Genomic DNA, 126,442 nt, shown 5'->3' on the forward strand with positions numbered 1-126,442 from the left:
TGTATGGGAGGCCATGTCGTACACCATTATGCTGGACTCAAGTGGGGGAGAGGAGCATGTTTGGTGCTAGTTTTGTTCAGGAAACCTCAGAGAAGATTCGGGTTCTCAAGCTGAACATGAAAGAGACTCAGGATAGACAGAGGAGTTATGCTGATAGGAGGAGGAGAGATCTTGAGTTTCAGGTATGAGACAGAGTGTACCTCAAGATGGCCATGTTGCGGGGTCCGAACAGGTCATTGTCAGAGACTAAGTTGAGTCCGAGGTATATGGGTCCATTCAGAGTGATTGAGCGGGTTGGACTAGTGGCATATAGATTGGAGTTACCTGAGGTTATGCGCGCATTCCATAAGGTTTTCCATGTGTCTATGTTGCGGAAGTGTCTCCGTGAGGGTGAGCAGGTGTTGGCTAAGATTCCTGAGGATCTTCAGCCTAACATGACAGTGGAGGCGAGACCAGTGAGGGTTCTCGAGAGGAGGATCAAGGAACTTCGGAAGAAGAAGATTCCTTTGATGAGAGTCCTGTGGGACTGTGATGGTGTTGAGGAGCAGACTTGGGAGCCTGAGGCAAAGATGAAGGCAAGGTTCAAGAAGTGGTATGAGAAGCAAGCCGCGACTTGAGCTTGTTTAGCCTGGTCCCATCTGTAATCCATGGCTGGAGCGGGAATGGAGTATTCCAGCCCATCTCTCTTGTTACTCGGTCGCTTGAGGTGGTTGGTTGTGCGACTCAGTAACAAGATGAGGTGGTGTTTGGGGTACAAAGTTTCCGTGAGGCGGGGTTGTGAAGAGAAGTTTCCAAAAGTGGAAAGTTTCCAAAAATGGAGAGTGCTAAATATGGAAAGTTTTGTGGGAGTCAGAATTTGTCCATTTTAGCGGTGGGAAGCCTTGGAGGGGCTTTTGTGCCTTTGTGGCGGACTTTCGAGTCAGAGTGCATGTGTGTGGCGGTCTTGTTAGACATTGTGTGGCCTTTGTGGCGGGCTTTTAGCCAATTGTGTGGCCTTTGTGGCGGGCTGTTTAGCCAGAGTGTCTTTGTGACGGTCCTTCGGGACAGATGGCCTTTGTGGCGGGCTTTTTAGCCAGAGTGTCTTTGTGACGGTCCTTCGGGACAGATGGTCTTTGTGACGGTCCTTCGGGACAGATGGTCTTTGTGACGGTCCTTCGGGACAGATGGCCTTTGTGGCGGGCTGTATAGCCAGAGTGTCTTTGTGACGGTCCTCTTTAGGACATTTGTTTGGCCTTGGTGGCGGTCCTCTTTAGGACATTTGTTTGGCCTTGGTGGCGGTCCTCTTTAGGACATTTTGTTTGGCCTTTGTGGCGGCCCTTGTGGCAGAGTTATGATCCTTGTGTGGTCATGAGGTATTCCAGTGAGGGGAATATGTGGTTGGTAGGACATTGAGATGTTTTTACGCGAGCCACGGGAAGGAAACCTGGATAGGGATAGGACTCAGACGTGTTCAGAATCGTTTGCTCGCGACTCTTGGGGGACTTAGGTTCTCCTAGTACTGCCATATTCAGAGACTTTGTGGCTCAGGAGTATGGTTGGTATATCGACTTCGGATGACGATCCGGGGGAGCGCTATAGGGTGGCAACCCGAGAGACAAATTTGGACTTTTCCTTATATATTATGGCATGCGGGCTTCAGCCTGATGAGGAGCCAACATTTGGCATGCAGACTTAGGTCTGATGAGGAGCCAATAAAAACTCAAGGTTTAGGCCTACGAGTAAAGGAAAGTCCAAAAAGTCAAGAGCAAATGACGCCTGGAGCGTGAGTCTATCGCCTAGAGGTGACCTTCTGTAGATCAATCGGAGGAGTGCGGGCCGTGGAGACGGTTGCACGGGAGTCCTTGGCTGATGGTTGTTCGGGATTCGAGGACGAATCCAGTTTGGTGGGGGAGAATTGTAACATCCGTGAACCGGAATCCCGGTTTGGGAGTTGCATCAGTCGATGTAGATGGTGCATCGGTCGATGCATGTGCAATTCTGCGCGTTTTGACTTAAGTCAAACGCTGCATTTTGGGTGAAGGAAACCCTTAACTTGTGAGTTTTGTCTCATTCGCGTGGGGAGCCGCTTTTGAGAGAAACGAGAGAGTAAGAAAGTGTTCTTGGTGTTCTTGGAGATTTCTGGAGATTTGAGGCGTTTCTTGGTGAGATCTGTAGCTGGGATTGTTGTAGGAGCTTCCTAGAAGCGTGTTCTTGCTTGTTTTTTGTTCAGATTCGTCTTGGCACAGGTAAGTGCATGACCATGGCTTATCTAAGCTAGAAAAACCTTTAACTTGCTTGTTTTGTGTTGTTAGACTTGTTAGATTGTTGGTATGGGCGTTAGGAAGCTTTCTTGTGGCTTGGGAATGAGTTTTTGTGGTTGTAGGAACGAAATCCGGCGAGAAGCTTCGGGAAAATCATGGTGCTCGGCGTTGCGTCGATCGATGCATATCTTGCATCGGTCGATGCAAGTGCGAGGACGGCGCGTAAAACTCTAGGGGTTTTGTGTTACGTCGAGCATGCGTCGGTCGATGCAGACTGGGTATCGGTCGATGCAAGTTACACTTGCATCGGTCGATGCAGCTTCTGTGTCGACCTATGCTTCCCCATTTAGCATCGGTCGATGCATGTGTGGTGTCGGTCGATGCTAAGTCCTGGTTTGTTATGGTCGTTTGTTGATTGTTGTGTGTTGGTTATTGAGACTCTATTGCTTGTGTGTATAGCCCAGTAGATGGGAGGATTGCCTTACTAAGTGTTTATAAATAACTCATGCATTGCAATATGTGTTTGTGGTGCAGGTAAAGGCAAAGTGTGATCGTGGAATCCAGGCAATGAAGAGAAGGATGTTCTAGGGACTCGGTTGATTGTTTATCTGGCATTGTTAGGTTGCTAGAGTTGAGTCTTAGAGCATTGTTTAGGATTGCTGGTTATTTGGTTTATGTTGTTTGGGAACATTGGTTAGGATTGGAATTAATACTGGATATTGTTGATGTTATTGGTTATATTATTATTGGTTATTTATTGGTATTGTTTTTCCGTTGTTGATTGTGATTGTGGTTAGGTGGCTAGTGGGTATGGGACCACTTGTTGTAGTTTATATTATTATTAATATTTATTATTTATTAAAAAAAAAAAGGTCGGTCGCTTCAAGAATTATGTCCACCCCTAAATATTCGTATTTGTCTTAAACGGTTTTCATCGTCGTTAATTTGATAGTTCACAAATTTCATAGAATATAACCAATCATTTCTCTGATTTAGTTTGTTGTCAGTCCAACCATTATGTTGTTCCGAATTTTAAAATATCAGTGAAACCATTATTAATTCAAATTTTCAAACATTGATAAACTAAACCAAAAATTAAACTAAAATCTCAATTAGTATGAGTTTGATTATAAATACTAAAATAATTTGGTGTTGGTTTATAAACATAAACACGCACGTACGTGCGGGTCCGAACCTAGTTTTGTATTATGTAGAGTATGTCAACACTTAAACCTAAATGCTCTTCTTCTTCGTTGCTTTACCTTGCAGCGCTGCTGGTAAGAGAAGTTACAGTTTTTTTTTTCAGATTTAACCTCAAAACACATATATTTCCATTGATTATACACAGATCTAATCTTAGTTTAAAGTGATTCAACAAATTTTTTAACGATTCTAGTTCATCTGTTATTCGCTTCCTAACCCGAACCGTACGCTTCTCAAGCGCTGTAAAAACTCAGATCTCTTCCTCTTCGATTTAGCTCCGATCTCTTCCTCTTCCATGTAGTTCCGATCTCTTCCTCCTCGACTCGCCATGCGTCTCTCCAGCCGACAGGCTGACCACCATCACGCTTAACCCTCTGATTCTGATCTAAGACCATCTCCAATGGTTTTCCCTATTTTTACCTCTAAAATAGAGGAACTCTATCTATAATAGAGGTGACTTTGCTCCAATGGATACCTCTATTCTTTTTTATAAAAAAGAATATTCTGTAGAGATTCCTTTTTTATTTTATTATTAATACATTTTACTTATAAAAGTTGCAAACTAACTCATTTATTTTAGTATTTGTGAAAATTACATAAAATTATGATATTATTTAAATTTTTAACATTCATAAATATTATTTAAACGCTTATAGTTGTGAAACATAAGAGTAATGCTTCTGTACCAAACCAAATTTTGACTGTTATTTTTGTTTATCTGATATGAGAATTGAATCTTACACAAACTTTCAGTATTGTGTTGTTCAATACAAAACCTCCACTTCATTAAATTATTATTAAATTATTTAAATATATATTTTATTTATTTTGATCATAAATATAAAAGTGTTAAAAGTTCAAGGACCATTTTATAAATAAAAAAGTTTAATTCTATTATAGAGTTCCTCTATATATAAAGGAAAAAATAGAGATCTCTATTATAGAGGTAGAAATAGAGTTGGGTTGGAGTAGATTTTACTCTAAAATAGAGTTAAAAATAAATATAGAGGTGGGTTGGAGATTTGTCGAGTACTTGTTCCGTCTTTTCTCTTCTCTTTCTCGCGATTTGTCGAGTTCAGATTAAGATTTAGACTATCACATTCGTTCTTCATTTCCACTGCTTATCTCTTAGGTCATACAGATTGGAAGCGTTAAACTCAAACCACTCAACCGCTCTTCTTTCTCTGCCTCTGTTTTCTCTCCGTCTCTCCGATTCACAAGCTTTAGACAGCGAAAGATTCTCACTGCCGTTGTTTCGTCGTTGAAGAACATAAACAGATCCGACGCCACGAGACCACCGAGAAGCCTTGGAAGAAGAAGCATAGCAAGCAACGGGAATCGTCGACAAACGGCATTTGGTTGCGGCGGTTGAGGGCTCACTAGTAAGAGTGTCAAAATGGGTAGAAACTCATGGGTTTACCCTATTTGTCTATTATTTTAACGGGTATGGATTAAGTTTTTATACTCATATAAATAAATGGGTATTGATGGGTTCATCCAATGGGTTTGTGGGTTTAATGGGGTAAACCCATTAGGGTTATGGGTTACCCATGGGTTAATAAAAAAAAAACAAATTTAATATATATATATATATATATAATATAATATAATATAATATGTAAAATATCTTCTTTTTGCAACTAATATGTATATATTAATATGCAGAATCTGATTGGATCATCTAAAGAAGATTCAAATGTTTTTTTATTTTAAATTAATAATGGTTTTTATTTTAAATTAAGAATGATTTATTATTTTGATTTTATGGATTTTTGGCTTTAGGATTTTAGGATGTTTTTCTATTTTAATATCTAGATATTATTTTATTAAGCTTGAAAACTTTGGTTGGTTCTATAATTCTATTTTATATAATATGTTATGGATTTAATATTAATTATTTTATTTTATTTATATATGGTAACCCATATAACCCATTTAGCCATTAGGTTTTATATTATTGGGTTTGGGTATATAAATTCAACCCATTATAATAAATGGGTCGGGTTGAACCTGTCCACGAAAATCTCCAATCCATGTGGCTATGGATCGGGTCGGATCGGGTCGGATTATCTATTTTGACACCCCTACTCACTAGGGTGATTAAGGTTTTTTTTGGTTGATTTTAGCATCCGGTTTAAGTGTGATTTAGTGGCCGGTTCAATTCTCTAACAATTATTCAACTCTCGGTTTGGGTGGTTTGTTAATATTAATATATATTAATTTAAAGAAAAATTGTCACAAATAACTTAAATAAATATTTATATGAATTTTTTTTAAATTTTTTTTAATTAATTTTTTGTAATTTGTTGCAAAAATGTCCCAAATCTGTGAGATAATTGTGGTCACAATTTAGTCTCTAGTACACGACCATATTATATTGTCATAAAATGGTCGTAAATTTATAATTATTTTGAGACTTACTTATTTTGTGACCGTTTTTTAGCGACTATCACATAAGAGTAAGAAGAGCAATCGTATAGCTACTACGGAGTCACAATTTTCGTGACTAATTTTATAACAGCCACGAATTTAATCACAAATATTTTATGTGACAATTTTGTGACTAAATACAGTCACCAACCAAGTTTGACTAAATCGTGGCTATACCAAGTCACAAAGTCATCACGTGACTTAATCGTAGCTATATAAAGTCACAAAATTATCACATGACTTAATCATAGCTTTATTAGCTACGAAAAGTTACCAAGATTTAGTGATTATTTAATAAAAAATAATTTATTAGTATATCCAAATTTTAAACACAACTCTAAAATCCTAAATTTAAACAAAAATCTAGTTACCAAAGTATATCCTTAAACTAAAATTTTGAGTCACTATATTCACATAAATACTTTACATAGAATTATGTTTTAAAAGTTAGGTATTTAAAATCTTATCAATTTTTTAACCCCAAACCAAAAAATTTAATCATTATAATAAATTTAAATTATATAATAATTACATTTTTCATATTTAATCAATCATTTCCTAACTTATAACTGTAAACATAAATTATTAATAAATATATTGAACAAAGAAAAGTAAAATTAGATTATAAAAATATATAAATGTTGCAAAAAAGATACTAGCTTATCATTGGTTGTTCCATAAAAATGAGGATCACTACATAGTTGATCATCCACCATTAATAAACATTGAATCTAACGGACACAATACCTTTTTTTATTTTTGTTTCCTGAGTAAATGGAAGTTATTCTCTCTTCTTCTTTATTTTTCTATTACGCTGATTTCATTTTTTTTTTCTTCTTTTTTTTTTCTTTTTCTTTTTCTCTCTGTGTCTAATCCTTTCTTTGTTTCATTTTTTTCCCCAGATCTCGCTGTTCGAACCTCCACCACTGCTTTTTTGAGCCGCCGTTCACCACCACCACATAGTGAGACGTTCAGCGGTGTCGTGATGGAGTCCGATCCAAGTTCCGCTTGCTGCAATTTCTTTAACGACAATGGTGAAACCATCACCATCTAGCCACCACCATTTTAGAAGAATAACAAGAAAGTTTCAGATCCTATTTTTGTTTTCCAACGAAATCCTCACCCTCCAGCCACCGCCACCTTAGAAAAGAAGAACAAGAAAGCTTCACGTTCTAGATCCGTCGCACAACGAAACCCTCACCCTCCAGTCACTACCAGATCCGACGCCACAAAACCACCGGAGAGACTTGAGGAAAGAAGCGCTGCTGTTGAAACCTTTTTTATTTAATTATTTTTTAGTGAAAATCAATTTTGTAAATAAATTATTGTTTTTTATAAATAAATTATTTTCTAGATTTTAATAAATAATTATTGTTTTTTTGTCTTTTTTTATTAAAATAATAACAAAGTCACGAATATTTATGTGACAAAACCGTGGTAAATCAGCTACGAAATACGCGTAATAAAACTGTGATTACGTATCTACGAAAAAAGTCACGAAATAAATTAGCTACGACGCTATACCAACAAATTTTTTGGGTGACCAATCGTGACTATTTTATCATATAGCCACGAATGTTTTACCTCAGCCACTAAAATATTTGTGGCTATACATATTTATTTTATTAGTGGCATGATGGTCCTTGTCAAGACAAAGATATTTGGTGTGCGGTGATTGCTCTTGAAAGACGTGCTGGTAGTGATGAAGTTTGGGGAAACGTTGAATGGGCTAATATTGTGCTTACGGTTCCCAGCTCTTACGTTTTCGTCAATAGTCTACTAGTTGCACTTTAATCAAATATAATCATTTTTTTCGTTTTAACCATTGCCAATGACACTTTTTGTGTTTTACTCTTTAATATATTGTTGCTTTTATACTTCAATTAAATTATTGGCAATAGCAACAATGAATACATCCAATTTCAATAATTTTTAGACCGACATGTGGTAATATGCGGGTAGTACAAAGATTAGGGTGAATTTGTGTACTAGCCAAAATAGTAAAAGCAATAAAGAATATAGCCAACTAATCGGTGTCCGGTGAAATTAGGTGATTAGCCAAAGGTCATAATGAAATTACCATAATACACTTAAGTGTCATTCACGCGCTGGTGTAGTAGTGATGCGTGGGAAAAAAATAGCCCTTTTAATTTGTATTTTTATATTCAGAAATAAGGAAAAAAACATGGGACTGAGGAGAGAGACAATGATATAATTGTTTTATGAGTACATTTTTTTTTTCCTTACCCCCTCTTAATTTGTATTTTTATTTTATGTTTACAGTAATTAATTCAGATTTATAATTTTCTAAAAAAATATACCTCTTTTTTCTACATAGACCATAATTTGAATTTTGAAAAACTAAGATAAACTTATTAAAAATAAAAATTATGTCTACATAAAATATAAATAAAATAAAATAGTACGAAATGCACTATGATGATTGAAATTTGCGGTTAAAGTGATGGTATTGATGATGAGAAGTCGAGGATTGTTATGCTGAAGATGCTGGTTGTAGTAATAATTTGTAGTATATCTTAGGATATACTATATAGGAAATCTAAACACTAAAATTAAACACAAATAAAACAATTTTTTATATATAAGAATACAATACAAAAATCTAAACTATCGAATTTTTTAACAAAAAAAAAAAAAAAACTATCGAATTAAAAGTGTAAAACTGTCATAAATTATCGACGGAAGTAGTAGTGATGGTCGGTGACTGCCAAGTTAAAGACATGGAGAAAAAAATCTATACCCTAAAGGATACTTCATAGAGAACCCAAACTGTCAAGTTAAACGTGCACATGTAATATATAGAATATTATTTTTTACAATACTTAAAGAAATAGTATAGAACAAAACTAAATAGTATAGAATAAAATATTTTTCATAAAATAAATTGATGGTACTGGTAATGATGGTATGAAATGAAATGAAAACTTATGAAACAAACTGTTTCCTAAGAAATATACAACATATGAAACTTTAACATGCCGAGTTTAACAGTTTCCGAATAAATTACACTATACCCTAAGGGATACAACATAGAGAATCCAAACCATCAAATTAAGCGCATACTAAAATTAGATTACATAGAAATTAAATTAATAGAATATATCTTTTTTTAAGAAAATGTGATAGAATATTGTTGTATTTTTTATAGAATAATAGCATAAATAATTACATTATTTTAGTTACATATTGAGTTAAATTTGTTCGATTAAAAACAAAAAAAATAAAAACATAAAAGAAAATATTCAATTTTAAGTAAGATTTTGAAATCAAAATAATTTGTATAAATAAATTTATGAGAATTACCCTAGATTTTATTGTAAAGTAGAAATGAATAAATAAGAGATAAACAAGAAATTGATAAAATGAGAAATACAGAGTATAAAAAAGAGAAAAAAAAAGGGAGGATGAGGGAATGCACGTGGGAGAGTGTGTGTTAGCTGTTCATAATGTCACATGAGCAAAACTGTCATTATTATAGAAAATATAGAGAATATCATAGAGTGATGGTTAGAATGGTTAGTGAATTAATTAAAGTTTTTTTATTGGTTACTTTTGCCAATTTCCCCAAAGATTATAGGGGCATTTGTTTAGCAAGATGTGTACTTGTAAGACGGCCGTGTTCATGTTGTGTCGCAACAACAATAATTAGTGGCCACGATTCCGTTTTACGAACACACTATCACGCTTCCAATTCAGAATCCCACAACGTTTCCAACCGCCAAATCTAGGAATCGCGCTTCCTTTGGAACGTAGTTTACAAATTAAACTAAGCAACCAAATTAAACATACTTCCGGTCTAATAGGAATTTTTTTTTGTATGAATGTAAAATTATATTCAACAAAAAGACTGTGTTACAATAAATGCATCTTCAAGTTGAAATTTTAGAAAAGTGTTTCTAGAAATTCAAAAAAAACTAGTAACTGTGGTGTTGGAACCAAACCTGGAGGCCATCAGCATAAGCCGGAATACTTGTCATAGTATTCAGACGGTTCCGGACATGTTTATCTATCATAGCGGTGAGAGTACGGTGCGGTGTCGCAGGGACTCCATGGCACCGGCGATTCCGTTCTGGTCCAAAGACTGTGTATGGTGAGATGAAAAGTGTATCGCAACACAAAAACGTGGAGACGTGGAGCCGAAGTAACAAGTATGGTGAGAAGTGAGTCCTAGCTTACTGTGTATCAGCTTCCTAGAATCCTCTCTGTAAGAGCTGACCAAACCTGGGAGGAGTACCGGCAGGAGAAGAACAAGTGGTCTCGTGTTTCAGTAGTCACCGCACAAAACACACATTTTCCATTTGCAGAGCCATTCCATTTTAGCATTCTATCCCCTGTTGCTAAACGGTTACGTATTGCAAGCCAGGTGATGAAAGAGTATTTGGGGGTAGAGTGTTGGAACCAGACCGCTTTGTACCACGTACAGACCGGGAGTGACTGCCTGACCAAATGCCAAGTATCACGCGAAGAAAAGTGTGACTTAAACTCACCCGATTTTGTTTGCCAAAGGGAAATATCATTACCCGTAGTTAAACAAAGAGAGTCCATCATATCTTCTACCTGAAGGAGTGTACGAGTCCGATGTCGACGTCGACTATGGTTGGCAAGGGCTGTAGCGATAGTGCCATTCAGAGGTATCCCCAAACATCATACCAGAAAGAAGTATCCGTGCCTGATCGCACTTCCTTTTTGTGAAAAAACATGGCTTTATCTCTGTATTTCAGGAGTTTTCGCCATATCCATGAACCTGAGCAAGTCGTACCCTTAACTTACCACAAGGTTTTACCCCGAAGTAGAGTAATGCGAGACCAAGTAACCCATAGGGAGTCCTTTGTCGAAAGCAACCTCCAAATAAGTTTTAAAAGGCTAACAGTGTTTGATTAGAAGAGCAACCGAACCCCTAAACCTCCTTCTATTCGTGGCTTACAAACTTCAGACCAAGCTACCTTCGCCTTTCGAGGGTTAAGAGCTGGACCAGACCAAAGGAAAGCCGAGAAAAGACTTTCAATCTCAGTGATGCACTGTTTTGGTAACCGGAAAGCAAAGAGCCAGCGACTTGTGAGACTTGTAAGCACTGATTTGATAAGCTGGAGCCTTCCCGCAAAAGATAAGAACCTACTCGTCCAGGAGGAGATTCGAGAACGTATTCTCTCTATCAAATGGAGATAGTCGTTTCTTGACATACGCTTAGTGAGCAGAGGTAGACCAAGATATCTGACTAGGAGGTTACCTGGAGTAAAGGGGAACTGACTGAGAATTGCACTGCGGTTCTGCGGTTCTGCGGGGAGAATTGCACTGCGGTTCTGCGGTTCTGCGGTTCTGCGGTTCTGCGGTTCTACAAAGTTTGCTGGCTTATGAGATAAGAAATCGCTGAAAAATCTGACAGCTTGGGCTTTAATTTCCTCCTGAGTGGTGGCAGTAGAACCATCCTGACATTTGATCTCCCTCATAGCATTCACCGCAAGCCTAGCTTCAATGGAATGGTGAAAATATTTATTATTCTTATCACCGACTTGCAGCCAGTGAAGTTTGGATCTCTGCTTCAAGAGTCTCTCCTCAATATCAGAAACCTGGTTCCAACGCTCAAAAGCTGCTACTTCCTCTTCCATGGCTACACAGGATGGTGCAGTATGAGTGGCCAACTGCTTAGTGCATAAGTCTGTATAGGCTGCAGTAACTCGAGTGGAAAGATTGCTAAGTCTATTCCGACTCAAAGTAAAATGGGCTTCAACCCTTTTAACTTTTTTGCGAAACGAAATAGAGCTGAGGTTGAATGAAAGAGTAGACTCGTTTCATCCCAGTAGGTTTGGACTGTTGGCAAAAAATTCGGCATAGTAGCAACCACATTAGAAAACTTAAATGGTCCGCGTATGGAAGCTCCTAACTGAAAGCGGCACCGCAGATGGTCAGAGCACCCCCCAGATTCGAACACACTATAGGCTTCCGGGAACGTGCGAGTTCACACCTCATTCACTAAAATCCTATCCAGCTTCTTACAGATTGGATCCTCATCACGTCGATTACTCCAAGTGAACAAAGGTTCATGATAACTCATGTCAATCAAGGAACAATGAGCAACTGTATCTTGAAAGTCTCGCATCCCCACTAGACGGAGAGGTGAACTCTCAAAATTTGAGTGTTCCTCACCATCCAAAATTTCATTAAAATTTCCCATGATGAGCCAAGGCTTATTACGAAACAATGGCGAATCATGATGTGATTTTAAATCTTCCCATAACTCCTTCCTCTCCTCCTCTAAATTAGAGGCATAAACAAATCTCGTCATCGTGTTTTTGTTGTTAAGTGATCGAGAGATGGTTATTGCGGTGGCGGCTACGAGCTCCATTGTTTCCGTAAATGCCTCCAGTAGTTGCGGAAGAACCAACCTGACCGGATTTAGAATTTATTCGGCATTGAGTCGCCGACGATTCTCATCGATCGGAGCTGTGTCCCCAATTCGTGGGCATTTCTTCAGTCGCAGGTAAAGTCACGATTTTTCTGCTTTTATTAGAGTAAAAAAAAAAAACACCTCCTTTGAAATTTGTTTGTTTGTCGTCATTTTTGATTTGAAACTGGAATTGGCTGAAGCTCTGTCAACCGCTTGTGAAAATTCTAGCCTTTCCATCAAAACTTTCAACCAGGTGATTTTTACATTTCGATTTTGTAGTTTAAGTTTGTGCTTCTATCAAATGTTTCCGAGTCTTCTCAATTTAGGGTCTTGATAAATCCGACTAGTTATAGTATCTGTATCTGGTTTCTGAGTTAGATTGAAGTATTTGCTTCATGCTGACTAAATAAACCATGTTTGTTTGGTCCTGTCTGTGTGTTCTTCAAATTTCATTTGTATGGCTTGATGGGTATTACCGACTTGAGTATAAAGTTGTATTACTTAACAGGTTTAAAAGAAAACTGTCGTTTTATTGATTGAGCTTCCAACTGCTTTGAAGACAGATATTACTATGTTCTCACTATGTGTTTTCTCTGTTCTATGATTATATTTCTCAGCTGATTGAAACTTTGATTGATCGGGTGGATCTATCTGAATCTGAGGCTGAATCATCTCTTGATTTTTTGCTGAACGAGGCAGACGAGGTCCTGATTAGCGCCTTTCTAGTTCTACTGAGAGCTAAAGGAGAGACATACGAAGAAGTAAGTATATCATCACTCAAGTTAATCTAGGCATATAAATAATACATAATCCTATATTACAGCACTTCACTTAGTAAACGTGTTTGGTTGGTAGGTTGTGGGGTTGGCTAGGGCAATGATGAAACATGCTAGGAAAGTGGAAGGATTAGGTGATGTTGTGGACATAGTTGGAACAGGTGGTGATGGAGCAAACACAGTCAATATATCAACTGGAACTTGAACTTCAATACTTGCTGCAGCTTGTGGCGCAAAAGTAGCAAAGGTATAACGAGTGAGAAATTCCTTAACAGAAATCATCTCTTCTTTGGTCATGTAATTATTATGGGTATTTACTTTGCTAGCAAGGGAACCGTTCGAGTTCTTCTGCATGTGGAAGTGCTGATGTACTAGAGGCACTAGGGTAATGCTGGATTTGGGACCAGAGGGCATCAAAAGATGTGTTGAACAATCGGGGATTGGCTTTATGATGTCCCCTCTGTATCATCCAGCTATGAAGATTGTTGGTCCTGTCCGGAAAAGGCTTAAAATAAAAACCGCTTTTTAACATATTGGGACCTATGCTTAACCCTGCTAGAGTGTCTTATGCTGTCGTTGGTGTATACCACAAAAATCTGGTACATTTACTTCCTCCTGAAATTAGCTAGCGAGTTCGTCAAGAAAAAGAGACATTTAAAGGTACTGTTGCTTATGTGGTTTTTATAGGTTGTTAAGATGGCAAAGGCGCTGCAACGATTTGGAATGAAAAGAGCACTGGTGGTACACTCACAGTATGGTCTAGACGAAATGAGTCCATTAGGTACACGATTATCTCTTCCCAAAATTGATGACTATTATTATCATTATACGATTATTATTATTAACCAATCATGGCGTAACAAAAAGAAAACAGGAGGAGGGCTAGTTTATGATGTAACCCCGGAAAAAATCGAAGAATTCTCATTCGATCCATGTAAAGATTTCTCACTCAATTGTCTACCTTTTCTATTCCCTCTCTAAAATGAAGAGTGCAGAGGCAACTTGGTAAAAACGAGAGAGTTTTTGATATTAAAGCTTTATATCTTTTGACAGTGGACTTTGATATTCCTCGTTGTACACTTGAGGATTTGCGAGGTGGAGGTCCAGACTATAATGCGGGTGTGTTAAGACGTGTTCTTTCAGGGGAACGTGGAGCAATTGCCGATTCATTGGTATAATATTTGTTTTTTTGCAGATTCAACATTCTCTTTCTCTCTGAATACTTTCCTGCTTTTTCTTTCTTGAACTTCTGCATTTTCAAAATCTTGTTTCAGATCCTAAACGCAGCTGCAGCTCTCCTGGTTAGCAACCGAGTTCAAACACTAGCTGAAGGAGTAACCTTGGCACGGGAAGTACAATCGTCTGGGAAAGCTATCAAGACGCTTGATTCATGGATAAACATCTCCAACTTAGCTCAGAAATCTCAGTGACCAGAGAGGCCTCTGCATTGTTTTCAATATTGTATGCAACAGATCATCGTTGCAATTGTAGATGAAAATCAAGGCAATGTGCCAAAGGAAGACGCTGGAATAATTTGTAACTTCACTTTCCCATTGAGAGGTATTTACGTTATCAACTTATCATCATGTAAACATAACTAACAATAATTTTTAATAAAATGAATGAATCAACATTCTGATCAGTTCCACAGTCAAAGTTTCAACCTTTTCTACCACAGCCAAAGGTAAAGCTCCCAAAATTCAAAGTGTTTTATTTTTCTGCATTAACTTCAAAACTTACATATGGGTTAGTTGAAAAAGATTCCCATGTATCATTAAACTTTTGTTGTGGCAAATTGAAACAGGTGTAAGCTCATGACTTCCTAGACACGTACAAAGCAGAGCAAATTCCTTTTTTTAGTGACTGAATTCTGAATAAAAGACAGCGTCATATTTTCTTTTATTTTCTTTTTTTACTCTTTTTTTGGTCGTTGGTTAATGTTTTCTATAGAATAAAATAGAAACCGAAGTTGAAAGTTCTAAGGTAGATTTTTTTTTTTTGGTAGAACAATATTTGAAAACTTATAATCAAATGTCACTGCAGACTTCAACTAAATTTGACCCCATACTATGCGTAAGAAAGAGCCAGCCACTGAATGACTGAAACATTTGTGTAAGTTAAAAGTGGTCATATGTATACGTAATATTTGTCTCGATCTAGTTCAGAAGACTCCGGATATTTTATAAATGTACTTGGAGAGCAAATAAAATTCAACATTTGTTAGAAGTAGAGCAAATCATTAATACTAAAATTTTAAATTCTTTGAATACTCGCTGTTTGTATTAAGGTAAATAGATATATGTATACGATATCTAAATCTCTATAAATTTAAGAATTTGTAAAAGTATTAAATTGTGAAAATATTATTTCTATGGATAGAATAGGAGAAGAAAACCGAATCTGAGATTCTCGGTTAAGAGCAACCAGCAAAAGCCAAAAGGAAATTTGTAAACAGGCAGTAAAAGAAAAAAAACTTCCGGAAATATTAGTTCGGGGAGTTTGAACCCGACGTGAATCGAACACGCAACCTTCTGATCTGGAGTCAGACGCGCTACCATTGCGCCACGGATCCAGATGCTAATTACTCAACTTAGTTATATTTATTCATAATCGGCTCCAATTGGTTTGGTGTTTTGTCTTTCTTTTTCAATGATCGATCCAAAATGTGTTGACATGAATCATGTCTTTCGCATAAAAATTGGTATTCACTCTCTAAACTTTTAGAACAACTCTTTGAAGAGAAAGAGTAAAAATGCTTAGCTATTTACAATGAATAAGTTTATTTCTAAAGTAAGAAGAGCAAAAAATGTAGATCATCATCATTGGAGCCGAGAAGTCACATTGATGAAGGTATCTTCAGGACATGGAATCGTTAAGCCGCCCATCGGATGATCAAATCCAAACTCTTCCTTGGATTTACTAAGCAGAGCTTGAAACGAAGGCTGGTTTAAATATGAGACTGTGTTAAGAAGCAAACTCCGATACTTTTTATTGATAAGAAGAGAATTGTACAAGAGCGGACCACTAGCACATCACTAGCTCACGCTTAATCTCACGCAGGAGAACTCAAATACAATTTTCAATATGAAAAACTCTAAACAATGAGAACAGAGTATATATAATTTGAAATTCAAATCTAGATATTTTTAGAGACTAAAAATATCTTTAACGGCAAAGAAGTCAAACTTCGGTCAAACCACCTCACGTGCTTCCTCACGAGCCTTCAAACGCCTCACGTATACACGTCGTAGCTTATCAATACCCCCTCCAATGAGACGCAGCTTGTCCTCAAGTGCAAAAGACGGAAACTGCTCTTCCAACACACGAACGTCCTCCCAAGATGACTCATGGTCTGGTAGTCCTGTCCATTTGACCAATACTTCCAACACACCAGAATCAGAGTATCGAGAATCCAACAAAGTCGCAGGTTCAATCACAACCTCATCAGTTTCAGAAAAAGATTGAGGAAGAGGTAAAACCTGATGATGGACCCCCAAAACTTGTTTCCATTGAGACACATGAAACACGGGATGTATTTTAGACGAATCCGGCAGCTGTAAACGATAAGCAGCTTTGCCAATCCTCTCTAACACCTGATATGGCCCATAGAACTTAGCAGCTAGCTTCTGACACAAACGCTTAGCCACCGATGTCTAACGATACGGACGCTTTAAATCGAACCAGAGCTGGAGGATCCCTGCCATACACCACACGGAAGGGAGTTGACTTTAACGCAGTGTGAAACGAAGAATTATACCACAACTCAGCCCAAGAAAGATACGACGCCCAAGTCCGCGGGTGAGTAGAGGCAAAGCATCGCAAAAAAGTCTCCAAACATCGATTTAACACTTCTGTTTGCCCATCAGTCTGAGGATGGAAAGCAGTGCTGTACTTGAGCTTAGTACCAGCAAGCTTAAAGCAGTCCTTCCAGAAAGCACTCAGAAAAATGCGATCACGATCAGACACGATGGAAACTGGATACCCATGAAGACGAACTACCTCTTGAATAAACTTCTTAGCCACATCAGCCGCCGTGAATGGGTGCTTCAGCCCAATAAAATGGCCATATTTACTCAACCTATCCACCACTACTAAGATAGCATTAACACCATGAGAATTAGGCAAGCCCTCAATAAAATCCATATTCACATCTTCCCACACTTGATTAGGCAAAGGTAGAGGTTGTAGTAAGCCTGCGGGAGACAGAGTTGAGTATTTATGAGTCTGACATATCCCACATTCTGACACAAACCTCTGCACGTCCTTCAGCATGCCTTGCCAGTAAAAAGACTGTTGTAATCGCTTGAGAGTTTTTAACACCCCCGAGTGTCCTCCCATAAGACTGCAATGATACTCTTCCAACAGTAAATACACGCTACAACCCCCAGAAGGAATCACCAAGCGATTCTTATACCACAATCGACCATCAACCTCTTTATAAGGAGCATATTGAGCAGGATCCTTACGCACCGCCTGCAACAAGTTTTGAATACCCTCATTCTCTTCAATCTCTTTGTACATGTCTTGAACCTGCAGAACCGAGGGAACTGTCAGCCCGAAAAACAGTGACAAACAAGAAGAAGACTCCGAGTGATGAATCCGCGATAAGCCATCAGCAGCTTTATTGTCAACACCCTGTTTGTACACTATCTCAAAGTCGTAGGGCAACAGCTTGATCAACCACTTTTGATACTCCATTGTCACCTCCCGCTGTTCTAACAGAAACTTCAAACTCTTCTGGTCCGTATGCATCGTGAACCTATGACCAAGCAAATAATGTTTCCATTTTTGAATCGATAACACTATAGCCATTAGTTCACGCTCATACACTGATTTGGCCTGCTCGCGAGTTGTTAGACCATGGCTAAAGAAAGCTATTGGTCTATGGTCTTGCATCAATACTGCCCCCAGACCAAAGCCAGATGCATCAGCCTCCACCACAAACGCCTTATCAAAATCAGGCAGAGCCAACACCGGAGCAGATGCCATTGCTCCTTTCAACTTCTCAAACGCCTCTTGCGACTCAACACTCCAAGCGAACTGATCCTTCTTCAAAAGTTCAGTGAGAGGACGAGCCAGAGAGCCATACCCCTTCACAAAGCGACGATAGTACCCTGTAAGTCCAAGAAACCCGCGCAACTCCTTGACAGTTCTCGGAGTAGGCCAGTCAGACATCGCCTTGGTCTTAGCAGGATCCGTAGATACGCCCTCTGCATTGATAATGTGGCCCAGGTAATCAATCTGACGTTGAGCAAATAGGCATTTCTTCTTATTAGCAAATAAGCGATGCTCTGCAAACAGTTTCATCACAACCATCAGATGCTCCAAATGATCTTCAAGGTTAGCACTATAAATCAAAATATCATCGAAAAAGACCAAGATGAACTTCCTGAGGTAAGGACGAAAGATAGAATTCATCAAGGCTTGGAACGTAGCAGGAGCATTGGTGAGACCAAAGGGCATCACCAAAAACTCGTAATGGCCATCATGAGTCCGGAAGGCTGTCTTTTCCACATCTTCTTGCTTCATCCGGATCTGATGATATCCTGCTCTCAAATCTAATTTCGAAAATACCTGAGCGCCATTCAACTCATCCAACAGCTGATCAATAACTGGAATAGGGAATTTATCGATCACAGTAGCCCTGTTCAAGGCACGATAGTCAACACAGAAGCGCCAAGAGAGGTCTTTCTTCTTGACCAACAACACGGGGCTTGAATACGGGCTGTGAATAGGCTGAATGATCCCCGTAGCTAACATCTCCTTCACCATGGACTCCATCACCTCCTTCTGAGCATGGGGATACCTATACAGACGAACACTAACTGCTCCAACGCCTGGAAGTAAAGAAATAGCATGTTCATGACCCCGTATAGGCGGAAGTCCTGAAGGTGGAACAAAAACATGGTTAAACTGCTGCAACACTATCTCCACCTCCCGAGGCCATTCTAGTAGTGTATCACTATCCCCAGGTTGCTCCAAAAGTGAGAACCCACAATCATCATCCTGTTTATTACAACGAGTAGGCTGTACTGCCACACAAGTCAGTTGAGAATCCGACTCACCAATCAACTTCACTTCACGACCTTGATAGACAAAGGACATCTCGTGTGTCTCCCAGTTAATTCTACAATCTCCCAAAGTTCGTAACCATTGAACACCAAGTATGACATCCACCTGTCCCAACTCCAAAATGATAAAGTCTGTGGTGAAAGTAACGCCCTGCACAGTGAAACTGACATCTTTACACACCCCAGAGCCCTTGACCGTGACACCCGTGCCCAACAAAATATTGAGATGAGCATTAGGTGTTGTATGAAGCTTCAGTTTCGATGCAAGTAGTGGTGACAAGAAGTTATGTGTCGCACCACTGTCAAGCATAATCAAAGCAGCAGCTTTACGAACCAACCCTCGCATCTTCATGGTTCGTGGAGAAGAAATCCCCATGAATGAACTGAAAGACAGCTCCATACACTGACCAACCGGACTCTCGATCATCTCCACATCCGCATCTTCTTCCATGCGATGTTCTTGTAAAACTTCTACCACAAAATCATTCAATACTGTTAAGATCTGTAACTCCTTATTGGGACACTCATGTCCCTTAAACCCCTTCCCCTGACACTTGAAACAAATACTTCTTCTTCTCATATCGTCTAATTCAGCGCTTGTACGGTGTCTCTGAGGACAAGACAGACTAGGAGGAACTCCCCTCTCAACCGAATGTTTCTCTCCCATTTTTCTAGCATCACTGAATGTAGACTTCGACTTCCAACCAAGTAATGGCGTAGGCGCAGAAACCTTAGCAACTGGAACCAACTGTTGTTGAGCCTCCATTACCTTTGGTACTTCTCTCTGCATCACAGATCTCAACGTACTCGACTCCATAGACAACACCACTGCAATCAGTTCAGGTAAGTCCTGAGGTTTCATCATGTAAACCAGCTCCTGCATCTCCGGTTTCAAACCATTCAGGAAGATACCTTCTAATTTCACATCATCTAACCCTGAAACCTGCGCAGATAGATCCTCAAACTTCCTTACGTATTCCGCCACCGTACCTTCTTGTTTGATACAGAACAAACTCTGGCTGGGACCTTTCACTCGCAAGTTACCAAATCGAAGAAGGAGTCTCTTTTTGAAGTGAGTCCAATCCTCAAATGGAACGCGATAAATCTCCCAATTGAACCATCCTAACGCATCTCCAGCCAAATGAACTGAGACCAAATCCAACTTCTCTAGATCTGAGAATCCTCCAATGCGAAAATAACGTTCTACTAACGACAGCCAACCGTGAATATTCACACCATCAAACACAGGCATATCGACGTTCTTAAGCAATATTTTGCGATACTCGGGCCCAAAATTACTACGGCGAGGTTCCGAAGCATGAGGTGATACCTGAGAAAGATCCTCGGGGAAAAGCGACTGCGCGGTGCGACTAGGTCCTGGGGAATCGCGATCGACTCCCAACGGAGGCAGGCGAAGCAAGATCTGCTCCAGTGAGTGTTGCATCAAACGAGATCGCGAACGCTCTTCATGAAATTGCGAGTTCAGCGTGTTAATTCGATCAAAAATCTCCGGAATCGGATCAGAATCATCTCCCAGCGATACCTCAGACACAATCGGAGAAAGCTTCGGGTCAAACGATTTCAATTTCTCCATTGATTCGATCGGTTGTCACAACGCACCAAATGTTAAGAAGCAAACTCCGATACTTTTTATTGATAAGAAGAGAATTGTACAAGAGCGGACCACTAGCACATCACTAGCTCACGCTTAATCTCACGCAGGAGAACTCAAATACAATTTTCAACATTGAAAACTCTAAACAATGAGAACAGAGTATATATAATTTGAAATTCAAATCTAGATGTTTTTAGAGACTAAAAATATCTTTAACGGCAAAGAAGTCAAACTTCGGTCAAACCACCTCATGTGCTTCCTCACGAGCCTTCGAACGCCTCACGTATACACGTCGTAGCTTATCAGACTGGCACCATATATCTCTTCCTCTGGCTCTCTCCTACGTACACCGCAAGAAACCCTTTTGGTGCCGCCGAGGCTGCTCTGGTGGAGCGGCTTAGAATCTTCTTTGCTCCCAATATACTTCTCACCGAAGCCATTTCTATTTTTTGTCTGAAAAATGTGGAATTCCCTTTTAAGCTTCAGAAGATGTATGGAAAGATTCAAGTTATTGGATTGCTTACTGTTGGTTGATGATAGAAAGAATGGTTCATGTGGCGTATATATAGAAAGATCAATGAAGGGAATCTTCTCAGAAAAAATCATTGAAACTTGTGGTGGTTTACAAATGTGGGACAGCCTATAACTGAGTACCACATGGTTCTGTCATTACCATCTGGAGAAGATACATAAATGCAATTTGTCTACTTGGATAATCTCTATATGCAATTCTTACGGGCTTGTTTTCTCAATGTTTCTGAGACAAGACGTGCCCTATGATTTTTAAAACAAGGAGAAGCAAGTTCGGTGATGATTAGGTGGCTGGTTCTTTGTCCTATAGTACCCTAATTAATCTTAATGGATTTAATTGAAAGTTAAAAGTGGGGACTTGATGTATAATTTATACAGACATGGAGAAAACAATCACTTGTGAAGTGAAGATAATGGCTCATTAGCGTGCGTTGCTTGTCAACTTGTCATCTATCTAACTTAAAAAACAGAACCATGTTCTCTGTTCTAGTCTGTCCGACGCTTCAAGATCACAAGTTTCAGAGAGGTTACAACTCCTTTCTATATATACACACTTAAACTCATTCTTTCTATCATCAACCAACAACAAGCAATCCAACAACTTTTACATCTTCAGAAGCTTCACAAGAATTCAAACTTTCGGACAAAGAAATAGAAATGGCTTTCGTGAGAAGTCTATTGAGAGAAAAGAAGATTCTAAGCCTCTCTACCAGAGCAGTTTTGGTGGCCCCAAAAGGGTTTCTTGCGGTGTACATAGGAGAGAGCCAGAAGAAGAGATATTTGGTGCCAATCTCATACCTAAACCAGCCTTTATTTCAAGCTCTGCTCAGTAAATCCGAGGAAGAGTTTGGATTTGATTATCCGATGGGTGGCTTAATGATTCCTTGTCCTGAAGATACCTTCATCACCGTAACATCCATGCTTCAATGTATTAAATTTGGGCTTATCTTGGGCTTCTAACTAAAAACCAATTGGCAATTAGTAGATTGACTCTAACCCTTTATATATTAATGATAGTCCCTTTAAACTTCAGATGTGGGACTTGGATTGTATCCCAAAAATCTCCCCTTCAAACCAAGGACCACATGTGGAATATTAATATGCCTCCTCGAGATGATAACTCCATCTCGAACCGATCCCACTTGGACCGATAATAAACCTCTTTTTGGGCCCCCATTACTCGGGTTAACAAGAGGCATGTTCGTATCCACTTTTCTAAGTCCACCATAATTTTAACCTTGGGCTCTGATACCATATTAAATTTAAGACAAGAACTTTGTATAAAGAATTACTCTCTTTATTAATGTGTTTAGAAAATATCCTCTCAAAACTAAACACTCTCAAAGCTCTCTCTTAATTCATGGCTTATGTCACAACTCAACATAGCCTTTTATATCAAGCATAAATCCTAATCCTATTAGGAAAACACCAATATTTAGATTACTCCTAAATATTTCTTGAGCTTATCTTCTCTCTTATTCTTAGCAGTCCTTTGTAAGAATAACTTGGGCCTTAAGGTTCAAAGCTTATCCAACAATCTTCCTCTTAAGCTTTGAATCTTCTTCTGCAACATCTTGAACTCCTAGCAACCTTCTCATTTCAATAAACTGAATTCTTGCCAAAGCCTTTGTCAAAATGTCTGCCTTCTGATCAGCTCCAGGAATGTGATCAACATAGATGAGCTCCCTCTCAACACATTCACGAATGAAGTGAAATCTCTTGTGAATGTGTTTGCTCTTACTGTGAAATACATGATTCCTTGCTAGAGCAATAGCAGCTTTGTTGTCAACATACAACATGATCTGCTTGCTTCTCCAACCTGTAACTTCACTTAAGAGATCCTGAAGCCAAATTGCTTGCTTAGCTCCCTCTGTTGCAGCCATAAACTCGGCCTCACAAAACGACATCGCTACCGTGTCCTGTTTCTGCAAACACCAAGTAACAGGTGTGTCTCCAAAGAAAAAGACGTGACCAGTTGTACTTCTTCCATCGTCCTGGTCAACATTGTGACTGCTATCGCTGAAACCAACCAGCTCTCTTGAACCTCCTCGCCTGTACTTTAGTCCATATGAAGCTGTTCCTCGGAGATAACGCAGGATTTGCTTCACGACTTCACCATGCGATTTGCGTGGACTCTGCATATACCTGCTAATAATTCCAACAGCAAAAGCAAGGTCGGGGCGAGTGTGTACCAAATATCTTAAGCAGCCAACAAACCTTCTATAGCGAGTAGGATCAATCTCTGCTTCATCGAGAGCTTTTGACAGCTGCAGTCCGAACTCCATCGGTATCAAAGTCGAATTTCAGCTCTCCAAACCAGCTTCCAACAAGATTCTTTTCGCATATCCTTCTTGCTTGATAGTGATCCCATCCTTCTCTTGACTCACTTCAATTCCAAGGTAATAGGTGAGCTTACCAAGGTCTGTCATCTCAAATTTTGCAGACATACCTTTCTTAAACTCGATTATGGCCGTGAGTTTATTTCCTGTAACCAATAAATCATCGTCATAGACTGCAACCAAGAGCAGCTCTTTGTCTTTTGTTCTACGATACACAGAAGCTTCCTTAACACATCTCTTGAAACCCATCTCTTTCAAGATCTGATCAAGCTTTGTATTCCAAGCTCTCGGAGCCTGTCTCAATCCATACAAAGCTTTTGATAGTTTATAAACTCTGTGCTCTTCTCCTTTGATCTCAAAACCTTCAGGCTGTTCTACATACACATCCTCTTTTAACTCACCGTGTAAGAAGGCTGTCTTCACATCTAAGTGATGGATTTCCCATCCATCTGTCGCAGCTAAAGCAATCAAAAGTCGTATGGTCTCTAAGCGTGCTACTGGAGCGAATGCTTCACCAAAATCTACACCACTTTCTTGCACATATCCTTTTGCCACAAGCCTGGCTTTGTGCTTACTTATAGAGCCATCAGCATTCCTTTTAATTTTAAATACCCACTTAAGACCAATTACCTTCACTCCTCTTGGTCTATCAACAAGCTTCCATGTGTTGTTTTTGTTTATGGACTCTATTTCCTCTCTGCACGCAACTCTCCACACTTGTTGATCCTTAGCTTCCTTGTAATACCTTGGTTCGTTGTTAATTAGGAACAGAAGTGTCTCACTCTCGATCGTTGCTAACATAACATAGTCTTCGAACCTCTTTGGCTTATTAGTCTGTCGAGTAGTCCTTCTTAAAGGCTGCTGTTGAATTTCTTGTGTAACTTCTTCCTCATGATCATCTGCATTTTCTTGTGATGTAACACTCTCTGTTATATCTCCCTCTGCATCCTCTGCATTGTTCTCTGTTACAACTGGTCCTTCTCCAACATCTTCGACTTCTCCCCATCGCATGTGAAACATGCCAGGTTCTCTGTTTTCACTATCTCTAGCCGAACTCCACGACCATTTGTCTTTCTCGCTGAACACCACATCTCGACTAACAGTAATTCTTCGAGTAGAAGGATCAAATAATCTATAAGCCTTCGATCCAGGCTCAATTCCAAGATGTAACAGAGGCTTTGACCTATCATCAAGTTTCTTGAGGAGCGTATTATCAACCTTTGCATACGCAACACAGCCAAACACCCTTAAATGCTCAATATTTGGCTTCCTTCCTCGCAGACTCTCGTAAGGTGTCATGTTGTTAAGTGCTTTGGTAGGCACCCTGGTTATTAAATAAGTAGCATGTCGAACTCCTTCTCCCCAAAGATAATTTGGCACCTCCTACCTTTAAGGAGACTCCTGGTCATCTCCATTAGAGTTCTGTTCCTCCTCTCTACCACACCATTCTGTTGAGGGGTGTAAGGAGCTGTTAAATGCCTTGTGATCCCAGCAGTTTCACAAAACTGATTGAATTCACCTGATGTAAATTCTCCCCCCTATCTGTCCTTAGAGTCTTGATATCCCTTCCAAGATCTTTTTCTACTACATTCTTGAATCCTTTGAAGCTTCCAAAAGCTTCACTCTTCTCCTTTATCAAAATAGACCACATGTACCTTGAGTAGTCATCGATAATCACAAATATGTACCTGTTATTTGCGAGTGTGCAGGAGTTATGGGACCACACAGGTCCGCATGTAGTAGTTCAAGTGGTTTAGAGGCTCGAAACTGGGTAGCTTTAGGGAAGACATGTCGAGTCTGCTTGCCAACTAAACAAGACTGACATAGTACTTTTTCATCTCTAACATCCGATAAACCATGAACCATATTCTGTAGAAACATTGTCTTGATCGTTTTGAAACTGATGTGTCCCAATCTAGCATGCCACTTCCAGGTGTTGTCATCGAGACGAGATAGCAAGGAGATTGGTCTCCCTATCTTGAGATTAATCTTATAGAGACGATTTGCAGAACGCATGACTCGCACCAAGAGTCTCTCGCTTGGATCGTGAACCGTAGGGTAGTCTTGTCTCATACGGACATCACAGCCTACCTCTGTTGCCTGTCCGAGGCTCAGTATATTACTCTTAAGGTCAGGGATATAATAAATATCAGATACTAGAATCTGTTCTCCATTCTTGCTTTCAAATAGGATCGAACCTTTCCCAACAATGTTTACACACGAGCCATCTCCGAACTTCACTTGCCCTCTTATGTTTCTATTAAGCTCAGAAAAATAAGATTCTTGTCCTGTCATATGATTGCTTGCCCCGTTATCTAAGTACCACATGCCATCTTCTCTGCTGTAGTTCTTAGGGATAAGTTTGTCTTCATTTAAAAACACAACCTCATGCAAATACAGAGTTTGATCCGCCTTCTCTGTTTCTTCTGCTTCAACTTTGTTTGATTCTTGCAGTTTTTGTGTTTTCTCTGGACAAGAGGAGGCATAGTGACCGACCTTGTCACATCTAAAACAAGTTATAACTTTTTCTTTCTTATCTTGAGTTTGATATTTGATTCGTGTATCCATCAGTTCGATCATGTCCATTGAATCTTCCCCTGCCTCGCCCTCTGCCGCGACCTCTGTTGCCTCTGCCACCACGACCGCGACCTCTGCCTCTGAAGTTATTAAATTTCTGATTATAGTTTGATTGTGTTTGATAATCAGAACCTGTAAACAACAACTTTCCTTGTGTATCATCTTGTTTATCTTCTCCTTGTATTCTCTCCTCAAAAGCTTTGAGTCTTCCAACTATCTCTTGGAAGCTAGTAGTATTGAGATTTAGTACTTGTTCCAGAGAGGCAACAAGATGAATGAACTTGTTCCTTGGCACATTGTTTAATATCTTCTTTACCATCCTCGGTTCATCGATCGGCTGTCCAAGTGATGTAGCTTGTGTCGCGATTTCAGATAACTTTCCTGCAAAGCTATCAACCTTGTCTGATTCTCCCATCTTAAGCTTCTCGAAATCAGACATTAGAGTCTGCAAACGTGCCTCCTTGACACGGTCAGCTCCCATATTCCTTGACTTTATCGAATTCCAAATATCTTTTGGTGAAGCCAAATCACCAACCTGTAGTATTAGAGATTATGGGATCGACTGAAATAACAATGCAATCGCAACATCATTCTTTTCATCATCAGTTGAGCCAGGTTCTATAGTCTCCCAAACTTTCTGTATTCTCAAAATCACCTTCATCATCATTGACCAAACCGTATAGTTTGTAGAGGTGAGCTGAGGACATTGGATTGAGACTGAATTTTCCATGTCCTTCGGACGAGTTGTTGTAGCTACTTCGCTCATAGTTTTGAATCAAATCCGATCCTTTGGATTGATCAAAAACACCTTGCTCTGATACCATATTAAATTTGGGCTTATCTTGGGCTTCTAACTAAAAACCAATTGGCAATTAGTAGATTGACTCTAACCCTTTATATATTAATGATAGTCCCTTTAAACTTCAGATGTGGGACTTGGATTGTATCCCAACACAATGATGATATTTAAAAGAAGAAAAAAGTAACAGTGGTTAGAGATAAACTAATGTATTATATAAGTTAGCTTTTTCCCTCTTTATTTGTGAAAAAAGAGGTTACAAAACTCAAATGTGAATACCAACTTTGTGTACGAAACAATGGTGTCAATACGTATCACAGATAGTAATTTGACTATAACATCATCTTGCTGTTGTATAAACAAAGTTTGTGTATATCCATATCATGTGGCCAGAAATTAAGTTGTGAGAGCGTATATATGTTTTTTTTGCATCCGGTAGACAAAAACCATTAATATTCACTAAGATTCTTATCAGGGCTTCTCTAACGTACAATTCTTAGTTTGTTTGTTTTCTCTCCATATCACACATTCATGCCATTATTTCTAAGAGATTTACAGTCGCTAGCTTTAAATATATGTATGCATATCACTAGAAAATCAAATAAACAATATATACATTAAGAGTCGATAAAAAGGAAAACAAACGAAAACATTGAGCGAGGAAGGCACTGAGTTACAAAGACATGAGACTCTCGATATGATTTGGGAAAAAATCGATGCTGTATATACAGTAGTTATCAAGTCCATAACGGCATCTTAAGTCATCACCCACAACCACAATTCCTTCAAACAAAGCTTCTCTAATACTGTTACTCCTCGGATCAAAATATAGAATATAAAACGACTTAGACAATGACCATAGTGTAAAGATAAGCTCACCGGCCTCACTAATAACACCATTGAACTATTGAAGGATAGGGTTTTCCCCCGTAATGGGTCTTTCTCAGAAGAGGTAAAACAATATTTTTATGCCTCCATAGAAAGAGGTAAAACAATATATGATATTTCATTTGCTTATATTTACTCTTTAATTTATCTCTTTTTTTATTTGATTATTTTGGTGTTTGAGTTAACTAAATTGTAATCAAGGTTTTTTTTGAAGTCTTGGCTTTATTTTTTATTTTTAATAATTTATCACAAAATGAATCAACATAATCCTCCAACCTGCATAATTAAGACACTCACTTTATAACCATTTTTTTTATTCACTTTCTCATTTCTTAGCACTACAAGAAAGACGTACATTGTTAGCTCGGAAAATATGCTATCATATGTAATACATAGCGATTTCGTAAATGTTATGATATCGGCAGCTATGGTAGATACCCCATCTATAATAGCGTTATTTTTCTATGCTATAATAAGTTCATATACGATAGCGTTAGTTGAATGTTTTAATTTAGTTTTTTCCGTAGCAATATCTGAATGCCGTTATTTATTTTTTCATAACAATTTATGAAAATTTTCAATTTTTTCTAACAACTCAAATTGGGTGCTATGATATATCAATGTACAATAGCAAATATTGTTTGCCGTAATTTATGTTTTCATAACTCTTTTTCGTGTTGTATTACCTTATTGCATAACTAAATTTCTTCGCTATGATGTATATTATAACATTTTTTTTTGCTATTGCAGATAACATTTTTCTCTTGCTATTATATAGATGACTTAGTGCTATCTTTAAAAATAGAACATGCTATCATATGTAATATATATAATCTGTAATTTCAGAGAAAGAAACCATTTATAACATCTCAAAATCATTCTGAATAACATCCCAAACACAATTCCAAAACATTCCGAATCACAATACCAAACACAATTCGAAATCCAAAATGCAAAACATAAAACATTCCAAATCCAAAATACATAATACTAGTCTTAAACTAGCTGGACCAAAGTTGCTTCATCCCTGATGTAGTTACTTTCAGTATCAATTATTTATCAATCCACAATTTGCAATCAATCAACACACCAAGAATACACAAAATGCTTAATCTATTCTTAATTAAGTAAAAGGTTCTTATGTCACTACTTATCTAATCAAAGTTACTCAAATAAAGTAAACAAGACAATGCAAACTCAAGGCAAACAAACTCAAATAGCAAATATACTGGAAATCAAGAATTAACAAGAGAACCTTGGGCAAAGTAATTGACTTGGGAGATAGCTAATCAATCCTAGATGTCTAAGTAACAATCAAGAACAATCCTATGGCTAGAACACTAATGCAAATCAATTCATTTCCATGATAGAGATCCTATGCTAATCAAGTGATAATCAACAATTTCCAAAGGTAATCACAAGAAAAACATGCAGTAAGAACAAGTTCAAATACCACTAAGCACCCTAATCATCAATTTCCACTGGCTAGGAATGCAAAGCTCTTGAAAAGTTTGGTTCAGGAATTTCATCAAACACCTTGTGGGCATGGAAATCCTAAAGTCTAGATTTAAGCTTGATCAAGGCTATCTAGCAATATTATCACTAATCAAGATAGGAAATGCATAAAATAAACCCTAGACATCAAAGATCAACCATCTATCTCCCTAATCTACCAAGCCCAAAGTTCTTAAAAAATCTACTCACTAATCATCATGATCACACAAAGGAAAGAGGTTTGTCTTTGGGAAATCATAATAAAAGCTTGTAGATTAGGAGATTAGAAAGACAAATTTGCTATTAAGACTGGGAAATCAACCAAAGATTCAATAACCAAGAGTAAACAAGCTTAAGAACCCTAAGTGGCTGCTAAAACAAAAGATAAGATAAGATATATGTCTCCTTAATAGGTTTAGAGTATTTATAGTAAAGGAGAAAAAAACCTAGGTCAACCCAAAACAAACTGGGTCAAACCTGGGTCAACAATAAAACAGGATTAGTGCAAACTCCATCGGCCATGGTTCGGCCGAGTGCTGCGGCCGCGTGTGCTCGACCGGTCTAGGTTTGGCCGCGTCGCCTGGCCGCGTGTGTCTTCGCGCCTTCAGCACTTGAACTCCATCGGTTGAGCTTTGGCCGGGTGGTGTGGCCGCGTGTCTTCTCGCGCCTTGGTCGTCTAAACACCATCGGCCATGGCTTGGCCGCGTGTGGTGCCCGCGTGTGCCTTCGCACTTTAGTCATCTAAACACCATCGGTTGAACTTTGGCCAGGTGGTGTGGTCGCGTGGGATGGCCGCTTGTGCCTTCGCACTCTCACCTTTCGGCAACTACTCCTCTTTGCAATAAAACAGACCCAAATGCTCCAAATGTGTAGGGATCACTCCAAGAACCTGAAAGAATAACAACTAGATGCAAATGCTCCTAAAACAACCTAGAATGACATGATTATGCAAAAACAAGGCTTAAAACCCAACAAAAACACAAGATATCAACTTGATGTAGTTACTTTCAGTATCAATTATTTATCGATCCACAATTTGCAATCAATCAACACACCAAGAATACACAAAATGCTTAATCTATTCTTAATTAAGTAAAAGGTTCTTATGTCACTACTTATCTAATCAAAGTTACTCAAATAAAGTAAACAAGACAATGCAAACTCAAGGCAAACAAACTCAAATAGCAAATATACTGGAAATCAAGAATTAACAAGAGAACCTTGGGCAAAGTAATTGACTTGGGAGATAGCTAATCAATCCTAGATGTCTAAGTAACAATCAAGAACAATCCTATGGCTAGAACACTAATGCAAATCAATTCATTTCCATGATAGAGATCCTATGCTAATCAAGTGATAATCAACAATTTCCAAAGGTAATCACAAGAAAAACATGCAGTAAGAACAAGTTCAAATACCACTAAGCACCCTAATCATCAATTTCTACTGGCTAGGAATGCAAAGCTCTTGAAAAGTTTGGTTCAGGAATTTCATCAAACACCTTGTGGGCATGGAAATCCTAAAGTCTAGATTTAAGCTTGATCAAGGCTATCTAGCAATATTATCACTAATCAAGATAGGAAATGCATAAAATAAACCCTAGACATCAAAGATCAACCATCTATCTCCCTAATCTACCAAGCCCAAAGTTCTTAAAAGATCTACTCACTAATCATCATGATCACACAAAGGAAAGAGGTTTGTCTTTGTGAAATCATAATAAAAGCTTGTAGATTAGGAGATTAGAAAGACAAATTTGCTATTAAGACTGGGAAATCAACCAAAGATTCAATAACCAAGAGTAAACAAGCTTAAGAACCCTAAGTGGCTGCTAAAACAAAACATAAGATAAGATATATGTCTCCTTAATAGGTTTAGAGTATTTATAGTAAAGGAGAAAAGAACCTAGGTCAACCCAAAACAAACTGGGTCAAACCTGGGTCAACAATAAAACAGGATTAGTGCGAACTCCATCGGCCATGGTTCGGCCGAGTGCTGCGGCCGCGTGTGCTCGACCGGTCTAGGTTTGGCGGCATCGCCTGGCCGCGTGTGTCTTCGCGCCTTCAGCACTTGAACTCCATCGGTTGAGCTTTGGCCGGGTGGTGTGGCCGCGTGTCTTCTCGCGCCTTGGTCGTCTAAACACCATCGGCCATGGCTTGGCCGCGTGTGGTGCCCGAGTGTGCCTTCGCACTTTAGTCATCTAAACACCATCGGTTGAACTTTGGCCGGGTGGTGTGGTCGCGTGGGATGGCCGCTTGTGCCTTCACACTCTCACCTTTTGGCAACTACTCCTCTTTGCAATGAAACAGACCCAAATGCTCCAAATGTGTAGGGATCACTCCAAGAACCTGAAAGAATAACAACTAGATGCAAATGCTCCTAAAACAACCTAGAATGACATGATTATGCAACAAGATTATGCAAAAACAAGGCTTAAAACCCAACAAAAACACAAGATATCAACTCCCCCAAACTTATCTCTTGCTGGTCCTCAAGCAAGAACCAAACAAAAAGTGAGAGAGAGAGGTTTAAAAATGGGATTCAGAACCTAAAGGCATGAGATAAAGGATTCAAACCAAAGTCCTTAGATGCAGTTCAATGGTGCTAAAATCAATCAAAGTCCTTACAAATATTTTTCTAGGCTTAACACAATGCAACACTCTAGTTCATCTTCTATCTATTGGCAAAGACTTGCAATCCTATTGAACATCTCTTTCACATTCATTAAAGTGCTTGGTGTGATCTTGCAAATGGACAATAAATCAAGCTCAATTGGTTTAAGGGAAAGGCTGTTTATTAAGTGGTTGGAAATTGGTGTTTTTTGGGTGGTTAACTCTCAAACAAAGAGGAATGCTAGACAGTCATGTAATCTATCTAAGACCAAGAATAATTTGGGCATACAAAGCTTAGCTCTTGATGTTCTACCCACCTAAAAGCTTTTCTACCCCTTATTCTTATCTTTCTTATCTTCCTTTTAAACCCAAAAACTCAACCTTATTCAACTCAACCCCTTTTTCTTCTTTACTTATGGCCTTATTCCTTTATTTTTTTATTGAATCTCTAAGGCTATTCTTGCTTTAAACACTAGCTCATTTTCTTTCTTATTCATTCTATGCTATACTCCCAATTTTGTTTCATTTTTCTTTACTCTTTTCAATTTGATTCTAGGAGACTATAGCAATACTTTCTATCCCTTTACTCTTTTGACCAAGTAAACCATTTATTTCCCTTCTTATTCTCTCTTGTTCCCAAACTTGAACCCAAATCAACATTCTAACCACCTATTTCTTTCAAAAACAGTCCTATTAGCTAGCTATAAAGATTCCAAGCCTAGCTAAAACAAGAGCCAGTTCTTTGTCATTCTCAATACTCTCAAGATTTCACAACCTATAGCATTATCAAGAAGAGGCCTCACTCAACAAATCAATACAAGGCTTGAAAGAAAAGGCTGGGGTTCAAAGGTGTGGCAAGAGATTGGGTTAAACAAAATAGAGTGGCAAATAGAGATAGTTAACCCAACTGAAAGTTCCATGAGCAAGCATTCATAGTCCATATGCAAGATAATTTTAAGATCAAATTAAAGTCCAAATAATATAGAGATGTAACAATTATCAAGCAAGCTTTACACTAGATGAAAATGCTTTCAAGTGACACAATGCTTTTAGGCCTAGATTCTTCATTTTTTTCCCAAAGATTAATCAAGCACCAATGAACTATAAATGAGGGCTTTGGGTTCAATCCTAAGACTCAACCTTTACAAGGCAATTTCATCATCATCCCCAATGCAAATGCATACTAAATGCTTCTAGACTCAATCCTAAAGACAAGAATGAATATGCAAAGCTAAATGCATTTTTTTGATTTTTTTTTAAAATTTTTCAAATTTTTTTTTTTGATTTTTCTCAAAACATAGCTATTAACAAATGCATGACACAAAATGAAAATCAAAATAAAACACAATGTTAGATGGTTAGTCCCTCCCCCAAACTTAATTCACACAGTCTCTGTGTGAGGAAAGCTGAGAAAGAGACTAACAAGACAAAAATAAAAAATAAAAAATGAAAATAAGCAAAGGACTCTATGTACAAGGACTTGGAGTGTACCTCTAGTTCATGGAGAAGTCAAGAGAGTAGGAGGAGTTGCTAGTGCATGGTGTTGGAGATTTCTCTGCTCTTCTCTTCCTACTTTGTCTCCTCTCATATGCTGAAGCTCTTGGTGGGTCATAGAAACCAATGGCATTACTAGGTTCACCATGGAATGAGTGTCTCTCCATTTCATCCTCAACTTCATCTTCTTGTTCTTCTCTTGAGTCCACAACAACTTCAGGGTTTGGATTGGAGGTACTTGCAATGGCTAGTTTAGCTTCCACATTCTTCAATCTGTTGTGCATACTCTTCATTCCTTTGACCAACTTCTTGATGTTTTTCCCTTGCCAGTTAGCCAAACGCTGGAGAAGATGGATGTGGCTGTGTGCTGCTCTAAGAGACTTGTTTGTAGTGGCCTCTTCAAATGGTTGGAAGGCATACCTAGCACTACCATAGACTGGACTAGGAGGAGCTTCTTGTTGATCATCCTCAGCTTGACTTCTCTCCTTGTTTGAAGTTGTTATTGGAATCACTGGCCCATCATCCTTAAAGGAGTAGAGGAAGTCATCTTGTATTTGGCAGCATATTCCAAACATGGCATAGAGAGATGTGACATCCTTTTGAGGGAGCAAGAGCCTCTTCTTCCTAAAGCTTGAGAAAATATACCCATAGTAGACATAGAACCCCTTCTCAGTTTGGCCATCCAAATAAGTTGTCTTCTTGAGGTAGATTGGATCAAGCCTTGCAATATCATGGTCAAACTCTCCTAGCTGAACCCCCTTTGCTTGTAAGATGGGGGTGACAAGACCACCCATACTTAGAATTGGTCTCTTATCACTTGTTGTCCAAACCCAACTTTGGTAATGGAGCAATTGATGGAGGAAGACAGCAGCAACACATGTGTTTTCGGCATTAGAAAATGGTTGGTTCCCTCCTTCATAGGTTCTTATGAAAGGTTGCAGCCCTGCTAGAAGACAACCAAGTTCATTTGCCTGAACACCTCCAGCCTCTCTTCTTGCAAAAAGAGTGTGAGAGAGAACCTTGTGAGCATATCTCACTGTAGGATGCTGAATGCTTGAGTTCTTGAGCTGACCAGGTTTGTACTTTCCCACTCCAATATCTTGCCAAAAAGAACGGAACTCCCTTGGGTTGATGTTGTATTCCAATCTTGTTCCTGGTGGAAACCCATAGATAGCCCCTAACTCTCCAAAAGTCATCTTGTAGTGCTTCCCTTGAACCTTAAACTCAAAATGCCCAAGATCATTAGCTTCCCCTACCATCTCATCTTCATAATAAGTTACTGACAAGGATGCAAGGAACTCTCTTGTTGGCTCAACATAGGTGGGAAAGGCCATATTGAAGAACTGTCCTAATCCCAAAGTTGTGAAGATAGTCTGCATGTCTTCAAGGAGGCCAGCATTGTGAAGGAACTCATGATCTGGGTATCTAGTTGGAGCAAACTTAATTTGCTTAAGTCGCTGCATTAGTTGGGAGTAGGTAGGCTTCTTCTTAAGTTTCTTGCTCTGCTTTTCCTTAGCAGCTGGAGGTGGTGGAAGTTCAGAGTCACTCTCACTCATACCCCTTTCCTCTGAATCACCATTCTCAATCACATGCTCCTTATTTTTCTTCTTGCTTGTTGAAACTTTTTGTGAAGCAAGTGAAGACTTAGAAGGAACTACCTTTTTCTTCTTCTTTTCAACAACCCTTTCCACTACCTCCTTTGTCTTTGTTTGTTTGTCTCCAGGTTTCAAGTTGGTTCTACCCATTGTTCCTCTAAAATACACAAAAACACTTGAAAGATATTAGTAAGGCTCACTAGGAGCCACAATTTGTAACCACAGCTAATAAGTGCCTAGTATCTAGAAGATAAATCAACAAAATTAAACCAAGGGAACAAAGGTGAACCAACTGTGACAAAAACTTCACAAACAAACTCAAAATTTGCTTCCTAAAAATTTAAGAATTTCGATTATCCCCTAACTATGTCAATTTGCCTTCAAAACAGTTAGTCTCTTCCTGGATGATTAAATCAACAAAAGACAAGGTAAAGAAACTATCAAATTAAAATTTCCCCAAAATTTTTGATTTTCTCAATCTCAAGAACCCTAAAAGCTCATAAACCAAAATTTTCGAAATTAAACACCAAACAAAGCAATTCAAACGAAATCTAAACCAGCTAAAGCTATTATGAAGTTCAACAACCCTAAATCAAGGCATATATAACTAGCTGGTTGAATCTAGCACATACTGTGTTTAAACTTGAATGGGGAAAAAGGGGAGATAGAGTGTTGTACCTTGCAATTGAAAACTAGGGAAGCAGAAATGGTAGCTGATAGCAGAAGTAATTAAGGGAGCTTGAAAAACCGAAACTATCACACAAAAATTCTTTGAAATCGATTGAGAGATGAGAGAGATACAAGGTTTTTAGTGTTTTAAGGGATGCAATCGATAAATTGAGAAAAGAGAAGAAGAAATCGGGTTTTAGGAGGTTGAGAGAAGGATCAAACCGGCCAGGATCAAATCGGTTTACTAGGATTGAACCGAATTAAACCGAAAAGGAGAAAGAAGACTTACCTTGGTAGGCTCAATCGGTCAGCCTTTGGCCGATGGCCTTGGCCGATGATACCCACGCGGGGTCGCCTTGCCCGCGTCTCCTGGCCGCGTGTGCGTTCGCACCAAAGACCAACAAATCGTGTTGATTCTCACTCGGCTTCATTTTGACCGCGTGTCGTTGCCGATGGTCTTCACGCGGGGTCGCTTTTGCCCGCGTCTCCCGGCCGAGTGTGCCTTCGCACCAAAACCCAACAATTACTTGTGATCCTCGATCGGCCCTATTTTGACCGCGTATTGTGGCCGATGCAACTCACGCTGGGAGCCTTTGTCTCCTGGCCGCGTGTGCGTTCGCACCAAAACCCCCCTGTTCAACACCAAGTTCACACAAGTCTCCCAAACATTCTAATGTTCAATACTCAGAAACACACAAATTCAAACACACAAACTAAAAAAAAGTAGAGGATATTTACATAAGAATACCATGGGAATGCCTCCCAAGCGCGCTTGTTTTACGTCTCTAAGCTTGACGTTACCGCGCCGCTTAGGCGTTTTGAGGGTCTGAGAGAGAAACAATTGTTCCCTCCTCAATGAAGTCATTTGCCAAGTAGTTCTTTAGCCTCTGTCCATTAACCACAAACTCATTTCCAGCCTTGTTCAGCAACATAAAGGCTCCATAAGGTCTAACCTCTTTGATCTTGAATGGTCCAGACTAGCGGGACTTGAGCTTTCCCGGGAATAGCTTCAAGCGGGAATTGAACAGCAACACCAAATCTCCTTCCTTGAAAACCCTTGGAAGAATCCTCTTGTCATGGAATGCTTTTGTCCTCTCCTTGTAGATTTTTGAACTCTCATAAGCTTCAAGGCGGATCTCCTCTAACTCATTCAATTGCACCAAGCGTTTCTCATGAGCACTCTTGATATCAAAGTTAAGAAGCTTAACTGCCCACATTGCTTTATACTCTAACTCAACTGGCAGATGACAAGACTTTCCATAGAGAAGGTTGAATGGAGTTGTTCCAATTGGTGTCTTGTAGGCAGTCCTATATGCCCATAGAGCATCATCCAACTTCTTTACCCAATCTTTCCTTGTGATACCAACTGTTTTCTCAAGAATTGACTTGATTTCTCTGTTTGAAATCTCAACCTGACCACTAGTTTGGGGATAATAAGGTGTAGCAACCTTATGTTTCACTCCATGTCTCTTGAGAAGACTCTCAAAGACCTTGTTGATAAAGTGTTTCCCTCCATCACTTATGATCACTCTTGGAATACCAAACCTTGGAAAAATGATTGTCTTGAACAACTTCAACACAACCTTTGCATCATTGGTAGGACTGGCTATGGCTTCCACCCATTTAGAGACATAATCAACTGCCACAAGTATGTAATTATTACCATAGGAAGAAGGAAATGGTCCCATAAAATCAATTCCCCATACATCAAACACTTGAACCTCTAAGATAGGAGTTTGTGGCATTTCATTTCTCCTACTGATATTTCCTCTTCTTTGACATGAATCACACTTGGAGATGATCTCTTGAGTGTCTTTGAACATTGTAGGCCACCACAACCCAGCTTGAAGAATCTTTGTGACTGTTTTGAATGTAGCAAAGTGACCTCCATAGGCTGCTCCATGACATAGTTCTACTAACCCTTCAATCTCCTCCTTAGCAACACATCTCCTATAAATCTTGTCTTTACAAAGAGTGTAGAGGTATGGTGCATCCCAATAGTAGTTGTTGATATCTTTGAAGAACTTTTTTCTATCATAACCAACCAAATTTGGTGGCTCAATCCCACAAGCAAGGTAGTTAACATAATCAGCATACCAAGGACCATTCTCTTCCAACCTCATGACCTCTCCAAGCTTCTTGCAAGTCTCATTTGTGTTTTCAAGCAGTTGAATCGCCATTATCTGTTCTTCAGGAAGTGCATCATTGATTGGAATCTCATTGTCAATCCTTAATCTTGATAGATGATCAGCTACTCCATTCTCAATGCCCTTCTTGTCTTTAATCTCCAAATCAAACTCTTGAAGTAGCAATATCCATCTCAACAGCCTTGGTTTAGCATCCTTCTTTGCTAAGAGATACTTCAATGCTGCATGATCAGTGTGAACAACCACTTTTGAACCCACCAAGTATTGCCTAAACTTCTCAAATGCAAAGACAATAGCTAGGAGCTCTTTTTCTGTTGTAGCATACTTGACTTGAGCCTCATCTAATGTTCTACTTGCATAGTATATGACATGAAGCTTCTTATCTTTTCTTTGACCAAGCACTGCTCCAACTGCATAGTCACTAGCATCACACATGATTTCAAATGGCAGGTCCCAATCTGGTGCTTGAACTATTGGAGCACTAACCAACTCTTCTTTTATCTTCTTGAAAGCTTGAAGACACTCCCCATTCAACTCAAACTCAACTTCTTTACACAACAACCTTGTAAGAGGTCTAGCAATCTTTGAGAAGTCTTTAATGAACCTCCTATAGAACCCAGCATGGCCCAAAAAGCTTCTTATTCCCTTGACCGAATTTGGAGGTGCTAGATTGGTCATCACATCAATCTTAGCTCTATCAACCTCAATGCCTTTCTCAGAGATCTTATGACCCAACACAATTCCTTCTTTAACCATGAAGTGACACTTCTCCCAATTCAAGACCAGATTTGTCTCCTCACACCTCTTTAAGACCCTGCACAAATTAGAAAGACAACCAGAAAAAGAATCTCCATAGACAGAGAAGTCATCCATGAAAACCTCCACAACATCCTCAATTAGATCAGAAAAAATTGACATCATGCATCTTTGGAAAGTAGCTGGAGCATTACACAGTCCAAATGGCATCCTTCTATAAGCAAAAGTACCATAAGGACATGTGAAAGTAGTCTTTTCTTGATCATTAGGATGTATGGGGATTTGAAAGAAACCAGAATAACCATCAAGAAAGCAATAATGAGTATGACTAGCAAGCCTCTCTAACATTTGATCAATAAATGGTAAAGGAAAGTGATCTTTTCTAGAAGCAGCATTGAGTCTCCTATAATCAATACACATTTTATGACCAGTTATAGTTCTAGTAGGAATCAACTCATCTTTATCATTCTTAACAACTGTAACTCCTCCTTTCTTTGGCACCACATGTACAGGTGAAACCCATGTACTATCTGATATAGGATATATGATACCAGCATCAAGGAGTTTAAGAATCTCTTTCCTCACCACATCCCTTAAGTTAGGGTTTAACCTTCTTTGTGGTTCAATGGAAGTCATTGATTCATCATCTAAATGAATTCTATGCATGCAAAGAGTTTCTGAAATCCCTTTTATGTCATCAAGTGAATAACCAATAGCTCTCCTAAACTTTTTCAATTCACCTAGAAGAGTAACAGTTTCATGTTCACTAAGCTCCTCATTGATAATGACAGGGTAAGTAGAGTTTTTACCTAGGAAAGCATACCTTAGCCCCTTAGGGAGTGGTTTGAGTTCAATCTTGGGTGCCTTAAGCTCACTCCAATCCTCATTCGAATTTACCTCAACTGAACACACCACTTGCTTTTTCAACTCAAGGAAGCTTTCACCATCTTTAGAAGGCTTGTGAGAGTCAAGAATCTTTTGATATCCCTCACTATCCTCCTTAAGTAACCCAAACTCTCCTTGCTTAACTGTCAAAGTGCTTTGGAGCTCATCTTCTATAGCCAATTCCTCCAAAAGCTCATCAGCCAAAGCTTCCATCTTCTCAATGTAGAACACTTGACCACCAATTGTAGGCTTCCTCATCACTTGGTTGATGTCAAAAGTCAAAGCTTCCTTTCCCAAATTCAATTGAATCTTCCCACCTTTCACATCAATCATGGTTCCAGCAGTTCTTAGAAATGGTCTCCCCAAGATGAGTGGATCTTTTGGTTCCTCATCCATTTCAAGAACAACAAAGTCGGTTGGAATCTCAAAATGACCAATCATCACCGGGAGATCTTCAAGCACTCCAACAGGGGTTCTAATTGATCTATCAGCAAGAACTAGGGTGATCATACACTTCTTGTAGTGTGTGAAACCCAGTCTCTTAGCAACCGAGAGAGGCATCAAACTCACACTAGACCCCAAATCACATAAGCAATGGCCAAAAGATAAAGGTCCTAGAGTGCAAGGGAGAGTGAAGCTACAAGGATCTTCAAGCTTCTTTGCCACCACTTTGTTTTGAATGATAGCACTACACTCATGAGTCAAGATAACCATTCCTTGTAGAGCTTTCTTCTTCTCCAAAACTGCATCCTTGAGGAACTTGCTGTAAGAGGGGTTCAACAAGAATGCATCAATGATAGGCATTGTGATAGCAACATCCTTCATTTGTGCATCAAACATGGCTCTATACTTGTCAACTTGTTGCTTCTTGAACCTCCCAGGAAAAGGCAGCCTTGGTTCATAAGGTGGAGGCACAAACAGAGTTTCTTTGGCAACACCTTTACTTTTCTTGGTAATTTCATCAATGGTCTTGTCTTGCTTAGGCTCCTCAACCACTTTACTCTTCCCTTTGTCAACCACAATTCCTTCAGCTTCTTTATCTTTACCCAAATCTTTCAATATCAGCTCATCTTCATCATCAATCTCAACCACTACCTCCCCTCCTTTAGGCTCAATGTCCCTATTGAGCTCATTTGTTGGTAGCTGCTTACCACTTCTCAACATGATGGCGTTTACAAACTCCTTTGGGTTTGGTTCTGGTTTTCCCGGTAATGAACCCATTTGTCTTGTAGAGGAGGAGGAAGCTTGTCCTTGGACTTGTGTTTGCAGCCTCTCAAACTTAGTATTCAACTCACCATAGACATTGTCAACTCACCATAGAAGAGTATGGCCTTCATTTGTGTAGCAAGTTCAATAGCTCCTCTCCCTTGTCCTTCTAGGAGTTGTCTAAGTAGAGCATTTGTGTCATCTACTTGACCTTGAGGCTGTGGTGCATGCATTTGTTGTTGAGGTTGGGAATAGCTTTGAGGCTTTGCTTGGTAATTCCCTTGAGGCTTTTGTTGATAATTGGGTTGAGAAGGAAAACCAGGTGGTTTTTGTGGTGGATAAGACTGATCTTGTGGGTTCTCCACATTGGTGCTGCGGTAAGAGAGGTTAGGATGGTTGCGGTAATTGGGATTGAACTTGTTATACCCTTGTCCACCCACATAGTTGACTTCCTCTTGACCTTCAACACAAGCATCCATGCCTTCTTGATAAAGTTCACATTCATTGACAAAGTGAACTTGCTTTTGATTAGCCATAAGCATCTTATCCATCTTGTCATTCAATGCTTTGATCTCCTTTCTGTGTTGCTCATTCATATCAGAATAATCTCTTGAGGTTCTGTCATAATCTTCTCATAGTTCCCATCACTTTGAGCAAGATTCTCAACTAGCATCATCCCTTGTTCTGCATTTTGGCCCAAGAAGTTTCCATTGCTTGCTGTATCAAGTAGCATTCTATACTTAGGCAAAACTCCTCTATAGAGTGTACCCAACTGTGACTCTTTGGAGAAACCATGATGTGGACATTGAGAGATGTACCCCTTGAATCTTTCCCAAGCTTCACAAAAACTCTCATTTCCCTTTTGAGCAAAGCTTGATATCTCATTCCTTACCCTTGCTGTTCTTGTAGTAGAGAAGAACTTAGAGAGGAAGGCTTTCTTACACTGATCCCATGTGGTAATGGTGTTCTGAGGCAGATTCTTTTCCCAAATGTGAGCATTATCACCAAGAGAGAAGGGGAAAAGGCGCAGCTTGAAGGCATCTTCAGAGATACCATTGATCTTAACAGTCCCACAAAACCTATCAAATTGATCCAAGTGATCAAGAGGGTCTTCCATTGCCAAACCATGAAATTTTGATCCTTGAACCATGTTGATAAGACTGGCCTTGATCTCAAAGTGATTGTTCTCAACTGGTGGAGCTCTAATTCCAGTTCTATGTCCATTGACATTTGGTGCATCATAGGCTCCAATGAGAGGGGCTTGTCTTGGAGGATGGATAGGAGCTTGGTTTTCATTGGGCTGATCATGTCCATTATGACCAGCGGCTGGAGGTGGGTTGTTCTCCATGGCTTGGCGGGCTAGACGGCGGTTCTCTCTTTCAAGACGGTGAATCTCGTCAACAGGCTGAAACAAGTTTGCTAAGCCGTGGCTTCTCAAGTTTATACACCCTGAAAATCAAAGAAAAACCACCAATGCAACCCAAGTAACAAACAGTGTAAAGTAAATGAATAGTCTCAAGCAAAAATGAAATCCTAATGGTCAATTAGAATGCAAACGGGCAACGGCGCCAAATTGATGTAGTTACTTTCAGTATCAATTATTTATCAATCCACAATTTGCAATCAATCAACACACCAAGAATACACAAAATGCTTAATCTATTCTTAATTAAGTAAAAGGTTCTTATGTCACTACTTATCTAATCAAAGTTACTCAAATAAAGTAAACAAGACAATGCAAACTCAAGGCAAACAAACTCAAATAGCAAATATACTGGAAATCAAGAATTAACAAGAGAACCTTGGGCAAGGTAATTGACTTGGGAGATAGCTAATCAATCCTAGATGTCTAAGTAACAATCAAGAACAATCCTATGGCTAGAACACTAATGCAAATCAATTCATTTCCATGATAGAGATCCTATGCTAATCAAGTGATAATCAACAATTTCCAAAGGTAATCACAAGAAAAACATGCAGTAAGAACAAGTTCAAATACCACTAAGCACCCTAATCATCAATTTCCACTGGCTAGGAATGCAAAGCTCTTGAAAAGTTTGGTTCAGGAATTTCATCAAACACCTTGTGGGCATGGAAATCCTAAAGTCTAGATTTAAGCTTGATCAAGGCTATCTAGCAATATTATCACTAATCAAGATAGGAAATGCATAAAATAAACCCTAGACATCAAAAATCAACCATCTATCTCCCTAATCTACCAAGCCCAAAGTTCTTAAAAGATCTACTCACTAATCATCATGATCACACAAAGGAAAGAGGTTTGTTTTTGTGAAATCACAATAAAAGCTTGTAGATTAGGAGATTAGAAAGACAAATTTGCTATTAAGACTGGGAAATCAACCAAAGATTCAATAACCAAGAGTAAACAAGCTTAAGAACCCTAAGTGGCTGCTAAAACAAAACATAAGATAAGATATATGTCTCCTTAATAGGTTTAGAGTATTTATAGTAAAGGAGAAAAGAACCTTGGTCAACCCAAAACAAACTGGGTCAAACCCGGGTCAACAATAAAACAGGATTAGTGCGAACTCCATCGGCCATGGTTCGGCCGAGTGCTGCGGCCGCGTGTGCTCGACCGGTCTAGGTTTGGCCGCGTCGCCTGGCCGCGTGTGTCTTCGCGCCTTCAGCACTTGAACTCCATCGGTTGAGCTTTGGCCGGGTGGTGTGGCCGCGTGTCTTCTCGCGCCTTGGTCGTCTAAACACCATCGGCCATGGCTTGGCCGCGTGTGGTGCCCGCGTGTGCCTTCGCACATTAGTCATCTAAACACCGTCGGTTGAACTTTGGCCGGGTGGTGTGGTCGCGTGGGATGGCCGCTTGTGCCTTCGCACTCTCACCTTTCGGCAACTACTCCTCTTTGCAATAAAACAGACCCAAATGCTCCAAATGTGTAGGGATCACTCCAAGAACCTGAGAGAATAACAACTAGATGCAAATGCTCCTAAAACAACCTAGAATGACATGATTATGCAACAAGATTATGCAAAAACAAGGCTTAAAACCCAACAAAAACACAAGATATCAATCCCCTGTAATAATGGATATTGTTTTATATCAGTTTTGCACATGAAATACTATAAGCACAAGCATCACAGTAAATAATACTTACCAAAAGCACAAGCATCAGTTTACAACAGTCAATAGATGACCAACTGATCAATTGGCCATGCGATAGATGAACCAAGTGCATCTCTCATATACCCAATCTCATATGATGGCCTCCAAACCGTTGTGTCATCTACCTTGACTATATCTATCCAAACTCGCACATCGTTATTAGAACCCAAGTGAACACAGTGTACCTTTTGCTCTGGATCAGTTGAATGCACCCGTCCTTCAACAACAACCCGCTTCCTTCCGCTACTATCCATTAACTTACACTTCTGATTTTCCTTGATAGCTCCATTTTGTCGCTGACAATTTGACAATATCAACCAATTACTACAGGAATGAGACATAACCATAATCAACTTTTCAGAACATATAAATATAAGTTACTGGAGATCTTCGAAGAGGGGACTGTGCAGCTGTTTGAGTTTCCATTGCATTAGATTTTGGAACTGTTCTTGAAGACTTCTCGCATGATGCTGAGGTTTGTGTCATATGCGATTTAGATGCATAATTTTGAGTAGGAGATAACTGACCTGTTACATCTAGGTTGTTTTCAAAGACAACTTTGGTGACAGGCTATGCTACAAAAGACAGTAAACAGTCCTCTATGTATGTCGCATCTTTTGTAGACCTCCAAATAAATATGTTGGGTTCGTGTACCACATCAACAAAAAATTTTACACCCTTTGGTCCGAGTGGAAGTCCATTCACCAAAGCTTTCTGTTCTTGTGTGTTCCAATGGCCTTCAGCAACAACTACATCATCGTCAGACAGATCAAGTAGTTTGCATTTGTTCGAAGAATTGGTTCTTGTGCCCTATAAAACACATTAATAAATCACTTAAGTATTCTAGATGATCTATAACCTGTACAAACTTTACCAGTGGTGCCATATCTTCTTTGTGGTCCCCCTGTTCTAGACTAACACACTTCATGGCAGGCCATGCAATCATGTGTCCAACAGATTCTTCAATCGTGAACATTTCACCAGCAGGTCTCCAAAGGAATGCTTCGGGTACAGTGGCAGTGTCAACCAATACTTTATAATCTAAAGGACCTAAACGAATCCCACTCACAACATCATCTGGATCCGTCGATATAATACGTCCCTCAGCAACATTCGCAGCATCACCAGCCCGGTCAATCAAAATACACTTTGGTTGTGATTTTTTGTTCAGACTCTACGCAAATTTAGATTATTAAAAGCAAAATCAGAGTGTATAGTTATAAAGAAATCAATATAATGAATTATTAATCACTTACCCTTGCAGCGGAGTTTTCACCAACTTCAGCTTCTTGTCTCTATAACATGCAAGAAAAATATCAAACAATGTTTACATCATTATCCATCAGCTTATTGTACAAATAGAATAATACATTACCTGGTTCTTCAGATTGAAAATTTCATTTTGTAGTTCAGTAACCTTGTGCTTGAGCTTAATTTGATTCTCTTCCATTTCAGCCAAACACTTGTGCTTAGCTTGGAAACAAGCAAATTTGGTCTTAGTCATATTTCTGCCCATTGCCCTCATTCGACCGGGATTATCAGGTCCTAACAGTTGGCTAAGTGTATGTTATCCTTCATTTGTTGCAACTGATGGATGATCAGAATTAACAAGTTCAGCTGCCTTTTTCTGCAAATTTAGTCATTTACATGTAAAAACAGTATAATTTAAATCTATACTGAAAACCAAATTCACGAGGATACTAAATTATAACTTACAATTTTTTCAGCTGCATTTGTATTCACGGGTGTCCCATCCTTTCTATTATGCGATTTCACCCACACTTTGATTCTTGACACTTCATAATGATCTGAAATTTCTTGTTTCTAAACAAATAAATAATATATCATTCAAAATACTTTTTAACTTCTGAGAATTAACAACGTAATTGCATTAAGCGTACCAATTCTTCAGCTAGTCTAACCATTCCTTTGCGGCTACAAGTGTGTGGAATCTGTTTGCGCCTCATTTCCTTATAGAAACAACCAAACAGAAAAAAAAACAAGATATACACTTAGCAAGATTGTTCAATTCACATAAGAGACGGAAAGAAAAAAGCTACTAACCTGTCATGTGAATTGAGATAAATAAAAGCTTGTTCAGTTCCAAGATGTACACTTAGCAACACTTGCAAAACAGAATTAAAGAAAGAGTATAAGTTTCAATTAGATACATAACAAAATCAGATACTTAAACAAAATCGCAGAGACTAATTGGATACATAACTAATCGGATACTAATGTGCTCTGAATCAATTGGATAATGAACAAATCTATTGCATGTAGAAAAATAACTGTGAATTGTTCTAATTTCATAACTGTGAATCAATTGAACAAATCTATTGCATATCCAAAAATCAAAACTTATATAAAACAATCATATGAGGAAGAAAACAACCTTCGAGTGGAGCTCAAATCCAGAACTTAAATCTGGCGGTACTTCAGAGGGCGGTGACGGCGACGGTGATTGGCGAACCAATTGGTGTGTGTAAGAGATTTACAGGTAACTGGGTGAAGTGCAGGAGAAAGACTCGAACAAACCAACCTTCAAATGCAGCTCAAATCCTGCAGAGATTAAGTCCGGCGGTGCTTCAGAGGGCGGCGATGGCGAGTTTAATAACGGAATTGGCTCACGAGATTTTAGGGTTTCAGCAACTAAAAGAGAAAGGGGTGAAGTGAAGGAGAGAGAGTCCGATAAAGTGTTTAGTCTTTTTATTTTTTGGAAAAATTTGCTAAGTGTTTGGCGGAATATGTGATTATAGTTCCTGCTTCTTAAAAAACTATTATAGCATTTATACAATGCTATCATATGGTAACCAAATTATAAACTCAACTTTGATAGCAGTTTTGAAAATCGTGCTATTACGAGGTGCTATCAATGTATATATTTTTTGTAGTGTAGAGAACTATATATTCTGGAAAAATTTGGTAAAGAATTCCAGATATAAAAGTTCAGGGGATTGAACCTAACGTGAATTTAACATGCAACCTTCTGATCCGGATTCATACACGCAACCATTGGGCCATGAATCCGGATGTTAAAAACTCAATACTTAATCGTATTTATCCGTAATTAATCAATTATACTATAAATAGTTCTTCAATTGGTTTGGTGTTTTGTCTTTAATTTTCAATTAGATAACAACCCGCACTATGTGCGATACAAAATAATTTTTACTGTAGTTTTTATTAACAAAATCTATAATATTTATCAGTAATTGGAATTTAAAATTCGATTGTGTAGTATATATATATATATATATTTTAAGTATATAAATTTTTTATAAAATAATTAAAATTTAACCTGTGAGAATTATTGTAATATCAATCTTATATTATCATATCATATGAACAAAAAGTTCTTAAAAATCATTTTAAAGATTTTATGAAAATGTAATTAAAGGATATAATTAAGTTAAAAGAGATTATAAAAATTTAATTTTGGGTGTTAATTATATTTTTGGAAAACTGAAGTAAATATTATTAAAAACTAATGATAAATAAAGAAAATAGTGTCTGGAGCTCTGTGAGTGCGACACGTCAGCATTTTGTGTGAGAATGCTTTTCTTTTAATATATAAAGGATGATCCAAAATGTATCGACGACATGAATCGTGTCTTTAGCATAAAAATGGCATTCACTCTCTAAACTTTTAGAATAACTCTTTCAACAAGAAAGAGCAAAAATGCTCTGGTCAGCTATGTACAATGAATATAAGTCTATTTCTAAACTAGGAAGAACAAAAATATGTTGGATCATCATCATTGGAGCTGAGAAGTCACATTTATGAAGGTATCTTCCGGACATGGCATCGTTAAGCCACCCATCGGATGATCAAATCCAAACTTTTTCTCCGATTTACTGAGCAGGGCTTGGAATGAAGGCTGGTTCAAATATTAAATTGGCACCAAATATCTCTTCTTCTGGCTCTCTCCAACGTACACTGCAAGAAACCCTTTTGGTGCCGCCGAGGCTGCTGCGGTGGAGCGGCTTAGAATCTTCTTTGCACTTAGTAGACTTCTCACGAAAGCCATTTTTATTTCTTTTTTTCTGAAAAGTTTAAATTCTTTTTAAAGCTTCTGAAGATGAATAAACAGATTCAAGTTGTTGGATTGCTTGTTGTTTTTGTTGATTATAGAAACAATGAGTTAAGTGCGTATATATAGAAATATCATTGAAGGAGTTGCAACCTCTCTGAAAGTCATTCAAACTTGTGGTCTTGAAGCGTCGGACAGACTACAACAGAGAACATGGCTCTGTATTTACCATTTGGCAATGATGCATTGATGCAACTTGTTTTGATGCATGAGATAATTAATTGAGTGTGGGACAAGAAACTAAAAACAAAGTCCATATGCAATTCACAAGGGACTGTTTTCTCAATGTTTTTTTAGATAAGACGTGCTATTGTCAATAATAATGACCAGCTAGTTTCTTCTTTTCCAGATGGTAAAGACAGAACCATGTGAGCTCTGTTCTAGTCTCCGGTCTGTCCCACACGCTTCAATACCACAAGTTTCAATGATTTTCTCAGAGAGGTTTCAAGTCCTTCATTGATCTTTCCATATATACACACTTAACCCATTGTTCCTCTCATCAACCAGGAACAAGCAATATATCAAATAACTTGAGTTTTTTCTTTTTATCCATTTAAATAAGCTTCAAAAGAATTATAAACTTTTCATATAAAAATAATAGAAATGGCTTTGGTGAGAAGTCTATTGGGTGCAATGAAGATTCTAAGCCGCTCCACCGCAGCTGCTTCCATGAGTAAAAGAGCAGCCTCGGGGCCACCAAAAGGGTTTCTTGCAGTGTACGTAGGAGGAAGCCAGAAGAAGAAATATTTGGTGCCAATTTCATACTTGAACCAGCCTTCATTCCAAGCCCTGTTTAGTAAATCGGAGGAAGAGTTTGGATTCGATCATCCGATGGGTGGCTTAACGATACCATGTCCGGAAGATATCTTCATCTATGTGACTTCTCGGCTCCAATGATGATAATCCAACATTTAGTTCTTCTGAGTTAGAGATAGACTTGTTCCTTGTAAATAGAGGATTTTTATTCTTTCTTTTTTGTTTCTTTCTTCTTGAAAGAATTGTTCTAAATTTTTTGAAATGGATGCCATTTTTTATTCAATAGACACGATCATGGTTAATGTTAATTACATTTTGGATCGATTACCAAGTGAGAGTATGAATAATCTTATCCATTAGCTTAAGTTAACCAATTTCTTATCCATTGAAATACTATTTCATCTAACAAGGAAATAAATGATTTTTAGCTAAACTGAACAGCATAAGAAAAAGAGATACTCAAAACTCAAAAGTAAACGGCTTCTACTTCAATTTTAGTGTATGATTGCATTACTATTCTACCTTTCGTTTTACTTTTAATCAACCAGAAATATAAACAGTTATTAATTTTCAGTCATTTAGGTTATTAATTTTCAGTTCAATTCCTGTTTAACAGTAATGTTCAATCTGGTGGCAAATATATAGCGTCATGAAAAAATTAGTATAAGGTCTAAGCTCTCACATCTTTTGTATAAACAATATGACATGTTGTCTTGCTTTTTTTGTTCTGTTTCTTGAGATTTGCTCTGTTTCTCTCTTCCCCCGTTTGCTCTGCCTCTCTTTAATAATTTTTGACGTACAAAGCATCTGTTAGTTTGCTCTGGATACAAGCTTTATTCAGATACTTCATTGTATCATAGATTCATAATACATTAGATGAGACCATGTGTTATTTATTCCGTTTATAAGAAATTGAAAGCTCATAAGAACTTTAATGATCTATCATCTCTATGTCTTTAAATAAACAAGAAAACATATGATATCCTCCTTAAAATATAACTGTTCTTCATAAATAAATAAGACTACAAGAGAATTTTCAAACTAAACTTAGAATTGAAGTAAAATAAAATAAAAGTAGTACCAATCGTTAATTTCTTCATCCTCTTCACTGACATTAACCAAAACACAGAATCACGGTCCTTTAAGGTGACAGAGAACTTGATTTTGGAATGAGGAACCATCAAGGGGATATTATTCCGTCATGGTCCAACCACTGAAACTGAGAATCCTCTTCTTCCCAATCACCTCACGCTTATCTTTTGATACGACATCACTCAGCTTCCCAAGGGCTTTCCAACGCCCCTCACACGTCTCTACTTTGACTTTGCGGCTTCCAGAGACCTGAGACAGTGTCAAAAAGTAGTACCACTCGTTAGGTTCGAAAAAGTCTGTCTCTGTGTGAGTCAACCTTATTACGCCCGAGACAATAGCCGATGCCTTCTTGGTCCATAGGATGAAACCTAAACCCAACAACCTCTTGTTGCTCTTTCTCGTTGTAATTTTCAACCACCGAGATATTCTTTTCTTCTTCTGCGAGACAAAGAAACGCAAATATATTAGACCAAAAGTTTAAAGATCTATATGTTATAACAATTAACAAGCGAAGGGATCGGATCTATATGTTATAACAATAAAAAAAACGACTGATCTTTAGAACAAAACTGAAAAAGCTTATGGGTTATAGAGGAATAAATAAAAACGCGTTAAAGACTTTGAAGCTCTTACCTGAAACTTGAATCTAGGCAAATAGAACAAAAGTGGTCTCGTCGTGACTCGTATTTATAGTACTGTGTATGTTAATTTCAAGGGCCATTAGGAAGACGAAAAAGGAAAAAAACAGTTACTCGCGCGTGTAATTAAAATCTATTAGATTTAGCCAAAAAAAATACACCGATATGATAAATACGGTAACTGATATTTTGTCTAACCATGATTTCTAATTATAACTAAAGGTTCTTCAAATGTTGTGGTCTTTAGATTTCAAAGATCTTTTCAAATTGTCTTGAAATGATAGTGTCAGCTCCATAAAGAAATGGCATCCAATCTCTTAACATTTATAACACAGCCCGTTCAAGAAGAAAGAGTAAAAAATCTATATACAATGAATTAGTCTAGTTTTCTAACTCGGATAAACTAAATGTAGGATCATTATCATTGGAGGCGAGAAGTCACATTGATGAAGGTATCTTCAGGACAAAGAATCCTTAAGCCACCTATCGGATGATCGAATCTAAACTCTTCCTCGGATTTACTGAGCAAGGCTTGGAATGAAGGCTGGTTCAAGTATGAAGTTGGCACCAAATATCTCTTCTTCTGGCTCTCTCCAACGTACACTGCAAGAAACCCTTTTGGCACCGCCGAGGCTGCTGCAGTGGAGCGTCTTAAAATCTTCTTTGCACCCAATAGACTTCTCACGAAAGCCATTAATGAAATTATTTCTTTGTATGAAAATTAGAATTCCTTTTGAAGCTAAGTCTGAAGATGTAAGAAATGATTCAAGTTGTATGATATATTGTTATCTGTTTGTTGATGATAAAAAGAATTGGTTATGTGTGTATATATAGAAAGATTAATGAATGAGTTGAAACTTCCCTGATAAACATCCTTGAAACTAGTGGACTTGAAGCGTGGGACAAACTACAGCAATCCACAAGGGCTTGTTTCTAGTCTCTACCATTTTGAAAAGACGCATTAATGCAATTTGTTTTGATTGAGATAATTAAATGCGTGTGGAATAATAAACTAGAAACAAACTACATATGCAATCCACAAGGGCTTGTTTGCTCAATGTTTTTCTCTTTTTTTAGATAAGACATGCCATTGTGAGTAACAACCAGCAAGTTTCTATTCTCCATGTTCAGTGACCATTATCTAATATATGTGGTCTAAATGGTGGATTTAATAATAAGTCAAAGTCGGAACCTGATGTTGTTCAACAACAGAACATAATTTCTTATATCATCAAGAAAATAAATTTCATCAATGCATCTTTTCCAATGGGATAGACAGAGCCATGTTCTCTGTTCTAGTCTGTCCCACACGCTGCAATACCACAAGTTTCAAGGATTTTTCAGAGAGGTTTCAACTCCTTCATTGATCTTTCTATATATACACACATAACCCATTCTGTCCATCATCAACTAACAACAAGCAATCCAATAACTTGAATCTTTTCATTCATCTTCAGAATTCAAACTTTCAGACAAAAGAAATAGAAATGGCTTTGGTGAGAAGTCTATTGGGTGCAAAGAAGATTCTAAGCGGCTCCACCAGAGCAGCCTCGGCGGCCCCAAAAGGATTTCTTGCAGTGTACGTTGGAGAAATCCTGAAGAAGGGTATTTGGTGCCAATTTCATACTTGAACCAGCCTTCTTTTCAAGCTCTGCTCAGTAAATATGAAGAAGAGTTTGTGTTCGATCATCCGATGGGTGGCTTAACGATCCCTTGTCCGGAAGATACCTTCGTCGACGTGACTTCTCGGCTCCAATGATGATGATCCAACATAGTGTTCTTGGAGTTAGAGTTGTTCCTTGTAAATAGAGGATTAAATTAATTTTCTCTTTCTTCTTGAAAGAGTTGTTCTAATTTTTTTTTTGAAGTGGTTGCACACAATTCATGTTAATACATTTTGGATCGATTATTGAAAAAAAAGGAAAATTCTTTTAATAGAAATGTATTAATATAACTGTTTTTAAATAAAACCAAGTGAGGTTACAGTATATAAATATATTCAAATATATAATCCGGATCCATGGCTTATTTTAGCCACTTTCTCAACTGAAATATTTCAAATACAAAGATGGAGATGATATTAAATTTAACTGATCATGCAGTGCAAAGCAAGAAAAGTAAACCGCGAAAACTTAAACAATAATCTTTCTAGAATTTGAATAAGAATCTTTAAAGAATTAAGAAGACAAGAACCTTAAAAGAATAACTCTCTTTTATAAATCTTTAGGAAACTCTCTCAAAATCTAAAGCTCTCTTGTTCTCTCTTAAAACTCATAAGTTATGCCACACATTGACATCTCCTTATATAGAGAACTATAAAACCAAATCCTTCATTAGGCATTATATATTTAGACTAGATTTGGACCCGTGTTAGAACACGGGTTAAAATTTCTTTTATTTATATTATAATTTTAGAATAAAAATAATTTATATGATTGTTTTTAAAAGTTTTTTTATATAAAACATTATGCAATAAAATCATATGCTAAATATGATGGCTTGAAAAAAACACCTATTTTGTAAGTTTTATATTATTAATTTGTAATTTTATGTATGAGAAATGATTATGTTTGTTGTTTGTTTTTATTTTAATTTTTAAACATGTTTGGTGAAAGTGTTTTTATATGATCCGTGCTTAGGTAAGATTTTATTTTTAACAGCACAATAAGATCTCAGAAATCACGATTAAGTATAATAAATTGCCAAGACTTTATTCCTTTTTATGTCTAATAGTATATATTTTGTAACAATACATGGAATACTAAATATTTTATTTTGGAAATTGTATAAATCATTGGAATATTTTTTTTAAGAGGATTCTTTGGGATATTCTTAAGTGTATTCATATAGCCCACATATTGACCAATTAATTTATAACCTTTTTTTGTAACCAACCTATATTTAATGTATAACCTATTTTGTAACCAACTTATAAAACTTATATAGTCTACAAAAAAAAAGTTGTGTACTTCCGTTTTATTATATAGGGGATAACTCCTAAATATATTTGTTATTATCCTAATCTTTTAGAAAACCACAATTTGGTAGGATTAGGAATACTAATGACTCAAGCTTACTTCAAGCTTAACTCAACAATCTCCCCTTAAGCTTGAAGTCAGTCTCCTCCAAGTCTTGAACTCCAATTAGTTCTCTCATTTCCTTGAACTTGATTCTCCCAAGGGCTTTAGTGAGAATGTCAGCCTTCTGCTCATTTCCTGGAACATGTACTACCTCCACTTGCCCCTTTTCCATACACTCTCTAATGAAGTGGCACCTAGTATGAATGTGCTTGCTCCTTCCATGGAAAACTAGATTCCTAGTAAGAGCAATTGCAGACTGGTTATCAATACAAATTGTGACCTTCTCACACGGTGTACTAGTAACCTCACTAAGTAAATCTTGAAGCCACAAAGCTTGTCGAGCCGCCTTTGTTTCGGCCATGAATTCAGCCTCACAAGACGACAATGCTACTGTATCTTGCTTTTGTGAGCACCAAGAGATCAGACTTCCTCCAAGATAGAAGATGTGACCAGTGGTACTCCTGCCATCATCTGGATCGACTTAATGGGAGCTATCAATAAATCCTATCAATCTAGGCACCTCTGAAACAGAGCGTTTGAACTCCCAACCGTATGTTATAGTTCCATGCAAATAACGTAAGCATTGTTTCATTGCAGCACCGTGAGACACCTTCGGATTCTGTATGTACCTACTTAGGGCTCCAACACAATATGTTAAATCTGGTCGAGTATGAAGTAAATAGCGAAAACAGCCGACATTTTATCTGTAACTCGTAGCATCAATTCCTTCTTCTTCTGATTTAGCTAGTTTCAACCCAAATTTCATTGGTGTCAGAACAGAGTTACAGTTTTTCATACCAGCTTCTTCAAGTATCTTCTTAGCATATCTTCTTTGGCTCAACCTTATTCCTCCATCATACTGACATACTTCAATTCCTAGAAAGTATGTTAACCTTCCAAGATTACTCATATCGAATTTCGAAGCCATCTCTTTCTTGAATTCATTGATAATGTGAATGTTTGTTCCTAAAACAAACAAGTCATCAACATAAACCACAACTACAAGGAGATCTCCTCTCACCTCCTTTTGATAGACTGATGGTTCTTTTGAGCATTTATTGAACTGTAGCTCAATGAGAATCTGATTAGGCTTATTTTTCCATGCTCTCGGAGCTTGTCTCAATCCGTAGAGGGCTTTGTTAAGCTTGTACACCTTATCTTCGCTTCCTTTAACCTCAAATCCTTCAGGCTGTGTTACATAGACGGTTTCTTTTAGCTCACCATGAAGAAATGCCGTCTTGGAATCCAAGTGATGTATCTCCCAGCCGTTGGATGCAGCAAGGTTGACAAGAAGTCTTATAGTTTCTATTCTAGCCACTGGATCAAAAACCTCTTCAAAATCGACTCCATACTGTTGTACGTATCCTTTTGCTACTAAGCGAGCTTTGTGCTTATTTATACTTCCATCAGAGTTTCTTTTGAGTTTAAAAATCCACTTCAATCCAATCGGTTTAGCTCCTACAGGTAAATTAACAAGATTCCACACTTGGTTTTTCTTAATTGATTGTATCTCATCTTCACAGGCAAGCATCCACTCTTTCACTCCTTTAGCTTCGTAAAAGTTCCTTAGTTCGTTGTTTAAGCATAAGAGCATCAACTCACCCTCCTCTTCTGCAAGTAAAACATAATCTTGAAGATACTTTGGTTTCACAGTCTGTCTCGTAGTTCTCCTTAGCGTAGGTTGAGCCTGAGACTGATCTCGAACCTCCTCATCACCATTCGAGGCTTCTGAGATGTCATCATTACGTTCATCATCATAATCTGGAGAGGTATTGATGGAACCTGGGACGACGGCCATGACCAGGACGCGTACCAAGACGGAACCAGACAGGAAGACGTGGACGTGGCCGCGACCGGATCAAGACGGCCATCGACCCATGCACCAAATTTGATGCCCGGAGCAACTACAAAGAGCCGGACAGCAGCTAGGGAGGCCAAAAAGAAGTGCCTCATCTTTGTCCAAGCATTCGTTCAAGATCAAGAGGAGTTCGAGCATGGAGTCATTCAAGCCACCGGACGGCCGGCCGAGGTTCCTTTCTCTGTCTTCACCATTACTCAAGGGTGAAGACCTCCAAGTCATTAGGGGAAATAGTACTCTTTTTCCTACCTTGGGTTTGTCCCAACGGGTTTACCAAGGAGGTGTTAACGAGGCTACGAACCCTAGTGCATGGTCACGGCCGTGGACCACTCTCGGCCACGTGGCCATCCTATCTTTTGCTTTTCTCCTTTGTTTTTCCTTTGTGACTGTTGTCTTTTAAATTTGTTCCTGGACGCTGCGTTTTGTTTTAACCCACGTGTTTAGGGTTTGGGATTCCCTTGTAATGGCTAGCCTATTTAAAGGACCTAGACCCCATGATGTAAAGATTAGACTAGTAATAAAAGTCAAAGGTGTTCCTTTTATCTCTCGTTTTCAGCGATTGAAACGAAACTCTAGATGCTTCACGAACCGGGTTCGTAACCTTCTAGCTTAGCCGTATCACAAGGAGATCCATCCCTTGCGTGTCGCTACATCGATCCACCTTCTATCTCCATCAAACCAAGAGACTAACGAGTCGAGTATCTCGTCGTGAACCTCTTTCGCCTCTATCTTCATCGTACCAAGAGACTAACGAGTCGAACGTCTCCTCATGAACCTCTTCCATCCGTTCCTATCGTTCGTTGGAGCCACACGGACCCGATTCCATCAGTTCCAGTCCATTCCGTACGTTCGTGAGTCACGGCCGTCGTCCGGGGTTACATCAGGTATCCTCACGATCCTGCTCCTCTGCAACTTGCTCTGCAATATCTCTTGTAATTTCTTCTTGTATGCCACGGTTACCAAATTCTCCTAATGTCACACTAAAACTTCCACTCTGTTCCAGCTCTTGATTGTTGGGACTCCAGCTACACCCCTTTGTTTCATCAAACACAACATCCCGGCTTACTATTATTCGTCGTGTTTCTGGATAAAGTAGTCTATACGCCTTGACCCCTGGTTCTGTTCTGAGATGAACCGTGACCTGAGACCTATCATCGAGCTTCTTTAAGTGTGGCTTTTCTACCTTCGCATATCCGATACAACCAAAGACTCGTAGATGACTAATATTTGGCCTTTTGTTATGTAAAGCTTCATAAGGGGTTTTGTCTTCAAGAGCCCTTGTTGCTATTCTGTTCAGGAGGTAAGTAGAATGTCTAATGGCTTCTCCCCAAAGATAGTTTGGTACTCGCATGTGCTTCATGATGCTCCTAGTCATCTCCAACAGCGTCCTATTGCGTCTTTCAACAACCCCATTCTGCTGCGGAGTGTATGGAGGTGTGAGATGTCGCTTGATGCCGGAGTCTTCACAGAAAGAGTTAAAATCCTGAGATAAAAACTCTCCTCTCCTATCTGTCCTTAACGTTTTGATAGTTGATCCTATTTCTTGTTCCACATGATGTCTAAATTTCTTGAATTTTCCAAAAGCTTCGCTCTTCTCCTTAAGCAAGATTGTCCACATGTAGTGAGTGAGATCGTCTATAAGAACAAAGATGTATTTGTTCCTTGCAGCCGTGCTTGGTTAAATAGGACCACAAAGTGTTAGTTTAAGCGGAAGTAAAGAGAAGAGTTTGAGATTGAGAGTATGAAGTGGGCAAAGAGAATAAGAGAAATATGAGATTCCATTAGTATATCTTCTACAAGGTGGCTACAAGCCTTTAAATAGGTCTTAATATTTAGGGCTACTCCGATACAACTGACACGAGATAGATAGGGACACAAAGAGAGAGAAACTCTAATCCCTAGAGTGAAAGCGACCTGACTTGGTCTCCCAAGAGAATAACAAACCCGTGACTTTCTTCTTCCTTCTCGCCTAACGGCTATAAGGAGATTCTCGATCCTTCTCTTGGGCCTTAGAACATTGTGGCCTCTTTCTTCACTCCATGGGACATGGTAGAGCTCAGCCACTTATGTAAGACACGGCCCCTTAACCTACTTGTACGGACGACCGTACGGACACCTCCTAGCTTACTCAATCTTGATCAATACTCCCCCTCAAGCTTAGCCAAATGAAATGACTAAGCTTGGAACTTGTGAAAGATCACCTCGTTAAAAACCTTAACATAGAAAACCACGTGGGACAAAACTATGTTAAGGAAAAGAGTGTGATCTCCACAAGTTAGGAGAGTGCCTCATGGTCGTGTAGGATCTACAAGTCCAAGCTTGCTATGAATATAATCGCAAACTTGAAGACTCGCAGCTTTGGTGAATATGTCAGCTAATTGATCTTTGCTTAGTGTGTGGCATGGTAAGATTACTCCTTCTTCAATCTTTTCTCGAACCTTGTGGCAGTCTACCTAAATGTGTTTCGTTCTCTCATAGAATACTGAGTTGGTGGCCATGTGTATTGCAGCGTTGTTGTCACAATGCATGATGATCGGTTGATCAGATTAAACTCCAAGGTCCTTGAGAAGAGCTTGGAGCCAGGTTAGTTCATTTGTAAGCTTCTTCATGGCTCTATATTCGGACTCAGCACTTGAACAGGAGACGACCTTCTGCTTCTTTGACTTCCAAGTCACTAGATTGCCGCCTATAAATGTACAATATCCGGTTGTTGATCTCCTATCCATCGTATCACCGGTATAGTTTGCATCACAATACCCTACAAGCTCCGTGTTGTTATTCTTTCTCATCCAGATCCCTTGGCCAGGACTTCCCTTCAGGTAGCAAAGAATCCTCTCCACCGTGTCCCATTCGAAATTTATCGGTGCTTTCATATGTTGACTAACTTGGTTCACCGCATAGCATAAGTCCGGTCTTGTGATCGTAAGATAGATTAATTTTCCCACAAGCCGTCGGTGTCTTCCCACATCTTCATATGGCTCAGCTAACTTGCTAACCGGAGCATTTGGCGTCTTCTTCATCTCCCCCTTTTGCTTGACCTGGTAGCCCTCTTCAAGCGGTGTAGAAACCGGTTTGGCGCCAAGCTTACCTGTTTCTTGTATAAGGTCAAGTGTATACTTCCTTTGAGAAAGAAACAACCCCTTCGGAGAGCGAGAGATTTCAATCCCAAGAAAGTATTTGAGCTCACCAGGATCCTTAATATCAAAAGTGGAATTAAGAAGAGTTTTAGTTGTAGAAATACCGTCCTTATCATCACCAGAGATGATTATGTCATCAACATAGACAAGAACCACCACACGACCAACATTGGTCCAAAGGGTAAACAGCGTGTGATCAGCCTCAGACCTTTTGAAGCCATGGTTGCGGAGTGTGGAGCTCAGTTTGTGGTACCATGCCCAAGGAGATTGTTTCAAGCCGTATATTGCTTTCCGAAGGCGGAGAACCTTGCCCGGAGCAATAGTAGCTTCCAAGCCCGAAGGAGGGTGCATATAGACCTCCTCTGCAAGCTCCCCTTGAAGGAACACATTATTGACATCCATTTGCCATAATTCCCATGATAGGTTGGTAGCCAGTGAAAGAACGACTCGAACCGTGTGTAACTTGGCGACCAGAGCAAAAGTCTCGGTGTAGTCAGTACCGTACGTTTGTGTGAAGCCACGAGCCACCAAGCGAGCTTTGTAGTGTTCCACCTCACCAGTGGTCAAATATTTGATGGTGAACACCCACTTGGAGCTCACCGCTTTCTTCCCTGGTGGTAAGTCAGCCTCGTCCCATGTATGATTACGAGTCATGGCACCGTGTTCATCATCAATAGCATCGAGCCAAACCTGATATTGTTTGGCTTCCTCATACGTGTTAGGAACAAACTGAGCGTCAATCTTGCCCAGGAACGCAACATGATCTGGAGGAACAAGGTCAAGCAAACAAACAGCCAGGATAGGATGAGCCACCGCCTGGTTGTTATAATAGACCCGTTGATTCTTTAACCTTTCACTACGCTGAGGTTGTTTTAACCGTTCACTGCGCCGAAGTTGTTGTTGGGAGCCTGCATGTGTAGTCAAGTTCTGTGTGGGCTCTGGATCAACATCATCGGTACTATCGGTATGGTCCGAGTCTGAGCTGACGGTGTTATGAGCCGGGCCGGTGTCAGTGGGCATGTTGTCATCTGATGGAGTTGAAGTAACACGATCTGAGGATTGTGATTGGGCTGCTTCCTCCTCTGGTCGTGATTGGATCGGACTCCCTGGGTCAGTCTGACTTCTTGTCTCGGAAGGGTGCGGTGGTGTAGTTGTGACGCCAAGGTGATCAAGAAGGAACTTCAAGTTGGCCGCCCTATCACTTGTAGATTGAGTTAAGTCCTTTAAACTTGCCCAGTCTTTGTTCGTATAGTATTCTTGGGTCTCAAGAAACTTCACATCCCGGGAGACATACATACGGCCATGGGCCGGATCATAGCACTTGTAACCCTTCTGCGTCGTAGAGTAGCCAATGAACATGCATTTCGTACTCTTTGCATCAAGCTTACTCCTTTGTTCTCCTGGGATCAAAACGAAACACACACACCCGAAAACTCGTAAGTGATCAAGAGAGGGTTTAGTCTGATTAAGGATTTCAAATGGAGATGAGTCATGAAGAATCTTAGTTGGAGTTTGGTTGATTAGATAGCATGCAGTCATCACGGCATCACCCCAAAACCTCTTTGGTACATTCAAGTGAAACATCATTGATCTCGCAACCTCCATGAGATGGCGATTCTTTCTCTCAGCTACCCCATTTTTTTGAGGAGTGTATGGACAGCTAGTTTGTTGTAAAATGCCATGATTCTCTAAGTGCTCTTTTAGTTTGTGACTTGTGTATTCTCCCCCATTGTCTGATCTAAGTACCTTAATTTTAGCATTGAAATGATTAGTAACATAATTTTGAAATTTAACAAAAGCATCATAAACTCTATCTTTAGAGGGTAACAAAGTAAGCCAAGTATACTTAGATTTTTCATCAACAAATGTCACAAAATACTTGTTATTAATCTCTAGAAAGACATGGAGATGTCCACACATCAGAATCCACTAAATCAAAACAATGCTCATAAATGGTATTAGATTTAGGGAGAATAGACTTGCAATGTTTTCCAAGGATACAAGGTTCACAACTAGAATTATCAAAGGAAACATTTGCCAACATTAATTCAAGAGCACGAGAGTGAGGGTGGCCTAGCCTAGCATGCCATACATCACTCAAAATATTACTAAGATTCGACATAAGTGAAAACGAATTAGAAGACTGTGATGAAGTTTTCTCTAAGACATAGAGATCTCCTCTAGCATCTCCTTTTCCAAGAATATTTCCAGTCTCAATATCCTGAAAATGTACACTATTAGGCCCAAAAATAGTATAATAATTTAAATCAGTAGTTGCTCTCGTAAGTGACAAAAGATTAGATGTAAAAGTAGGCATAAAGAAAGCTTTTGAGTTCATATCAAATAATTTCAAGTCTCCTACTCCTTTAACAGGTATACGGTCACCATTAGCAATGATAACACTACCAGCAGCCGGTTTTATGTTGTTTATGAGACTCGGGTTACTTATAATGTGATGAGAAGCTCCCAAGTCTACAACAAGAGATTTACTAGGTTTTGAAGCAAAGAAGGTGGTACCGGAGTCCTTTAATGCGGTAATGGACTTGATGAGAGCCCCCAATTCTGATTTCCTCACAAGGTCTCCATAGGACGCTGCCATGGCCGTGTTCACCGCCCCTCCTTGGTTCGCCGCTCTAGTGCCTTGGCCGCTTGGCCCTTCTTGCGAGAGATTGGCCTTGAACTTAGCCGGCTTGAGATGAGGATGAAGAATCCAGCACTTGTCCTTGACATGACCTCTCTTCTTGCAATGGTTGCATACCACCACTTTCCGGTCCTCATGCCTGTAAACACCCTTGTTGGCCATGGCCAAGTCTTCCTTTCCACAAAAGAGACCAAGAGAACCTTGTTCCTTTTGTACTTGAGAGCACACGTCTTCAAGGGTAGGCAGCTTGCCCCCACGAAGGATATGTTTGATGAGATCGTTGAAAGCCGGGTTGAGAGTGACTAGGAGACCGAAGACCTTGTCTTGCTCCTTTCTCTCGTTGAGGATAGTTGGGTCGATGGTGCTTGGTCGAAGCATCTCAAGTTCTGCCCAAAGCGACCTAAACTTCCCAAAATGTTTTGTGAACTCCAAGTCTTCTTGGTGGAGGCAGTTGATGGCCTTCTTGACTTCAAATACTCGGGTCAAGTTGGTCACATTACCATATACATTCGCAAGCGTCTCCCATAGCTCCTTGGCCGTCTTGCAATACGAGTATGCCTCGAGGATTGGTGCGTCAAGCGAGTTCTGGAGAATGGCAAGCACGGTCTGATCTTCTTGGAACCACTTGATTTCCTTTTTGAGTTCAGCCTCCTGTCTTCTTCCATTCCTTCTTTACCGTCATCTTTAATGGCTTTCTTGGGGAGTTGGTCCATTTCGATGTGGATCCATAGTCTCTGGCCATTAAGCGCGGTCTTCGTGGTCCTCTTCCACAACAAGTAGTTGGCCCCTTTTAGGACCACCGGTGTAACAATCGGCTTGGAGTTGTCCATGAGTTTAAGAAATGGTTTAAATTGAGTAGTGAGTGTAGTAACGAGAATATAGTAACAAGAGTAGCGAGAGTATAGAGAGAGTAAAGAAGAGTATAGAGAATCAAAGAGTGAGTTTAGAGAGTCAGGAATCGAGAAACTTGCTCTTATACCTTGTTAGTTTAAGCGGAAGTAAAGAGAAGAGTTTGAGATAGAGAGTATGAAGTCGGCAAAGAGAATAAGAGAAATATGAGATTCCATTAGTATATCTTCTACAAGGTGGCTACAAGCCTTTAAATAGGTCTTAATATTTAGGGCTACTCCCTTACAACCAACACGGGATAGATAGGGACACAAAGAGAGAGAAACACTAATCCCTAGAGTGAAAGCGACCTGACTTGGTCTCCCAAGAGAATAACAAACCCGTGACTTTCTTCTTCCTTCTCGCCTAACGGCTATACGGAGATTCTCGATCCTTCTCTTCGGCCTTAGAACATTGTTGCCTCTTTCTTCACTCCATGGGACATGGTAGAGCTCGGCCCCTTATGTAAGACACGGCCCCTTAACCTTCTTGTATGGACGACCATACAAACACCTCCTAGCTTACTCGATCTTGATCAATACAAAGGTCTCCATGAATAAGTTCTAGAGCATTAGCTGCTCTGTATGAAATAGCGCAAGGAAAAGATCTTCGAGTTTGCTTACCGAGCAAACATGATGAACAAACTTCTGTGTCAAGAACAAAACGTGGTAGTCCAAAGGTGAGATCCCTCTGCATCATATTTTTCAAATTCTCAGCATTTAAGTGCCCCAAACTTGCGTGCCATCTACTAGACTCACTAACAGTAGATGAGAGCAGACAGGTAGTGTTCTCAACTCCCATACGGACCTTGTATAACCGATTCTTTGACCTATCTGCCTTCACAAGTAGTTTTCTGTTTCGGTCATGCATGGTCAGACACTCTCCTAGCATCCTGACGTCACACCCTGCTTCAGTGGCTTGTCCCAGACTGATAATATTGCTCTTTAAGTCTGGGATAAAGTACACATCCATCATCTTCCGAGGTTCACCATTGATATCAATAAAGGAGATTGGTCCTTTACCTTTTATATCTATCCTTGAATCATCGCCAAATCTTACTTTACCTATAACAGAGTTATCAATGCTATCAAAATATCGACGATCACGAGTCATATGGTTACTAGCACCATTGTCGAGATACCAAATATTGTCTTCTCTTGCGTTAGTGTCCATTTGACTTAGGTTGCAGAGCTTCTCGTTCAAAAAGACTACCTCGTGTATCATAAGCTCGTCTGTATCCTGAGTTTCTTTGTTGTCGAGTTCTTGAATTTTTTGTAACTTAAGCAGGCGATCAGGACAGCTTGAAGCATAATGTCCAATTTTGTCACATCTGAAACAGGTTATCTTTGATGTGTCTCTTCCTCCATTAGTCCTTCCTCGACCTCTGCCTGTGTAGTAAGATCGTCCTCCTCGACCTCTGTAGCGGAAGTTGTCATTGTAATCTCGGTTTGATTGTGTCTCCATATTCGCATACATAAGCTTTCCTTGATCTTCTGATACATCTTCTTCCTCAGAGATACGTTCTTCATACGCCTTCATGCGTCCAACTATATCTTCAAAGGTAGTCGTATTAAGGTCTAAAACTTGTTCAAGGGATGCTACGATGTGTATGAACTTTCTTCATGGCAGACTTTTTAGAAACTTCTTAATTACTTTTGATTCTTTGATGTTAACTCCGAGTGCAGCAGATTTGGAGGATATTTCAGAGATTTTTCCGACGAAATCATCAATTTTGTCAGAATCCTTCATCTTAAGCCTGTCAAATTCAGACATGAGTGTTTGTAGCCTAGCCTCTCGGACTCGTTCAGCTCCAACATGCCATGCTTGGATAGCTTCCCAAACCTTTTTCGCCGTGTCAAGTTCACCAACCTGCAGAATAAGACTTTCTGGTATGGATTGAAATAACAGAGCCATGGCCAAATTGTTTTTCTCATCATCGATCTGGTCTGTTTCAATAACTTCCCAAACTTTGTTAACTCTAAGGGTGATCCTCATTCGCATGGCCCAAACTGTGTAGTTTGTCAAGTTGAGCATAGGACATGAGAATCCACCCCGTTCTTTAGTTTTGACGACAGCAACCGTGGTATCAGACATATTGTGTTTAGCTCTGAAACCAAATCTAGAATTTGAATAAGAAGCTTTAAAAAATTAAGAAGACAAGAACCTTAAAAGAATAACTCTCTTTATAAATTTTTAGAAAACTCTCTCAAAACCTAAAACTCTCTTGTTCTCTCTTAAAACTCATAAGTTATGCCACACATTAACATCTCCTTATATAGAAAACTATAAAACCAAATCCTAATCTCATTAGGCATTATACATTTAGATAACTGCTAAATATATTTGTTATTATCCTAATCCTTTAGAAAACCACAACTTGGTAGGATTAGAAATACTAATGACTCAAGCTTACTTCAAGCTTAAGTCAACAATCTTCAGAATTATCTTAGATGGAAAGTCTAATATATGCAAAGAAGATTATAGGCCGCCTTGGTGGGGCCACAAGGATCCTTCTTGCACGTGTTCGAAATTGCACGTGAGATTTCTCTGTTCTGCTCATAAATAATTTGGTCCGAAGGTATTTATATAACAATCTCAAGCTAGCTTTGGAGTTTTGTGTAGCGAGATCACTGAAATTACAATCTTAAGATTGAGTTAATTAACAGAAAAAGAGAAACTTATTGAAAATATAAGCAAATACTCGAGGAACTGTCAACTAATAAGAACATTTGTGCATTGTATATACAATTAACAGCTAAGATAAAAGCATTTCGTAGAAATATTTCTGCAATTTGCATCAACACCATTGTTTCTCTCTCACACAAAAAATTGACATTCACATTTGAGTATTTTTACTCGCCCTGGGATGTCGGCGAATACCGGACAAACGGAATCGAGGAACGCTACATTTTTGGTATCGGCAATTGGGAATAGCAAGGGGCAAACCGTTCGGGACAATTATAATCAGAATTCGGATTCGGTTTCGGGTCGGTTCGGTAATTGGAACAGATCGGTTTTACCTAAACTGAGAATTGGCAGCCATATATAAGCGGAAATCTAAATCCTAAGCTCATTTCACTACAAGAAAAATGAGTATTGATAGCAGATGATTAATGCTATGATATGGTTATTATAGCGTTTTCATGAATGCTATAAAAAGAAACGCTATAATAGAGGGGCTATATACGATAGCGTTTCTGGGCAGGCGCTATCGTAGGGTATCCTATAATAGCATATTTAAGATGCTATATTACAGTGACTAATAACACATATATCGTGTTATATTTAATTATATAATAGTACTTTTTGCTAGTTATATGTACGTTAAACTTAGCTATCTTTTCTTGCTATGATTTAATTTTTAGTAGCTCTATGTTAATGCCATTTGATTATTTCTCTTAGCATCGGTGTTGAGCTATTTGTATCTGAGTTGTAGCTTTTATTATGTGCTACTAAGTGAGTGTACAGTGACTTCATTTGTCTGCTATAACGATCAATTAGGTTGGTCTTCTGATTACTATAAACCGTTCCCTACACAGCATATTCACATGAAGTTACAATTTAAAAGTATAGAAACCTGTGATGAAGCTGAAATTGTATTCCATAATAGTGAATATCAAACATTGTTATTTCCCAACAATGAGCATACGATCCAATTCCATAAATCCCAAACAAAGAAAACAAGTCTCATTTGCCACAACAACGAAAGTAGAAAATCATACGGTTCTTACTCGACATCAAATGATGACAACTTTTTCTTCAGGCCATGCTATAGTGGTACCAATAGCATCCTCCATACACTCAATAGCAGAATTATGCCTCCAAACCTTCTCATCAGGAACCTTCACTACATCAATCCACACACGGACTGCATTATGACCCAAGGGAACAAAATGCACTAACTGCTTTAGGTTGTTTGAAGACCAGCGTCCTTCTGCAACAACCCTATTCTAATCGGTAATGTCCAGCAGTCTGCACTTCTGATCCTCCTTGACAATCCATTTTGGAGAAATATGCTGCATAGTATAAATAATTTGTAAGGGTTACCAAAGGCATCACTGCTAACGATCATAACATATTCTGTAAGTAACAAAAATATTGAAATTTACCTGCTGAGATGAACTTGAAGGAGATTGTGAAAGTGGTTTTGAACTCTTCATAGGAGCTGCTGGAGTGAGTACTTGTGACTGCGTACAAGGAGATGATGTAGCTGGTGCCTCTGTACTTATATCTTCGATTAAAACTCTGTTAAATGGCCATGCTACAAACGACTTCAAAGAGTCATGAAGATTTGAGAGTTCTTCTGTTGGCCGCCAAAGAAATGTCTCAGGTTCATTAACCGCATCCACAAAAAATTTAATGGCATTTGGTCCAAGAGGAAGGCCATTCACCAAAGTTTTGGGATCACCAGTCTGCCAACGGCCTTCAGCAACATGTTTATCATCATTTGATAGCCAATGTAGAAGTTTGCACTTGTTCATGGAAGTTGCATTTGGGCTCTGTTAAACAAAATAAGTCCAATATAGAAAAATATAACTAGATTTAAGAACACTAAAACGTAGAGATCAAATCCTAAGTACAATCAATCAGATTAAGAAAACATTACCTTAGGCGGAATGTCTTCTGGTCCTAACTCCTGCTCAATAGCATCAACACAATCCTGAGGCCACGCAATAGTTTCTCCTACAGCTTGACCAATACTAAACATATTTGGCGCAGGTCTCCAAAGAAATGCATCTCCTTCAAAAGCCGTCTCAACCAACACCTTCACTGAATTAGGGCCTAACGGTACATTGTTGACGAAGTCCATGTGATCAAAAGACAGAATACGACCCTCGGCTACTTTGTATTTAGGGCCAGACCAATCATACATAATGCACTTAGGCTGCAGTTTTTGGTTTACACTCTACAAATATTATTGAAAATAATAGTTAGAATCCGTTAACTTTTCAATACCAAACATCAAAAAATCTCATTATACATTGACACTTACTCTTGGTGCTGAATGTTCACCAACTTCCGAAAATTGATGCTGTAAAATGAGAAGAAATATAATTAGTTACCATTTTTCTTAGACCATTAATCTAATGACACAAACTTGCAGACTTACAGTACTATTCAGTTTTGCAAGAGCATCTTGTAATTCATTGACCTGCTGCTGCAACTGAATTTAGGTCTGTTGCATTTGAGTCACATACTCGCTTTTCATCTGGAAACAAGCATGTTTGGTCATACTCATTCCTCTACCCATTGCCCTTAGGCGTCCAGGATTGTCAGCTCCCAAGATCTGAGCAAGAGTGTCTTCTTTTGGGTTTGATGATGATGATGATGGAGCATCAGACCGAACGAACTCATTTGCCATTTCCTAGTAAATGTTGGACTTATGTTTATAGAGGTAAATTATAATGAAAAACATAGAAGATAGGATCATAAAAGAATGACTTACAATCTTTGCAGCAGCATCCGTGTTCACTGCTGTCCCATCCTTTTAGTTTGTGACTTGACCCACACATTCAGTCTAGTCACTTCATCTGAGCTCTCTTTTCTCTGCGTAATTATAACACACATTCAGTAGCATTAAGAAACCATTGTCAGAACTGGTGTCCAAAATATATTGATAATCACTGACTGACACTTACTAAATCTTTGGCCAATCTAACCATTCCTTTACGGCTACATGTGTGAGGAAATTGCTTACGTCTTTTTTCCTTGTATGAATCACTAACAGCCTATATAAAAGTATTAGCACAGTAAATGTCAAAAATAAATTAAGAAAGAATTACTCAGATGTACTCCAAAAGTTGGTTTATTCCTGATATGTATAAATTTTCTAAAAATTGCTCAGATATTTAGTGTCCTGGGTGTAATTACAATTTACCCCTTGGGTTAATTTTTTATTTTTAATTCTGAAAATATTAAAAAATACACATCAGCTAATGATTCCACGTCATTATTGATAGTTAATGTCTGATTTATATTATTTCACGGCTGAGTTATAATACTTAAGCAAAAACGAAAGGTCTCATAGATTCATATGATGGCTGAGTTATAGTGCTTGGTGGCTGACTTATAATAATAAATAAGCTGAAAGTAAACGTCCGATTTATATTACTTCACGGCTGAGTTATAATACTTAAGGGAAACCGAAAGGTCTCATAGATTCATATGAAGGCTGAGTTAAAATGTTTCGTGGCTGACTTATAACAAGAAATAAAAGTAAACAGCTGAATTTTATTACTTGACGGCTGAGTTATAATACTTAAGGGAAAACGAAAGGTCTCTTAGATTCATATGACGGCTGAGTTATAATGCTCCTTGGCTGACTTATTAACCGTTTCATCATTCCTTGCGTTCAATCTGTAATCATCGAGAACAAGCTTCACAAGCTTATCGTGCGTTGTTTCCACATCTATCTGCACAACTCTACACCCTTTATCATCAGTGTTAAATACATATTTGTGTTTATTTACCCAATTACCAGAAACAACAATTACCGGAATTGGATCCATGAAAAAAAATGAAGAAGAATAAGGAAAATTAATAAGAACAAGGAAAATTAAGGAGTGAAGAACAAGGTGAAGAACAAGGTAAAGAACAAAGTGAAGAAGAAGGTAAAGAACTTTACTTTTGAACCAGGTGAAGAAGATGGAAGTCGAAAAAACCACGTTTCGTATTTCCGGAGAAGATGATGACATGGAATGATGACATGGATGATGCGTCCGAAGTGGCAAGTCAGCAACCAAACGAACATGTAAATCAGCCTAATTAAATCAGCCATCAAACAAGATTATAACTCAGCCGCAACATGAATAATATTATAGTAATTAAAAAGCAAAAAAATGGCTGCCATATTCAGCCGCTTAATCAACTCAAAATTTGTAACTCAGCCGTATCGTTTAATAAGTCAGCCGTAACTGAATGATATTCTAGTAATTATTTTTTTGCTACTAAGTTAGCCGAAAATGGCTGAATTGTCTGATAAGTCAGCTTATGACGGTTGAGTTATAGTGTTTAACCATAACTCAGCCTTAACACATCTCACAAGTCAGCCGTTGTTCATAACTCAGCCAGCCGGAAAAAGTTAATTCAGTTGTGTCGTAGTGATAACTCAGCCAAAATTTTGACAACTCAACCATCGGGTGAAAACTCAGCCGTCCTTACGGCTGAGTTATAGCATAACTTAGCCAGATTTCATTTAGTCAGCCGTAACGCTTGGCTGAGTTATGCTCTAAGTGAGCCGTCAGCTCTTACTTAAATGTTTTTTCCATAAATTAGCCGCAACTAAACTGTAACTCAGCTGTGATTACCTCTGTAACGCGTTACGGCTGAGTTATTTAATACACGTCAGCGATTTCTTACGTGGCGTCTGACGTGGCAATGGCATTTTTATAATTACGTTTTTCCTATAACACAAAACAATGACACGCTGGGTATTTTGAAAATATCCAAAATATCCTAGTAATAAAAAAAAGATTTGTTGGTTCTCGTAATATTACCTAATTTGGAGTACATCTGAGTAAATCTCCCATAAATTAATTACAAGTTAGTACCTTAAACTCTTGACTAGTCATCTCTTTGACAAACTTCCTCCACTCTGCCATAGGAATATTGTCTGGCCGCAGCTTCATTCTTTCTACGTTGTTCTGAGCTTTTCTAATATGATTAACCAAACGTGACTTAGAGGCCCTCCATAAACATCTCATCTGCTTCATAACAGCCGCTTTCTCATATTCTCCGTCTAGTTCAAACCGTATCTACAATAACGTTAAAAAAAAAGTTAAGAGTACTTAGAGCAAATTAATTGTAAATGTGACTGAAATTAAATTAGCTTAACAGATTTCCATAGAACTTTCTTCAGCTCCTCACCAATTTTTCTCCAATCATCTATCACAACAGGAACATGTTCTCTTACCAAGGGACCTAAGTAGGAAGACAACTTAACCGATCCTTCTCCACACGGTTCTCCAAATTCAGTGAACTGTACTCTTATTCATGTATTAGGATCCTTGGAAATATCTTTCATCTTTGTTGGTCCTCTTTATTTTTTATGCTGGGGCGGAACCATATCAGTAGCCTCCTCAGAGACAGCAGCGGACTCTTTCTCGGCTCCTTGTTTTGTATCATCCTTATCAGCTTCATACACAACCATATGGCTATCGAGAACAGTTTGAGGTTGTGGTTCATCAAAGCTGTGTGTCTTGAGGCTGCGTGTCATGTGGATATATGGTGCCAACAAATTCAGGGTCTTCTTATTGTACGTTGGTCTTCCTTTTCCTTGCACCCTTTCTTCCCTTACACCCCATCACAATCCTTCTGTAAAACTCAAAGGGAAACTCAAATATGGACTCAAAGGCAGACCAAGTATCCAATAAAAAAAACATAACAATCATCCGAAGCCAATCACTATCCCCTTTTAAAAAAACAGAAAATGAACGCAATCACACAAAAATTCCTTCACAATCATCTCTGACATTTTGAGCCTCATCTGCTACGTCTTCTAGAGTCATGTCAATATCCGAAGGTAATGGTCCAACATCTGCATATCCATCTTTCACATTCTCATCACTGTATCTTCTAGATGGACCTTTCAAAACTACATACCAACTAGATTCATCATTCTCCCTGGAGTAAAATATTTGTCTCGCTTGAGAGGCTAAAATGAATGGGTCCTTTGCAAATGACATTTGGCTCTGATTCATATTAACCAGCGTAAAGCCATCTTCTACCTTAACACCGTAACCTTTAACAGCCCACTGACACTGGAATATTGGAACGTAGAAGACATTGTAGTCTAACAAGATAATATCAACTATTCTGCCATAGTATGATACAACATCTACCACTTTTGTTGTGTCCCTTGCACTAGATCTACACATTGCTGTTGCCTCATAGTAAACCCCAATATTCTGACTTAGCCTATGCACTGACTTTGTATGAAACCGCAGGCCATTCACAATGTAGCCTGTATAATATCTAGATATACTGCATGGACCATAAGCCAACCACTTAAGTGTCTCGTCCTTATCTTCAGAATCAAGAGGTATCTAACAATTCTAAAAAAAAAGGTCAACTAAACTACTAATTAAATAACAACAAAAAAAGACAAATATAGTATAACATGCCTGTTGCTTTAGCCACATTGGGAAATTTTGAGTGTGCATACTCCATAAATAACTTGCATCACGTCTACATCTACCATTTGAGTCTTGTAGATGCTGTAAATGAGCACTTTCATATAATCAAGAAACAAGAAAATTCATCAGAAACAATTACTGTAAGAATAAATAATGTACAACGTAATAAGAAAAACTTACTCAATGTAAGATTCCAGCATAGCCGTGTTATGTATTACATCAAGGTGAGCTATTTTTCTATCCATATCAGTGAGAGTGAATGAGGTTCCAGCTGATATAGGTAAAAGTCCCAAAATAAAAATTCAAGGGAATGACCCGGGAAGGACTCAAAAAGAAAGAAGATGTAAAACAAAGAAGGACGACCGGAGGAAGTCCGAGAAAATATTCGTGAGACGGGGAATGGCCGAGCCAAGACTGGAGTGACCGGAGGTGAGATCAAGGCCTTAAGATCGATCAAAAATTAATGGTTTATGCAGAAACGGCATCTGCAGAAGAATCGGATAAATACCGAGGAAGAATACCGAGACGTCCAAGAGATGTTGGGGTAATGTCCGGGAAAAGATCAAGATGACCGAAGAAAATCGAGAAGTTCGAGGAGGGTCGAGAAAATTGTCCGAGGAGTCCAGAAAGGTTGTCGAAGAAATATCGAGAGACCGACAATATCCGAGAGACCAAGAAAAGTTGTCCGAGAGCTATCGGGAGAACCGATACTGTCCGGGAAATGTCGAGAAGGGCATCTGAGCAAGACTGAGGAAGACCAAGGATTGCCGAGAAATGTCAGACGAGAGACGGGTTTTGACGAGAAACGTCGATCGATCTGATAAAAGCAAGAAGTTCTTCTTTTATCAAAAATCGCCTAAGTAAAGAGAAGAAGTGGATGATTAATTTAATCAAGAAGGAGTTAGTGGAGTTAGTGGGTTATTAATTTAATCAAGAACAAGTTAGTGGAGTTAGTGGGTTATTAATTTAATCAAGAAGAGTTGGTGGGCTTAGTGGAGGATTAAAGAAATCAAAGGAGGAGATAGTGGAGTTTAGTGGCCAAGTGTTGGAGTTAAACACTCACAAGTGTTAAGTCGCATGCACTAAGAAGAAGGTTTGTGCTTCATGCATTGGCTAAATTCACCGCCCAAGACCTCTATAAATAAAGAGCATTCGACCTCAATTTGGTGTTTTCTCTCATTCTCTCTAAAACACTTAAACACAAAAGTTTTCTTCTCTCAAGTCGAGAGAGAGAGAGAGAGACGAAAGAGAGAGATTGTCGAGAGAAAACAAGAGAGAGATCCACGAGAAATCCTACTTGTATCAAGAAAGATATTATCGATGAAGAACCAGAGTTTGTGTCGAAGAGATCACCGAGAAAATACGGTGATAGTGTCGAGGGAGATTACCGAGAGATCAACGACGGGTGTGTCAAAGAAGAAGACCGAGAGGAGAAGCGGTTTACGATCGGGAGAAAACCAAGAGGCGAGACGCGGTTTTTGATCGAGTAAAGTTGAGAACGAGAACAGTCGAAGAAGCGGGAAGCTATCGACGTGAAGACTGTCTGATCGAGTGGTGCGGTGAAGTCCGGTAATCATCGACGCGTGAAAAGGTGAGTTCTGTGGTAATTGTGTGTTGCATGTAGACTAGATTCAAGGTAGAATCAGTTAAATTGTTGCATGCATAAATGTGGTAGGATTCATGCTAGATTCATGTTAAAATTACATCGAATTTGAGCTAGGAATCACCATGCAAGATCGCGTATGAATTTGGATGCATTTAAGTAAATTGGATATACTTAAAATCGGGACAAGGGATATTGCATGCGGTACAAGAATTGAAGTTGTTTAGCAATATTATTTGCTCTAAACCGGTTGCGTGCATAAATAAAACTTGGTAAAGTTCATTTGAAATATTATCGTATAAATTCGTGTGAGGTTAACTTAAATGCTTAAACAAGTTTTAAAGGGTTTAAATGGTTAACTCAAATGAACTTGCATGCTTAATTGGAATAAGAGGATTTAAGAGTTTAAATCAAATGGCCTGCATGCATAATTTGGACTTAAGGATTTAAACGGTTAAATCAATTCGGTTGCATGCCTATTAGAACTTGTTGCATTGATTTTTGCTTAAGTTGCTTAATTTGGTTGCATGCATGTAGAATAATCTTAAGTTGCTTGATTTGTGTTTCTTGCTCCTTGTTGATTATTGCATGTGGCAATCTTGATTGATTTTTTGCTATGTGCATGATTTATCAATGCTCGAATTAGTGTTGTGTGTTTTATTTTAGCTTAGCCTCTTGAAATTTGTTCTCGAGTCTTAGCTAGAATAGTGAGTCGATTTTCTGTTCCAAAAGCGGTTGTCACGCGTGAGTTCCCGACGACCACTCACGCGGGACACTGTCACGGCTAGCTAGCTACTAGCGTGACCGCTACATGACGATGTAGCATAATTGTGGGTTCTTGCTGGTGACCTTTGTGTTCTCGGCATGGGGAATGGTACGGAACGGAACAGATTATCGAGGGCTCTTAGGTGAAAAGAGTCTAGGGTATTTCAAGCGATTCTTGTAGTATTCTAGATGTCTTTGTTTGTTTGGTAGGCGGAGGAGTCTAGGGTAATTCAAGTGTCCCTTGTTTTATTCTAGATTGTCCTTGCGAGTTGCGTATGAGTCAAGAGTCTAAAGTGTTCTTTAGTCATCTTGTAAGGTGTATAGCGAGTCTAGATTGTCGAGTCAAGTTGTATTGATCTAACCTCTCTCGCTTGTGTGTGGTTTAAATTGCTTCCGCTATTGTTTTCGTTGCGTAGCTTTGATAACTTGCTAAGTTTGTTTTACTTGCTTGTTTTCTTGCTCACCGGGGTAGTCGGGTTGGGGAAAGTAGAATTCCTGTTTAGGAGAAAGGGGTACCCAGGCTCACTGAGTAATCTTAGATTACTCATGATTTTATTTTGGTCTTGCAGAGAAGCCTAAGTGAGTCTAGAGCTGGAGCAAACGTTAGGGGTACCGGATAGGGTTTTTCTTGTGTTCTTTTTAAAACCCTATATTTTTCTTAAACAATTACTGTAAAACTTTCCGACTATCTTTATATATTGCTTTAATGATTTATTTACAATGTAATATTTTGTTAAAGTAATATATTCGGTTTTGAGGAAAACATGGCAAGTTGCAAATGATACTCGGCCTTGTCCGGGCTAACACAACGCACCAGGCCACAAGGGTTGCAAAGCCTAAGTAACCTCGGTTGCGGGTGGAGTTGTGCCAGGGAGGACTGGTCGGAAAGTCTGCAGCTTCCGTCCCTCGACCGGATCACCTCGGTACAATTCTGCAAGTAGCGTCCCGTGGCTGTCCGATGGCCTTCGTGGTCATAGAACGGTTCGGGGGCGTTACAGGAGTGGCTCTCATACTCAGTGTTCCTCTCCTCTTTTTCTTCTACATTTGTTGTCGTCTTCAAGAAATCATAGCAGAACTCCATGCATTCTTCTGCTAGATAGGACTCAGCTATACATCCCTTCTGGTATTGTTGGGTTTCTAACATAGTCTTTCAATACTTTCATGTACCTGTTTGTAATGAACACCAAATAGGTAAGCAATAAGTCCAATTAGATTCACTAATTTAGTTCTTGAGAATAAAACTAAAATAAAAAAAGGACACTACCTCTCAAATAGATACATCCATCAGAAATGGACAGGACAAGCTAGTCGGGCTTCTCTTCCTAGATGCACACACAAGTGCACCATAATGTCAAAGAAACTAGGTGGCCAAAATCTTTCAAACATGCATAGAGTCTCCACAATTTCTGTTTCCATTATTTAAAGTTGTTCCATATCAATCACTCTTTGGCACAATACGTTGAAGAATGTGCATAGGTGGAAAATGACTATTCTAAGACCCTTAGGTAGTAAACCTCTAACAGCAACTGTAGCAGTTGTTGCATGAGGACGTGGTAATCATGAGATTTGAGTCCCATCACTTTACACTCGTCTAATGATACACAAGTAGATATGTTAGAGCAATAGCCATCCGGACCTTTAAAGTCAAAGAGCCGCTTGATATGCTCAAATTTACCCTAGAGCTACTCTCTCAAATTAAGAGATCAATTGTAGTACTTAGGGATCGAATCCACAAGAACTCTAGATTCACACAATAGATTTAATAATCTTTTAATTATGCTAAACAGAAATATTTTAATTAAATTGCAAGATTAGATGTAAATTCAGAAGGATTAAACGCTAGGCCTAGGGAAATTCTCAGGAAATCATGTAAAATCAGATCAATTAATTAAACAAGCAGGATTCAACATTTAAGCACCGTTCTTGAACTCTAAACACAATTATAAAATAAATCAGTTCTCACTGCAAATATTATCTAAGTTTTAAAACCAGAAAATCCAAATCTCTTTGCAAAATTCAAGTTAAAAACCAGCATTAAAATCAAGTTTAGATAAGTTCACAAAATCACTAATTCAAATCTCTTTGTAAAAAGTAATTTTGCTCACCAAAGGTTTTTGTCAGGAAAATCAATTATATTCTCATATCAATCAATAATCCTAAGATCTAAATCCAGATGACTAATCAAAGATCTAGCATTAAGAACAACCTATGGTGAAGAACAAGAAAGATAATGAATCCTAAATTAACAGATCTAACAATCCATGAAATCCCTAATGAGAAACCCTAAACCTAACAAGCAGATCTACTCAGACATAATTGTAAGAACACAAATCATGAATAAAATAGATAGCATTAAGAGATTAAAAGAAGAAGAAAATGAGTTCTGAATCTTCTCTGAAGGAGTCTTGAATCTTCTCTCCAAAAAGCTCTCTAAAAATCTCTCAGGGTTTTGCTCTCAAAAGTTGCAGGGAAAAATAAAGCTTAGGTCTAAACAATGACCATAAAAATCCTATTTATATTCCTAAACACGGCCAGGGACCAATGATGCAAATATGGAAGACTTTGGGGCAACTTTGTAAATCTTCAAAACTTGTGGGAAAACTTCCAATTCTTCTTGTGGATACTGCATCGATCGACACATCACTTGCATCGACCGATGCAAGTCTCTGAACTTCGTCTCCCAACTTTGTAGCTCAACCTCAATGCTTGATTATGCTCCAAATCCTCCTATTTAGCTCCATTAAGCTCACATCCATGCTAAATCCTATAAAGACTCAAAAAGACTCTAAAAACACCAAAAAGACTCTATAGATAAGACTTATATCATGGCTAAAAACACCTAAAAACCATGATATATCAACTCCCCCAGACTTAGCTTTTGCTTGCCCTCAAGCAAAACATAAACTTAGCCCTGTGAAAGAGGTTTGAAAACGCAGGAACTCATTTTCTTTTTAATGTAATGCCATGATCATCCAAACATTAATCCACATGCTTAGCAGATAAATCCAAATCGAACCACCATGTACTTCTCCGTTGATTTTCATAGCATCCCAAATTCAAACCAAATTCCACTACTTCCTCCATAAAGCTTTCGTCGGTGAGTCTTATCAATTTGATCAATTTCAAGAACCTTCTAGACTCATTCCCGTACAATACCATAACAAGCAAGACATGTGGTACTCTTTCTCTCCCCCAGACTTATTCTATTTATTCTTCCTTAGAGCTTTATTTTTATATTATCTTTTTTTTTTCTTCAAAGGTGTAAGCGAGTACCGGGGTCATTGGTAATTTACCTACCCCTCGCTTCTAAGCTTTGTGTGATCATTTGACTCAAGAGTAGAATAATGGGATCACAGGTAATTTACCTAACCCTCTAAACTTATCAAAATCATCTCATCTTTTATTCTTCTTTTCTTTACAAACCTCTCAGGAAAAATATTTTAAACTTAAATAAGGGAGAGGAGTACCAAAATTTTTCCTTTCTGAAGTCTTACTTGTCAGGTATGAACAAGGAGTCAAGCTCTATGAATATCAATCTCCTTGATGAGGTAAAAAGAAAAGTACAGAATTACCTCAAGCTTTTATGGATTCTGTTGGAAATTTGGATGTCTCTGGTTCACTGATCAGCCATTGGATTTTTTTATTAGTCAGATTTGTGGATTCAATCTGCAGCATTAATCAACCAAGGCAGTACACTAAAAAGAAAAATCATAGTTCCCAACAAAATTTTGACTCAATAAAACCATTTTTTTTTTACTCTCAAAAAATAAAAATGTAGTTAGTAACTGCCTCCCCCAGACTTAAACAACACTGTCCCCAGTGCTATCAAGTAAGAGATTGGCGAATAAAATAAAAATAAATGAAAATCAAAAGAAAAATGAAAAAGAAAATCCTACCAGTGGGTTGCCTCCCACTAAGCGCTTGTTTTCAGTCATTAGCTTGACTGTGTCGGATCTCAGGCATCTGGTGGATTGGAACAGGGCAGTGAATGCTTCCGAGAGAATGTCCTCTTCATCCAAGGTGGTGTGTAGGCAGTATGTGCATGAGATCTGCCAAGGATGTGAGGAACAGGACCAGGACGGGAATGAGGTATGGTTGGCTTCCTTTTAAGTCCTGCAAAATCATCAACAGAAGAAACAAGCGCACTACGATAATCTCGTGGCTTGGTTAACTGCACAACAGTTTTTGTACCTTTCAAATTCTTATTGATGAATGGAGAAGGTTTAGGAGAAGGAGAAGCATACCTTGGCCTTACCTGTGGGTTCTGGACTGTGGAATGGTGAGATTTCAGCTTGACAACTGGTCTAGGACTTGCAGCTAAAGAACCAACTCGAGAATCTGTGGTTTTGGACAAGTCTGAACTGTCTCTGGAAGGAGTGTCGATCGATGCAACAGCTGCATCGATCGATGCTTGGTCTTCAATTCGTGTTTCTTCAACGATTCTGCAACTAACCTCTGAAATCCGTGTTTCCATCATAAAAACGTCATCTACCAGCGACTTGTCATGCATCAGAACCTCATCATGATCTCTAGTACTGATTAGATGATCTCCACTCCAATCTTCAAGCTCAACAACTTGCTTGCTCACTTTCTCAACAGTCTCCAACTCTTTGACATACCCAGCAGTAATGTCTTCATGAAGCTCTATGATCAGATTATCATTAGAAACAACCTCCACAGAAAATGTCTGACCATCTATAGTGGGAGCTCTTCTCAGCTTGTCCATCTCAAAGTTCATGACCAAATCATCCACATTCAGAGATATGTGTCCTTTCTTAACATCAATGATGGCACCAGCTGTAGCCAAGAATGAGCGTCCTAAGATGAGAGGATCACTTGGCTTTTTGTCATATTCCAGCACCACAAAGTCAGTGGGAATCATGCAATCTCCAATCTTGATTGGAATATCTTCTAAGACACCTTCAGGAATCCTTCTAGACCGATCAGCTAAGATAAGAGATATCTTAGTTGGCTTGAAATCTGTCATCCCAAGTCTCACAACAACAGAATGTGGCATTAGGTTAATACTAGAGCCAAGATCACAAAGTGAGTGAGGAAACCTTCCTGTAGAGATAGAGCAATCTAACACAAAACTTCGAGGATCTGGTAACTTCTCTGCAATCTTACTCTGAATCACTGCACTCACTTCCTCAGAGACAACAACCTTCTCTTTCCTCTCTTTCTTCCTCTGAGCAGGCTGGTTCAACAAAATTGAGCTGACATCCTTGGTAAGCAAAGCTCCTTCCTCAGGGCTCAAACCATTAGTGACCATCCTCTTCACATATCTCTTAATACTAGGAGAAAACTTGACAGCATCAATCAAAGGCATCTCTATCATCACCTTATCCATCATAGCCTTGCATCTAGCTTCTTCAATCTCTTGTTTAGATCTCCTAGGCTTAGGAAAATAAACCTTAGGCTTGTACACTCTCTCAGCAGCTGGAATCGGAGCTTTCGTAACTCCCTTCTCGGTCTCGACGTTACATCGGTCGATGCTGTCTCGCAAAGTCAACCCTTCTACGACCACCGAGGGTTGCGTCGACCGATGCTTAGCAGCTGCATCGGTCGATGTTGGATCAAGTGACGTATCTTCGTCTCCTTCCTTCACCAAAATCGCATTACAAGCATGCTTGGGGTTCTCAGTTCTTCTAGAAAGAAGTTCCTCTTGTCTTTTAACAGACCCAGCAGTCTGAATCACTTGATTCTCCAGCTTCTTGACATGAGTATTCAATGCATCAAACTTCCCAGTCAGCTCAGTGTATACATAATCAATCTTCCCATTGAAGTCTACTGTTAACTTCTGTTGACCTTCCAAAATCTGTCCAATCATTGATTCCATCTTGCTCTCTGAATTGGGTGGAGGGAGGGGTTGGTAAGAAGAAGATCCATAGTTCCTTGTGAAATTGCTGTTTGGATTTCCTGTGAAGGACTTCTTCTGACCAAATCTCTGATTTTGATACACAGCTCCATACACATAGTTGACATCTGCTTCTGTAGTCTCTGGCTTTGGCTCAAAAATCTCAACATCTTCAGCAAAATGGACAGACTTCTTTCCCACAAGAAGGTTATGCACTGCATCCAACTTAGCATTCACTGCAGCAAACTGATTTGAATCATGGCCTTCATGTGCTCTCTTCCGCTCTAAGTCTGCATTCTTGGTACTGTTGCTTGATGATAGCCTTTCTATCAACTTTTCAGCGTCATCTGGGTACCTTGTCTTGAAGTTCCCATCACTAGCAGCATCCAAAGCCATCTGATACCTCCAATCAATACCACTGAAGAAGATACTAATCAACTGCACCTCTGAGAACCCATGATACGGACAATCTCTCTGGTATGGTTTGAATCTTACCCAAGCAGCTTTGTAAGATTCAGCAGGTCCTTGTCTAAAGGTAGAGAGCTTGATCTTCAGCTCATCAGACATCGCATCATCATAGAAGTAATTCAAGAATGCCACCTTGATGTCATGCCAGGTCGTGAGAGATCCTGGTTTCAGTTGCCTTAGCCAATGAGAAGCTTCCCCAGCAAGAGAGTAGGGGAAAAGCTTGCAGTAGAGGTAGTCCTCAGTGACTCCATTAGCCTTGATGCTTGTGACTATGTCTTCAAAGTGCTCAATGTGGTCTAGAGGCTTCTCATGTGGAAGGTTTTGGAATGGCCTTTGTCCAACAAGAGAGAAGTAGGCAGGCTTCAGCTCAAAATCATTCCTTGGAAATGGAGGAGGGACAATTGCGGAACGGTTCTCATAGTATAAGTCTGGCCTGTTGAAGTCCGCAAGAGTCTTGACAAGTTCTCCATTGTTGTCCCGTCGCCTCTGAACATTCTCCGCATCGGCTCTGGCATTGCATCGATCGACACCAGCATTGCGTTGGTCAATGCCTTCCTAGTTGCGTCGATCGACGCCATCGTTGCGTCGATCGACGCCATCTGCATTCCCATCGGCCACGACGAGTTCTTCCTGAATAACCCGTCCTTCAGCATTAAGTTTCTGTCCTTGCTCGTTGTACACATTACCCTCTTGATCCTTCAAAACCCCATCCTCATCAGGTCTCAATATGATTGTATTGGCCATCTTCACTGACTTGGCTGCTTTTGTGTTTTCACGCTCTAGTTGTCCTAACTCTTGGTTTGTAAGCTTCACAACTGGACCAGTAGGATTTTTTCTGGTGCTAGGCTTAGGCATGTACCTGAAACACACAAGAGAAAAGAAACAAAAGCGTGTGAGTAAAATAGAAAAAGAAAAATTTAGACAAAATCAAAGACTTTAATCTAATGGTGAATCAAAACAGTCCCCGGCAACGGCGCCAAAATTTGATATGCTCAAATTTACCCTAGAGCTACTCTCTCAAATTAAGAGATCAATTGTAGTACTTAGGGATCGAATCCACAAGAACTCTAGATTCACACAATAGATTTAATAATCTTTTAATTATGCTAAACAGAAATATTTTAATTAAATTGCAAGATTAAACACAAAAATAAAAGAGATGTAAATTCAGAAGGATTAAACGCTAGGCCTAGGGAAATTCTCAGGAAATCATGTAAAATCAGATCAATTAATTAAACAAGCAGGATTCAACAATTAAGCACCGTTCTTGAACTCTAAACACAATTATAAAATAAATCAGTTCTCACTGCAAATATTATCTAAGTTTTAAAACCAGAAAATCCAAATCTCTTTGCAAAATTCAAGTTAAAAACCAGCATTAAAATCAAGTTTAGATAAGTTCACAAAATCACTAATTCAAATCTCTTTGTAAAAAGTAATTTTGCTCACCAAAGGTTTTTGTCAGGAAAATCAATTATATTCTCATATCAATCAATAATCCTAAGATCTAAATCTAGATGACTAATCAAAGATCTAGCATTAAGAACAACCTATGGTGAAGAACAAGAAAGATAATGAATCCTAAATTAACAGATCTAACAATCCATGAAATCCCTAATGAGAAACCCTAAACCTAACAAGCAGATCTACTCAGACATAATTGTAAGAACACAAATCATGAATAAAATAGATAGCATTAAGAGATTAAAAGAAGAAGAAAATGAGTTCTGAATCTTCTCTGAAGGAGTCTTGAATCTTCTCTCCAAAAAGCTCTCTAAAAATCTCTTAGGATTTTGCTCTCAAAAGTTGCAGGGAAAAATAAAGCTTAGGTCTAAACAATGACCATAAAAATCCTATTTATATTCCTAAACACAGCCAGGGACCAATGATGCAAATATGAAAGACTTTGGGGCAACTTTGTAAATCTTCAAAACTTGTGGGAAAACTTCCAATTCTTCTTGTGGATACTGCATCGATCGACACATCACTTGCATCGACCGATGCAAGTCTCTGAACTTTGTCTCCCAACTTTGTAGCTCAACCTCAATGCTTGATTATGCTCCAAATCCTCCTATTTAGCTCCATTAAGCTCCCATCCATGCTAAATCCTATAAAGACTCAAAAAGACTCTAAAAACACCAAAAAGACTCTATAGATAAGACTTATATCATGGCTAAAAACACCTAAAAACCATGATATATCACCGCTTACAGAAGTTTTTCTTTTCTGACTTTGACAAAGACCAAGGACCTGCGGGAAGTAGTGTCCTTTTCCCCTGAGCTTTTGGATGCAAATCCTTCCTAATACCAAGAGTTTCGAGGTCCTTCCTAGCTTTTAATCCATCCTTTGTATTGCCACAATGTAACAATGTGACAATCAAGCTTGCAGCCACATTTCTCTCCACATGCATCACGTCTATGTTATGTCTTACCGGGAGCTCCTTGTCAAGACAAAGCATATAAGAGAGCAATCAGTTGAAAGTCATATACAAGTGATCACAATGGAAAATCTATAAGTATTTTACAGTATAAACATACCTTCCAATAAGGCAATGTGAAGATTGATCTTTTCTTCCATCTAGGTAACTCCTCTTCATCTTTTTCTGCTAAGTCTTCTTCTTCATCATCAGATGCACTGTCTTCATCTTCGTTATCAGATGGTATGTCACAAGCAGCTCTAGATCTCTTTTTCCCAGTCCCTTTTCTATTACCAAAATCATTCTTGTAGTTTCTCAGTAGTAAAGAAATCTTTCTACCTGTGAGTATCCTTCCCTTTGTTCCATGCTCTGCTTTACCATCAAACCAACTCTTCTTTCCTCGAAAACTATGTAACAGAGACAAACTTTTTCGGTGGCACATATATACATGCTTCCTACTATCACTCAACCACAAACTATCTGTGTGCTTTCCACATATAGGACAACCCATCTTACCCTTTACTTTACAACCAGCAAGATTTCCGTATGCTGGGAAATCACTTATGGTCCAAGACAGGATCGCCCTCAACGTAAAAGTTGTCTTACTAAATGCATCGTAAGTTATCTCGCCTTTAGACCACAAATGATTTAAATCTTCTATAACAGGTTCTAAGTAAACATCTATACTATTATCAGGTTGGTGCGGTCCAGGAATCAACAAACTAAGCATGATGTTTTCCTCCTTCATACATAAGTCATGAGCCATGTTATAATTAACAAGCAACACAGGCCAACTACTGTATCGGCTGTTCTTCATGTTGAAGAAGTTAAACCCATCAGTAGAGAGCCCAAGTTACAAGTTCCTCTGCTCAGCTGCGAAAGAAGGATACTTGTCATTCATTGACTTCCATGTCACAGAGTCTACTGGATGGCGCAATTTCCCGTCAGTGCTTTTGTTACTGAAATGCCATCTCAAATCCGCAGCCACTTTCTCCGATCTGAACATCCTTTTCAGACAAGGGATTATTGTAAAGTACTTCAAAACCTTATGTGGAACACCCTTCTTGACTTCCCCAGTGTGCATGTTGGTCTTCAATCTTGAAGACTTGCATTTTGGACAAGTATCAACCTTCTTCAGCTTCTTTCTGAATAAGCATCAGTCGTTCACACAAGCATGAATCTTTTGATATCCCATATCAAAAGATTTCAGAAACTTCTTGACGTCATAGGTTGATGTGTGCAGTATATTGTCTTCAGGTAACATTTTTGGTAAAGTTTCCAGTAAATCATCGAAGCTCTTGTCTAGCCAGCCATTCTGAGTTATTATCCGAAATAGTGTAATTGTAGCTGATAGCTTGCTATGATTCACACACGTTGGATATAATGGCATTTCAGCTTCTGCAAGTTTTGCTATAAACTCATCTTCTTGCCTATCCTCACCCTCAGCAGCCTAACATAAATCTGAACCCTTACAAGCTAAATCTTCATCAGACCATTTAGCAGCTTCGTATAAACCCAAAATCTCAGCATTCCACACTCTATCTTGACCTTCTACTAAACCAACAAAGTTATCTTCTCCATGGTGAAACCAATCAGTACGTCTCTTCTAAGCCTCATCCATTCCATTTATAACTAAATGAGACACAACCTCGTTGCATGTATGGCGCTCTAAATTGCGGCATCCGGCGCATGGACAAATTATCTTTCCATTAACTGCTAATATGCCACTAACAGCTTTAACAAAACATTGAGCACCACTCTCATATGCAGAATCAACTCTTGAGTTCATGTAAGAGAAAAGTATAAGAAAAAGACATAAGTATCACAACACTAGTCCAAATGCATAAATAAAACACTTTTAACAAGTATACTTACCTGCATAAATGCAGCCATGCCGTGTCCAACATTTTTCTTAACAATCCTAGTTAGGTCCCTTGACATAGTTCAAACGGTATAGGATACAAGCAACAATAACCACAAGTTAAACATATTTCCTACAATCAATCACAGAGACACTGCAACTACAAAAGGATACAAAAGGCCAAGAAATCGATAGATGTGTCTAACCTCTATAGTGATTGTATTTTTCCCCCAAAATCTGAGAACCCACACATGTTAACAAGAAGCTGTAATTATTGTCCAAATACAACAACCAACGAAACACACTGCTGTGTATTGCTACTATGGACTCACTTTCAACTCACCTGAAGACCTTGAAAATCTTGGATTGAAATCACATTTGAGGAGAGCTGATGCGAATTAAGAGAGTGAGAGAGATCGAATCAAGATGGCGAGCAATGGAGTCGGCGGAGATGGCGAGAGATCTAGAAGATGAAATCTACGGAGATGGCGAGAGATGGAGAAGATAAAATCGATGAAGGTGGCGAGAGATGGAGAAGATGAACTCGAAAGAGATGAAGAGCAATGGAATCTCCGGAGAAGGCGAGCAAAGGAGTCGACGGAGAATTCGAAGGTTTTGTCTTTTTTTTTTTGCCTCCTTTATTTTGTCTTTTTCCTAGTGCTATGAAATGTAATGGTTTTGTTCATAGACCGCCAACATGTATTTTTATTTTCGAAGTGTTGGCGCTTGCTCATAAAATTAAGGTGGAATCAGGTGTTTTTAGTTTCCGCTTATTATTTTTTAGGCATAGCATTAGTGTAATGCTATGAGTCTATTTGACAAACTCTCATTACACTTTTAATAGCAGTTACAGAAATTGTGCAATTATAATCTGCTATCAATACTCATATTTGTTGTAGTGTTTCTCTCTTTTCTTTCTTCGAGTTCTCCGCCTCCTCCCCTTGGCGACACCGCAAAAAACATCTCCATTCATCTTCTCCGATCTTTCACTCAATCAAATCTTCTCTTCTCTATCTTGGATTAAGCTTCATCATCTTTGACATCATATTCACCATCATCTTCATCATCTCGCCTCTCGTCTTTCTCTGGGATTCAAACCCTAATCCGCAACGTAAGATTTTCTTCTTCTTTTTTCTCCTAATCGCTTCTTCCTTCGATTATTTGTTATTCTGGGTATGTTATTCTAGGTTTTCGTTATGTTTATGGTATCGATTTGGGTCATTTAGGGTTTGGGTTTTAAAATCAATTTAGGGTTTTCTTCATAAATGATTATTCTTTTGATTATTTGTTGTCATGTGGTTTGTTTATGGTCATAACTTGTGTATTTGTATCGAATTGGGTCATTTAGGGTTAGGGTTTTAAAAATGATTTGGGGCTTTCTTTTAAACGATAATACTTTTGTTTATTTGTTGTCCTGCGGTTTGTTTATGGTCATAACTTGTGTATTTTTATTGATTTGGGTCATATATGGTTAGGGTTTATTTTAAAACTTTGATTGTCTCTGAGATTTAAGTGTTTTGTTTGAATGTTTTGAGATTAACGAATAGTAATCTGTTTTCTTCTTTGTGTATATTGTAGATGCCTGAAGAGCACATCGACATGGAACCTCCACCTGAACCTCAAGTGACAGAAGCAGAACAAACTCAAGCTGAGAATAAGCATAATGCACCTGCCTTTGGAGCTGATAAGCCACCGAAAGCACGGAAGAAGTATGCTAAAAGAGCACCTTGCTGGGAACACTTTCTGCAAAGAGATGAAGATCTCACTAAGAGCTATTGTAAGTATTGTGGTGCAGAGATGGTGAGTTCTTGCATATGCGTTGTTGTGCCCACATCCTGAATTTGATTGTTGGTGATGGTTTGAAGAAGGTAAAAGCAACTATTGTGGCTTTTAGGAATGTAGTCAAGTATGTCCGATCTTCTTTCACTCCACTTAGGTCTTTTGCGATGAGGTGTGAGAATGGGAAGCTATGCAGGGGCAGCTTGCCACTGGATGTTGTCACAAGATGGAATTCTACTTACATTATGTTGAGTTCTGCTTTGAAGCTGCGGTTTGCATTTGAGAAGATGCTGGCTGAGGACAAGTTGTACTATGATTACTTCTTGGAAGAGGATGAGAAGACCAAGGTCAAGAGAGTTGGTCCACCAACTGATTCAGAATGGGAAGAAGTGTCAAGGCTAGTTAAATTCCTCAAGATATTCTAGAAGGCAACTTTGGTATTCTCTGCTTCAAAGTTTGTGTCTTCTTCTGTATGTTACAATGAAATTGTGAACATTGAGAGGGCTCTGATCGCCAAGTGTGCCAGTCCGGATAAGGAGACCAGAAAGCAAGCTCATGTCATGAGGGACAAGTTTGAGAAGTACTGGGATGAATTTAACAACATGAATCCACTTGTCATCATAGCTAGTGTCTTTGATCCTTGCAACAAGATACAGTTTGCTTCCCTCTGCTTTGATCAGCTATATGGCAAAGATAAAATAGAGAATATGCATCTTTCTGCTAGAGTTTCAAGTGCAATGAAGAGGTTGTATGAAGAATATTCTTCGAGGCTGAGCAATCCAGTTGACATTCAAGCTAATGCAGAGGCAGAGCAACATATTGGCATGGATGAGTTTTCTGATGAAGAAGATGATTGTGAGAGGATCAAGTCTCTTTACAGCAAGATGGTTCAGTTTGGGGTGAATGATGATAGTGGAAATGAGTTGCAATGCTAACTGGCAGAGAAACCTGAGCTCAGAGTTGAGAATAATATCTTGGTAAGTCAGTTTTACTTTGTCTTCTTTTGACTGTGTTCTTTAGTTTGTTTAATTGTAGATGTCTAATTGTTTTTTTTTGTAGATTCAAGGAATGCTCTAGCTCCTCCTCCATGATTATTCATAATATGGCAGGTATGTCTACTTATTATTTAAGCTTCTGCCTCTGTAGTTTAAGAGTTTAAGTAGTATTTGTTTTTGATTTACATATTGACATTGTTTGGTATGAAGAAGAAGAAGAAAAGAAGAAGAAGAAGAAAAGAGTGACAGTGGTTAGAGATAAACTAATGTATTACATAAGTTTGCTTTTTCCCTCTTTATTTGTGAAAAAAAAAGGTTACAAAACTCAAAGAGAGAATTACCCATGGTAACCCACTTTTTATAATGATTAGCCAGGCTAACCTCTTTTTATTTTTATTGTCAGACTAACTCACTTTTTGTGTGATAATTTTTATAATACCAAAAATATCCTTTGCCTTTTTTTTCAAATGACAAATAGATATGGTTCATAAAATTATTAAAATTAAATTCCAATATCTAAATATTTATGAAAATATATTAATTGTTTAAAACCTAATATAATAGAATTAACCTTGAATCGACTTTTTTCATTCTCCACAACATAAGATCTCTTACGTCTTTTTCTTTTTGATTAGTTTTAGTTGTTCAAGTTTATTGAATTTCTAGGCTGAATTATTGTTAATTTTGAACCCCTATCCTTCGATTGTGTTTCTAGAATTATCTGTTCTTATTTAGATTGAAACTACTATTAATATATTTTAATTGCGTTTCATTAATAATTTTTAAAAATACCACTGAAAAGTAAAATGGCTATTAAGAAATTTTTATGAAACTAATACCAAACAAGTCTGCTAAAATTAATATTAGAGTTCTGCTACAATACCCCAGACTTAACTAAAGTCTATAGAACTATGCAGATTAGTTATGTGTCTGTTTAATATATTGTTAACATCTATCAAAAATGCGAAGACTTTACCGAAGTCTATGAATCTCCGTGGACTAACTATAAATCTGCTTAATATATTTTTGAAATCTACCAAAAATACGAAGACTTAACAAAAGTCTACATAACTCCACAGACTAACTATAAGTCTGCTTAATATATTTTGAAGATTTAACTAAAGTCTATAGAACTCCGCAGACTATCTATAAGTCTGCTTAATATAATTTTGAAGTCTACCAAAAATACGAAGATTTAACCAAAAATCTATAGAACTTCGCAGATTAGCTATAAGTCTGTTTAATATACTATTGAATTCTACCGAAAATACGAAGACAATAAAAGTCTAGATTTACTCCGCATATTAGCTATAAGTCTACTTAATATATTTTTGAAGTCTACCGAAAATATGAAGACTTAACAAAAGTCTAGATTTACTTCGCAGATTAGCTATAAGTCTACTTAATATATTTTTGAAGTCTACCGAAAATACGAAGACTTAACAGTAGTCTAGATTTACTCCGCAGATTAGCTATAAGTTTACTTAATATATTTTTGAAGTCTACTGAAAATGCCAAGACTTAATTAAAGTCTAGATTACTCCGCAGACTATCTATAAGTCTGCTTAATATAATTTTAAAGTCTACCAAAAATACGAAGATTTAACCAAAAGTCTATAGAATTTCACAGATTAGCTATAAGTCTGCTTAATATATTATTAAAGTCTACCGAAAATACGAAGACTTAACAAAAGTCTAGATTTACTCTGCAGATTAGCTATAAGTCTACTTAATATATTTTTGAAGTCTACCAAAAATACGAAGACTTAACAAAAGTCTAGATTTACTTCGCATATTAGCTATAAGTCTACTTAATATATTTTTGAAGTCTACCGAAAATACGAAGACTTAACAAAAGTCTAGATTTACTCCGCATATTAGCTATAAGTTTACTTAATATATTTTTGAAGTCTACTGAAAATGCGAAGACTTAACTAAAGTCTAGATTACTCCGTAGATGATGTTCATATATTTTACAATGTTTTCCCTTAGTATATTCACATCTTTTGCATCTTTTGCTATCCATTTTGACCATTATTGCATAGCTTTAGGACTGTTCATGCATTAGAGTATAGTTGCATTGCATCTGCATCTTTTCTTGCATAAACAGGTGATTTTGGAGCCTAAGGAGCATGGAAGCAATGCTGAAGAGGAGTGAAGCTATCAAGAGGAGAAAGCAAGGAAGTTAGGGCTGAAGAACCAAGGTCCAGAGTTCCACTCGACCGTCCACTCGACCAGACACTCGACCGTGTGCGGAGAAGGACTCGACCGAGTGGATGCAGCAGAAGAAAAGCCAGCTCGACCGGTCACTCGACCGAGCACCAGGTCGAGCTGACCGAGCCGCCTAGCTATTTTGTCTTTTAGCATTTTTAGGGCTTCCACTCCTTTTACTATATAAGGCCTTGTACCCTGCAGCCACCAAAGAGTCTAGCTTTTTAGATATTCTCAAACCTAGTATTTACCCTTTTGGGAAATTATTTCTTTTTGCACTTTTATTTTCTTAGATCTTGTACCTCCTTGAAGGAGAAAAACAAGAGATTCTTCATATTTGTTGGTTTCATAACTTTCAAAATATTGAGAATTCGAGTTTGATTCCTTCTTCAATATTGTAGATCTTTGCTTTATCTTTTATTGATGCAAGTTTCATTATTTGCTGGGTTTATAACTTTGTTGTTCATCATGTGTGATTGTGAGTAGTTTCCTTAGCTCTTAGGGATGGTTTAGGCTGGATGGATGTTGTGGTTGTTTGATTTGGTCAAGCTTGATTGTTGTAGATCTCTTCTAGGCTAGATATTCTTAATGCTGATCCTATAACCGAGAGGGTAGGGTTTGATCTCAAGCCTCTTAGCATTACACCAATGTCTAAGGAGCAAAGATAAGGCTAGATCTAGAGATTTTCATTAGGCATGCTAAGAGATTAGATGTCTTGTTTGATTTTTGACTATGAATGATCTGTTGCTTAATGCTTGCTTGTATAAGTTATTTGCTTTGTGAGAACAAGCCTAGAAATATATGAGCTTGATTGTTTCTGTCATGAGAGTGGATTAACATGTTCTTGGAGATCATTGTCTAGAGATTAGCTCATATTGGTTGAAGTTTGTTGATTAAGTTAGATAACCACAATCTAAAGTCCAGCCCATGAATCCATCCCTAAGACCTTCCTTGTTTATTGATTTCCTAGCTTAAATCATGTTGTTTGATCATTGTTTGATTCGCTTTTGTATTGCTCTGTTTTGCTTGCATTGCTCCGTTTCTCGCGTTTGTCCAGCTCGACCCTGTACTCGATCTACACTCAATTGAGTGCTTGCTCGAGCTCATCCCCAGAATTCTTGTTTATGCTTTGTGTTTGTTCTGTCTCAATTCATGTTTCATTTTAGTTGCATTTCTGTTGCATTCACTTAGTATCATGTTCATTACTTGCCTTGCATTAGTTCATTACTTGCATTACTATAGTTTCTATTTCTGTTCTTGCTTCATCATAGCTTTGATTAGTCTGCTCTCTTTACATTTAGCATCTATCTTAGTAGCTTTTACTTTCTGCATTTTACATTTCTTCAATAGGTTGTTAGTGACAAACATCCTTCATATTTGGCTTGACTTAGACATATATGCACATCCTGATTGCTTGCAAACACTCAGATTGGATTGACACCTCTTATACTGCAACATCATAAGGGGAATCGAAACACCTGCACTCCATTCATTCATCATCATTCATATCTCATTCCATCATATCATTCACCACAACCACAAAAACATGTGTTTCAGTAGACTAGCTATAAGTCTGCTTAATATATTTTTAAAGTCTACCAAAAATGCGAAGACTTTATCGAAGTATATGAATCTCCGCAGACTAATTATAAGTCTGCTTAATATATATTTGAAGTCTACCGAAAATCTGAAGACTTTACTAAAGTCTATGATTCTTTGCAGAGTAATTATAAGTCTGACTAATATATTTTTAAAGTATACCAAAAATGTGAAGACTTAACCAAAGTTTATAGAACTATGCAGACCTATAAGTCTCTTTAAGTATATTTTTGAAGTCTACAAAAAAAATTACTAAAGATTTTTCTTTTAAAAAATATTTCCTTTTTCATTTGATTCCCTTATTAAATGATTTCCTTTATTAATTTTGTTTTTCAATTATTTCCTTTTTAAAATTTTGTTTTTAAATAATTTTCTGAATATTTAGTATTATTGTATGTGTGATTTTTACAATAATTATGTAGTTAAGAAGAAAAATGAGTAATACACTACAAGAATACAGTTAATCCGCCACTGCTCGGCCACCGTTACGTAGCAGTCGCCACAAAAGGCTACTGAAAAGCTACCATTTAGCCACTGTTACGCTACCACAAAATTGTTGGACATTTCAGTCACCAATTAGTAGCTTAGCGGTAGCTGATTAGCCACGGAACATTGACGGTAGCCACGCCGTAGCTACTTAGTCACTGATATGGTAGTGTCGAAATTTTTTTAATATTTCTATTATTTTTTTGTGATAGCGACCATAAAGAAGTGGCAGAATCGGTAGCTAAATTTGAATTTTATGGCGACTAATAATGCAGTCGCTTACAGTCGATATGCTGTGTTTTTTCTTACCGTTGTCTGGCTACGGAATATGGTCGTAGCTATCAGTGGCTATAAGTAACGGATCTAATTATGACAGTTCTCTACAGATGGTTTAGCGTCTATAGGATAGTAACGAATCGACCGTTTGTTGCAGACAATAATTTTTACAGAATTCAGGAATTCTTTTGCTAAAATGTCTTTTACACGAAATTTATTTTTTTGAGAGAGGGTGGATGTATGAAAGATTAGATCCGGTGAAGAAGGGTGTTTCTGATGCCTTTTTTGTAGGATTAAACACGTTTTTCAATTGTGCACAAAAGGAGTCTTCTTATATTGAGAAAGGAACTATGTTGTGTCCATGTACTCAATGTAAAAATAGGAAGCGTCTTGATGCAAACACGGTGAGAAATCACTTATATACGAGAGGGTTCACGGAGAACTATTATTTCTGGTCGTCACACAGAGAAACTGTTGGCGGTGAATGTTCAACGAGTGTCGTTCAACCGGAAGATGCAAATCAATTTACAACTTATGAAGATATTGGGCATCAAGAAGGTGGGGATCAAGAAGGTGGGCATCACGAAGGTGACAGTTATGCGTATGTACACATGGTAGAAGATGCTTTTCTGGAAATGCAGCCTGAGTTTCATGCAACTCAAGAAGAACTAACTGGTGATTCGAACCATTTTTTCCAAATGTTGGCGGCTGCAAAAGAACCTATATACAAGGGATGTGTAGAAGGATTGTCTGCGCTATCTTTATCAGCTCGTATTATGCATATTAAGACAGAGCATAACCTATCTGAAGTTTGTGTGGATGCAATATCACAGACGTTCAAAGAATATCTACCACATGGTAACAAAGCTCCAGAATCTTACTATGACACAAAGAAGATGGCGAAAGCATTGGGGATGCCATTTTACAAGATTGATGTATGTGAAGATTATTGCATGCTCTTTTGGAAGGGTTTAGATAAAGAGCTAACGACATGTTGTTTTTGCGGCAAAGATCGGTATCATCCTAGAGAAGGTCCTGGGACGAAAATTCCAAAACAGAGGATGTTTTACCTCCCTATCGCTAATCGATTAAAGCGATTGTACCAATCAGAACAGACAGCATCACATATGAGATGGCACGCTGAACATGTAACTCCTGAAGGAGAGATGCAACATCCTTCAGACGGTGCTGCGTGGAAACACTTTAACCAGATATATCCTAATTTTGCCTTGGAACCTCGGAATGTCTATTTAGGACTATCAACAGATGGATTCAAGCCTGGTGGTATGCATAGTAAGAACCATTCTGTATGGCCTGTTATAGTCACTCCATATAACTTGCCACCTGGTATGTGCATGAAGAGAGAATATCTCTTTCTATCTGTTTTAGTTCCTTAACCGGAGCATCCAAAGAAAGGGTTAGATATTTTTTTGCAACCGTTGATAGAGGAATTGAAGGATTTGTGGATAAACGGTGTAAGTGCATATGATGTGTCTAGGAAACAGAATTTTGTGATGCATGTTGCACTAATGTGGACTATTAATAGTGATTTTCCAGCTTATGCCATGTTATCAGGGTGGTCGACACATGGGCGATTAGTTTGTCCATATTGTTTAGAGGAGACAAAGTCTTTTTGGTTACCTAACGGTAGGAAACATTGTTGGTTTGATTGTCATCGTGCATTTCTGCCTACTGATCATCCTTATCGCCGAAACATTAGATCTTTTCGTAAGAACATAGTGATCAACGACAAGCCACCAACATGGTTAACGGGTAAAGAAATATACTACGAGAGGATTAACCAAATTGAAGGCTTAGAAAGAACAGTCGAATGTGGGGGCAGAGGACATGAAAATCCTCATCGTTCTATTGATGGCTACAGTGATTATCATAATTGGGTGAAGAAGAGTATACTTTGGGACTTGCCTTAGACAGATCAACTTCTTCGTTATAATACTGATGTTATGCATACTGAGAATAACTTTTTCGACAATGTCATGCACACAGTTTTGAATGTGCCAAAGAGGACAAAAGATAGCTTAAAATCAAGGAAGGATTTACCAGGGATTTGTAATCGTAAGGATTTAGAGATTTTACCAAATGGTAAAGCCCCTGTACCAAATTTTAGGCTATCGAAAAAGGGTAAAAAGAGATCTTCTTCAGTTGGTTGAAAAATGATATAAAGTTTCCCGATGGATATGTTTCCAATATTTCAAGTTGTGTCAATATTGACAATGGCGAGCTTACTGGGCTAAAAAGCCATGATTGCCACGTGATAATGCAGCAAATACTCCCTATTGCGTTTGCAGAGCTTCTCCCCAAGAATATACACACGGCTATATCAGAAATTGCTCTGTTTTTTCAGGATTTATGTGGAAGAACATTAAAAACGGATGACATTGCCTTGTTGAAAGAGAATATAGCTGTTAAGATATGCATTTTGGAGAAAATCTTTCCTCCAGCGTTTTTGGATGTTATGGAGCATCTTCCTGTTCACTTACCCGTTGAAGCTGAATTAGGAGGTCTAGTACAGTACAGGTGGATGTATCCATTTGAACGGTTTATGAGTCATTTGAAGAAAAAGACTAAAAACAAAGCAAGGATTGGAGGTTCCATAGTTGCTGAATGTGTGAATGAAGAAATATCATATTTTCAATCGCATTATTTTGCTCTTAATGTAATCACAAAACAGTGTGATCGTCGCCGTGAAGCTGAAGGTGAAATTAAAATGAGCTATACTTATCCGGGAGTTCCAACAATTTTTCAGCCCATTGGACGTGTTAGTGGGAGTTGTGGGAAAGGTTGGCTTTGAGAACAAGATGCTCACGTTCTTCAAACATTTATATTGTTAAATGTCGAAGAGATAGCTCCATATGAAAGCATTTTTGAAGAATATTTGTGTTTTACAATCCAGATATTACCGACGATGCCATCAATAATGCGAAAGATGTGCAATATGCTGAGTGGTGCAGAGACTACGTAAGTAACAATCTTTCTATATTGTTAAGAAATCATCATTGTATGTTTAATTACTAATAGTTCTAATTACAGATCAATGATGATATTAACTATAGCGGCCCGCTATGGTTGCATGAATTGGTGCAAGGTCCACAACGGGGTTACAGTCCTGGCCAATCTACTTTACCCAAGGTTACACATTCCACAACCATGCACATGGGCAAGGGAAGAAAACGATGAATTACGGAGTTTGTGTTCGAGGTACATCAGCTGAAATAGAGTATTTCGGTTTGTTGGAAGAGATATTTATGATCGAATACTACGGTGCAGTTGGCCTTAGAGCAATGGTTTTTAGATGTGCATGGTTTGACCAAACACCTGGTCGTGGACTACGCCGAAATCCTTCTGGCATTGTTGATATATGTCCTAGGAGAAGATATGAAAAGTATGATCCTTTTATTGTTCCCGAACATGCTGACCAAGTGTGTTACATCCCTTATCCACGTCTAAAGAAAAGTAGTGAAGAATGGTGGGCAGCAAGTAAGGTCATTCCACGCAGTTTTAGAGATACTTCTGGGAAGGTTGTAGATGAGGTAGCTCTACAAGAAGAAGACAACCATATTCAGAATGTTGTGGTTAGTGGTATTATCTAAGTAAGAGATCATGTTGTAGAAGCAGAAACAGCGACATGGATATAGACGATGGTGAAACAGTTGTTGAAGAAACGGAGGACGAGGACTATGGTTCAACCGAAGACGACGACAAGGATGAGGGCGAAGACGACGACGAGGATGAGGGCGAAGACAAGAGTTATGGTTCATCCGATTCAGAGTGATCTGTTGAAATGAAACAGAGCAATTTTAAAACAGAGTATTTTTAATAAAAAGTGTATTACGAAGTTGAAGAATTTTTAATTTAGCGACTTAATTGTTGGTGGCCCAATAGTATCTAATTTTTGGAGCCAAAATTTTGGGTTTTGGTTCCTAAAATCCACGAAATTGGTGTTTATATTTGGGGAATTTATGGACCGGGTAAAATTCCCTCCACTAATTTTCATAGGCGACTAATTTATGGACCGGGTAAAATTCCCTCAGTTATTTATCTTCTTATCTCCACTTAAACTGCGAAAACCCTTACTACAAAACAATGTGAGCGGTTGTTTAGTGTGATTATCCTCATTCTCCGACGCCGTAGTCTTCCAATTCAAGGTTTGTTTTGTACATTCGTTCCAATTTTTTTATAATTTGTCTTTGTTGTGTTCTGAATTTTGTCACATGGACAAGTTTCCTTTGATTTTGGTCACAAGCGATTAAGTTTAGTTTAATTTGATTTTGTTTCTGTTGCTCTGGTTTACTTTGACTAGCTTTGGAACAAACACAAAATCTAATATTGTTGTTTTTGTACATTCTAATCATATATCTACTGTTGTTTCCAAGAATGAGTAATATGGGATCGGTTCCATTTCGTTCTGTGCCTCGACGAAGGAACGCTTCCACCACATCAATAGGTAGCCAAGGAGTTAATTCTTCTGCAGCATCAGCTGCTCCTGCTGCCCCAGCTAAACTTCCACAATTGAGCTTGAATGAAATTATGTCATCTCCCTCTCGTCGTCTCAAGCCTCGTTTACATCCAGATAGACCATAGCGACCTAAGGATGTTTGGTGAGCTTTTCAAACTTTTATTTGATGCTATATGTATTTGATGCTAAGGGTATTATTTATATCGTTCTTTCATATTTGGTGAGCTTTTCAGGTTTGGTCTTGATGATTGTGTTAGGACTGATATCAGTTCGATATACCAAAATGATTTCAAAGGTCCATGGAGCTGTATAAGTAATGTCCCTCCAGAGCATCAAAAGCAATGGTGGTCTAGATTTGCGGTAAGTTTAAATCCAGATTTTAATTATGTATTTGTTGAGCTGTATAAGTAATGTCCCTCTCTGATTTTTTTTCTTTGCTTTGTTATCTCAGCAGCGTTATTTTTGGGAAGATGAATACCATGACGCTGTTGTCAAATTATACCGCAAGCAGCTTAAAGACTTGCTAAAAAACCGTATCAGCAAGGGAAAGCGAGATGGAGTAAAGCCTGATTTTGTTAGTGATGATGATTGGAATCTGTTGGTAGAACGTTGGGACACAGAACCAGCAATGAAGAAGTCTAAACGGTGTAGTGACACTACAAGAAAACAGGCGGTTAGCGACTACACTATTAGTCGCTTTGTAGTCGTAAAAACTGAGGTTACGACTAAATAGTGACTAACACAAGCAATCGGAGATCGAGAGTCGCTAATTAATGTAGTCGTATACATAGTCGTCTTTCAGCGACTACTTTACGACCAAAAGTTATAGTCGTCATATGGTCATAACCTAGTCCGTTCGTAGTCGTTAAAGTAGTGTCTGTTATACGACTATAGTGTGATTAATTAGCACATACAAGTGGTCTTCTTACTTTGTCGGTTTTTAGTCGTATAATTGTGGTGATAAATTGGCGACTAAGTACTGACTGAGTGTTTAGTAGTCGCTATATAGTCACTTGCCTTAGTGACTATTTGGAAACTACAACACAACTATTTGGCCACTGATGTTGATTTCAGAATTTCTATGTTACGACTACAAAGCGACTGATGTTGATTTCATAATTTCAGAATTTCAGAATCAGAATATACTAATTTAAACTGAAAGATTCGAATACCAATTTAAACTGAAAGATTCAAATTTGGAAAGACATAATATCGAAATATAGTGTAAGTGGCCAAAAGTACATGTTACATGTTAAAGTCATAAACACAATCTTAAAAGAAAGAGATAGAGTTCAACCAAAAGAGAGAGAGATAGAGTTCATCCAAAAGAGAGAGATATTGAGTTCATCCAAAAGAGAGAGATATTGAGTTCATCCAAAAGGGAGTTAAAACAGAGAAACCTACTAAGCAGATGTTGATGGAGTTGGAGTTGGTTCTGTGGTTGTCTCTTTAGGTGAATGGCTTGCAACAAATGACTGAAACCTCGGATCACATTCCCTTAGAAACTCCTCCACGATGGAAAATTGGTCAATCTTGTCCTTCTGGGCAGCAATAACTTTGGATTGCTCAGCTTCACGCGCAGCAATTTCTTCATCACGCCGCTTCAGTTGAGCAGCCTGTTCTTCAATCATGCGTTTAGCTTCCTTCAACTGTTCTTCGAGAGCCACAAAGGTAGAAGAGCCACTTGCTTGCTTATGCTTTCCATTGATAAGGCAGTCCTTGAGGCTTCCAACTCCATAAGGTGTTCCTCTTGAATCCTTCTCAGTGGACTTGAAAATAAGACAAAAGTTAAGATTAGAGAATGACAAATAAAACTCCAAGACTACAAATGTGTATTGGTTTTTAAAAAAATAACCTGAAGGAAAATTTCTGTATATTCTTCTGTTGTGAGGTCCCGTGGCCGTGATTCTCCATCTGACACAGCAGTAGACTCTGCTTCGAGCTGAGACAACCTGTCTTGAACAGTCTTCTCATATGTTTCTGCAATCTTTTATGCCTTCCGATCAACATATGTACCATCGGGCTTTGTATGTGCCTTGATAAAAACCTCACCAAGTCGGACTTCTCTTCCCAATTCATGTTCCTGCAAAGTTAGCAAAGCAACAAGTTAGATTAACTTAAAAAAAAAACACCTAAGTAATAATTGAAAGTGGCAAAAATAATAGCTACTTAACCATTTCATCTTGAAGCTCTCGATACGACTTTGGCCCTGAGAGGTGGACATGAGGACCTAGGCCGTTACGGTCAGACATACGGGCATCAGAGTAGGTTTTACTCTTTTGTTGTGCTTCTTCAGTGTCCCAGCTTGTTTAGAAGAATTTTAGTAATCTTCCGAACAAGTTTCGATCCTTTGTCACGAGTAAACCTCCATACACATGAACCAATAAAACAAGTAAGTAGGTTACTTAAAAGCTCCATACACATGAACCAAAAAACACCATTACAAAACATTGACTCACATGAACTAAAATGAACTAAAAGCTCCATACACATCTTTCTACGCATACGCACATTCACAAAACATTGACTGACCAAGACAAAAAAACATCATTGCAAAACACTGAACTAAAACTAAAAGCTCCATACACATCTTTCTACGCATACGCACATTCACAAAACATTGACTGACCAAGACAAAAAAACATCATTGCAAAACATTGAACTAAAATGAACTAAAAGCTCCATACACATGAACAATACGCATACGCACATTCACAAAACATTGACTGACCAAGACAAAAAAAAACATCATTGCAAAACATTGACTCACATGAACTAAAAGCTCCATACACATGAACAATACGCATACGCACACTCACAAAACATTGACTCACATGATTTCTCTTCTAACATTCACAAAACACATGAGAAGATTCGAATCATACCATTGGGTGTTCGGTAAGGGTGTGGGAGAGAGGACCGTGGTGAACTGATCCCTGTTTGGCACCAGAAGCAGGGCATTTAGAGCCCGAGCCACGTCCTCCTGGAGTTCCGGCAACGCCGCATCAGTTTCTTCTTCCAAGTTGTTGCCTTGAGATGATGGATGACTACGAGTCTGAGAGCGTTGAACTTGAGATGGATGACTACGAGACTGAGACCGTTGGACTGGAGAAGGTGGTGAGTCATCTTGAAGATTTGCATGAGTCGCTGGATTGTAGTTAACTTCTTCTGAAGGAGACCGGCGTACTGGAGGTTGAGGTTGGCGACTAGAGGAGCCCTGAAATAGTTGTTGAGGCGGAGGATAGTCCCGGATCTGGGATTGCGTTGGTTGTCGAGGCAAAATAGGGACTTCTTCAGGTATCTGCCGCGGAGGAGGAGCTTGGACTGCCGGCGTGAAGTCGTATTGACTGGAAAGATTTGTCGGTCGTACTCTTGACCCTCCGGGAATCTGAGAAACATTACGATCAAGTTTTCTCTTTTTTCCTCGATTAGGCATCGTGTGACTGAGGATATAGTCGAAAAGAGAGACTGAGAAGAGACTGAGAAGAGAGAAAACAAAGAAGAGAGACTGAGAAGAGCGACTGAGAAGAGAGAAGAGAGACTGAGGCGGCTTTAGGGTTTCGTCAATAAAGAAGAATGAATGAGAGAAGAGAGTGAGTGTTTAGGGTTAGGTCGAAGAAGAAAAGATAAATGGATTTGGGCCTAGCCCATTCGGATAAATGGTTTGGGCCTAGCCCAATTTTTTTTAAATTGTTAATTTTATAAAATGTTGTTGTTAATTAAAAAAATAAACATTTAATTACATAAAACATATATCTATCCATAGAAATATAAAACATAGAAACATAAAAACATAATTCATTCATTACTTTTTATTTTACATAAAAAGAACAAATTTAAAAGAGAAAAAAAAACAATTAAAAATGTTTAGCAAAAGAATTTGTGGCAAACTCACAATTTACAAAAAAAAAATTTACAAACTGCCCAAATAATTATTTTCGCACAATATTAAATTTTCCCACAACATTTTAAGATTTTAAGGAAGCTTTGTCTCTCTCTTTAATTTGTTTTGCATATATTATATTGGGTCTCAGTTTCAATGTTATTTCGATATAAAGTTGTAAATTTCACAATTTCTAATATTGATGTTTGATCGTACCTACTCAAGGTAACATGTCATTTAATTTTCCTTTGGTTTTCACTAATAGATTATCACTTAGTTGACCATGTGGTAGAAAAATTTGCTGTTTGAGTTTTTAAATGAAAAACAAGCCAAAGGAGTCACCTATTAGTCGCTAATTTAGCGACTACTACTCTCCGTCGCTGAGTAGTCGTTAATTTAGCGACTACTACTTGCAGTCGCGGAGTAGTCGCTAAATTAACGACTAATTTACCATTAAATATTTCAAGGAACAACTTAGTCATAAAATAGTCGTCAATTGACGACCACAGTTACGACTACGAACTTGGTCGTAATTTAACGACGATATTGTGACTAATTTGTATCAGTCGCAGAGAAGTCATCATATAGTCGCAATTCAGTCGGCAAATTTAGTGACTACATATATAGTCGCTAAGTGTAGTCGCTAACTGCCTGTTTTCTTGTAGTGTGATGAAAGAAAATCACAGCGGTCTGGCTATGGAGCGCATTGTCATACTGGCGGGTCAAAGCCAGTATGACAAGGATTGAATATGAAATGGTAAGCCATCACAATTAATTCTGATTGGTAACATAGGTTTATTAGTTATGATAGCTCTTGTTGTACTTAACCATAATTCAACATGTTCTTTTTTGTAGACTGAAAAAAATAATGGCGTAAGGCCTTCCATCCCTGAGTTGGTTAAGCAGACTCACACAAAACCAGATGGGACATATGTGGACAAGAAAGCTAAGGAAATTGTTGAGGACGTGTACAACTTGGCGACTCAAATGTCACCACATGATTCAGATGATAACGAAGGAGACTCATCAGCTGTTTCACCACCTTCTTCTACTCTTTTGAATAAGGTCTTCTGTGAGGTGCGTATCACCTTCGTTTCTAGTTTTAATGGACTTTTATTAATTTTAATAACTCATCTCAACACATGCTTAATAAGTTAATATATACTTATGGTTAACAAATTGTTTTAATTTTGAATAGCAAGTACCTGTGGTCAAGGGATACCGGTTTGGCATAGGGTCTGTGCATCATCATCGTGGTGAGGCTTTGCAGTCTTCCACACCATGTCCCTCACGCCAAAATCACTTGGAGACAGAGTTTGCGGAGATGAAAACCACTGTCTCCTCCCTTGGTGACCAAGTTGCCACCCTAAGTGGCAAGTTTGACACACTTCAAGCCTCTCTGAACATCTTGGTTCAAACAATCACAAGAATGCCAACTACCATCACTACACCAGTAGATCAGCCGTGATATTGACTTGAGTAATAATGACTTTCTCTCCCTTATCTATCTATCTTGTTTTCATTGTGTCTAACCGGAACATGGATGTTTTGTAATCTCTTTTGATTGTGAAAAAACCTTAAAACATATTATGTATGCTTGGATCAGAATGTATTTTGGATGAATGAAGAATGTCTTTTGGATATATTTTATTCTAAAGCGGTTGCCATAAGCGACCAACTTCGTAGGGCAAAACAGTGGCTAAGATAAAATAGCCACCAATTTAGATATATTAATCTGATTCCAGTTCAGTAGCTAAATGCCAATGAATACAATGGTGCCTAATTGTTATTATATAGCCACCAAATAGTAATGTCTCCCACAGTGGCTACGTCAAAGGGCGACCATCTATTTTGGTAACTAAAACCGTGGCCATCTAGCCACCGGTATTAAAGTCGCCGAATATTAAAGTCGCCAACAGTGGCTATATAGCCACCAAATATTAAAGTCGCCAACAGTGGCTAGTGGCAAAGAGCCACTATTTATTCTGGTAACTAAAACTGTGGCCAACTAGTTACTGTTATTGTGGGAGCTAATTTAGTTGCGCTTCTGAATAACTGGTAGCTCTTTGATTGCTATTTAGCTACTGAAACGGGGCGTTGCAAGCCAGTTGCTATATAGCAACTGTTGGCGACCAGTGGCAACTATTGGCGACCGAAAAACCATTTAGCTACCGTCCATATGCAACCGGAATATTTGGTAGCTAACAGTGGCTATTTCGTTTTAGCGACTGATTTGATTGATTAGTGACTGCAAAAATGGTGGTTATATGGCCAGTTTCTTGTAATGATATATGCAAGGGTAATATGGTAAAAATATGCTATACAAATATTTTAAAATTTTAATAGATTATTTTAGTTGTTTCTAATAAATTGTAGGTTATCGTAGCAAATCTCTGTGAATACCAATTTTGTGTACGAAACAATGGTGTCAATACGTATTGCAGATAGTAATTTGACAATAACTTCATCTTGCTGTTGTATAAACAAAGTTTGTGTATATCCATATCATGTGGCCAGAAATTAAGTTGTGAGAGCGTATATATGTTTTTTTGCATCCGGTAGACAAAAACCATTAATATTCACTAAGATTCTTATCAGGCCTTCTCTAACGTACAATTCTTAGTTTGTTTGTTTTCTCTCCATATCACACATTCATGCCATTATTTCTAAGAGATTTACAGTCGCTAGCTTTAAATATATGTATGCATATCACTAGAAAATCAAATAAACAAGATATACATTAAGAGTCGATAAAAGGGAAAACAAACGAAAACATTGAGCGAGGAAGGCACTGAGTTACAAAGACATGAGACTCTCGATATGATTTGGGAAAACATCGATGCTGTATATACAGTAGTTATCACGTCCATAACGGCATCTAAAGTCATCACCCACAACCACAATTCCTTCAAACAAAACTTCTCTAATACTGTTACTCCTCGGATCAAAATATAGAATATAAAACGACTATAGAATATAAAACGACTTAGACAATGACCCTAGTGTAAAGATAAGCTCACTGGCCTCACTAATAACACCATTGAACTATTGAAGGATAGGGTTTTCCCCCGTAATGGGTCTTTCTCAGAAAGAGGTAAAAAAATATTTTTATGCCTCCATAGAAAGAGGTAAAACAATATATATTTCATTTGCTTATATTTACTCTTTAATTTATATCTTTTTTTATTTGATGATTTTGGTGTTTGAGTTAACTAAATTGTAATCAAGGTTCTTTTGAAGTCTTGGCTTTATTTTTATTTTTTTAATAATTTATCACAAAATGAATCAACATGATCCTCCAACCTGCTTCACTTTATAAACATTTTTTAATAATTAAGACACTCACTTTATAACCATTTTTTCTTCACTTTCTCTCATTTCTTAGAGAACTATATATTCTGTCCAAAAAAAAAAGAGAGAACCACTAATTAAGAATAAAAAGCAAATTGATTTTCAATAATATAATCCAAAATGTATCAACATGATCCCAGCATAATAAAGACGCTCACTTTATAGTCAACTAGGTAATTAGTCCACGCAATATGTGGTTGTATGCATAATAGTTTTGATTATATTTCTTAAATTTTCTTAAACTAAAATATTGTTTTATTAATGTATGAATCTCAAAAAAATTATACTAATTATGAATCTCAAAAAATTTTATAGAAATTTCTCAAAATAACACTCCTGTCAATATTTTTTTGGTATGGTTATTTATTATACAAAATTTAAAATATATAAACTTTTCTATTAATCAAAAATTAACAAATACTAAAAAAATTGTTACAAATTGATAAGTTATATTAATATAAATAATAATATAGAAATTTAAACATTTTCCTAATATGAGAGAATCTATGTTTACCATGTTTTATAGAGGTTAAACATTGATATAAAGAGTTTTTCTTAATGACATTGTAAACATAAGACTGTAGTATAGTAAAATTGAATCAAATAAAATTATCAAAAAAATTAGTAACTACATATAAAATTATTGTATATAGAATATTCCTCATTTCAAAGTTTAAAGCAATTAAAATAATTAAAAAATATTAAAATTTAACCAAAAACATTTTTTCTTGAAAGATAAATATATTAGTTGGAGGAATGAATGTAAAATTATTGGGTAGGAGTTACATTTGAGTTAAATGGAGTTACATACCTTTAAAAGTGGGTTAATTATAAATAAATATTTTAATTTATTTTGACTTAAAAGAAAAGGAATACCAAGTGGCTCAATCAAAATTTAAACTTACACTTTTTGATTGTTTTGTTGATATAAACTCAACACTCACACATAATATTCCAAATTGAAAATATTACTTTTGAAGTGACAAACTAAATTAGTTTTCTTAAAAAATTATATAAACTTCAATCTAAAGATTTTTTAAAACCCCAAGAATAACTTCAATCCTTTTGTTTTTTTTTTGGTTTTCACTTATCAATTTAATTTATAGTGCTAGATTTCATACCAATGGTTTCATCTTTAGAGGATTTAGTTAAGTGGGATTTTAATAATTATATTATTTTCAATATTTCACTTCCAGTTATCATTTTTTCATTTTGCTTAAATCAAGAAAATCATTTTTTGTAATTAAGTTCTTTTTGTTTTCAAAAACCTCAAATCTTAAATAAAATAAATATTATACTGATCCTTACATATTTATCTATTGGATCACAAAACAAAATAGACTTTACAAAATAAAATAGACTTTATAAATGGATAATTATATTGATCACTCTAAATTATTAAAAACGATACATGAATATGTGAGATAACCATAGTACATAATAAAGAACTAGAGATGGATCTTTTCAACTTCATCATCTTATTGTGTGGTGAATATTGTAAGAGTATGAAATATAATGACTTATAAGATGCTAATCTAAAATAGATAATGAAGATAACCCTTTTAAAATAGATTCTCAAATAAACTTGATCTTTTGTTAAAACCAACATATGTGAATTTAAATTTAGCTATGAAAATTTTAAAAATAAATATGAATAGATTAGAAATGCAAGAAATATAAAAGAAATATTTTATTTTTATATAAATAAAGAAAATTGAAAACAATGTTAATCATATATAATACTTTCTAAATTAAAATATAGAATCAAACTCTTACAACACATATTAGATATAACAACATTTGATATTGGTGAGAGAGGAGGAGATAATGATTACTTATAAGATGATAATCCAAATTAGATAATGGAGATGAATCTGTAAAAATAAGAACAATATAATATATATATATATATATATATATCATGTAGTCTCTAAAATTAAAATTTTACAATGATATTTCATTTGGTTATTTGTAACCCATACAACAAATATAAGAAATTGAAAAAAAAAAAAGATTTGAGATATTGTGGAAGAGAATGAGAGAAGTGGAAGAGAATGAGAGAATGTGAAAATGTGAAAATGTGAAAATGTGAAAATGAGAAAGTAAAAATGTCAATAAAAACCCGATGTTGTGTTCTCATGCCCGGTCGAAGTCCAAGGCCAACCCGGTCTGTTGCCAATGAGTTGTGAGGAAGTCCACCGTCAAGTGCGGGATGTGAGGCCACGTCAACTGTGTATGTTGCTGCGAAGGTCAACCAAGTCGAGGAATGGCGCTGCGGAAAAAAGAAAAGTCACTGAGGATTTGCCTTCGCGGATACCAATTGCTTGGATGGATGCGTTTGAAAGCCTCGAGATGACTTGCAGAAAAAATGCTTTCTAGGTTTGTCTTGTGTCTCCGTAACAAATGGTCCATTTATTGATTGATGGGCGAACGACGGGAATTGAACCCGCGCATGGTGGATTCACAATCCACTGCCTTGATCCACTTGGCTACATCCGCCCCTACCCTCCCCTTTTTTTGTTTTTTTGGATTGATCTCCCTTTCGTATTCATTCGACCTGAGGCAAAAGAGAAGTCATACAAAAAAGAAAGGTTCTTTCATGCAATGCATAACGGGTGGGCTTCCTATGGATTCCTCTAACTCAATGAATGAAGGGAGGAGAGTCCAGGGGGTCTTCACCTTTACTTGTAGTCGAGTGGGCAGCGTTGACGGAAGGAGAGTCAGGTATTTGGGGGTTCGGTTCGTTAGCTGGTATTTGTGAGAGAATGAGACCATGCTTATTTATATGATAAGAATTGATGGAAGTTACATTTAGAATTATTGGAGTTACAAATATTATTTATTGTGTTTGAATAAAATTGAGTGGTGGAATATGATTAATGCATAATTTATTTTATTTTCAGTTATAATTTTATTTTTATGTATGAATTAAATGTATTGTGTTAATTGGGTCTTAAATATTGTTTAAAGTAATTAAACAATTAGAAAGCAAATAAAAACAATAAAAAAATTAGAAAGTATTAAATGAAAATCAACCAATAAGGAGAGACCAAAACCTTACTTTTATATATATGGTTTTTTTTCTTCATTTCTCACATCTTAGAGCAAATATACCAAGAATGAAGAGGGGAAAAAATTTCCATTGTTGATAAATCCAAAAACTATTGCAGAATCTACTTGCCATTCAAGGCCTAACTTAATAATTCTTATATGTTGAGTATCATCTCTCCTCCTATTGGTGCATTAGAAATTTGTTTTTTATTTTAATCTTTATCTCTATATATATATATATATATATATATATTAATCTTTTATTTTAATCATCTTAATTGTACAATTAACTCATTTAACCCACTAACCTCTAAGAATTTTTTCACATTAAAACAAAACAATCGAACTGCATTAAAAACACAATTAAGTCAAATTAGTTTGTAATTTATGATCAATTTTGGATGACATTGTAACGCCCGCAAACCAATTTTGGAGTTGGAGTGTCGACCGACACCATGGCGTAATGTCACTCGACACCACAAGTTGGTTCTGGCTGCGGGTTTGGATTATTTTGCGAACGGTTTGATGGTTTGGTGGAATTAAACCAGAACCCAAGCTTTATAAGGAGACGGGAATCTTCTTCTCCTTTTTACATCTCTTGGTCGCAGCCACCAAGGGAAAGGGAAAAAGAGATGGAGTTGTTGCCTCCAGTGTGAGCCAAGTTTGCTTTTGGGGTGAGGAGCGAAGAGGGCTGAGTTCCGGTTGTGTCGTAAGAGAAGGATAAAGGAGATAGATCTTCCTCATGGGTGTGGAGGAAGGATGGGAGTACTTGGTGGTCAACTGAGAGAGACAAAGAGACTCTCTCCTAGCTGTTATTCAGGTAAGTTGTGTTGTTTTGGTGTTAGATCGATTGGAGAATCGATGGTTGTGGAGGATTAGAGTTTTGTGGCGGAAACGAGCTTGAAGGAAGGCCCTGGTCATGGTTTCTGGGTTGGTCTCGTTTGACACCAACACTTACCGATGGACAGCGCGGACTAGTCCGAGATGGCTACTTCGGGGTAACGTTTGAAGGATGAAACAGAGTCATTTGGCTGAAATTTGGTGGGGAGCTTTGTGGTGTTATAGACTCCATATCCACCGTTGGATTTGTGGAATAAACGGTTAGTTTGTGAATTAACCGAAGGTTAACATCAACGTTTTCCATTGATGCGTGGTGGCAATGTTGGGGTGTTGAGCGACACCAAGGTGGTGTCGGTCGACACAGCATGTTGTGGTGTGTTTGGGTCATAGGAGAACAGCTGGAGTCAGGTTTGGATGAGGAGAGATCGACGGAAGTGATGCCATGGGCATCAGTGTCGACCGACACTAGGAGAGTGTCGATCTACACCATGTGTGTTGTATCGCAAGTGGTGTGTTGGGTGACGATCGAAACCAGGTGGAGGTGTCGATCGGCACTGGAGGAGTTGATAGTGAATCGGAGTATTCGTGGGGAAGTGTTGTCTGTGGCTGGACGAAATCAAATATTTCAGCCCACCTCTCTTGTTACTCGGTCGTTAGGGGTGGTTAGTTGTGCGACTCAGTAACTAGATGAAGTGGGGTTTGGTGTATTTATGGAAGTTTTTGTAAGGAGCGATTTCTACGCCGGCTGTCTCGTCGGAATTAGGGGTTCTGGTGTGATCGTTTCCCATGGATCTTGTGTAAGGATTGGGAATCCCGGTGCGGTCATTTCAGACCTACACATTTTTATCAACAGTTTCCTTATAAATAGCAATCACTTCACTAATCACCATCATATATCAAATCCTCCATAAAAAAAAATAGAATTCTATTACATTATTTCTCAATATAACTAATGTTGTTTCAAATATAGTTTTTATGTCACTTTTGAAGATTTGGAAGAAAATATTGGTTTTAGTTTGTAGATATTTCATATTTTTATGTTTATAAGAGGTTCAAGTGATTCAAATACGGTATAACGGTAAATATTGATATATATATTTTAAGATTAATCATATTTTATAAGAAACTTACATATTTTATGTTTCTTATCTTTGATTATTTTTATACTCTAGTATTTTTATTTTGTATATTTTATTTTTTAATCTCTTAGAAGCTCCCAAATAATTCCCAAAATTTTGACAGTGTTTAAATAAAATAAAATAAAAATCATCAAACAAATAAAACAAGAATTTAGTGAAATTTAAAAATACATAAGCAAATCATAATACAATATCATTTTATTTAAACTATAAATAATCAATACATCAATATCTTCGTAAAAACACAAATCTGTATAACTAAAACAACTCATGCGTATGAAAGAAATTTTAAAGAGAATTAAAAACAATTTCCTTATTGTATAAGACTAAAAGAGAATTGCTTATTAATTAGTTTCATTATTAAAAATAAACAAATAAGTGACTCTATTAAAAGTTAATGTTGTATAGGGAAAAAACAAATATAAGGATCATACATAAAAACTATATCATGAGAAAAGTTTTGACAAATAAAAAAGAAATGTTTTTACTAATTGTTAAAGCTCTCATCAAACCATATAAGCTCTCATTAAACTCCACATACAACTCCTATATTCATGAAAAAATTAAAAAAAGAAAATAATAGAAAAAGAAAAATAAAAATAACTAATATATTATCATAAAATATCTTACACAACTTAAAAAAAACTACTATAATAATTAAAAAAAAAACAAATTTATATATAACAAAAAAATGGTCAGCAAATTTAAGTAATACAACAATGAAGTTAAAAGATTAAAAACATAATAAAACATATAAATTTATGTATATCCAGATTTATTAAAAAATACAATTAAAGAATTAAAAATAACACATGTAAAAACTAAGAAAGAAAAACAAATCCGCCCAATGAGCGGATACTACCTATTACCACTATAAATACGAATTCGTCGCCTCTTATTAATTTCTTTTCCCATATATCTTCTCGTCGACGATTTAGGGTTTTGAAATTTCAGATCGCAGTTTCAGTCTCCTTGACGAATCTTCTCGTTTGATTTTTTTCTTTCTTTGAATCCCTTCACCGTGATTCGTTGCATCTTCTTCGTGGTGTTAAGAGTAGTGAATCCGGAAACGTGTTCGTTTGAGAAACCGATGGCTCCACAGGTCTAGGGGTTTTCTTGCTTAGATAAATCAGACAAAACAGAAGACTCGGTGTTGTTCTTTTGCCCTTTAGTTATAGAATGATCTCTACGATGTATTCAGAAGAAAGATCATGTAGATCATCTTCTTCCTCTAAGAGATATCTCGAAGACCGAATCCAATACTGTGAAGAAGAAAGGAAAAGATTGAGACAGACAAGTTTCCGTGACCAGTACGTAAGAAGCATCCCTCAAGGTTGGTTAGATTGTCCAAGTTTTGGTCAAGATATAGGATTCATCATTCCTTCAAAAGTTCCTCTCAGTGAAACTTACAACGGCTGTGTTCCTCGGGACAAAACATACACTTTGAAGCAGTGGTTAAATAGTAAAAGGATGGAGATTGGTCTGGTGATTGATCTCACAAATACAACTCGTTACTATCATCCCTACACCGAGTTAATACAGTACCGTATCGAGTATGTTAAGATTCCTTGCAGCGGTCGTGATTCTGTGCCGGATAATGTGTCTGTCAACAGATTCTTCAACGAGATTAATCAGTTCAAGGAAGCCAAATCCTCAGGGAAATATGTTCTGGTCCATTGTACACACGGGCATAATCGTACAGGTTTTATGATTGTTCATTACCTTATGCGGTCTAGACCGATGATGACTGTTACACAAGCTCTAAACATGTTTTCCGAAGCTCGCCCGCCTGGGATCTACAAACCAGACTACATTGATGCTCTGTACAGTTTTTATCACGAAGTTAAGCCTGGGAGCTTTATTTGCCCACCAACTCCTGAATGGAAGAGGTGTGAAGAAGTTGTTAAAGACGATGATGATAATGCTCTGTCTTACCCTTACTACCCTGCAATGCAAGGAAACAATCCGGAGGAGAATGTGATGACGTTGTCCAATGATGACATTTTAGGGGATGACATACCGTATGCTCAAGAGGTATCCTACCAGAAATTATTTAAAGAGATGCTGAAATTGAAAGAATTTAAGAAGTTCCCTGGCTCGCACCCTGTGTCGTTAGGCAGGGAGGCCTTGCAACTATTGAGGCAGAAGTACTATTACGCTACATGGAAGGCGGATGGAACGCGGTACATGATGCTCTTGACTAGAGGTGGATGTTATCTAGTAGACAGGATGTTCAGATTTAGAAGGGTGCAAATGCGGTTCCCTCGTAGGCACGACCCAAGTGATTATAAAGTGCATCATGAAACACTGCTTGATGGAGAGATGGTTGTAGATACAATTAAGGATAGATCAGGAAGGGAGTGGCAGGCGAGGAGGTACCTCGTCTATGATTTGGTTGCGCTCAACGGGGAATCAGTGGCGGATCGGCCTTTCAGTGAGAGATGGGATATTCTTAATAGAGAGGTGATAAGAAGATGGCGGCGAACCATTGGTATAGATACGAGATGGAGCCTTTTGGGGTACGGATCAAGGCTTTTTGTGTACTCTCTTCTGTGAAGAAGAAGGTTTTCCAGGAGTTGATTCCATCGCTTTCACATAAATCAGACGGTGTAATATTTCAAGGATGGGATGATCCTTATGTTTTCGGAGCAGACAAGGGTCTACTGAAATGGAAGTTTGTGGAAACACTTGATTTTCTTTTTGACATGGACAAGTATGGTCGTCCGATGCTCTTCTTGCAAGAATATGGGAAGTTGAGGCTTATGGAAGACGATTTAATTGAATTTAGAGGTGATGGTTGGGACAATAACCTGGCCAATTACTGTCGGAAGATTGTAGAGTGTTCATGGGATCAGCACAAGAAAGTATGGGTTAGTTTGAGGATCAGAGTTGATAAATCTGAACCAAACAGTATGCGAACTGGTCGTAGTGTGATAGCGTGCATTAACGATGACATCACAGAGAAGGTTTTGCTCAAGGAGATGGACGAGATTATCCGTCTTCCAATGTATGTTGAGCGCATTCGAATGGATACACAAGAAGCTCATGAACGCCGTAAGCATGGAAACCGTAAATGCTAAGGAGTGGTTAAGAGCTGGAGAAACCATTTTGGTCAAACGCTGTTGTAGCCATTTAAAGTCTGTTTCAATTTGTAAATACAGTAGTCAAATAACAAATAAATCATTTGGTTTTGTTATGTTAAAAGTAAACAAAGTTCTCTTTAGTTTAAACTTTAAAGGAAGTTATTTGAAATTCGAGTTCGATTTTTTCGACTATCTACTACTGCTAAGTGTGCTATAATGGCTCATTCTTTATCACTGAAGAAACAGTGTTTGCGTCTTGCGATCAAATTTTCAGGCTTCTTAACACGGAAGAGACGAGCTGGAGTTTGGCCGGAACTTTTTGCTTGTACTCTTTCTCTACTGCAGCTGCAGCCAGAGAATGAAGCTCTAGGGCTGCCGTCGCGTCTTTGTCCTCTTTGTTCCTGCCTTTTGAGAGCTGCGCAATGGCAGATGCACACTGAAGGAGGAAAAGCGGGTTTCGTCAATTATATATCAGTTGCAAATAGATAATCTGCAAAAATTACAATAGAAGAGGAGAAAGAGACTTTACCAAGCAGATTCCTAGAAGAGCTCTGGTGTTTTTGCCGCCTGTTAAATCTATGGTGGCTGCATAGTATTTTCTTGCTGAGATAAGGTTTTCTATTCCACCGATTGTGTAGAGAACCTGATTATATATTATGAGTTTCATAGAAAACAAAGGAAAAAATGTAATGAAGAACAAATACTAAAAACTCAAAATTTGATCAATATGTGGTGGTATGTTTTGAGGAAGTTAAAACTTCTTACATCAGCATATGCTAGGTGGTACAGTGGAACAATAGGCTGAGATAGTATGAGCTCTTCGTAGCAGAAAGCTGCTTGTTTGTACCTGTAACCAAGACACAAAGCATAAATTGGGTGGGAACGAACGCCAAGAGACAGTCTAAAATAAAAGACTGATGTTACTAGATGCTAGATACTAATTCGTTTCTGCAACATAATTTGGAGGGGAAGAAAGAGGATAGAAAAAGGTTTACATTTGCAAGGACAGATAAAGCTCTGCAAGTTCTTTCCATGCATCGTGATCAGCCATAAATCTACACACAACAGAAACGATTAAGTGATATCATGATCTGGTGGGTCTCTATTTTAATGGTAATTGGGATAAGTAAGCACTCACAGTTGAAGATATTTGTTAAGAAGCTCAATGGCTATGGAAGGTTTTCCTAGTGCCTTGGATATAGCCACTCTTCGTTTGTGTATCGCCTGTATGAGACATTTCATTTCTACTTACAAAACTATATATGAGAATGGTTTTTATCGAGGAAAAGGTACGAAGACTTACTTGGTCGAGTGGATTATCCTCCAAAAGGCTTGAATATGCTTCCTCAGCCTCTCCCCATAATCCCTTTGCTTCAAGCAGTAACGCCTCCAGCCTCCCTATCATTCCAAAATGAGACTCAGACTTGGATCAATATAGACTACACTCAAAATTATACCACATTTAACTCCTAAATTTATCATTACTGATAAATTTACTTACCAACCCTTTTGCTCCCTGGAAATTTTTTCTGCAAAACCTTAATGCATTTCTGCGAACAAAAAAAAATCCAAAGGTGGACTCGTTTTTAGATATCAACATCGATTTCTCAAAATCTGAGAGAAGTGTGAGATAAATTGGGGAAAATGGAAGGGTTTGCTTCTCAATCCTTCATTCTCTAGGAACAAATTATACCACATTTAACTCCTATCACAATGCATCCATAGAAATATATAACGTTAAATGCTACAGCTTCAGCATTTGATCTTGACATGAGATGATCCACTATACTATACACACCTGTGCAACATCAAGACATTGACAATCCATAGCTGCAATTGCCACCTGCTCATTTAGAGTCCATTCTGTATCCCAAAAACAAAGAAACAAAAAGAGATTCATTTGTTACATGTGCATAAAAACATACAACAGCAACATTCCTTAATCCAGTTTTGGTTATAGCTATAGTAACCGAGATCATAGGGTCTTGCAAAAGCAAGACCCTTTCCATAGAGAAAACAAGACAGTAAGGATCATTAAAAATATTGCTATGTAAGACTAATCTAATCACTAAATTGGCCCAAAGGATTAATACAAACTTTAGTGCAGAAACAATCCATTTTGAATTACTTATAGAATCCATCAAGGATAAGTAATTCTGAAACATTGTGAACACTAAGCTTCACTTACACAAGAGAAGAGTATTTCAGAAACATTGATTACTTACAAAGCTGCCTACAAGAACACATGTTTCAATTTCAGTGGTCAGGACAAAACACACAAAATCAATCTAGAGACTAACAAAGCCAATCAAAGATCAAACGAAATACATAGTAAGATCAAACCAAATATGAATTAGTGGATTTGAAAATCGAACTAACCATCTGGACCAAGAGCAGATCGTTTCCGGGGATCATTCAAAATCGAGGAACCGTGTTTTAACACTTTCTCCGACCGGCGCAGTTTGAGCTTACGAACGAGACAAAGATACTCCCAAGCTCCGCCTCCGCCATTTTCGACCTGAATCTCGAACTGGTTCAATTCCGTCTCCTCTGTTTTCGTCACCATCACTGTTTCAGTCTCTCTTGTGATATGGTTTTTACTGTAGTTTACATACGAACCTTGTGGATCTGTTAATGGAAGTATGGAACGACGAAGAAAACATCGGACCGGTTCGGTTTGTAATTGTACCGATTTGGATTGATCCTAATGACCGGCTCAATCAAGTCAATGATAATCATAAACGCTGCGTTTATGTTTTTAACTCAGAACACTTTTTTTTTTCCCTTTTTTTTTTTTTGACATAAACCAAAAAAACTAACTACAATTATTCAAAACAAATGGAATAACTTATCATACTTGCTAGGCTTATACACAAACACAAGTTAGCTTCTTATTGGAAAACTGCACCTAGTTAGCTTTAGAGATGTTCTTACAAATCTACCTGGACAAAATGCAAGTTTGGTTTCAATGGATAAATCCTAATATGTGCCTAATATTAAAACTTTTAATCAATTTAAATAAAAGAAATATCCTAAAATAACACCATAACAAATTTTTCGGACAATTATAACACACTTCATAAATTTCCAAAAATAACATTATTTTTTTATTTTATTTTTCAAAAACATACCATTTTATAGTAATATGCCAAGGAAAATGGCTGCTTCTCGAAGTACATAGTTCCTCCTGGAAGAGTAACACCTACAATAGACCAATACAAGGAGTACAAACATAGCAAGTTAAAGGAAAGCAAATGAAATCACACATCATCGAGGCTTGGTAAATCTACGGCTGGAAGATCTCGAACCACGATGCAAGAGCGTTGTCTGACAGATTCTGGGAGGAAAGCCTTTGTTCACGGGCGATAGGATGAAGTCGGAAGCGAATGGTGTTCTTGATATCGAAGATAAACACAGAGGAGGGTCTTGATGTCGATGAATGAAGCCTCAAGTTACGTTCTTTCCAAATGGCATAAACCGAAGATTGAAATGCCAACCGAATGATTAGACTAATATTCTTATCTCGACAAGGGTTCTTGAGCCAGACCACTCCATCTTCAAAAACGAGAGGAGGAACAACACGAGATCTGATGGTGAAGAAGGACCAAACCTCCTTGGAGAAGGGACAATCAAAGAACAAATGCTGATGGGTCTCGTTATGGGAGTTACACAAGAGACAACGTGGTGGAATGGTTAGGCCCCAGCTGATTAGTCTGTCCCTAGTATGAAGTCTGCGCCTAACAGTAAGCCAAGAAATGTCCTTTAAACCACACTGCTCTGTGCCAAGGATTTAAAATAACATTATTTCACACATTACAATATTTAAAATTAATTTTTAGAATTTTTTTGTAGGTTTGAGTTCTCAATTTCAAATTTAGAGTATAGTTTTGAGGGGGTAGGGTTTAGTATTTTGAATTTAGGATTTAATTTTGAAAGATTAAATTTTGAAATATAGAGTTATTTTTAAATTTTAGAGATGTTGTGCTAAATTTGAAAGAAAAAAAAAACTTATTTTGGTGCTATTTTAGAGAATCTCCTATTAAATCAAGAACTAGAGAATAGACCTGCACATACGTGCGGGGTTAATTTATAAAAAAAACTAAGTTTGCAATTAGGTTTGGACTATGCGGAGTTACATTTGTAAATGTATTTGTTAAAAATGTTATTAACATTCATAATCCAACTTTGTACCAATTTATTTTCAGTTTGGTTTAGAAAAGAAGATGATTAGATTTAAGTAAATTAAAAAATAGTAAGAGAAAGATAGTATATCTGTTTATGTCTGTTTCGGAACCCGTCCTGTCCCATATACGGTATGTCCAGTTTTTTTTATCTTATAACCGTAGTTTTAATAATATTTTATAAATTTGAGATTGTATATTTTAGTCCAACAAATAAGGAAGTAAGTAAAAGATTCGCATCCACATAATATTTTATTTGTAAATATAATTATTTAGTATAGCATTTATAACATAAACTTATATTGGTTTACCTTCATCAAATTTCTAAATGTTTGAAATAATAACCGCTTCACCATAAATTTTGGATTCACATGAAATTTAATTTAACTATCATAATTTTATAATCTCATCTTGATATACTTATTTCTTGTTCTTTTTTCTATGAAACTTATAATGTTGTAATTTTATAATTTTTCTCCCTACCCTAAAGAAATCAAAGTAACAAAAGAGAGCTTGTTACCCTACAAAAAAATCATTTATACACATAAAAATATGTTGAAACCCCATAAGCCCCCAAATATATCAACCTGCAACAACAACAACATTTGACGTAAATTGTCTTATTATTACCATACTCCTTTATAACCATTTTACAATCACCAAAGCCCAAAAATAAATAACAACAACGTTGTTAAGTGGTGGATCCATTCGACTGAACATTAAGATAAATAGAGATGACACGGAAAAAAAACATATACCGGATTTAGAACAGTCCATCCGAGATTACCAAACTCATTGAAACCATTAGTAAAATAACTATGAATAACTTACAATCTAAGCCGATCAACAACCTGCCATTGCCAACACAAATTCTCCTTGGATAATCATATATAAAGCCAAACTCCAAGGCAAACGTCATAGGGAGTGACTTCTTAAAACCCTAAAAATCACAAGAATAAATCACATCAGTCTCTAAAACTTATATTAGCATAATGTTTTAATGAAAAAAAAAATGATAATAGCGAGGAAGAGAGTACGTTACCATCGTTAAATTAAAAGTATTGACATATATTTGCCTTTATTTATAAAGAGAAGAAGTGTGTCAAACAATTTTAACAAATAAAACTTAACAAAATATTTGATATCACCATTCAATATCTTAATTGTTTGTCAAAATCTATTTATTGTTTGTATCCAAATTCAAAAAGAATTATTTCTAGATATACATGATTTCTGTAATTAATGATTAATTACGCTAATATTATCAGATTTCTCCCTTTTTAGGTAATTCAAATTGATAAATCTTAACAAAATATTTGATATCACCATTCAATATCTTAATTGTTTGTCAATCTATTTATTTTTTGTTTCCAAATTCAAAAATAATTATTTCTAGATATACATGATTTCTGTAATTAATGATTAATTACGCTAATATTATCAGATTTCTCCTTTTTAGGTAATTCAAATTGATAAAGATATGGGAAAGTCTCGGAACATATTTCCATATATTTTATTCTCATTAATCTTTTCATTTTATATATTAGAAATATTACAAAATTGATGATAAATGTTTTAATATAATTATAGTGTTCGTTTTTGTATAACTATATATATATATTTTTAAAAATATATATTTTACGAAATATTTAATTAATTTCAAATAATTAGCATCTCTAATCAATTTAATGTATAATTTTAAATGAGATTTAATGTCATGTTTTAATTTGTAATCCTGTTTTGAAAAAATTGTATAAAGCTCTAACTATTTTTTTTGCAACAATCTCTAACTTTAGTTATTAGAATCCCCTATATATTAATAGAGAATCACATTCTTGAAAAAGCTGATGTGTCATCGCCAGAGAGCTCTGTGCACCTTTTAGCAATATACCCTTAAATTTTATACTTAATTACATTAACATGCCATTATATTTTTAAAAAATAATTAACTGAATAACAATTAGATATGTCATCATTTCTCACACAAATTTAAATATCCCCTATATATTAATAAAGAATCACATTCTTGAAAAAGCTGATGTGTCATCGCCAAAGAACTCCGTGTACCTTTTAGCAAAATACCCTTAAATTTTATACTTAATTACATTAACATGCCACTATATTTTTAAAAAAATAATTAACTGAATAACAATTAGATATGTCATCTTTTCTCAGACAAATTTAAATATCACATATTAAAACTAATTAAATAACTATATATCCCCTATATATTAATAGAGAAGCACATTCTTGAAAAAGCTGATGTGTCATTGCCAGAGAGCTCTGTGCACCTTTTAGCAAAATACCCTTAAATTTTATACTTAATTACATTAACATGCCACTATATTTTTTAAAAAATAATTAACTGAATAACAATTAGATATGTCATCTTTTCTCAGACAAATTTAAATATCACATATTAAAACTAAATTAAATAACTATATATCCCCTATATATTAATAGAGAAGCACATTCTTGAAAAAGCTGATGTGTCATCGCCAGAGAGCTCTGTGCACCTTTTAGCAAAATACCCTTAAATTTTATACTTAATTACATTAACATGCCATTATATTTTTAAAAAATAATTAATTGAATAACAATTAGATATGTCATCATTTCTCACACAAATTTAAATATCCCCTATATATTAATAGAGAATCACATTCTTGAAAAAGTTGATGTGTCATCGCCAAAGAACTCCGTGCACCTTTTAGCAAAATACCCTTAAATTTTATACTTAATTACATTAACATGCCACTATATTTTAAAAAAAATAATTAACTGAATAAAAATTAGATATGTCATCTTTTCTCACACAAATTTAAATATCACATATTAAAACTAATTAAATAACTATATATTATTTTAAGGCAAAATTTCACTAAAATTTACTTACAAATATACAAGTCAAAGTTATATTGATTTCTTAAAGGTAGTATAAATAATGATTTCCTAAAATCAATATAAGTAAAATATTCTAAAAAGGCTATAAAAACATATCAATTAATATAAAGTTAATAAAAATAAAAATAAAACATATAACTTATTAAACATATAATTTATTAACATAATCATATAAAAAATAAATGTTATTTTTATGTTATTATTATTACCATAATAATTTAAATAACAAGCTTACGATAGTTATTATAATTTATAATTAATTATAAAAAGAATTATCTCCAACTCATTAAAAGAAACTTAATTCCCAATAAATTTAAATTTATATATATTCATGAATAAATATAAAAATGACAACAAATTAGGGGATATCGTGATGTGTGATTATTTTTTTTTATCTAAATATGTAAACTAAGTTATCTCAACATTTAGTGTGATTATTCATTAAAAATGGAAATATTGATAATCAAATAGGAATATACGTCTTAAATTGTATATTCATCTATGTGCTATTAAAAAGGAATGAGACAATAACCCTTATCATTATAAATAAACTTAGTACCAAAAAATTATATAATATATTTAAAATGAGTGATTATTAGATTATGCAAAATTGTTATAGTTACTCGATAAAACATAAATAAAATTTTGATTTTTAAAACACACAAATATATATTGCCATAAATTGTAAATTTTATAAATATTTTTTTACCACATTTACAAATTTCATGGGTGAAATGTATTCTTATACGAATACGTTGATTTTGGAATTTTATTATTTTTCATAATGGTTTTTTTGGTAATAATCGGTCATTTATATAAAATATTAACAAACCGACTAACTCAAAAGATTCAAATAGCCTAATCAAAACTATTAAATCAATAAATTAGATTATCTTCAGAAAATTTAAGAAAGTTAAATAATTAAACTACCGAATAATTTAGTATATTTTGTTATGGTTACATAAGAAAAATGCAAAATTGTTATGATTACAAAATAAAACATAAGAAGATATGAATTTGATTTTTAAACCACATAAAATACATGTTGCAATAAATAGTAACATTTGATCAATATTTTCTCTACCATAAAACCTCTTACATATTCAAAAATTTCACGGGTGAAACGTATTTTTACACGAAAAATACAGTTTTGAATAAATAAATAAAATAATTTTAGTTACATATTATGTTTGAAACAAACAGATATTGGTTGTAGGATAATAATTTTCTTTAAATTAATTTATCCTGCACATAGTGCGGGTTGTTACCTAGTATTTGTTAAAGATTGAGATCTCTTATACTGAATCATTAATATAGTTTCCTAAAATATTTGAATTTATTATTTATACTGAATATAATTTCATAAAATATAGGAATATATCATTTCTAGTTAATATAGTTTCCTAAAATACTGGAATAATTTGAATCGAATTTAACACACGACTAAATGTGTTTAGAAAACTATAAATATTTAATATTTAATTTAGAAAACTATTTGGAAAACTTAATATATTCGAAATAATTTATTTATGGGTTAAGAAAGTCCTAATTGAACAATACCATGGAAAAAAATGCTTATCCTGTAAATAACTCGATTCTTACTTGGAGCTTATTCAACAATATTACAGACTGAACTGATTTGAAATTGTGATAGCCAATCACACGTTGAACTAAAAACTAATGTGTGACTTTTGAATTTATTCATATATTACTACTACAATTTTTTGAAATTATCCAAGTATCTTATTCTTACCAATTACAGTAAGATATTATGTTAACTATCAGAAAAAAAAACAAAAAAAAAAAACCCAAACAGAAAACAGTCAACCACGATCAACTCATCAGATATTCTATTGTTAATGTATTTTGTTTCTGCTCCATTATCTCAAAAATAAAATTCTATTAATTTAAGAAATTAATAACATATTAATTCTGAAATTAGAATATTATGAATCCTAATATTATTATAAATTTATATATGATAAAAATAAGTTGTTCTTAGTACTTGACTTCATTTACTTGAATCTTTTCTTATTAATGTTTTATAATAAAAACAACTTAAATATATACATCTAGTTTTTTTTTGTACGAAGTTTTTTTGTGTCAAAATGTATTTATTACTGCTTTTCTCGAAATAATAGATGACCATATTTATATTTATATCCAAAATTAGATCTGAAATCTAAGTATCCTTCGTTATAACCAATTATGAAAAGAGTTAATCATTTATTTTTTTAATAATTGTTACCATTGTTTTAGAGAAATTTAATTTTTTTTTTTAATTATGTAGGCAAATTGGTCTGTTTGGCAACATGGATATATGTCATGTTTTATTGTTTTTTTAATCCCTAAGTGTACTCCCCAATTAATAGTATAGACTAGATTCAGACCCGCACGTACGTGCGGGATTGATTTCAAAAACTAAGTTTGCTATTAGATTTATAATATATTACATATGTGTGGAATTATGTTTGTAAACATATACTTGAATTGCACACTTTTTATTTAACACTTTTTATAATATATTACATATGTGTGGAATTATGTTTGTAAACATATTCTTGAATTGCACACTTCTTTCTTCAATTTAACATTTTTTATTTATAGTTGTGCAATTCAATTAAAATGGTGTACTGTTTTATAATTACATATGTGTGGAATTATGTTTTGAACAGAAAAGAAGACAGTTTCGTAGGCTTCTCGACAATGTTGACCTTTAACCGTGTATAAACACACCCAAATTATTAGCTAATTTAAAAAAGTATTAAATATTAATTAACAATAATGAGAATCTTAATGTTTATGTATATGACATACCTGAGTTTGATTCCCAAATCCAAATTATTGAACCAAAGTTTGCCATCTACGAAAAACAAAGCACACAAATTAATAATACACAAAAGTCACCTTAAAACTCAATACTAACCATAAAATTACATCATTATTTAACAAAATTAATTACAGCTCCATGAGTTGCTTTGAGAATCCATGTTCTATGAACAGCTCTTCCTGCTCTTCCCAATATCCTGATAACTTTTTTTGATGATTTAATAAATCAATTTATAAACTCTTTCAATCAAAGGGTGTGTCATGAAAAATTAAGATCAAACTTAAAATAATATAAAAACCACCAAGTCAACAAACTAAGTAAAATTCAAAAATAAATAGATCAAAATACCATAGTTTTGAAGAGATACTGACACACAAGGTGGGGAAACAACAACTCTCTCCATACTCCATTCGAACGCTGAATCAAGAATAAAAAAAAACTTCAAAATTAGGTTATAGTTAAATTAGCAAATAGAACAAAAAAAATATGTGCTATCGAAATTGAAAAACAAAAAAGAATATTCTAGGCTTTAAACACACATTTTCGTTATATATATAGGAAAATGGTATGACATAAGTTAAATATCTGTTTGTGACTTTTCATTTATTGTTAAAATATTTTTTGCCCAAACAATTTCATAAATTTCTTAATTGTTCATTTATTGTTAAGATATTTCCTAAGTGTAATATTTTCTTGTTAGTATTGGAAATATTGTAGCCCGTAATCTTGCAAATTTGTTAATTTTACATATTTAGAATTGTATTAATTTGTGTGACTGTAAGGACACAAGTATAGTTTTCTTTCTTCATTATTACTGATATACGATAATTTTGTAAATTTGTTAATTTTACATATTTAGAAAAGTCTTAATTTGCGCGACTATGGGGACATAAGTATTGATTTGTTTTTCCATTTTTATTGCTATTCGTTTTTTTTAGGAATACAATATCTTAGTAATTAACAATATCTTAGTAGTTAATATTTGGGGCATTCTCAAAAATGCCCCTTTTTCCATACCCCTTTTTAAAAATACCTCTTCATGTTGACCATTTTTAAAATTACCCCTCTTTATATACAAAATGACCAAATTACCCTTTTTGAGTGACAGCAAGAATGTACAGTCATCAAAATCGAAAATATTTTCCCGCCAAAAAAAATTCCCGCCAAAATCGAAAATTTTTCCTGAAAAAATATTTTTTCCATGCAAAAAAAAAAATTTCCCGCCAAAATCGAAAATTTTTCCCGCCAAAAAATATTGAAATATTGAAAAACCTTGTAAACGCTTTTAAAAACTTTTAAAAGCGTTTACAATGTTTTTAAAAGGTTTTTAAACACATTATAAACGCTTTTAAAAACCTTGTAAATGCTTTTAAAAAGCTTGTAAATGCTTTGAAAATATTTTTAAACACCTTGTAAACGCTTTTAAAAACTTTTTAAAAGCGTTTATAAGGTGTTTAAAAACCTTTTAAAACCCTTTTAAAAATATTATAAAAACTTTTACAAGGTTTTTAAAAACATTGTAAAAGCGTTTACAAGGTGTTTAAAAACCTTTTAAATTTTTTTTTAAAAACTATTTGAAAACCTTTTAAAAACCTTTTAAAACCCTTTTAAAACCTTTTAAAAATCTTGTAAAAGCGTTTACAAGTTGTTTAAAAAATCTTGTAAAAGCCTTTACAAGGTGTTTATAAGGTGTTTATAAGGCTTTTATAAGGTAGAAACCTTATAAAACCTTTTAAAAACCTTGTAAACTTTTTTTGGCGGGAAAATTTTTTTGTCGAAATTTTTTATCAAAATTTTTTTGACAAATTAATTTTTGGCGGGAAATTTTTTTCGAAAAATTTTTGGCGGGAAAATATGTCGGAAATTTTTTGGCGGGAAAATTTTGTTTTTCTTTTTATTGAATAAAATAATTTTCATCTAAGGGTAAAATGGTCATTAAAAATTAAAAGAGGGCAAAAATAAAAATGGCCAGAAAAGAGAGTATTTTTGAAAAGGTGTATATCAAAAGGGGCATTTTTAACAAATTCTCTTAATATTTCTTATTTAAAAAATTATGTTTTGTTTGGAAAGATTGGAGATTTTTGGACTATTGTATTTATTAGGCTTCTAGATAATGGCTTATTGGATATCCTTCGTTTGGGCCGGACGTGTCACCACTTATTCAATGGCCGAGCGTTTATTCTGATTGTGAGACTTCGTTTATTGATGGAAATAATTAATCCGAGTCTGGACACGGTAAACATAACCCGAATTAATTAAACTCGGGTCACAGGCAGATCCGCGCATTTGGACGCTTAAAAATACTTTACTGTCCCTCATGTATTGTATGCTTTTTAATTTATTTAAGGTAATTTCATGTCATATATTTCAAGATTTATTTTGCCTTGTAAATAATGCTTCCCTTTTAATAGTATAGACTAGGTAGTAACCCGTGCTATAGCACGGGCAAAAGTTTAATGTAAATTTTAAATTTGTTAAAATATTCTTTTCTGGCCCATCTCATCCTATCTCTTCTCGTCTCTTCCAGTCCCGTCTCATCTCCTCTCGTCCCGTATCTACCAGAATTTTTCTGTCCTATGAATTATGATCGTTCTCTTTTAAATAATTACTCGTTAGACAATATTTTTAATAGAGATTGGGTAAGAAATTTAGACGGGATATCCAAATTTTTCTTGAATATTTCATTTTTATTTAATTTGTTAAAATTATCAAAAAGTGATTATAATTTTTAAAAATTATCTAATTATTTTCAAAAATATCAAAATTCTCAAAATACCCGTTCCAAAATGGTTCATTACTTCACAAAAGATATAAGACTCCATTTGAATATTTATGTAGTATGGGCCGAATATTTTTTTCATCAGCTAGAAAATATATGATATTTTACAATCCATCCATAAAAATCAAACATGGCTTTAAAATATTGAATAAATATCTCTATTAAAGAGATAAGATAAAAAGGTTGTATGTAGGAGAAAATAATTATTGTGATGTGTTCAAAATTTTGTGCGAGACTTCATTGATGAATGTACCATCGTTTCTACTACATAGTAGGAGGAAGTGAATTACTTATATATTTTTTTAAACTAATCAAAATAATTTTTGCAATTTGCTTAGGGGTGTTAAATTCAATTATCATATTTAGATTATTTCACGTATATAACATACAATTAACTATTTTATAATGGGAAACACCTCCTGTCACATTTCGCCTCTTCCCGTCCCGATCGTCTTGTATCCGATTATATATATACTTGCGCAGGCTGAATTTTCAGATAAATTTTAAATTTGTAAATTGACAGAATTATATTAATGCGGGTGAAGTAGCATAGCTGTGTTATTTTCATGTATTTTTTTTAAATACACCTAGACATATGTACTTTAGAATGGGAAACATGACTCATCCCGTCCCATCCCAACTTATCACATCTCGTCTTATCTCATCCCGTCTCGTCCCGTATCCATCATAATTTTTCGTCTTATTTTCGTTCTCTTTTAAATAATTATTCGATACATAATTTTTATTGAAAGAGATTGGATACAAAATTTAGATGGGATACCAGAGTTCTTCGTTGAATACTTTTTTTATTTAGCTTGTTCAAATTATCCAAAAAATTATAATTTTCAGAAACTATATAATTGTTATTAAAATTTTAAAAATGCTTATTCCAAAGTGGTTAATTACATGTCGCATAGTCAATCCGTATCCAAATTAGTGAAAACTTGACACTTGAATTTATCTACTTATATTTTTAATTTCTTACCTTCATCTTAAATTTATGTCCCTTTTTAAAAAAAAAAAGATCGTTCAATATATTGGTTTTCATTATTCGAACTACCCGTTTCAGTTTAAATACTATATTTCTTCTTAATACCTTAAATAGACTGGATTTTTTCTCAAAATCTAATTATTTTTTCTAAGTATATGTACTTAATTAGTAAATTAAATTACTTAAAAAAACACTGGTAAAACATATATTCAGTCAAATAATAAAATCTTTTTAGCTTGTAAATTTTAATTGTATAATATTAGAATTTTCCATAAAAATTGGTTAGTCACTTATTTCGGTGTTTTGTCAATATGTTTGTGTATATGTAGAATACTGCAACCCATACCAAAAATAAACATGATTGTCATCTTCATCACCTCGAAAATATAAAGTTTTTTGTAATCTATCAATAATAATCAAGCACATGCTTTGTTTATTGAAAATGTTTAAGTAAGTTTGTTATGGGGTGTTAAAAATCTCGTCCACTCCAGTCCCACCTCATCTTGTCCCCTCTCGATCCATCTCGTTAAATTTTTTATGTCCTATAACCATTCTTTTTTAAATAATTACCTATATAATAATGTTATTAATAATTTTTGACTAAAAATTTTAGACGAAATAAATGTATTCTCCATTTACATGTCAGTATGTCACATAGTTAACCTTTTTTTTTAAAAAAATGTTTAATTACAATGTTAAGGAGTGTAAAATATCAATATCATATTTTAATTTTGTTTTAGTATGGATAATTGCATGTATATAACCCAAACATAACTATTTTAAAACCAAAAACATGTCTCGTTCCTTTTCCTCCCGTTCTGTCTAGTCCTAACCCGTCCACTATGAAATTTTAATATGACCTATTAGATTATATTTATTTAAAAAGTTTGGGAAGAAATTATTAAAAACTCTCAAAATGTTTTCTTTCTATAAATTCTTTTGAATTGGTTCAAGAATTAAAATTTAGTTATATAATGTTAGTATTTTTCACAAAAATTAGTTGGCATTTATATTTAGAGTGGTTTGACAATATTGTTTAATCTTATATATTTTAAAATTTTATTAAAGAAATGAATACAACCTGTGTAGTTGTATATAATCTTATATGTTGGCCACTTATGTTTAATCTTATATGTTTTTAAATAAAGTTTTTTCTAATGTTTTACTCATTATATAACTAAATATTATTTCTGCGCCAAATCATTACAATTTGTCTTTAATAAATATAATTTGATAATATTTTAATAATTTATATTCCATAAATAAAAATATAATTACATATTTTGTTCTCCTCTATTTTAGAAGCTCACAAATGAGTGATAGCTATTAATTATAATTTTCTTTTTTTGTTCCTTCTTTTTCGTATCATGTGTACGTACATTAGAAAGAAAAAAAAGAATTGATGGAGTTATTTATGGAGACTCATAAAA

The 126,442-nt window shown here is 36.9% G+C and overlaps 3 protein-coding genes, 2 long non-coding RNA genes, 2 other non-coding genes and 13 pseudogenes across 12 annotated transcripts; 7 read left to right on the forward strand and 13 right to left on the reverse strand.

Annotated features, from left to right (window-relative positions):
• Positions 1 to 12,071: 12,071 nt before the first annotated feature.
• LOC104772671 (anthranilate phosphoribosyltransferase, chloroplastic-like) lies at positions 12,072 to 14,697 on the forward strand (annotated as a pseudogene). Its single transcript, XR_015592213.1, has 8 exons — positions 12,072 to 12,532; positions 12,897 to 13,040; positions 13,135 to 13,302; positions 13,382 to 13,654; positions 13,743 to 13,836; positions 13,930 to 13,989; positions 14,109 to 14,227; positions 14,330 to 14,697. The product of XR_015592213.1 is annotated as an anthranilate phosphoribosyltransferase, chloroplastic-like (transcript).
• An 858-nt stretch (positions 14,698 to 15,555) lies between these two features.
• On the reverse strand, positions 15,556 to 15,627 carry TRNAW-CCA (transfer RNA tryptophan (anticodon CCA)). The gene has a single exon. It is a non-coding gene; the product is annotated as a tRNA-Trp (tRNA).
• A 247-nt stretch (positions 15,628 to 15,874) lies between these two features.
• On the reverse strand, positions 15,875 to 21,295 carry LOC109131394 (auxin-responsive protein SAUR20-like). 3 transcript variants are annotated; one of them, XM_019242316.2, is made up of 3 exons: positions 21,050 to 21,295; position 20,062; positions 15,875 to 16,014 (listed from the first exon to the last, which is right to left on the reverse strand). In XM_019242316.2, the coding sequence occupies exons 1-3, from the start codon at positions 21,179 to 21,181 to the stop codon at positions 15,875 to 15,877; spliced, it is 273 nt and encodes a 90-aa protein (XP_019097861.1). In that variant the 5' UTR covers positions 21,182 to 21,295. The 3 variants fall into 3 exon arrangements, with proteins under 3 accessions (XP_019097861.1, XP_019097860.1, XP_087360319.1); XM_019242315.2 differs by lacking the exon at position 20,062 and adding an exon at position 20,833; XM_087504193.1 differs by lacking the exon at position 20,062 and adding an exon at position 20,882.
• Positions 21,296 to 21,738: 443 nt separating this feature from the next.
• Positions 21,739 to 22,232, forward strand: LOC147919322 (auxin-responsive protein SAUR24 pseudogene; annotated as a pseudogene).
• Positions 22,233 to 22,798: 566 nt separating this feature from the next.
• On the reverse strand, positions 22,799 to 23,557 carry LOC147919323 (secreted RxLR effector protein 161 pseudogene; annotated as a pseudogene).
• A 7,557-nt stretch (positions 23,558 to 31,114) lies between these two features.
• LOC147919324 (uncharacterized) lies at positions 31,115 to 35,907 on the reverse strand. Its single transcript, XM_087505776.1, has 2 exons — positions 35,749 to 35,907; positions 31,115 to 35,227 (listed from the first exon to the last, which is right to left on the reverse strand). Exon 2 carries the CDS (start codon positions 35,218 to 35,220, stop codon positions 33,475 to 33,477), a length of 1,746 nt encoding a protein of 581 aa, XP_087361902.1. The 5' UTR covers positions 35,221 to 35,227; positions 35,749 to 35,907; the 3' UTR covers positions 31,115 to 33,474.
• Positions 35,908 to 36,548: 641 nt separating this feature from the next.
• On the reverse strand, positions 36,549 to 42,081 carry LOC147919325 (uncharacterized; annotated as a pseudogene).
• On the forward strand, positions 41,522 to 41,628 carry LOC147919326 (small nucleolar RNA R71). Its single transcript, XR_015594215.1, has one exon. It is a non-coding gene; the product is annotated as a small nucleolar RNA R71 (small nucleolar RNA).
• A 1,808-nt stretch (positions 42,082 to 43,889) lies between the features above and the next one.
• LOC147919327 (uncharacterized) lies at positions 43,890 to 45,839 on the reverse strand (annotated as a pseudogene).
• Positions 45,840 to 47,412: 1,573 nt separating this feature from the next.
• LOC109131393 (auxin-responsive protein SAUR20 pseudogene) lies at positions 47,413 to 48,076 on the reverse strand (annotated as a pseudogene).
• Positions 48,077 to 48,473: 397 nt separating this feature from the next.
• On the forward strand, positions 48,474 to 49,027 carry LOC147919328 (auxin-responsive protein SAUR21 pseudogene; annotated as a pseudogene).
• A 1,713-nt stretch (positions 49,028 to 50,740) lies between these two features.
• On the reverse strand, positions 50,741 to 51,244 carry LOC147919329 (auxin-responsive protein SAUR24 pseudogene; annotated as a pseudogene).
• A 14,546-nt stretch (positions 51,245 to 65,790) lies between these two features.
• Positions 65,791 to 70,130, reverse strand: LOC147919330 (uncharacterized; annotated as a pseudogene).
• A 361-nt stretch (positions 70,131 to 70,491) lies between these two features.
• On the reverse strand, positions 70,492 to 84,203 carry LOC147919331 (uncharacterized; annotated as a pseudogene).
• An 8,253-nt stretch (positions 84,204 to 92,456) lies between these two features.
• Positions 92,457 to 95,249, forward strand: LOC147919332 (uncharacterized; annotated as a pseudogene).
• Positions 95,250 to 95,518: 269 nt separating this feature from the next.
• Positions 95,519 to 97,099, forward strand: LOC104771274 (uncharacterized). Of its 2 annotated transcripts, XR_764774.3 has the most exons (4): positions 95,519 to 95,669; positions 95,898 to 96,122; positions 96,214 to 96,340; positions 96,432 to 97,099. It is a non-coding gene; the product is annotated as an uncharacterized LOC104771274 (long non-coding RNA). The 2 variants fall into 2 exon arrangements; XR_764773.3 differs by having other exon boundaries at positions 95,563 to 96,122.
• A 76-nt stretch (positions 97,100 to 97,175) lies between these two features.
• On the reverse strand, positions 97,176 to 98,232 carry LOC104771275 (uncharacterized; annotated as a pseudogene). Its single transcript, XR_002036943.2, has 3 exons — positions 98,155 to 98,232; positions 97,836 to 98,063; positions 97,176 to 97,749 (listed from the first exon to the last, which is right to left on the reverse strand). The product of XR_002036943.2 is annotated as an uncharacterized LOC104771275 (transcript).
• Positions 98,233 to 109,304: 11,072 nt separating this feature from the next.
• Positions 109,305 to 111,380, forward strand: LOC104772674 (uncharacterized; annotated as a pseudogene).
• LOC104771276 (uncharacterized) lies at positions 111,351 to 114,892 on the reverse strand. The gene is made up of 9 exons (XM_010495785.3): positions 113,707 to 114,892; positions 113,126 to 113,190; positions 112,829 to 112,877; positions 112,631 to 112,725; positions 112,466 to 112,551; positions 112,323 to 112,382; positions 112,093 to 112,174; positions 111,857 to 111,970; positions 111,351 to 111,763 (listed from the first exon to the last, which is right to left on the reverse strand). The coding sequence occupies exons 1-9, from the start codon at positions 113,891 to 113,893 to the stop codon at positions 111,590 to 111,592; spliced, it is 912 nt and encodes a 303-aa protein (XP_010494087.1). The 5' UTR covers positions 113,894 to 114,892; the 3' UTR covers positions 111,351 to 111,589.
• Positions 114,893 to 115,814: 922 nt separating this feature from the next.
• LOC147919333 (uncharacterized) lies at positions 115,815 to 116,472 on the reverse strand. Its single transcript, XR_015592468.1, has 2 exons — positions 116,340 to 116,472; positions 115,815 to 116,095 (listed from the first exon to the last, which is right to left on the reverse strand). It is a non-coding gene; the product is annotated as an uncharacterized LOC147919333 (long non-coding RNA).
• Positions 116,473 to 126,442: the final 9,970 nt, after the last annotated feature.

Source organism: Camelina sativa, chromosome 20 (genome assembly GCF_030686135.1).
Source record: "Camelina sativa cultivar CO46 ecotype springtype chromosome 20, ASM3068613v1".
NCBI classification, from domain to species: domain Eukaryota; kingdom Viridiplantae; phylum Streptophyta; class Magnoliopsida; order Brassicales; family Brassicaceae; genus Camelina; species Camelina sativa.

Excerpts from the sequence above, each read along its gene's own strand:
- LOC104771276 (XM_010495785.3), bottom strand. The coding sequence starts at position 113,893 with ATGGTGACGAAAACAGAGGAGACGGAATTGAACCAGTTCGAGATTCAG. Across the intron at positions 113,191-113,706 it reads ATCTGCTCTTGGTCCAGATG|AATGGACTCTAAATGAGCAG; the intron begins GTTAGTTCGATT and ends TTTGGGATACAG. Across the intron at positions 111,764-111,856 it reads CTCTTCTAGGAATCTGCTTG|TGTGCATCTGCCATTGCGCA; the intron begins GTAAAGTCTCTT and ends TTCCTCCTTCAG.
- LOC109131394 (XM_019242316.2), bottom strand. The coding sequence starts at position 21,181 with ATGGCTTCGGTGAGAAGTATATTGGGAGCAAAGAAGATTCTAAGCCGC.
- LOC147919324 (XM_087505776.1), bottom strand. The coding sequence starts at position 35,220 with ATGGGTAGAACCAACTTGAAACCTGGAGACAAACAAACAAAGACAAAG.